Genomic DNA, 122,445 nt, shown 5'->3' on the forward strand with positions numbered 1-122,445 from the left:
GGTGTTCATGTTGTTCAAGAGAACAGACATTATCATTAGACAATTAAAAATGGTCTTGGGAGTTCAATTCAACTGAGCAACGAAGTACATAAATACATAGATCTGAGAAGCTCCAAATTATTCCCAGGCCAAATGCATTTGCCAAGTTGCTTTCTAAGCCTGGGCAGCCTACAATTCCCAGAATTCCCAGGCAGCATGGCTATTGTTGGAAATACTAAGAGATGAAGATTACATGCCAGTATCCAGAATGGAAATTGACACCTCCCAGTTCTCAAAGTCACATTACTGTATGCAAAAGCACATGTAGGCTGCCAGCAACAACTATCTTCTAAAAGTGTCATCCCCAAACTTGGGGCGCTCCAGAAACATTTGAGACTGTGCCTGCACTTCATATGTACCATGACAACTGGAAATTGTAACAACTGAAGTCCATCACAACTGCAGGTCATTATTGGGAAAAGCTCTTCTACAAGGAAGTTACCGGTAGATATTTTCTCTATCAAGACAGAAACTCTATTAAGTTTCTCAAACAGAAACTGAGACAGAAGAAGATTAAACCTGATCACGGAAGTAACATTACTGTTTGAGATAGTCCTTTACAAGTTTATTTACTAGTCGGTCCCCCTGAGCTGAGTGGAGATTTCTTTTGGATGGATAAGAAGTGCAGTTGGAAAGTGTGTTCAGGAATTATTCACAAGTACCTTTCTAGTAGCATTTGATCTTGTGGAAGCTTGTTGCCACATTTAGAATTTTGAAGATATGTCATCGGTCTATTTACAAAATGACTTTTTGTATGATGGTTGCTCACAAAATTGTTACCTCAACTTATGTTTTGGCTGGCACTCAACATTTGTATTGTTTAAGAGTGCTACTGTGGTGGTGCCCACTTAAACTCCAGAGGCATCCTTGGCAATAGAGATGATCTACTACCTTACTATATCATTCAGGGGGACCTGAAGTCACATCAGTACTAGCTCCATTTTCTGTTAAATGTTTTCCTAGCACTTTTTTTCTCCCAAGACAACAGAACAAGCAATATGTACAATTAGATACATTTAGGATTTGCAATGATGTCAAACTTTTCCAAATCCTATTGATCCAGAACCCAATTCAGAGTCCTCAATGGTTCTCATGTTCCTTCTTGCATATGCTGAAGGAGAAATAGCTCCCAATGTTCCCCTCTGCACATGGATTAGAGAACAAACGAAAGTATATGGTACCCATCAAGAGAATAAAAGAATTGAAATGGAAATGAGCTGGTCACATAGCAAGAAGGCAGTGGACCAAGGCAGTCATAGAATGGATCCCACTTGATTAAAAAGTGCCCATGAAAGAGACCTAAAACAAGATGGATCGATGACATCAGCAAGTGTTGCAGGCCCAACTGGCGAAAGAAAGTTCAGGACCGTATTGGCTGGAAACATGTGAAAGAGGACTTCATCCTGCAGTGAATAGACAATGGCTAAAATGATGATGTTGATGATAATGATTTCCCACTCTGCTCCAGAACTATATCAAAACTCCCAATACTAAGCCAGAGGTGAGAAATCATAATCAACAAGGCAGGATATTGGATTCTTTCTCCACCTGCTAGCTCTTCTGAAGGAACTAGGTCCAGGGTAAATGATGCATTTGCTTAAATAGAGAAGCCTGGATTGAATAGATGAAAAAGAAGTTCCTCCACATATTAATTTGGAAATCTTAAACCAGTATAAGTCTAAGATAATGGTCAATTTGAAAAGTTTCAGGGGTGTGTGTGTGACTTGGGATCCTCTGACATCAGCACATACTTGTTTGAAAGGCTAGCCTCTCATAGTGCTTATGCTTAAACTTCATGCTAAGGCACAAAGCAATATAATTTGTTTTCTTTTGGATCCATGTGCTATGTGAATCCAAATGCAGCTTATACAATAAGCAAATATTGAAATAGCAAAACATGTGAACAGTCCAAATTGACTCCTCACTATTTCAGAATAAGCTGTTTTCCTTAAAAAAAAATTGGAGGGAAGGGTAAGAGATCTGGTTGATGTGATTATTTGGAAATATTTTCCCCAATTTCTCCTGTCTTTCTTCACATAGCATGCTTCTTTTTCAGGCATCCCTGGTCTGCAACCTCAGAACCTCTCTTGGCAGGAGTCGTACAGCTAGACAAGCTCTCTGACTTAACTTTGGAGCTCTGGCGTAACTCTGTCCAAATGCACGCAGACTACAAATTCCACAAGTGAATCATGAGCTGAGCTTTCAGAAAGAATTTAAGATAGGGATTTTCTAGAAGGCAACTGCTCCAACAGCACATCTGCTTCCCAAGGGACCAGCAGTAGCACAATATACAGGAATAAATGTGGAACTCCAGGTCTCAAACAGAGCAAATGCATTCTCAGTGCTAACCTGTATGGATATATGCGTTTCTGAAGAGCCACCAGTATGGCTTGAAAGACTCAAAGACCAAGGAGCTCTCACGAGTCTATCCTCCTGACTTTAGCACAGCTCCCTGATCAGTTCAGAAGTTGAGTATCTGAAAATAGCTCTTCAGACTTAGGGGTATCCAATGTCATTGTGTCTGCATTTTACACACCATCAACTGTTCATGAAGCACTAAACCACTGGCTTCTGAATCCCACTCAACACTATTCTAATTTTATGGCCATTAATTTTATTTGAAATTGAAATCATTTTCAAGCACATAATTTAATGGTAAGAAAACTTATTTGCACAGTGTCTTTATCCATTAACATATCAGTTAACATAGAAAAAAACAATTACATGCTACCTTTAAACATATGACAAACTACCTATTTTTTGCAAAAATTACACATATATTGCATTCTATCTTTTTTTTTTCATGTAATAAGAACTTGATATTCTGTAGTGGGGGTCTATATACCATGCTAAATTATGGTTTACTTTAACAATTGCTTATTAAATAAACTACAGTGGCTGAATTCATTCATTAGACTTAACAAATAATTCCAACAGAAGAGTGTATATGTAGCTCAGAGTTGAACTGTGGTGCTCTCTGAACTTGGTTGTTTGCTTACAGACATTGCATTAAACAAGGAACAAACTCCACGCTCAGTAACACTGATGGTGTTATCTAGTCGGGTAATGAAACATCTGCAAGCACACAGTCAAGCTCAAAGAAGCACTAAGGACTCCACAAAAACAAATGAACTTTATGGCTCAGCTCCCTGGTGATCCCAGCCTATTTCTATCAGCAAACACAATTTTTTTCTCTGTAGCTGAATTCAACACGCAGCCATAAAGCAGATCCAAATCATTGTCAAATACAATAATAAATATGTTTGCTGGATGCTACAATTTTCGGTTAACATTTTCCTACCCAGGGAATGTGCTATTTCATTATTTCTTGACCCCTATCTAGGGCATGCAATATTTCATTATTTCAATATTTCCTGATCCAAAACATAAAGTTCTTCACACATGCCTCACCATGTTTTTTAGTCATATGCCAAACAGTAACAATTTGTACATGTGAATAAGAAAGAATGCATAATGGGAATGGTATTCAGTGGAGTTCCACAGTGCTCTATCCTGGGCTGTTTATAGTTTTATTAGTGACCTGAATGAAAAAGTTGAGGAGACAGTTGTTAAATATGCAGATGACACCAAATTATGAGCAGCAGCTAGAGAAACAGAAGACTCTAAAAGGCCAAAATGAACAGATGAAATCTTGCAGGTAAAATATATATTTTAAAAGTGAAAGGCACAAGCTTAGGATATGAAAACAGTAATATGTGTAAGAAGGATCTTAGTGTTTTAGTAAATCACAAGTTAAACAGGAGCCAGCCATGTAATGCAGCTGCCAAAAACGCAAATACTATATTGTGATGTATTAACAGGAACACATTCATTTTCATTCGTAAGAAAGCACCGTCCCACCCTACTCTGCGTTGGTCAGGTCCCACTTTGAATAGTGGGTCCAGTTCTTGGCCCCACATTGAGAAACAAGCACGAGTTCAAAAAAGGGTCACCAAGATGGTGATGTGGTTGGAAACCAAGACCTATGAAGAAACATTAAGAAATCAGATATTTCTGAAACAGAATATGGGGTTGGGGGGGGACAGACGCTACCAATCAGCAGACAACTAAGTGGTTGTCACAGAGAAGAAAGGAAGCACCGTTGTTCTCTTTTGCTCTAGTCTAGAGGGCAGGATGGGAACCAGTGGGCTGAAATTACAGGTTAGGAATCTCCTGATAGTAAGAGCTGTCTACCACTGGAGATATTCAGACCGAAGTTGGAGAGCTATCTGTCTGAAATGCATTGGTGATTGATCCTCTTGCACCAAGTAAGAGTTTAGAAGTATCTGCAATTGTAGTTGTACCTGCAACTATTTAATTAATGTTATGGTACAACTCTAGCAAAACAAAAAATTATATAATACCAGATAACTAAACAAGCCTACTTTTTTTTATCATCCCTCATTGATTTGATGAGCTGGCTTGACAAATTATTTCAAGTGAGAAGAGAATTTCAGATATTTTCTTGGGCTGTGGTGGTCTTACATTGAACAGTTACAAAGCGGCTAAATTGTGCATGAATATCTTTCTTTATGCAGTCATGGGGGTGGGGGATACCGCCTGACTTCCCATATTTTCATTATATCCCAAGAGAGGACATCATGAGGAAGATCCTTGGAGGGGGAGCATTGTTGATAGCAGTGTTTGGCCACTGCGAAGGACTGACCATTCAGCCTTGAAAAATCATTAGAATTTATCTTTTTTCCAGGGAAATCCAATTTTTTTTTTCCCAGGGAAATCATCCACCCAATCTCTTCTTACATATTTGGTGGAGAAATATGAAAGATCAATCACACCCAGCATTACTGTGTTATTTCCCACAATCATTAGAGCAACATTTTTTTTTTAACTGAGTCGCCTGATACAGCAGTGTGGGTGTCTGCGGGCGTAGAGAGCTTATATGAACCAAATTTTATCACCGCCAACCAATCGTGCAAAAACCTATCTCACCAAAAGGCATCTGATGCGAGCCTAAATGTCTTATTAACAATAAAATATGCTCTGCGCTGTCCCTCGGATGGCTTCCGATCTGTGAGTGAACGAAACGGAGCCCGAGACACCAGCTCTTCCAAGCCCTTACAGGATGCGCTTTGGGGAGATCATCACTTCTCTAGATTCCACCATCCGATGTACACACGCACGTAAAGCAATGATCTCCATAGGCACGCACCCAAAACAACCCTGTACCCGCCTTCCTCATACTCTGGGCACGCCTCGCGCTCTTCTTTGTGTACCGCCACTGATTTACTGTCGGAGGATAATTTACCATGCCGCTCCGCTTCCCTCCCTTTCCTCTCCTTTAAAGCCCCAGCACCACATCCCCTTTAAAACCCGGCTGGCTTGTCCTCTGTTAGAGCTCGCTCGCTCGCTCACTCGCGCGCGCGCGCTCTCTCTCTCTCCCTCCTTATGTCTAATTCGTCTCGCGCTGCCGCTGCCTTTGCCGCCGTTGTTATTCGCGTCTCCTCGGAGCCCGCGTGAGCTCTACAAGGGGCGAGCGCGAGGCTGTTCTCTCTGCCTCCGGCGCTGCCGTCGCCGCCAGGGAGCCGTTGCCATGGCGGGGGGGCTGGCTCGCGCTGCTCTCCGCGCCCTCCCCCCGCCCGTTGGGCTGGCGCTGCTGGCGCTGGTGCTCGGGGGCCAACGGGGGGCCCAAGGTGAGTGTCGGTGAGGTGGGAAAGGAGCCTGAAGCCAACATGGCGGCCAGTGCTTCGGCGCCGGGCTGGGCGTGGGAGGGTGGGGGAGCCCCCAGCCCCGAGCGGGAACCTTGGGGGCACCTTCCTCCAGGTGTGTGGGGTGGTGGTCTGCGGGAGCGTAAAGGTGCCGCCGCCATGGCTTCCTGGGCCTGTGGGCGGGTGAGAGGAGTCGACCGAGAGTCGGAGGGAATGAGGAAGTCGTCTCCCTTTTTCTTTCCCTCCGTCGGTATTCTACCCCCTTCCTGAAGCCTTTCCCCACAGGGTCGGTTGGGGTTGGGGGGGGTGTCCCATGCAGAGGTGCTCAGGACTGAGGTGCAGGGCCCTCGCGGGCTTGAGGTAGCGAGGTGCATGTAGGGAATAGGGAAGGTATGGCGGATAAAATGATGGAGGTGTGGGGGAGGAGAGGCTGGAGTTAAGGAGTATTCTGGTAAATGCGAGTGGCATAGAAAAATCTTGATTTGGCAAGACAACCATCAGAATGTGTGTGTGTGTGTGTGTGTGTGTGTGTGTGTTTGGCTTTTGTTTTATTTTGAAGCTGAAAGAGCGGTTTGCTTTGATCCTTTCGTAGTCTTCAGTTCTGTATCTGGGATGCTTTTGATGGGGTTGATGGAGGTCACATGGCCACGAAGCCAATGAGTCTCATTGTTTTCATGAACTGTTGCAGATCACATTTTGTAATTAGTTTTTTAAAAAACACCCAGAAACGGGTACCGTAGCGTTGAATTAATATCTATATGAAACTCAGTAAACAGAAACATGGTACTAGAAAGATGTATTAGATTTGAATTCTAAACCTTTTAAATCGGCTATAAGCCTGAGTTCACCCAAAAGCCTGTTAAGCCTAATGACTGAAGATTCTTCTTTGCTGTCTCAAAAGAAAATATCCTCAAATAAGCAAAATTTAATTTTGTGTTTGCAGACTTCTTTGCTAATATTTGTTTATATATGATATATTGTTTATAATATAAAATATATTTCAAAAGAAAAATGTAGGATATTGCCTTAGAGGACATACTATATATTAATAAAGCTTTTGATGAGATATCTATCGATACTTCCATTAGACAGCTGGAAAGCAAAATTAAGAAAAGTGAATGGCTAGAATTCTATTATAAAACGGCAGTCCTGTTTCTGATACGTTAAAAACCTGTGATGAATTTAGTCTGAGTGAGTTTTGCCATATGGTAACCTGCCTGACTGAATGCTTCAATATGTTCAAATTACTTGGTCAATTTGTAATGAGTTAGTCTATATTAGCCTTCAGTTCTTCTTTCTCCCTGATAGCATGGATGACCAAAATTATGATGAGTGCACATATAGTCATTTAAAGTAATTGTGTACAGTTAATCTGAATGGAAGATTATCTGAAATCTACCTAATATATGCTGCAATGTATTTTATTTTGGGGAAAGAGTGTATGAATCAAAGCATTTAACCAGTTTTCCAGTAACAAAAGTAAACATGATTTATATGTGGAGTATAGAAAATGAATGGGGAGAAAATACACTCTCATGGACATGCTGGAATTATCAAGGAAACTGAGGATGGAAGTTTCAGTCCAGGCAAAAAAAGACATGCTACCTCACACTGTGCAAAATGAGGAGCAGCAATTTGGATATGTTAATTCAAGGGGGGGGGGAGGTAAATAATTTTTGTTAGTCAGTGCGACTAACAGAAGATTTAAAACTGATGCCGCCTTTACAGTGTACTGAGAATATATAGGAATATTGCATTTATGCTTTATATGGGCATCTGACTGGGTGTTGTAGAAGTACACTTTTAAACCGAACCACTTTTGCATGCTTATGCTTAGGACTGGGGAAGGTCTGTTCCCCTACCAAACAGTGCATCTTCACAGCATTATTTTCACTTGGTCATTTACCCCATACCAAGGTGTGCACACACAAAAAAAGAAGCCCAGTTCAAAACGAAGTAACAAGAAGCAAAGAAAAACAGGTAAAATCAGTCACATGATTTTCACTTAGTGATTGCTTCATGAGGACTACCTCTTACAAAAAGAATAATGCCATTTTAAAAAATAAATAAATTTATATTATCTAAAATTGTTTAAAGACAATAAAATGTCAGTCTTGAATATGTTGGTTCTACCAAATTCAGTAACTGGGTTCATACATCATCCTAAAACATAGTTTAACATTTATTTTTTTCCATAGGTCACTGTTGACACATAGTACAAAGTCAAAATCAGACTTCTAATGTTATTTTTTAAATTGAAATCTGCTTTTCTTACAAATATGTCAAAATAACCAGCAGTTTTAAAAAAAATCAATAAAATCAGCAAGAGGGTCAGCCACAAATAGATTAGCTATATAACAGATACAAATTCAGTTAGTATTAGAATGTTTAGGATTTCATCCTGAAATGCTTTTTTAATATGGTAGCAGTTCTTGTGAGCTTGGTAAACAAATTAGCATTATGCTATCTTGTCTCTTAAAGATGAATTGCTAGCAATTTTTTTTTTGAAAAAAGCTAAAAGTTATAAGAATATATGATATAATAAATTCAGACTACAAGATATTCATAATAAGATTTTGGGGGTAGTGACAGTAGTCGTAACTATCTAACATGGAAGGTAAAGATTTTTTATTTTTTACTTTATAGTATTTAATTCCTTCAGTAGCTGCCTGCAAGAATGGCAGAGATAGTTAATGTTCTCTTTCTAAGGAGAACTAGAGCTAAGATACTCAATTGTTATAGATAGGATATCAAATAATTTTTAATTTTTAACTTTAATTACAGATAGGTGAATGAAAGTGAATTTTAGAAAATTATTGGTGCATTTATAGTTAAATAGCTGTCTATGAAAATCCTCATGCAGATGAAGAAGCTTTTGTCTTTGATATTTTAGACTCCTCTGAAAAGCTTATATTGATTTCCTTGTAATTTATGCTTGTTCAGAAAAATAAACAGGAATGGGGAAATTGACTTGATTATTCTTTGATGGCTTTGTTTTGGTAGATGATTACTATTTCCAGGAAATGCTGCTGCTTATTTTTATAATGTTTCTTGATAAAGTGTGCATGTGTTTCTGTAATGACCATGCAGGAGTGTAAACTATGCAAACAGAGTTTGATGTATTTATCAGTGAATGAGATCAAGGAAGGAACTAATTCTGCCAGTTACAGGTGATCAGGTATCAGTAAGTGAAAGTTATTTACAGGACATACAGCAAACAGCAAGAACTATGAAAGCTTATTCTTTCACTTGTCTGTTTACAGGCAGAATGTGCTTTTTGTTCCTTGCAGAGAAGGGCAGTTTTTAAACTTGTTCTGGTTGCCCTGGATATGTAAGGTTTTTTAAAAGTGTAAATTTAAATAATTTCAATGTACAAAATATAGTTCAGGTTGATGTTTCCTCAGTTTGATTTCACATGATGTTTCCTCATCATATGATTGAGGAAGCTATGATGAAAAATTACTCATTTCTTAAAGAAAAAAATAAAACTTAGTATATTGTAATCTTAGTAATTCTTAGAACATGGATGTATATAGCTCAGATTGGTTTTGAATACAACATAATTTATGCTTTATACCTTTCCAAGAAAGGTACCATTTAAATGGAGGCTAAGTGCACTGTCCCAAAAAGCATTGATACTTTAAAAACAACAATAATTCAGCTTGACAGGTAAAATTCTATTTCCCTGTTTCTGGCAACTGGGCAGTCTGTACACTATTGTGAATAAAGGCTTTGGTGGGAAACTGCTTTTGCAAGTGATCTCAGTTAAAACATCTTACAATATTCAGGGAGTGACAGTACAGAATTTGATTACCTTCTGCATAAATCAAGTGGGTTTATTATCAGCGTTGATTTTGAGTTCTTGCATGTCAAGAGGGCAGATAATAAAGGGGTACCTTCTATGAGACCAGCTAAAAGAAGCCTATTGAAAGGCAATGAAAACTGAGGTGACAGTCCTATAGTGATTCTGCTGGGATTAAGACGCAATAATATTAGACTCAAGAACAGCAATACCTGTTATTAAGCTTGGAATACTTGGTAAAATTTATTTTAAAGAAAATAATTTAATCATCCAAAAGATTACATACGTAATTGTGAATCAGACCATCCACAGATAAGACAATCCTCAGAATTTCAACTGAAATACCATGAAATATGTTTCATTCACATATAAACTGATCTTTGAATTTTTAACCACAATGACAGGCAGGAAACGTCAAACTATTACATTATCATTTACAAAATTGCATTTTTAGGCTGCGATGGGCTTTAAAAATCTGAACTATGGTCCGCAGATAAGACACCCTCATAATTTGGTTCACATTTTGGAATCTAATATTCTTGCTTATCCACAAATGTGTTAAGTGTAAGCAAAAAATTATTGGGGTTTTACTGTAGACAGAATATGTATAGAAAAGGAAGTAATGTTTTAACATTGTTCTGTGTTGTATTTTCTTCTGACTGATTTTGTGTGTGTGTGTATGCAGGAATCCTGTTTCTACTGATTTTAGATTCCAATAGATGCTTTTCAGTTTAAAAAATAAGATGAAGAATGCTGTGTGAAACTTTGCAGATTATAAAGCTACATTAATCTGTTTGTACATTGGCTTTAAGTTTAAAAGGGGGAAATCTAAAAGTTATTTTAAGATAAGGGATTAATGTAATTCACACTATTAGCTCTGAAAGCTAACAGGTGCATATAACTCTACAATTCAGAAGTATTCAGAACATTCAGAATCCAGATTGAAAGGATATGCTTTTGCTTTTCATGTCCCACTCTTCACAGTTCTGTCTTTATAGATATTGGGTACTGCTAAGTTAATTTCATCCTTCATATTTATAAGCTTTAATCACAGAATGTTTTAAGTCTCTAATATAAATGCTGAGTGGGCTGCATTTAACTTGACTTCCTCTCATGAGCTTTTATTGGAGATTTGCTGCCAGATGCAGTTAATAGCTTAGAATGTTGCTTAAATATTAACAGGCAAATATTTAAAGAACAGCTAAAATACAAAAGTAATATTCCAGTAGACAAATTATGTAGACTTAAAATGAAGATGCCTGGAGTTATTCAAATGAATAGATATGTTGTAGCAAGCTGTGGTTCACTTGTTTCACATAGTTACACAAGTCTAATTAGGAGGGGATGTGATTAGGAAGGGATGTGAGGGTGGAGGTCTGTGAAGAGGAGCTGAAAAGATGGATGTACCTGCTCTTAAATGAAACCTATTTCTGTTTATTTGAGCCTGCAGGAGTCATTTTAAAGACCCCTAAAGATGCAATCTTATATCAAGTAATTGTGGGTAAGCCCTTTTAAACACACTGGTACTTTATTCTCAGATGTATTTGCCTTTATCTAGAATTAGAAAGCAGAAGATGTGTACTCTGGTTGACACCAACTTGTAGTATTTATTTAAATTTGTTCTAGTTCCCAGTCATAGTAACATTACTAAATCTTGGACGTGGAAGAATATGAAGGTTTTTAAGGTCCTCTTGCCATCTGAAGCTTAATACTTGGCAACCAGAAAAAGAATGCATTCTGTCACAACTAAATTCCACTCCTGAAAAAGGCTTATTAGGCAGCAGAGTGGATAAAAATCAATGATTTTTTTAAAAAAATAAAAAAAATCAGATTTTTTTTTATTTAAATCGGATTTTTTTATTTTTATTTTTATCAAATTTATTTTAATAAAAAACTTTTGGGGTAAAAATCTATCGTAAGATAGTTTTCTATTTAAGATACATAAATAATTTAGTTTATTCAGCATGAAATGGAGCTTAGTTATGTAGCATGAGGCTGTATATTCTGCAACACTGGGACTATCGGTGAGTCAACAGTGGGTCAAAGGAGTAGCAGAGATGACAGTTGCTCTTTAAAAATTATGATTTAAATCGAGTTGATTTAAATCAAGCCTTTTTACTAGTGATTTAAATCATGATTTAAATTGTGATTTAAATCAACTCGATTTAAATCAAATCCACTGTTAGGCAGCAATATGTTTGGCATTGTGAAGGATATTTTATCCAGGTATTCCACAGTGCCTTGTAGTTGATTTTAGTCATGTGATGATTTAATTTTAAACTATTGATTTCTTTTGAGTACTTTTGCTGAATATTTTTTTACTGAAGTTTACCGTATTTAAAATAACATATGGTATTTTAAAATTAATGCAACTCAGACACTTTTTTTTACTGGACAGATGGTTTTAAATGTATCAACAAAAGGCACTTGTTTTGTTTATTAAAAAAAATAAAGAGAAAAAGGTGAGAATGGCCTTTATTTCCCCACCCAAATTTGTGTCATAACAAGTTGGTGTTCTGTCTGTGATTAAAGTACAGTGTAAGTTCATTTCAGCAAAAATGCATACCTTGTAGATCTCTTGTACAAGAACAAAGCTTTCATTCTGAGGCTCTGAAGCTTAATGTTAAGCTTGTTTAAACAGCTTCTTCAGGGGTTGGGTCTGACTTGCAGCAGAATGTCAGACATAAGCATGCCAAACAGATATAAATACAATTCACAACAAGCTTGTCTTGCACCTTTTTTCCAGTGCATCTTATCAGAGGTGTAGATAAAGATCTTAATCAGTGAGCTCTCCTTATGGTATCCAATGAGAAAATTTCTTTTATTTAATTATATTAGATTATATACTGAGGATCTCTACCTCCACCCTCTATTTAACTGCTAGAAAAAAGTATTTTTTGAATTTTGCATTTATGTAGGGTTTTTTTTTAATGTTGGACTTGCTCAGACAAACTCAGCTACAGTCTGAATCATTTTGTTAAAAAATATATATACTTGCCTCATACATGGCTGTTGATTTATGAACGTTCTCCAAGCTGAAATAATTGGGAGTTTGATTTTAATGATGCAAAAAGATTCATTCTCAGTTACTACGTAGAACTTGAAATGCCAGAATTGTCCCAATGCTTTTTTAACTGGTATTTGCTGGTCATCACTTCTTCCCTGGAAGGGTTGAAACTGATTTAGCTGATTGTTTCTTGTACTGCCAGTATAAGATGTTGTAGACAAAGGAAGAAATCTCATTACATTGCCAGTTTGGGATATTTATTATTTAGCATTTCTTAAATTCCTAAGGTTGTTGTACAGAAATTAAAAGATAAGATGGTATCTGTCCACAGCTTCAGATTCTAATAGACATAGAGCAGAAGGAAGGAGATGATTTTTTTTTTTGGAGCAACCACTTCTTCACGGATCATTCTTCCTGGGTGACAGATGGTGCTTTTATTATCCTTACCAGTGCTTCTTACCAGCGGAGAAGTCCAATTCATGCACTTATCTTCTGTGGAGGCTTAACATTTTGCTTTCTGTTAAAAATCCAGATACATTATGGTAGACAAATATACTTCAAAAATAGTTTTGGAATACACAGCAAACTTTCCATTCTATGGTTCATTCTATGCATGTTAATTATTGGATTTCCAGAAACCACATTTTTTTGTGTGTGTCTTGGGCTTTCTATTGTTTCACATTAGTCTACCTTATTTCTTGATTTATTTTCAAATGTGAATATTTTTTCACACATTCACATTTTATATATAATTTAAAAAAAAAATTTAGGAAATTTTTTTTTTAAAAAAAATTGATTTATATGCCACCCTTCTCCGGAGACTCAGGGCGGTTTACAATGCGTTAAGCAATAGCCTTCATACTTTTGTATATTTATACAAAGTCAGCTTATTGCCCCCACAAATGGTCCTCATTTCACCTACCTTAGAAAGGATGGAAGGCTGAGTCAACCTTGAGCCTGGTGAGATTCGAACTTACAGTAATTGCAGACTGCTGGTGTTAATCACAATGCTTCTAGTCTGCTCAGCCACCAGGCCCTTAAAAATTCTTAATCTCTTTTCTAAAATATTTCTAAAATTTGTTAAGCCGACCAAGCAGTATTGAAGCTGATAATTTTTTTGTAATGAAATTTGCAGAATTATCCATAATCTACTAAAAGATACTTTCAAGTCTAATTTGATTCTTAATGATTGAGTCCATGCAGTTCTTGGAAGTGTTTTGTAAGTGATTTGTCATTATTTTATTCCAGTCAATATGTTTTTCAAATTACCAAACAACTTTACAAGACGTCTGATCCAAGTATAGCCAGCATTGTTTGACTTCTGAGATTTACTATGGTTAATTAGATTGTGTCATTTGCCAATAGCAAAATATGGCTGGAGAGTCAATTTGGAATATTGGTTAAGGCATCAGTCTAGAAACCAGGAGACCATAAGTTAGGCACAAATCCAACTGGGTGACCTTGGCCAGTCACTTTGTCTCAGCCCATGAAGGACGCAGTGGCAAATCACTTCCGAAAAAACTTGGCAAGAAACTGCAGGGACTGTCCAGGCAGTTTCCAAGAATTGGACACAATTAAATACCATTTTATTATAAAAATGGTTCAGTTGGGAAGATATAAGATAAAGAATTCTATGTTTTTGAACTAGAGAGATCACATAGCCCATCCATACAAAAATGAACTGTGAACTATGATCTGAGTTAATAACGTAGAGAGCACCATTTTCATTGTGTTGACCTAGTAAAATACAATGAATTCAAAATGCTAGGGAAAGAAAATCTTTATAGCTGTGCTTTGGATTCTTGAATTAGCCTTCTGTATATTTAACATATGTCTCACACCTTAAAAATTGTTCTGGTGCAAAGCGATGTGAGTTTAAAGTTGTTGCATCTCACCTTTACAATGCAAGTTACTTCTAAACCTTCTTGCAATACTGTATTGCTGTTCATTTATTTTACCAAATACTGTATGCCACAATAATCAGGGATTCTTAGCAGCTCACAAATACAATTCCTAAAATACAAGATAATAATAAAAGGAATACAACATAACTAATAAAAGCTCACTTAAATCCAAACAACAAAGCAATCAGTTCCAATATATCATCCTTTATGTACCAAAGATGCAACAAAACCTCTGTCTTAACTGCTTCCCCAAAGATAAAAATAGAGGAGATTAGACTAAATTTGAGGGGCTATGTGTTCCATAAGGCTTGTTTCTGAACCTACTGTAATTCTCCACCTTCATATGAGGGGGGAATCCTCAACAAATCAAACAGGATTATGTGTGTTGCAAAAGGAAGGACAGACTGGAAGCCAAATAGAGCATATAAGTCATGTGATAGCTGATGCTTATCATCTGCTGCCTACTGTATAGGTATCACCCAGATTAAATCATCTGCTAATATATTTTGAGGATAAGCAGCCTGTTTATGTTTCTGAAATTCAGTTTGAACTTCTTTTATCCCATCCAGTCCCTCACTCCTCCAAATGCCAAGTTGGAACCTCCACTACATCTCTTTGGAGATATTTAACAGGATATCATCAGCATATTGATGATGCTTTACTCCAAATTAATAAGATGATAACTCCCAACACTTTCTTACAGATGTCTAATAGGATAAGAAGAAGGACCAAGCTTTGAGATCCTCCACACACATGAATGGCCAGTAACTTAACTTCTCATTCCATCTCATCCCCACCTCCATTACTTACAACAACCTCCTGCTTAGGAAAGAACAAAACCATAATACAGTGCCTCTAACATCCAATCCTCAGTAGATTGGAATAAGCAATCCAGAATAGCATGATCAGTGGTATATAAATGCCACAGAAAGCCTGGTAGGATCAAAGGCTCACATTTGCTCTGGTCAGATTCTACTCCGGATCCTCACAAGAGTGGCCCATACAGTTTCCCTCCCTTGCCTAGATCTGCAACCAGACAGGAAGGTATCTAAATAATCTACTTCATTCGGGATCCTCTAAATCTGACACTCTATCATCATCTTCACAACATTCCCCCCAAAAGAATTGATTGGGACCAAGCAGAAGTAGTTCAATGCAGCTGAACCATCAGAATCGTACCATTGGAAGGCAGCTGGCATTGATATGTAGATAGTTGTCAATTTACTACTAGTTAGAACTGGCAACTTGGTTGTTGAGTAAAGCAGTCATTCAATGACATGTCTACATGATGGTCTCACACAATAACCACAACCCTGGCTCTCCTGGTTGCAGTCATTAAGTGGATGGAGGAAAAGAGCTGACTGCCAAACAAGGGCAGACAGTCCCCCTCTGTGTATGGAAGAGAATTTCAGCAGGGGCAGAGGGGAGAGGTAGTCCTGTGCTGGGCTGGAGAAAGGAGGCTCAGATTTTTGTGATCTTTGCAAGGATTGTAGAGATTTGAGCTTTAACTCCAGCCTAGCACAGGAGTTATTCTTCCCTCCCTGTGCATAAATAAGAGAACACTTGTGGGGTGCAGGAGCAAAAGTTGGGTTTTTGGGATCCCCGCTTTGTTTTCTCCAGCTCAGCATAGAAGTTCCTCTCTTCTACACGCACAAGGGAATTCCTGCACTGGGCTGGAGAAATAAAGCTTAGATCTTCGTGTTCCACTTAAACTTATTTTAAGATTAATTTCTTAGTTAATATAGAGTCAGCATAATGTTATGGCCAAATGAGAGGAAAACTGCTCAAAAACATACTCCTTATCTTAACAAAAATTTGGGGGAAATGCCTACTGTGTTTTATCCAGTTTCTTTGTATTTTCGATAAGCTTTTGACAGACTTATTGTCAGAAATACATTAGCTTAATAACCCATTACACCCCAAACCTTAAATGGACTATCTGATTCTTTTTCACAAAAAAATAACATTTCTCCTTTATTGTGGTTGGAATGCATACCATCTCTCTATCTTGGAACACTAAATTCTATTTATTCAGTTCCTTTTTTCCCCAGTCCCCAAATAGAAAAGATATCTGCCTATAGCAGACAGCAAGGATGATGTATTAACCTATGTTTATTTTTTGTAAGCTATTTCTTATAGGAAACCATGTTTAACTTTTTTCTTTAGTTTGTAGATTGTCTTACATAGACAAAAATCCACATTTAATGAATGATATATTTGCTATCTGATAATGCAGTCACTTTCCTGCAGCATATTAAAGCTATATGAGGCAGAAACAAAGTTGGAGGTGTAAAGATGAGATTATTCTAATAATAATCACAGTAGCCAATAATTACTTGTGTTGATGGCTAATTTTGTGCAAAGATCCCATGATTTATCAAGGGTCTATGGTACTACACTAAAGCTTTTGCTATAGTGGTAATATTGAGAACTACATTTCTTGGTACCACTGCTTCTTGTAGTATCTAGAATATTTCCTTTCAATTGTTTTTCCAAAAAACACTTAACTTGGCAAATATGTTTATTGCTTCAAATCATGTGATGACTCTCTTTTATTATTGTTTTGATGTTATAAGAATGTGTCTGTTTCAGTATATATAAAGGCAAATTGTAGAAGGCACACCAGTGTTCATAAAGAAGCAATGAACTAGTACTTCATAGCTGCAGATGTTCACAGGGTGTGTTTACAATTCATGAAAGTATATAGAAGACCATAATAAACTCTATTGAGGTTGAGTTGTGAAGAGATATGATGTAATCCTGTGATGTTCTTGATTTATAGCACTTTATTGTTGGAATGGGAAACCATTTTTTTCCTTTGTTTAGATAAATCTAACTTTTTGCATTAAGCTGTCCAACAGGTATGTACATGCTCTTTATTCCTTCTGGGAAACAGAATCTGCTGACTATTGTAGAAAGTATGTTATGTTTCTTAGGTTCACACACCTTTTTCCTCGACATTACTAAATTTATCTTCACTGCTTAGATTTAGCTTGACTGTTTTTTCCGTATACCTTGACAGAGAAATGTTTTTTGTTTAAAAGGTGAAATTCAATAGCTGCTTTGTGTTTGATTAAAAAACAGAATGTAGTTGTTTTCCAGTGACATAGCAAGTGGATATTGACTTGTAGAAAGCAAGTGACATTTCACAACATTTGAACTGAAATTATGTGCAGTGTTGGCAAATATTTGTTCCCAAGCCTGATTTTTCTGGCATTCAATCATTGGCAGAGGGGGAATTAATTATTGCTGTGCATATTAATCTTTTCTGCAAAAATTTTCTTCTCCTGCCATTAAGTAGTGTTATACCAGTCAGATTCATTTTCTATTTTGGAGGAAAGCTGGAAGTTATCACAATATCTAGGAGCAATATCGTTTAGGTGGGAGAACTGAATATAGAAAGACCAAGCAATTCTTACAATTCTCCTGTAAAATTCCTCCTCTTCTCCATAACTTATTAGCAATTCTTCCTCCCTCACACATAGGTTTATATTATGAGGGAGAGATAATGGTACCAATTTTTCCAATATAGTTCTCCCTTTATATGAGATTTTGTAAAAGAGGATTAGCATAGTTTAAGTTATAATTGCTGGTGTTTTGCTTGTAAGCTAGCACTCAACTTACAACTACAATTGAGCCCAACATTTTGTTGCTAAATGAAACACTTAAGTGAATTTTGTCTCATTTTACGATCTTTCTTGCCACAGTTGTTAAGTGAATCTGTGCAATTGTTAAGTTTAGTATCATGTTTATTAAGTGAATGTGGCTTCCCCATTGACTTTGCTTGTCAAAAGGTCACAAAAGGGGATCACATGACCCTGAGATACTGCAGCCTTCATAAATATGCATGTTGCCAAACATCTGAATTTTGATCATGTGACCATGGAGATGCTGCAACGGTTGTAAGTGTGAAAAATGGTCATAAGTCACTTTTTACAGTGCTGCTGTAACTTTGAATGGTCACTAAATGAACTGTTGTAAGTTGAGGACTACCTGTAGCATTTTTCTTTGTTTTTTTTTGTGTCCTCCAGTCATTGTTGCCTCCTGGACAAATATCTGCAGTTTTCTTGGCAAGGTTTTTCTGGAAATGGTTTGCCGTTGCCTGTTTCCCAGGACTAAGAGAAAATCACTGACCCAAGATTATCCAGCTTCATGACTAAGGCAGGACTAGAGCTCATGGTCTCCTGGTTTCTAGCTTGGTACCTTGACCACTATCCCAAACTGGCTCTCTGTAATAGCTGTTATGACTTACTAATTTATTTTATTTATTTATTATTTATTAATTTTATTTCTATACTGCCCTTCTCCCGAAGGACTCAGGGCGGTGTACAGCCTGATTAAAAGCACAAAGACAGACAAAATTTAAAATTATTAAAATTATTAAATGATAGGCTCAATTTAAAACCCCCAATTTAAAACCCCATTTTTAAAAACCCAATTAAAATCTTTACCTTGATAGCCCAACCTGGCAGAACAACAAGGTTTTGAGGGCACAGCGAAATACACGGAGATCAGAGATTTTACGAATTTCTGGGGGCAGCTCATTCCAAAGGGCAGGGGCTCCCACAGAGAAGGCCCTCCCCCTGGGTGTCGCCAGCTGACATAATTTGGCCGATGGCACCCTGAGGAGACCCTCTCTGTGGGAGCAGACTGGCCGGTGGGAGGCTACTGGTGGCAGCAGACGGTCTCGAAGGTATCCAGGTCCAATGTCATGGAGCGCTTTAAAGGTGGTAACCAACACCTTGAATCGCACCTGGAAGAACACTGGGAGCCAGTGTAGCTCGCGCAGGAGGGGTGTCACGTGGGCACAACGAGTTGCGCCCATAACCACTCGCGCGGCCGCATTCTGGACCAGTTGGAGCCTCCGGGTGCTTTTCAAGGGGAGCCCCATGTAGAGAGCATTGCAGTAGTCCAGTCAGGAGGTGACAAGGGCGTGAGTGACTGTGTGCAAGGCATCGCAATCCAGAAAGGGCTGCAACTGGCGGATCAGGCGAACCTGATAAAAAGCCCCCCTGGCCACGGCCGTCATGTGTTCTTCTAAAGACAGCCGTGCATCCAGGAAGACACCCAGATTGCAAGCCCTCTCTGTGGGGGGTAAAGACTCACCCCCAATAGTCAGCGATGGCACCAGCTGACTATATCGCGACGCCGGGAACCACAGCCACTCAGTCTTGGAGGGGTTGAGTCTGAGCCTATTTCTCCCCATCCAGACCCGCACGGCCTCCAGGCAGTGGGACATCACATCAAGGGCATCGTTGGGGTGGTCTGGGGTGGAGATGTACAGCTGAGTATCATCAGCGTACAGATGGACTCTCACCACAAAACCACAGATGATCTCACCCAGCGGCTTCACATAAATGTTGAACAGAAGGGGTGAGAGGACCGACCCCTGCGGCACTCCCCATGCAAGAAGCCTCGAAGTCAACCTCTGCCCCCCTGTCAACACGAACTGCGAGCAGTCGGAGAGGAAGGAGGAGAACCACCGCAAAACGGTGCCCCCTATTCTTAACCCCCTCAACCGCTGCAGCATGATACCATGGTCGATGGTATCAAAAGCCGCTGAGAGATCTAACAGGACCAGGGCAGAGGAGTAACCCCTGTCCCAAGCCCTCCAGAGATCACCCACCAACGCGACCAATATAGTGCTGTACCCCTGCCTGAAGTCCAACTGGTATGGGTCCAGATAGATAGCTTCATCCAGATGCCCGGGCAGTTGTCGTGCCACCACAGTCTCAACAACCTTCACCACAAATTGAAGGTTGGAGACCAATTAGCCGTAGTTGGCTAATTCAGCCGGGTCCAGGGAAGGCTTCTTGAGGAGGGGCCTCACTACCGCCTCTTTCAAGGCAGCGGGAAAGGCACCCTCACTCAGAGAAGCACTTATAATCCCCTGGAGCCAGCCTCGTGTAACCTCCCGGGAGGCCAGAACCAACCAGGAGGGACACGGGTCCAATAAACAAGTGGCGGCACTAATCCTACCCAGAACCCTGTCCACATCCTCGGGAGCTACAGGATCAAACTCCTCCCAGATAGTGTTCTCAAGACCTACCCTCGTCTCCTCCCCCAGACTCACCCAGTCGGAGTCCAAGCCTTCCCAAATCCGAGCGACTTTATCATGCAGGAATTGCACAAAATCCTCAGCTCGACCCTGCAAGGGATCTTCCCGCACTCCCCCCCCCAAAGAAGGGAATGGGTCACCCTAAACCGAGCGGCTGGGCGGTTCTCTGCAGATGCGATAAGAGCGGAAAAATAGTTAGATTTTGCCGCTTTTATCGCCACTAGGTAGGTCTTGATATAAGACCTCACCAGTGTCCGGTCAGAATCGGATTGACTAGTCCTCCAAATGCTCTCTAGGCGTCTTTTCCGACGCTTCATCTCTCTCAGCTCCTCGGAGAACCAAGGAGCCAATTGAGGTCGGCATCGGGTCAGAGGCCGCAAAGGCACGATACGGTCCAAAGCCCCGGCGGCCACACTCTCCCAGGTGGCCACCAGGTCTTCAGTCGAGTCGTGTGCCAGGGTCTCAGGAAATGGCCCAAGCTCCGTCAGGAACCTTTCAGGATCCATCAGGCGCCTGGGACGGAACCATTTAATTGGCTCCGTCACCCTGCGGCGGGGGGAAGCGGCAGGAAAGTCCAAGTGAAGAAGAGAATGATCTGTCCATGACAAGAGTTTAATGTCTAAATCCCCTCTACCAAGATCATTCAACCACTGACCAGAGACGAAAATCAAGTCTGCATTACTAATGTATGCAGAAGTTAAATTGAAGTACAGATATAAATAATAAAAATGTCCTTGAATCAAGATTGACTCCTAATCCTTCCATAGATATGTTCATGTAATTTTCTAAGTAACAGTCTGGAAATTGTTTGTCAATGCCATCTGCTGAATTTTTCTAAAGACTTTCCATTTTAGCTTACAACCTTGATACTTTCTGATAGTTTCCTATCCAAGTATTTAATAAAGACTGACCTTACTTAGCTACCAAACCCAGAAAAAGTTAGCTAACTGCTACCATTTGCTCAGACACATAAATAATAATATCCATACATAAATGTATTGAGTTATATTTACGTGCATATTTATCAAGAAAACAGTAATCCTTCTAAACATAATGGGGTTTACAAATAACTTTTATAGATTGTATTTTAATATTTGAAGATTTTTTCATACTGTTCAGATATTGCATTCACTTCGCTAAACCACATGCTATAGGATAAATTTTGTTTTCTCTTTACTACATCATTTTCATAACATGTTTTTATCTAACCACCATTTGCTGTGGCATTGAATCAAATTATGATTGCTGTTAACCTCAAACTGTGGATTAAAGTGGTTTTGTGGTCTACAATTTGAAATTGTTACTAAGCGTAATTTGGTCAGTTAAGATATAAGTATAGTTGGAAGAAACTAAAATACAGGAGAATACTGGTGTTTGAGAAGAGAGAGGAAAGTGAGAATTTTTAAGTATTTTAGTAAACCATTCAGATTTGGCCTTAACCAAATAAATCTTTAGCCATGTTCTGTAAAATAAGCTAACATCAATATCAGTACATTCATAGAAATGCCTTGCCATTGCCTTCTTCCAGGATTTTTTTTTTTTTAACTTTTCAGGATCACCTGCAGGACAAAGATTTCCTGGTGATCTTTCATCCAAGTACCAAATAGACCTGACTCTGTTTACCTTTCTAAGTGAAACCTTTGTAATATAAGTAAAATCACATGAAAAATAGTATAAGTTACAGATAGTTATGACAAAGCTAGAGGCAAAATTGGCTGGAATTTGCACTATTTCAGAATTGGATAGCTCTTTGTTTCTTTCTGCCACTTCACAAAACAAGCTTGAATCTACAGCATTTTTCTTTGTTCTTTGGCCCCAGTAAAATAGAGAGGGAAGAAAAGACCACTGTGTTTGTTTATTTTGTTTAAATATTTCATGTACTTGCAAATTAATTATTAAAATATATTAATTTGTCTGCATATAGCCTTCATCATTTTTAAAAGAAGGAAACTTATTTTTGTTCTAGAGAATTGATGGTTGCCTTGGATAACTTTGCTGAATCTTTCATTTCAAATATTCAGTTGTAATCCTGATTGGTCATTGATATTCACGCCAATGTTTGAACCTTCTCTTTTCAAGTGGAAGTTCAGTGGAAGTTATTTTGCATGTTTGTTACAGTAGATTTTCATTATTCCTATTAAAATTCAGCTCACTTGCCACAAACAGAACTGCATCTATAGACTTGATGCTTTCAATCTTTAAAAAGTCAGATGGAGCAGAAACAGTGCTAAAATAAATGTATTACTGGCCTTTGTCCAACATAGGATTTTTAATAGTGTTGGTCCTTCATTGCAATAGATGGAATATCTTTGAGTTATTCAAAAATATTTTGTTTTATAGCTCAAGTGTAAAGAAATTAAGTACCTACTTCTAATATCAGATTTCCTTCAAAACTGAATTGACAGAATAACCTTGAAATACGAATCTGCATTCTGTAGAAAGCAGCTGTGCATAAGAGAAATGGGCTTGTCTTATTCCATGGGGACATTTAAACATCAGAACTATAGCAAATAGACATTAATTATTTTGTTCTATAGGCTTCCCACAGAGAGAAAGCCTGTGGAATAAAACATTGTTCATATAATATTGACCTAATTTTGTTCAAAATATTTTGCAAATGTCATTTGTATTACTTTAAACTGATAATGGCTCAATTAAAACTTGAAATAATATATAGTTTCATTTCAAAGGTAATATAATTCCAATTAATCCTTCTCATAAGTAGTTTGTCACACAGAATTATTTTTCTCCTTAATTCAGCTTTATTGTGTTTGTGCTCTGACTGCAATCAAGCCAATGCCACATGCGAAACAGATGGTGCCTGTATGGTCTCAATAACAAATGTGAATGGAATGAAGCATCACACCCGGACATGTATTCCTGAAGTAAAGTTGATTCCTGCTGGAAAACCATTTTTCTGCCTTAGTTCAGAAGCTGTACGCAACACACATTGTTGCTACTTTGACTACTGTAACAAAATTGATCTTATGGTACCCAGTGGTAAGTACAATAGATTAAATATGAGAATGTTCTGTGAGTCTTTGTAGGCAATTAAAGCAAGCCTGATTATTTTTATGCTGTAGTGATATCAGCCTCAATGTATCCTGGTAGTTATTTAGTTATTATTTATCTATTTATTCAATTTAAATAACTTCCCATCTCAAATTCATGACTCTGGACAACTAACAGTATTAAAAGAATGCAAATTTAATTAAGAAGACAAAATAAAAATAGAAGCCATTGTAAAAACAAGCCATCAATCACAAGTCAACATAATTTCTGACCCCTAGATTTAGTGATAAAACTAAGTCTTCAAGGGTTTACAAAACAGCTGATAGGGTCCAGAGCCATTTTAATCTCTATAGGAACTATATTCCAACAATAGGTCAATGAAAAAGAAAAAGCTCCCTTCCTGGATACTCCCAAATGGCATTCATTATTTTATATAATTATTTAAAATTTCTACACTACTCATCTCACCCAAGTGACTTGGGTGGTTTACAGCATCTTAGATAAAAAGCATAGTAAAGCAGCTGATTTTTTTTAAGTATCAACAACAAAAACTAATTTAATTTTTTTTTCCCCATAAGAGTTTGTGTGCAATTTTCAGAAAAATGTTTTATTTTAATCCTTGAATTCTCTGGTAATATCTAACTGGCCTGAGATATTAGAACTGGATTTATGCCAATGAAGATTGAATTTTAAAAGCTGGAATTGTATTTAATGTTTAAGAGATTATTTGGAAAAGTATATTACTGCATCTGTTTATGGTATCATTTTGTACCAAAACTAATAAAAATTGGTGAAAGTAGAGCCATATGAAATAATTAGTTGAACTTCTAATTAAATGTCACTTTCCATCATATTATAAAATCACAGGCAGGTTTTTAAAAGCCCTATTCATTAGCTAGGTTGCAATATTAAATTCTATGGCAATGCTATCAGTCTCTCTTTATGTGTAAAAAGTAAGAAATATTGTTGGGGAAGGGTTTGACTCCCCCTTCTGGCAGTACATTTCATTACAGCATGCTTATTTTTAACTAGAGGTTAGACTGCATGAATGATTTCAGAAAAATAATCTGCTTTTAAAATATATGGAAATCTTTAACAAAAATTACTAATATACTATATGCTGAATAAAATATTTCACAAGCTTATTCCTTAATCAGTTAGGTAAGATGAAATGGAAAATTGAAAGCAATGCTTAATACTATTTAAATAATCTTTGGAAGTATAGTGGAATCTTTTGTCTTCTGTATTGAACACTCAAGCTGATCTAAGCTTAATTCTGTTTCCATAAACAATATTATCAAAAAGTTTCCACTGACAAATATTTTCCTACTAGAGGTACTCAATCTTGTTTTTATTATATGTGGGTATATCTTCATATATATTAAATAAAAGCAGTAAGAAGAATTAGTTTCAGTGATGAAATAATAGTGTTAACTTTCAACAGGAATATAGGACCATGAAAGAAGATAGGTCTATTTTCTTATTTTGAGACAATGTTCTGTTTATTGGCAATATGGGGAAATGATAGGGAGAAACTTTTAAATTACTAAAAACATTATTTCACCTTATTTGGTCTTTGCTGTTTGCAGTTACTTGTTTATATGTAATGCTAAACAGAAATTTCATGTTTTGAACATGAATCCTGATTTCCTGTTTTTGGTGCAAGAGCAATGGGGGAATAACAGAAATATCTACTTCTACTTTTTTATTATTTTGGTGTAATGACAAGCTTCCATTTTTAATCAGTAAAAATAAATGTTTCTTATTTCATTTTAGCTGAAGTACATGCATCCCTGAGATTCCAAGTCAGTGTCAATTCCTTTAAGTGTTTACCCTTAGTTTTCAGATATATGCCTTCAAATCTATTAAATGTAGACCTATTGATTTTTTTTTTAATCCTTAGATATTTACTGGGTTTGAATTTGAAGCTTTTCTTTCTTGTCTTCCCTCTCCAGGACATTGGAAGGATAATGAAACTTCTTCAATCTGGGGACCTGTGGAACTGGTGGCTGTCATTGCAGGACCTGTCTTTCTTGTGTTCATCATTATGATTATACTAGTTTTTGTCTTCCATCATCATTCACGTGGATACCACAATCGTCAGCGATTGGACATGGAGGATCCATCTTGTGAGATGTGTCTATCCAAGGACAAGACTCTGCAAGATCTAGTCTATGATTTGTCTACTTCTGGCTCTGGCTCAGGTATAATGTGTCTTTAATATAAAGATATTTAGCTTTATTTTATTATAAACTTCAATATAAATATATAAATAATCTGTACTGTTAACCTAAAAATACCCATGCCTCCTAGAGTTTTTTGCACAACTTCTACCTAAATGGCTATCCAATGTTTTATTTGTACTGGAGTGTTTGCCACAAACTGTAGCTGCAAGGTATTAAAAACTAAAATTACACTTCAGAATAAATTAATTCATTTGTCCCCAAAGCATGCAGTTCATGCTTCCTTTAAATAAGCCATACAGAGCTACAGGTAACTGTATTTGGAATTAAAGAGATATAGTGTTCTATTAGTACTGAGTCTACTGAAGTTAGTGATAAGAATGCTAACAAACAAGATGAAATATTAGTAATTAATAACTTATTCTTTTACAAAACTATTAAGTTTCAATAAATGAGAAAATACAAAAGAACAAAACATTAAGAAAGAAAATGGGAGAGTCAAGAAAAACCAAGAATACAGGAGGAAAAATATAAAAAAACACGGAAGAGAATAGCTTCTGGCTTTCTTTGATATAGCTATAAATATAAAGTATGGTAACCTTTTACTCTAAATTTCACCATAATACACTTGTACTTCCATAATTATAAACAGTTATAATCATCAGATCCCAAAATAAAAAATTTATTCCTTTCCATTTCAAGTAAAAAATCCTAAAGTGGTTTCCAAAGAGAAACAAAGCTAGATAAACTCTTTGATCAAGGCATTCAATTTTGCCATTTCCTTTGATTCCATTAATTTCACTCTCTATTCTTCCATTGTAAGAATTTGTAAACCCTTCCACCTCTGCAAGCAACAGTTTTGCTATTATCTTATATAAAAACAAAGTTCTATTTTCTTTCAGTTTGTCCATCAAACCTAAAAGGAAAATGTCTTATTTCAATTGTATATTTATTTTAAAAATCATCTGAATTTAAGTACATAATCTGATCCCAGTTTTTCTTAGCTTTCTTATAAGTCTATCAAAAATGATAAAAAGTACCTTCACTCTGATTGCATTTCCAACATAAATTTATATATCTTTGACAATTTATCCAGGATTAAATACCAATGATACATTATCTTCTAGAAATTCTCTTTCAAATTATACTTTAATGTAATTTCTTTCCATGCATATATTTATTACCAGTATGTTTTATCAATGAGAATAAAATACAAAACAGAAAAAAACAAATATCCAACAGTAACAAGAACTTGTGTACAAAAAAAGAAAAAAGACCCAAACATCCAACATTAAACATAAAAAAAAAAAATCCTGGATTTTATTTTTCTTTTCAGCATCCAATCAATGTAATTTCAAACTTTGACTTCACCTATTTCCCTCACTGATCAAGCATTATATTGTATCAAAATTGTTTTGTCCATGTAATCATATAATCTTTAATCTAGTCAACTTCCATATAAACTTTTATTAAGTTTATACATCTTAGCAACAGCACGTTCATCATTAATCTAGTTCAAAGTCAGGTTTCTCATTTGCAAAATCATACTTTTTATCCAATTTAAACTTTTTTATCACTGAGCATAAGCACTGACAGGTATGAACTTCCTTTATCAATTCTTCTCTTGAATTTAATTTAGATAAATCAACTAGTTTCATGTAACTATCATTTCTGTTTTGAAAAAGGCTTCTTGAGGGACAACAATAGAGGAATTTTAGGGGAGTCATTCTTGGGTTATATCTATTTCAAACCCTCAATTTGGCATGCCGGATAAGTGATTAGGGGAGGGGTGCAGTGACGAAGCAGTTAAGACACTGGGCTTGTCAACCAGAAAGCTGACAATTTGAGACCTAAGTACACATGATGGAATTATTCACCCCAGCTCCTGCCCACCTTGCCGTTCGAAAGTATATAGACATGTAGTTAAAAGGTACCAATTTGGTGGGAAAGTAACGGTGTTCTGTGCATCTCTGCGTATAGTCATGGCAACCACATGACCACAGAAGCGTCTTCGGATAATGCTGGCTCTTAGGCTGTGAATTGGAGATGAATACTGCTACCTAGAATCAGTCACGACTGGCAGAGAAAATCTTTTATCATTTTAATAAATATTAATATCAGTATTGTCTGAAACAAAAATATCCTGAGTACAAATTCATCTCCAATACAGGAATTATACCCAACAAGAATAGCTGTATTTGTCCCACCTCAATAAATCTTTTTTAATGTCATTCCACACTCTCCCATAGTTATTCTGAAACAGTATGCAATTCATATTAGTCAATGTAATCCCCAAATATTTAACATTCATCTTAATTTTAAAACCAGTGTTTTTCTCTTGATCTTGTACACTCATTTTTTTAATCAACATCTTTTTTTTTAATTTACTACTGCCTTTCTTATACTTTTATCAGGGTTTTCGGGAATAGCTCTAAGTCTTAAAAATCTTTCTCTCTGTGTTTCAATAACATAATATTATCTAGTCTTTTATCCAGCTAAGCATCTCTAGGCCCCATTCTATTTTCCAGAAAGTCCATTTTGTCATTCACTTGTTTAACTTCACCAGTAATTTTATTCAACTTATTGTCCAGTTGTTTTTCCAGCATCTCAAATGTAGTTCCTATAGATTGTGTCACTTTTATTGTAAATTCTTCAAACATAGTCCTAAAGAATTCCAACTCACAGGTCCAAATGCTGTGATTTTTTTGAGCTAGTCAATAATAAACTGATTACTTAAGAGCCATGGTGGTGCAGGTTAGAATGCAGTATTGCAGGCTAATTCTGTTCAGTTCTCACAGGCTCAAGATTGACTCAGCCTTCCATCCTTCTGAGGTGGGTAAAATGAGGACCCAGATTGTTGGGAGCAACATGCTGACTCTGTAAGCCACTTAGAGAGGGCTGTAAAGCACTATGAAGTGGAATATCTTAGTGTTAGTGGTACTTACAAGTTGATCTGTGCACTCTAGTCAATAGCACCATCTAAAAATAAATATAAAGGGAAAGGTATCAGAAAACTTCTTAGATTGCTTATAAATCCATTTCAATTAGCACAGGATTAAATAGAAAAACGAAGTGTTCTCATGAAAGCCCACCACAAATTGTCCAAGTTCCAATTCCACAGGCATAGATTCAAAACAGTAAGTTTTAATCAATTTTAAAATTCCCCATGTTTCTTTAAGAGAAAAGCAACCAGTAGTACTAATGTTCAGAGACCAATATCCGGGTCCAGTTTTTAAATTACATTCAAAGAAAAACTGAGACGCTTCAAAACAAAATATTTCACAATTAGTTGATGAATTGAGTAAAGAGGTAGGGCTTACATCAAGTTTGAAGGTGTGGCATACCTGGAAAAAAAAACAGACACTAAAACTGACATACACACCCATTCATTTCTAAAATATCTTATAATCTATTTTTTAATCTAAGAGAGGTCCCAAAGGTGCTTTTTCAAGAGGCAACTGGATTTTCTTGCTTTTCTTTGAAGATGGTTCACTTCTCATCCAAGAAGCATCTTCAGCTCTGACTGGATGGTAAGGAATGGAAGGATTTATACTCCTTGTAGGTCATTTGCATCCTTTTAGAGAGTTGTTGAGGCCACTTGGAGGTTTATCTGTGTCTTCAGGGTCACCTGAGTAGTGCGAATGTTCCCATTTTTGGGGGGGGGGGGGGAAGAATGTCACATTGATATCTAGTATAATTATATCAGATGTGTGTGTACTTGAAGGATAATAAAATCAAGGTGAACTTACTGTTCTTGTCATTATCTTCTGCTTTGTCTCTGTTTTCATCCTTCATTCTCTGCTTTCAGGCTTACCACTGTTTGTCCAGCGTACTGTGGCTCGAACAATTGTCCTCCAGGAAATCATTGGCAAAGGTCGCTTTGGGGAAGTGTGGCGTGGACGATGGCGTGGTGGTGATGTAGCTGTGAAAATTTTCTCATCACGGGAAGAGCGATCATGGTTTAGAGAAGCTGAAATCTATCAAACAGTCATGTTGCGCCATGAGAACATTCTGGGATTTATTGCTGCAGACAACAAAGGTATTTTTTGCTTTGATAAAATAAACAAACAAATACTTCAATTGCCTTTGAAGCCTAATATTAATGTATGATAGGTTCATACTTAAATCTAATTTTCCTTTTTTAATGTGTGATTTAGCATGTACTACAAAAGAGGTCACCTTGAAATTAAGACTTATCTCTTAGCATGATCTGTGAATATGCTTTGAGGTTTGTGGCTTCTTGGCTTATTCCAAGTTTTCCTCACCCATACTTAACAATCTGTAGAATATGGCAAAACAGTTTTAAAGCTAAAAAAGGCAGAAAATGCTATTATTACCTTTGCTTGTTCATATGCTTGATTCTGAACTGTTTACAGCAGTGTTTAAAACCACAACTAAATGTGATTTTGAATTCAGTTATTGTGTATTAATGATATAGCAATAGCTATTATATGCTGCTTTGAATTAAACCCAATTAATAGGCTGCATGATTATTTAGCAATAGTGATAAAGTTTGTATATCTGTTGGCTGTATTGATACAATATCATAAAATATTATAGATGCTAGAAATCTAGAAATAGTAACAGTTTTGGCAGGTAATTTTGGGGGAGAGGAGCTTGGATAGAAATAAAAATTTACATTTACTTAAGAAGTGGGGATGTAAACATTGAAGAAAAAAGGAACAATGTCAGTTTTAAGAGCAAGAGGGAATACATATTGACAACAGGAAGAGGTGGCTGAGGGAACATGAAACACTGGAGAATTGTCAAAAATCAAAGGTGGTAATGAATTGGAAGTTCTAATGTTAAAGTTTACATACAGGAGAACAGCCAGGACAATTTTTTGTTATTACAATAGACTGAGATGATGTATAATTAAAAAGTTATCTCTTGTGGATTTCATAAACAGTAGGGATTACTTTATTACCCTAACCTAAAATATTCAAGAATGTTAGCCCTTAGGTATTTAAATAAATTGAATTCCAAACATAGATTTGAGCTACACATCTATCATGGAGGAGGAAAGAAATCAACTTTGGACCTATATCCCTCTTAAATAGAGGCTCAGTCAGAAGTGTGTAAGAATTTGGAATGATGAATTGTTAATCTCCCAGTCTACTCTTACCATCACAGAGACATCTTTATCCAGGAAAAATACAACTGCTATAATGGCTTAGACTGCAGAAAACCGGCACTTTGTTTCACTTCCTACTTTTCACATAAACTGCATGAACAGTTTTTAGCTTCTAGTAAGCAACTATTATAAGAAAAAGAAACTGGTAATTCAAGGTATGATTGACAATATTATATTCTTCCTTGAGATGGCAACCAGTTCTTGAAGTTTAATTGATTACTTTCATAAAAGTACTTTTTTATCAGATCTACATTTGAAATTGTGAATATTCTTGAATGTGAGACATTCTAACAAAATATGTTTGATGATAGTTTGGTGCTAGATTAGCTCTTAAGATTCGCTTCCTTTACTCTGTTCATTGCATTTCCATACCTGGAAACATATCCAGTCAAAAAACAGAAAACAAAATTGAGAAACTGATCTGATCTTGGGCAGTTCATGCAAATGTGTTAAGTTTATCTGGAAACACCTCTGAATATCTGCTTGGCTATCAGTTATTTACAATGTTCACCGTGTGATGAATTCAAGACTGAACAATATTAAAATAACTTGGCAATCTAATTACATTCAAGTGTATGCTGTGAGGCACAGTTAACATCTATAAAAGTATCCAGAAAAGCACATTATTCTGAAGCTCTTCAAGCTTCAATAATCTAATGCTGTATGAAATGACAACATTCCTGCACATTAGTTTTTAACTGCCTTCTAATGGAGCAAAGACTGACAAACCCAAGAATCAGCTTTTCTATTTCCATCCCCTAAGCATTATTATTCTCTGCTTTTACAATAAAACAAGCTATCTTTTCTGCCTTTTATAGGCACAAAAACAGTCCGCAATCACTATTCTGTGAAGAGAAGTATATAGGCCTGGATTAGTTAGCTGCATTGTACAGTGACAAACTTGAACATAAAAACTGGGTACAGACCGACTTCCGGCTGACTTCGCGTCGGTATCAGATATGAGGAGCAGGTCTCTGTGCTCCCACGCCGACTTCTTGTTGGAGGCTCCAAAAGGAGCTAAAGCTACCCTGTAGGGGTGGTGAAGAAAAGAGGGGCGCCCTGTAGTTCGGGGAGAGTAGCAACTCTCCTTCTGGACTCTGGGCTTCTTCCCTGTCCCTCGATGAAGAGGCAGCCATCATGGCTGCCACGAAGCTGGGATAGCCAAGGCAACAAAGAAATGTGCAGGAGCGATGCAGATTAACAGTGATTGGAGCTGGGGAAGAAGATTCCTTTTTATTTAGACCCTAACCTTAAAAAAAAAAAAAAGAGGAAAATCCAGGAAAAGACTCTTAGAACTATTTTTTAAAGCAGCAAACTGCCATAGAGAGAAAAATCCTAGACCCGAAAGAAAGGAACTAAGAGGAGAAAAGCGAAAAACCTTTTAAAACATAGAAAATCTGGATTTTTAAATTAGGTAGGTGTTGTTTTGGAAAGTCATAACAACTCTGGACTATCTACTTGAATAATGGATTTTGTTCCCAAAAAATGAACTAAATTTGGATTAATTATATCTATAAGACTTGAAACAATGCTGAAACTTAAGCTGAGGGCGCCATCTACTGGTGAATGGAATATACCAGACCCCTACAAGTTTAAAAAAAAACTTTTTGATGAGAGAAATAACATCAATCTGGAGGATTGTGGTGACACCTACTGTTTTATAACTAGTTACTTTATGATTACTGGAGATCCTATTAAGAGAATAAGGAAGACTTTTAAGTAAAGCAAAGTGATTTTTGACTTGTGGAAGCTTCCTGGACTACTTAAATGGAATTGATTAACAATAGTCCTTGATGTAAAGGACTATGATTACTGAACTTTCTGAGGAGTAACATTGGACTGGAATATATTGCTTTTGGATTTGAGTAAGAGTGGGACTTATTAAATTAAGAGAAGATGCTTCATCAGGGGAAAGGAGTGAGATTTCAAGAGAAATGGAGTGGATGTTTCAAAGCATTAGGAGTACTATGGAAAAGAATCATAGAGAGATAAAGTACCTAATGCAAGGCATACATGGGAAAATAGAAAATATACTACAACTGATGATGAACGAAGAGCAAAGAGTCCAGGAAAGAGAGGAGATAGCAGAAAGAATGGAAGAAAAGACAGAACGGACAAATCAGAAACAAAACCAAAAGATGGGAAGGAGAAGATGATAAAGTTAATAATGACTATTGAAATAAACTAAGGGGAAAGCACTTTAAGAGATTTAAAAATGGAATCAGATAACTGGGAAGATACTTTTGAAAGGGAGATAGGGGCGTGGGTGGATATTCTGGAGCCCTGGCAGTTAAGGAGATGGGAGAAATATTCAGTCTGAATGGTGAAGATACAGATGTTGATAGAGATAAAGACCCAAGACAGGAATATGGGAGGCAAGCCAAAAAACGAATAAGAATTGAAGTATTAAAATGGGCAAGAGACAATGGATAGAAATTATTATAGATTATTTTCTTCTTTTTTTCTAATATAATGATGGCCTGATTATAAATTTATAGAGGAAGAAATAAGAATACACACCTTTGTATATTAGAATTAGTAATAGTGACGTGATTTAGGGGGAATATTAGCAGATATAATTTTTCCCCTTCCTTTTTATATAATAGAAGTAACAATTTGATGGGAAAGACTAGAGGGTGAAAGATGGTATTACTATGTATGTTTATAACACTATTGGCATTAAAATGGAATATTGTAATATTGAATAATTACCTTAAAAAAACCATGTATATAAATTCTAGGATTATATAAGTTTGATTAATACAACAGTTATTATGATTATCATTATTGATGTTTGTATCAAAATGAATTATACCCAGGGGCCACACTGTTCATGTATTGATATTGATGTATATTTAAAAATAAAAATTTATTTTTAAAAAAACTGGTACAGACCATCTGAGATATTTTTTATAATGTTTATTAAAATTACATAAATATACACAAAATAAATACAAACTAAGGAAAAGGGGTAAAGTGTAAAGAAAAGGGAAAAATATAAAAAGATATTCCCTTCATTAAAACAAGTGCAATTTCAATAACTTATCACCTTTTCTGTACTACAACAAAAATTATTCCCATATCTCATTGCTTATCTATAAACAAAATTTAAAGCCTTTTCATTTAGTCCTAATCAGCAAAATCCATTGTTATGAGAAAATAACAATGTATATATTTTAACATTAATCAAATAAACCAGTTTCATATTTCTTTCCTTTTAACACAATTCTTTATCACTTTTTCTGAAAATATAACAAAAAATAGGTTGTTCCCATAATTTTATCTCTTATCTATAAATACATATTTAAAAATCAATTTGTCATTGAGTCCCGTTCAAGGAAAATCCATTAAGAGCTAAGTCAACTTTATATTCCTTCCCTTTTTTAAAAAATAAATCCAATCTCTATCATAATATTTTGATTATTGTGAGGATTAAACTGGAAAAGGAATAGTACAAACTTGCGTTAGTATAAATCCCACAATAAATAGCTACACAGATACAGTTAAAATATAACATATTTCTGAACTATGCTAAATAGCAGCAAGCAGTAATGAATCTGCTGTTGTTCAATGACATCTTTAAAAAAGACCATTGTTATTTTCTTGTTTCAGTATATTTTCCTTTTTTTTGTATTGCCAACAGATAATGGCACTTGGACACAATTATGGTTGGTCTCTGATTACCATGAGCATGGCTCTCTGTTTGATTACCTCAACCGATATACTGTTACTATTGAAGGGATGATTAAATTGGCTCTGTCTGCTGCCAGTGGTTTGGCACATCTGCACATGGAAATTGTGGGGACTCAAGGTAAGGGGTACTAATGTATATTTGATAATGAACAGCTGGAAATTAGAAAGACAAACTTCTGTTATTATTCATAGACAGGAGTTGAAAAAGAGAATAAATTCTTTTGATATAAAAGAATTTAGCAACAATGTCAGCAACAATGATAATTTATTAAACTTGTGTTCTGCCCAACTCTCAATGACTCTGGATGATTCAATTTTTTTAAAAATGGCAATAAAATCAATAAAAAGTGCCAAGCAAAACAGACTAGAACATGAGTGTCAAACTTGAGGTGTCAAGTTGTGACATTTTTTCCCTTTCATGGAGCTGGGGTGGGCGTGGCCTGCACATGGGCCCCCAGTTTGACACCCCTGGACTAGGAGGAATGAAGGAAGGGATCTCATTCTCACTTGTTAAAAGCCTGGGTGAAGAGCCAGGTCTTCATGGCTCCTCAAAACAACAGCAGAATGGAGGCCAGCTGCCTCTCAGGGAAAAAGCATTCCAAAGAGTAGAGTTTGCTACAAAGAAGATACACTTCCAGGGTCCCAATTGGTCATATTGTTTAATGAAAGGAACCTGCATTATGCCAACCTTGCTGGATTGAATTAGCCTATAGGTTAATATTGAGAAGATTTAGAAATTTGATATTGTTTATTTAAGAGGAAGAGATGTATAGAATATATGGGCTAGAGATTCTGTTTAATGAACTGATGTTAAGCATAGTTTCTCTTATTCAAAGTAATGAGGAATTGTACTTTAAGATAATCAAGATTGATGTGCTAAGGAAGGATATAAATGAGAATAGATAATTCTTGTTCTTCATCCTACATTTTAAATGGGGATTTAACAAGATAGAAATAGTATATATGAACTGTACTATATTGTCTTAATCTAGGAGGAGTTGGCAGTAGAAGACCCATTCAACTTACATTGTTGAAGTCGGACAAAATATCTTGCTTTCTTTCCCTTCAGGATAAATGACAATTTCTAGATCTCGGATGAACATTATCATGACTTAGCCAAGGTTTTTACATGGGACTCTTTTTTTGTTTTTTCTTGATCGAAGTGTATAAACAGAACTCATTCTCTCATCCTTTGTTAGGAAAACCTGGGATTGCACATCGTGACTTGAAATCCAAAAATATATTAGTGAAGAAGAATGGAACTTGTGCCATTGCAGACCTTGGTCTAGCTGTCCGCCATGATTCTGTTACTGATACAATTGATATTGCCCCTAATCAGAGAGTTGGAACAAAACGGTGAGTAATTATACCTGAGCTGACAGGGGTGGGTATATAAAGATACAGCTGGTAATTTTGAATGCTTCCTTTCTCTGTAGCCTGTTGGTTGCTTCATTTTTAGAATTGTATTTTCTTAGCCATTAGCTGTTAACTCTAATTAGTTTTTTCCACGTGCATCATTAGAATTGGGTATTTGTGAATCAATTAGAGCGTTAAATTACTTCTGAAATTTAAAGAGTTTCCCAATAAGATACTTTACAGCATAAAATATTCTTTAACAAAATCATGTGCATTAGAAACGTAATTAACATTTCTATAAACCTGAGCAGTTCATTAAATGGTGAATTGTAGAAGGAGAATAATAATCTTTAATGATAGCTGAACACATATTAATTAGGAAACTGTCTTTTATCTATATGAACTATATACTTAAAATTTGCATTGTGTTTTAATATGTTCTTCTTTCAAATCAGACAAATCACTTGACAAACGAGGAAGTTTTGTAGAATGATTGCTTATGTTTCTATTCCTGCTTCACCTTTCCTGCCAAGAAAACCTTTACAGTGCTGCTATCTAGCAAGACAAAATTATCATTCTTTTTAGCTTGATTTTGTTGGTAAACATTTTAAAAATCTGTTAACAGAAAGTCAAATAATATAAAACATTCTAAAATATTATAGGCTTTCCTCAAAGTTGTTGAATGAATTTTTGTTCTTATTCGTAATAGTAGACAATAGATGCATCATTTTCTGTATAAGTGGCATATGTGTCTCAAATAGTTGCCATTAAACTGATTGTTCTTTTGCTACAGTTACATGGCCCCTGAGGTTCTTGATGAAACAATAAACATGAAGCATTTTGATTCATTTAAGTGTGCAGATATCTATGCCCTTGGCCTGGTTTACTGGGAAATTGCGCGCAGGTGCAACTCAGGAGGTAATAGATCTTTCTCTCTCCCTCCCTCCCTCCCTCCCTCCCTCCCTCCCTCCCTCTCTGTCTCCCCCTCCCTCCCATAAAAGTTAAAGAGTTTTCTATTGGCTTCAGATTTTCCAATTCAATACATTTTAATGCAAAGCAAATAAAGTTGCTGACTCAAAATCTGACTTTCTGTCCACTCATTTAGCATTGTAGTAGGACTTTTCTTTAATATGTTCAAATGATAGTCATTGGTTCAGACCACAAAGCTACAGTTCAGGATTAACATTAATTGGTATTTTTTTGTTCTCTTTGGTATATTAATTAACAGAGGTGGTATGTCATAAAGTATTAAAAAAAACATTCCTCCTTAATCTGAATGACTGCAGAATGTATTCCAAAGTAATTTAATTTTTTTTACTATATTTTTATTAACCAGTTATGAGGATTATAATTCATTTTTGTCATCAATTGAAAAACAATATTGTTTATTAAATGGAAATAAGCAGGAAGCAGAAAATAGATCATAGTTACAGTCTACGCTTATTAAAAGTATTATTTAAATTTACATAAATGGAAAAGAGGAAGGACAAAAGATAAGTAAGAAACATAAATTTTCCAGACTCAAAATTTTCCAGACTTCTGGAAAGTCTGCTAAAAGTGCATTGTATCTGCATATTACTGTTTCAACATCTCAATAAAACTACATATGGCAAAGTTTTTAAATGTCTATGCATGTATTGGTCAGATCTCATTAAAATAAGTTAAATTTAAATTTATAACATGAAATAGTATAATTGAAATGCTTACACAGACTGTAGATACTTAAATGAATATGCTAATTGGAATTATACTCATTTGTATAAGAAAAATTCACATTTAATGCTATATAGCAAAAAAAGAACACATTCAAAGTTAAATTAGACAAAAAGAAGATCCATGACAAAGAAGACAAGCCTTATACAGTTTAAAAAATGAATCGGATGTAATGAAGAAAGATTTTGCAGTCAGACAGCTTCTAAATCAAATAAATTGAACTGAACTATGCAACAAAAGACAACTTAAATATAATGAATCAAAAAGTACTCTTTTCCATGGTTGAGTTTTTAAATTGCCACACTTTAAAATAAGATAAAATAATTATTCTGCCACAGACTAATAACACAACTCTTTAATCTCAGGGATAGAACTAATAACTTTGATTAAAAAGAAAGGATAAAAATATAATTGAAATATTAAAACGGTAACTCAGATAACTGTTATTAGTACTCTGTAAAAAAGTATTGAAATCAGAATTTTGGAATAACAAAGGAAGTAGTTGTAGGAATAATCTTGCTAGAGCAAGTTCCTGTTTTTAAAAACTGTCTTTTTATATTATACAAATTAGGTATTTTTAAAAAACATCCGTAGATAAGAAATAGTAAATTTAAGAGCATTTTAAAAAATCTTGTTTGTTTACTTTTATGCCATTCCAATCACCAAAGTAATTCTAAGTGGTGTATATAATAAAATAGGCAATTAATCTCTCATTGAAGATTTTTGTGCAAGATACAACTGTGTAGTAGTTGTTAAGTATTTGTCTTCTTTATTCAGGAAAATCACTGGTTCCCAAATACGGAAGGTGAAATGAACATAAACATGTTTTGAATTTGTGTTTAAAAGGAGGGAAAGATTTTGGTCATTGTTATCATGATATGTAATATTGGAAAATTGTTTGGAAAAAGTGGTGAAATAGTTTGGAAAGAGCTGTGATAAAATCTAAAATGATCTTAATAATTTCATTGCAAGAAATCTAAGAAAAATAGTTTCATATGGATTGGATAGTATATTCTGTATATTGGGCAAGCCCTTAACTACCAAAACTGAAAGATTAATGTATTACTTCTAGGTTTAACTTGGCCATTATTTATAATCTCCTTAGGAGAAAAAATATTTGTAATGCACTGTTAGAGTTAAGAATACAATAGTGGATAATAATTTTCTTGTTTTTTCTAGGATCATCAAGAGTATTTTTCATGTAATATTTGCTGAATATATATAACTCCTTTTTTCTTATTTTCTATATTGTTTTCTATTTTGGTAATAAAAATATTAAAGAAGCAGGCTACAGACTTTTCCTGCGCACATATTGTTGTTATATAATTATCATTTATTATTATTGAAAACCAATTTGCACACAATATCAGATATCAGCTTCACTGCTAAATTCCATGTATGATACTTCCTGCTCCTTTTGCAGGCTGTTCATCCTATATCATTAATACTATTATGCCTATGTAAAAGATACTTTCATAAGAAATAATAGCTTGTTTCTCTTTTTTCCTTTTAGGTATTCATGAAGAATATCAGCTCCCATACTATGACCTTGTGCCCTCTGACCCGTCCATTGAAGAAATGCGAAAAGTGGTATGTGAACAGAAACTACGACCGAACATTCCCAACTGGTGGCAGAGTTATGAGGTACAGTTGATCTTGAAAACTAAAAAGCATGCCGTAAAGCATAATTCTTAATATAGTATTTGTCATATTAGCTAGACGGGCAAGGAAAGCTTCAGCAAACTGTTGGCATGAAATCTTGGTAGCAATTGGATAAAGAACCCCAGTTATCAATTTTATTCTGGCTTATTGAATAAGGTCTGTGAAATCTATAGGTTAATACACACATACAAAAAAGAATTTTCTACGAAATATATTAGAATTCTGGCTTTGATTGTAATTCTAGGCAGTCAGTTAAAAATGGACTAGGTCAGTGATGGCTAACCTTTTGCGTCACCGCGTGCCAGCCTGCATGCCGGAAATGGCACGCAAAACCATCCCACCTGGACCATGTGGCCCCGCTGGCCTTGGCGTGCGCAGGAGTGCCGATACCTGGAAAAGCAGCAGTCCATCGCGCATGCACAAGCCAGCTCCTGAATGTCCAGTTTCTGGCATGGACATGCGCCAGACGAACAGCTGGCCATCGCGCTTGTGCGCGATGTGAACCCGGACGTTCAGGTGCCGGCTTGCGCATGCATGACGGAACACCGCTCTTCCGGGTTTTGCCGCATGATGGTGCGTGTGTGTGCACAGGAATGCGGAAGAGGAGTCAGTGAGGCCTCACATTCCTCACGGGATGATCCTGGGTGCCACTTCTGGCACGCGTTCCATAGGTTTACCAACACGGGACTAGGTTATACATTGCACTAAGCTAAGATTTGCATAATTGTGGCACTTTGAATAACACACATTAGATTCACACATCACACATTTCAAGCCAAACCAAGCAGGACCACATTATAGCCAGACATAGTATTTAAACACAACCATTTTTTCAAATTTTCTTTACTTGTTTGAAGAAAGATAAAAATGAATAGTTTATATGCAAAAGACAAAATTCAAGTGGAGATTTCAGCTTCAAAGTATTAAAAAGTTGGATTGGCTCTGCCTTGGTTTTCATATAATACAAAGCAAAAAAACCTCCAAATTATAGCATAGTAATTATCTAGTATGGAATATTTAACAAACCATAGTTTTTAAAAATAACTTGAGTTCTGTGGAAATGCAGTTAGTAGCAAAGAATTGTCTTTTTCATGATTGTGAAAGACAAATCTTTGCTTCTTTTAGGAGGCAATTGGCAAAAACTGAATTTTATTTTGACTAGATTTTTTTAAAAAATCCTAAAAGAAAATATGATGCCACTGCAGTTTTAAATGCATACTAATAAAAAAATAATAAGCACAAAGCAGCATCATAAGCATAAAAGCAGCCTACTCTTCATGGATTTAAAAAAAATGGATTCGATCTGTTGAAAAGAGATTTCTCCTGATGCCATTCTCCCCATGTTCCCAGGCTTTGCGAATTATGGGAAAAATGATGCGAGAGTGCTGGTATGCCAATGGAGCAGCACGGCTAACAGCTTTACGCATCAAGAAAACTCTTTCTCAACTCAGTATCCAGGAAGATGTGAAAATTTAGACTGCAAGCACCATCTTGAAGAAAGTGCACAAAAAGCTGCCATGCGAGAATTGATGTGGTGAAGAAGGCCTACCTCGTCTTTGTATTCAGCCTGCTGCTATCAACTGAACAGCTTGGCCTGCAGGTGGCCAGGTGAGGAGGATCGACATTAGAGACTTCACTCATTTCCTCATTCAAGAGTGAAATGCATCTTTTTTGAATTTCCTCTCGAGAGCGTTCTGAGGGGCTTGTATAGGAGAATGTCAGTCACAATATAACCTTGTTTCTCTTATGGAAATCCCTGTAAATTTGAGTTATGTGCTGATTAGGGAAAGCCTTATGGCTTGGGAGAAGATGATACTTTCTTGTGGATTAAAAAGTGTGGCAAGGGGAAGGTTTTGAGGACTGACATGTACACACAGGCACCTTGTGTGCACTTTGTCTGGCCAGATAGTGGCCCTTTTCTAGCTCAGTAGATCCTAAGCCAGAACTACAGCGTGTGCATGTGCAAAGGTGTGCATCCCTTTGCCCTGTAGGTGTGTATTGTGTCTGCTTGTGCTCCTGTGCATGTTGAAAGTGTAGAGTGTCCTTTTGTGAAGTGCAGGTGCTAATTCCCTATTTCTCACTAGCTGATAATGAGCTGTCTTCTCACTAGAAAGGAGTAGGGTTCTGCCCTGGTAAATAGTAGACTTTTGGGGGGCACCGTACAAATGGTTCCACTGCCATTCTACCCCTCTCTTTTTTTAAAGCAGGGAAAATACTTTGATTGTGCGTGTTTGTTTTTTAGTTTAAAATTCTCCCATAATGGGTAGCAATGATTACCTAGCAAGCAGAAAGAATTGTGGAAGAATTGGGTATCTGCTGAAATTGGTGCTTTCCTAGTTAAAGAAAGACAAACAAAATTGACCATATAGGATCATTGCCCTTCCATTTCTCAAGGTGCCTTTGGCAGAACAACTCTGGTGTTTTACATTTCTCTGCCGAATGAAATGGCTATGGAGAAATATGCACTCAGAGACTTCCTGGCAACATTTGTCCTTTCAAGGAACAATGACTGCAAAATAAAGCTGATGTGTGTGTGTGCGCGTGTGTGTGTATGTGTGTGTGTACGTACGTTTATGTGTATATAGATAGATAAATATAATATGATCTCCCTTATTCTGGAAGCTACTTTGTGTCACTTGGGCGTGGGGTGGGGTGGGGTAGGGAAGGATTGGGAATGGATTAATTGCATGCATTTTGTTTGAATTAAATGATCAGGGCATAGTAGAACTGATTAGGCTGTCATATCTTTTTGTGCGGGGGGGGGGGGACAGCCTGAGATTGTATTGTGATGCAAATAATGCATTAGAAACTCCATTATGTGTAGGTTGGGTGTTTGAGAGAAACTCCTGAAGCCATAACTTTTAACTGGAGTGGTTTGATTAATTTTTTTAATTCTTATTTTAATGGAGGGGCTGGATTTTAACTTTTTTTACTATTGTTTATAAAATAGATAATTACCTCTCATTTGTTTATAAAGAAATCACTGCAAAAAAAGAAAAAAACTGAGAAATGCACACAGCTCAATTTTACACTGGAACTGTTTCTATATAAACCATGAGCCCTTGACTACTAAGAGGAGGAGTTATCCCTTCTTGGACAGGGGATTTTATAAGAATATAAAGCATTCTGTATTTGTTGTTTGTCAGAATAGGCATATGTTCGTCTTTCCTTTTCTCTCCCTTAACCTTTATTGTATCTTTGATTGTATTATATACATTGCAGAGTTGCATTGTGTATTGGAGTCAATTTGACATGTTCATTTAGGTCTGTAACAAGTTGTAGCTTCCTTTAATGCTGTGTTTTGAAAATCTCAGGCGCTTTTGTTTGTAGGCATTTGTGGGATTTGTGCTTCTGATTGTAAAACTTGCCTTTTTCTATTATTTTGGTCTGATCATTTCTGAGCCAGAGACCACCACAAATCTCTAGCAAAGGGACACCATTTACTAAAATCTTCCTTGCATTTCTGATCTAAAGTAAAAGGCACCTTGAAATTTATGTTAATCATATATTTTCATAAATAAGAAATGGCATCTATGATTGCTGGAGTTGGAATTGAGAACAATGTATGACGAAGATTTACACTTGGAGCTCAGGTAATGGAAATGTTCATGTGTATAATTTACTGTCAAATCCACCTCCAATTAAAAAGAGCCATTTGATTTTCATAGATAAGTTGAAGATTTTAAGTGATAGACATGAAATTAACTTCAGGCTAAAAAGTGTGTACTTCCCTTAAACAATTTTGTTTCAAAGTATTCCTTAGCGATAAATAATTTTGCCAAAATGTGTGTACTATTTGTATTGCATACTTCTTGATATTTTACTCCTAGATCTACGGCTTAGAGGCAGATAAACCTGTTTTGTGTATTCAATTTAAATTGGAGTAGAATTCCCCCAATTATGCCTTATGGTAATTTGCTACAAATATTACATCAGTAGCTTCCTTCTCAGAATAAAGCAGTTCTAATTCTTCATGAAAGGCTATTTATTTAATAGAGCTTGTAATCTGCTCAAATCCCATAAGAAACTGGATTGTACAACATCAAAACAAAAAATCCCAACCTATAACAATAGTCAAATTCAAATACTTATCAATAACAAAAAAATAACTAGAGAGAGCAGAAATAAAAAGATAAGACAGTCATCCAAGATCAAAAGTGCACTGAAATAAAATAGCTTTAATCTGTTTACATTAGGTGGGGACTGCATGTACTTTTGCGGGGAGAATATTCCCCGAGTTGGAGGATATTGTAAACTTCACAAAGGGAGTCAATTTTCACAGATCCTTTCTTGATGACTAAACCAGTGAACACTGTTATAATATTGCCTGTATGTGTTCCACCATGTGCCATTTAGGGCTCTGTTGGCTAATGGCCAGCACTTTGAATTGGCCCAGAAGTTTACCACCTACCTATGCAGGATCTTAACATAGGTGTAATTCTGGCTAGATGGGGCTGTCTTGCCAATAATCTTACTGCCACATTTTGTATCAGGTACAGCTTCCAGATTGTCTTCAAAGGCAGCTCATTGTAATACACATTGCAGTAGTCAAGTAGTAGTCAAAGTCTGAGTTATTGAAGACAAGGCATCCTGTTCTATATAGGATTGTAAATAGTTCAAAGCCACCCGACCACAGTTTCCACCAGTTATTTAGGTAGGAATTGTGAATCCATGCAGATCCCAAATTGACAACCACATCCTTCAGGGGGAGATAATGCAGTCCAGAGTGGTCTACTGACCATTATCAACCCTGCCTTGCAGAATTTGATGTTAGCTTGCTCCATCCAAACCTCATCGATGCTGGTTCAAAATGTCCGTAGGATTGTGAAGTATAATTGAGCATTGTTTTAGAGTTCATCTGTGGACACAGAGGTGGTTCTGCAGTCCCAGTCTGGAAATACAGAGTCTAGCACATAATGGGAGCAATGGAAGTCCATTGTTGTAGTAAGTGTGGGTGTTATTCTCTGCTGCTGCCCAGGGTTTTTTTTTTTTTCAGTTTTTGATGGCGCCTTATTTTTAAAGCTGGTGAAGACTTCATAGCACAGGACTTGCCAGCATGTTCTGTCATTAATTGTGGCTTCTAGTTCCCATGGTTGGGTGCCACAGTGGCATAGGGTTTCATTCACATGTAGAGCTTGCATGGTCAACCTTGAAGTCTCTTCTCAAGCTCTAGTAGAGCAGCTGGCAAGGCATACAGCAGTCATCCATGCTGAGGACATATCCCACCCATCTCCAACCTCTCATAATTAGGGACTCAGTGCTGGTGGACTCCGCATAATCCAGGACCTCCACATTGGAGACTGTGTTGCCAATGAATGCCAAGGGTTGATTGGAGAGTGAACATGTGAAATTTCTCCAGTTTGATGTATCTTCGATGCAGAGTCCAGGACTCACATTTATATAAGAGGGACAGGCTAACCACAGCTCTCTAGACTTTTTGCTTCATGGAGATATGGATGCTGTATTGATTGAGCACTTTAGTACACAGCTGTCCCAGTGCTTGACTATCCATGCTGATCCTGGAGTCGATTTCTTTCTCCAAAAAAACCATCACTTAAGATGACGCTTCCAAAGTATTTGAAGCTATTTATCAGCTTAGCTTGAGCCAGTAAATTGCCTGTTCCACCAGTTTCATATAGATTTTAAACAACATGGAGCCCTGAGGGATCCCACACTAAAACTTCATGGATTTAAGTGCATCTCCCACAAGTCATTGACTGACTACACTCTCAGGTAGGAGCAGAGCTACTGTAAAATGGTGCCTCAAACTCCCTGTAAGAAGGACACCATGGTAGTCTTGATGGCATTTGTACACTGCTTAGTTCTGATAAAACCAAGGGGGGCATTGTCCCCTCACCCCATCTGCATCTAAAGGAAGTTTATCAGGAAAGCCAGTGCCATTTTTGTCGCATAACCAGGTCTGGATCCTGACTGAACAAGGTCCAGATAATCTGCTTCCTCTAGGATCTTCTCTAGCTAATTATCTACTATTTTGCAACACCTGTTCCTAAGAAGGGTAGACTACACATAGGGCAAACTTTTATCAAGCACAGCTGAACCCAGGTTTTTCTTTTTCAGTTACTCCCCTCAAAGCAGGCAGCATCAGCTTCTCTCTCAAAGAATCATAAATAATCTCCCAGATCCGGCTGATCACACCCTAGCCAGCCAGCCAAAGGAATACAACATAATGGTAGGTGATCAGACTACAGAGGATTCTGTCTGCTTCCTTGGATTCCACCAGCTCAAAATAATCCAGATCATATCTGGTGGCATCCCAGGCCCCACAATAGGCTCTTCCTTCCTGGCATCCAATCCAGAGAGGACAAGAACCATTTTATTCATAAAGAAGCCCTCAAATTAATCCAGCAAAACTGGACTCTTGAGATTTATTTATTTATTTATTTTGCATTATCATGACAAAGTAAAAATTACCAAAGAATTGCTTTTCCTAAATAGAAAACAGGAACATTTGCCTGATTTCAGACTGTAGGCATATTCAAAAAAGGGCCCTCAAATTGCACCATTTTAATAAAGCAGAGTTGGGTGGTGTTTTAAGACATTTCTTTGATGTGTCTATATCAATCCAGTGACGTGATAGTTAGCTACTGCAGTTGGCATCTTTGACTAAGAGGAGCAAATATTCTCTTTAATGTGATAACAATAGCATTAATGTTTCTAACCATTCCTTCATAGTTACTTAAAAGTAAAACTAGTAGGAGATTCCATTGCAAATTAAACCAGTAACTGTCATGGTACTTTGAGGTTTTTTTCATGAAATTTAATCCAGTGGCCAAATAACCCAGCTATGGGGTTACAAATAGCAGGATAGAATCCCCATGTTAAATTCCATTTGGGGAACATCAGCCAACTTTATCAAAACAAACACTAAAGAGTCTTGATATGAAATTTCCCAAGAGAAAATTGCATTTGCAATGCCCTTAATCTTTTCCAAAATTTATATGGTATGACTTACAGTTGGGGGTCACACCGGCTTCAGAATAGATCATTCTTGGTACTATTGTTTCTTCTGTCTTTCTTGTCCCAAAAAATTATTCCTTCTTGACCTTTATATTTGTTTCAGGTTTTATATGTTTTACTAGAGAAAGACTGTAAAATAGCCACTTAGACACTTTATCTCCTCAGTATGCAAATGTAAATAGATGTAATATAGGAAAGAAATCTTTTGTTTTAATATAAGAATGAGGCTGTCAAATTTTTGGTTGTACATTATTAAAAGTTTGTTTTTATTCACATAAACTCTTACGACTTTCTATGTTTCAGTTCTGACTTATCTATACTGTACTTTACACGCTTGAATTTTAATATTGGCTAAGAGAATGGAAAGAAAAATACATAAAGATAACTCAAAGATATAACTGAGCTACATGAAGCTATGTTTCTAATAATTGTATAAAAGATTACTATAGGAAAAAATTACATTGTCAATACTATTTGGAACTGTGCTATGAGAATAAAGCAAATGTTAGGGCTTGAATTGGATCAGTTTCAGAATACAGGTAATCCTCATTTTATGACCACAATTGGGGCAAAAATTTCCCTTGCTAAGCAAAGCAAATGAATCCGGCCAGATTCTACGACTTTTTTGCCACGATTGTTAAACAGATCACTGCAATTGTTGAGTGAATCGTGATCATTAAACGAATTGGCTTCCACTATTGACCTTGCTTGTTGGAAGCTGGCTGGGAAGGTTGCAAATGGCGATCACATGACTGTGGGATGTTGGAATTGTCATAAGTACATGCCGGTTGCCAAGCACCCAAATTTTAATTATGTGACTATTGGGATGTTGTGATGGTTGTAAGTATGAGGACTGGTTGTAAGTCACTTTTTTCACTTTCACAACTGTCACTGTCAAGTTAGAAAAATTGATTCTAACTTCGAACCATCACTAAGTGAATAGTTGCAAGTTCAGGGCTACCTGAATACTTTAATGGAGTTCTTGCGCTTCAGGATTATTCATATGTGAAAGAACTTCTAGGGAAGTTCTGACGTTGCCCAAAGAACCAGAAATGTGAAAGAGTGAAAAGTTCAAGGTACCTGGCCTTCTTCTTGTTTTTGTTTTGGTAACAAGTGTCATTCATCTTAGGAGAATTTACTTACATGTAAAGCATGGGTAGAATTTCAGTGTTAATGAAGTTCTGCTTAATGGATTATCTCACAAATTTGGGATTTTATTTTCTGAGTTATGCTTTAATCTTGCCCTAAAAAAACATGTTCCCAGGACATGACGGTTGTGCCCTGTACAGCTGTGGGATTGGCCAACTACTAGTGCCCTCTGCTTTCCCCCTGGAGTGCCAGAAGGATGCTGAACAATCGTCATGGGTTAATCTACTGTACATTATTTTTCAAAACATTCTTTTGAGAATTTTTGATTTACTCTTTATCCATTTAAGAGATTAAAAAATGGAGAAAGATGGTTAGATATTGATCTACATATTTTGAATCTATGTCAGGTCCAACAATCTGGAAAAGAATTCCCAGTAAAAACATCCTAGAATGTACTTAAAACAGCTCATAAAGGGAATAATAGCCTTAGAATGAGAAAATTATCACATCTGAATCAACAACCAAGCAAAGACAAGCAAACACTATATAGCAGGACTGAACAGTTTTATATTCTCAAAAATATTTTGCACTCATCTGGAAGAGGATGATAGGAGTAGCATACAAAAAAACTCATGACTGAAATGGACCTTTATTTTTTGCCAGTGTTGTAACACTGTCACCTTAAAAAGGGGTGCAACAATTACACGTAGGTTAGGGAATATTTGTGAATTGATTTTTATTGTTGCTTGTACTCTTCCTCTGATATGTTTTGATCAACTCCTCTGTAATAAATCCTTCAACTTTTAAATGGTATAAATGTGGGATTGGATCAATTTGTCAGCTTCAAGGTTAATTCCATGTAATTACACTTTGACCCAGGCAGACTAGTAAGGGATAGGGGAAACTAAAGCTTACTCTAGGGCAGTGTTTCTGAACCATGGCAACTGGAAGATGTAGCTGTAGCTGAGGAATTCTGAGACTTAGAAGTCTTCACATCTTCCAGCTACCATGGTTGAGAAACACTGCTGTAGGGAGATAGGCATATTGGGCATCTAATTCTGTACCATATGAATGAGGAGCTTTGTGCCTTCTTACTCTGTTCAGAGATGTATGGAAAAAAATGGAATAATCAAGTCTGCTACAGTCCCTAGCATACATCACAAGCTTTCTCTATAAACAAGTGTACACTTTCACTACTGGTGCCTTCAGATGCAAACAAAGAATTGCTAATAACAAGATATTGAAATATGGAATTTACCCCCTTTTGGTAGCTTTTTTTTCCTCCCAGCAACAACAAGAAGAAGAAAGCACAGAATAATACTGGGAACTGCATGATAACACCCTCATCAGAAGCCATACAACATGTAGAGAGCAGCAATTATAGTTGCATATTTGGTTGATATTTTAACAAATAGATTGAAGTGTGACCAGTTGATCACAATTTTTGTAGAACCTCCAGTACGACAAGTATGCTTCTGAGTTGATGGATGTGTTAACATATAGCTCTTGAGGCTAGGATAAATTAGGAGTAAATCAGAGTTGATCTGGCAGATAAGCATATAAATGTGTTTTCCAATTTTTGGCTTGTTTTCCTCAATTATCTGTTGATGCCAGAAACAAAAGTTGTAGCTCTGGACTCAAAACAGGATTATGATAAGTCAGTTGTTCTAACCATGACCTTGTTCTAATTTCCAGATACGACTTGCTGCAAAAACAATTCATGGTTTATTTCTTAAGCTGGTTTCAGACATCGTACTAAACCAAAAATAAACCATGTTATTTCTTAAAGTTATGTATGAATTAATCTGCTATAGGTGTTAAATAACAACGGACTATAAAATGTTACAATATAGATCACATGGAAATTAGTCTCATGATTTTCATGTGATCTATATTGTAACCCTTTATAACCCTCTGAATATGATTTGGACATAGAACATGTAAAATATGGAATAAGGTAAAGTTGCAGGATTAGGCAAATAGTCTCAGAGAAATTATAGGATTTAAAATTCAAGTAAATTTAAATTACTTTGAGAATGAAGACATTTCTGAACATAAATGTTTTAAAGCTACTGTATATATATTCTGAATGGATTTCAATCCCTAAACTATAAAAATTAATGTTATCTGGGTTTCCGAAATGAATTCTGAAGAACTATTTTATTATGGCTGTGCACAATTCTGATGAAGATGTTTATAAGACATCACTCTGCCCTTTTATTTCTCTTCCCTATATAATATTTGTAAAACAATCAACAGTAGTAGACAGAAGTGGAACATAAGGTGAAAAGGTTCCATAGACTTTCTTACCCATCAAATCCCCATTTTTACTTCATTTTAGTTTCATTACAGAAACATTCTGGCACAGTATCAGAAGCCAAATGGAGAACTAAATATTTCTAAAGACTTTCTGCAAATGGATTTTGAGTTTGCCAGTCACCCGCATACCCTCAACTTCCCAGCAGCAGCCATCTACCTGTCTGCCAGCCTACTTGTGAGCCACCTGGGTCTTGCTGGCTTCCCTGTTGACTTTGTTTATTGGAAACTGGCAGGAAGTTACAAGATGGGCCTCACTTAATGATCTTCAGTCCTCATTTCAGACCAACAACTAAGAGCGCCAGAATTACTGTTGCTAAGTAATGCAGTAATGTGATATCCTAAGGTGCATCGCTAAACAATGGAAATTCTTCTTCCAATTTCCATTGTTAAGCAAGGGCTACTGGTAGATGCATAACCGACAAACAATATGGTTTTTCTTTTTCAGATAATTTCTTTGAGAATGGATGCTTTCCCATTGTACTGATCAGTTCCTCCAGCTATTGTAAATCTTGGCACAGATAATGATTTGGATTCCTTGTACTCAATCTATGTACAGTATTTGAATTATTGAAGTGAGAACTGTTATTCAAAAAGCTTTTGGATTAAATTAATTACTTTTAAGTCCATCTTGGGCTCACCAAAAAGGTTTTCTAGCCATCAAGCTTTTGCATCGTATTAACACACATGACCTTGCACTAGGAATCTATTGCCTCACTTCTGCGTAAGAGGACAAGCAAGGAGATCCCTCTGACTATTTTTGAAAGGACAGATGTTCCAAACAACAACCCAAAATGAGAAATCCATGTATTGCGCACGTCAGTCCTAAGAGGAGTTCCAAAATACAAAATATTAGTCTCTCGAGTGATCTTTCCACAGCTGTTACACTCTTGGGTTTGTCTTACTTCTCATTTGGTTGCTGTTGACTTCTTCATTCCTTTCTGAAAATTAAGATCAGCTGTGGAGACCTAGCCCAGAACTTGTTCCATCTAAATAATTGCTGGCCATGCCTCATAATACAACAAAGCTCAGCTATCCACATTGTAATAATAGGCTAGGAAAAAATAAACTCCTGCTTATAATTTTATCCTTTCTGCTGTGCGTATGTAATAATATGATACTTTGTTTTTTGTTTTTTATCATTTTTTTGTTTGTAAATTGTATGGAAAGCAAACCAGTTTTTCCTTTTATATTAATACAATGATTTTTTTTTTCTTTCTAATATTTTCCCACAAATGCAGGATGTCATAAACCAAAATTCAGATTTAGATTCTAACTCTAATTCTGACAATGTTCTAACTCTGTGTATTGTTAGCCTCAGGAATCTTCAAACCATTATTCATCTGAGGAGGCTGATCAATCAGGCATCTCCTGGTCAGCTAGAGCAGTGGTCCCCAACCCCCGGTCCGCGGACCGGTGCCAGGCCGTGGAGTACCTGGCACCGGGCCGCACAGCGGCCGGGGGACATGAACACTGCAGCGCAAAGGCTCCTGGGCCGTGCGCAAAAGCTCCTGGGCCGTGTGCAAAGGCTCCAGGGAAGAGAGCCCCGCGCAGGTACGCATGTGTGGCCCAAAGCCCCCACCCCTGCGCGCGCTCAGCGGGCCACGGTAAAATTATCAAAGGCTGATTGGTCCGCGGCGATAAAAAGGTTGGGGACCACTGAGCTAGAGCAGTCAAATATCGAGACCTCAAACCTCAGGTCTCAATGCATTCAATGGCAAGCACAGCAGCTCCATTCACTGAGTTTTCTCGCTAGACAAAGGGCGAATTCTCAAAAATTGTAGAATAATAATTTTAACGAAGGCAAATCTATATGTCCCAGGCTAAAGAGAAATTCCCTGAAGATGGGCTCCATCATGAGTCCGAAAGCTCGGAAGACAAAACCTCTGGTCCCGGTGTATTGACCTTGACTGGATCCTACAATAATTTTCATTATTAAAATTAAATGTGCAGGTTTCATTGAATTAAAAAAAAATAAAACTATATTGTCAAGCTCTTTATTCATTAGCATCAAGATAAGTTACCAATTTTAAAAAGGACACTGACCTCATCTTCCCTATTGCAATACTGAGAGAAGATTGCACATGCTTTAAGGCAAGGGTGTCGTCATGGCTTCATCAGGTGACATATTGCAACTTTTTTCCCCTTCGCTAAACCGGCTGTAGGCGTGGCCAGTGTGTGACACATCCGGCCCGCATGCCGCATGTTTGACAGCCCTGCTTTAAGGCATTTGTCCGTGTTTTAATGTTTGGAACGAGTGATTGAATCAGCAGGAACCAATCAGAAGAAGAGGAGTCAGAAATCCCAAGGAGTCAGCAATGGATCAGCCTCTTGGGGGTAGATCTAACCAGAATTCCAGCACTATCAGCCTCAGAGCCAACAAGGAAGTCTTGGGTATGGAAAAGAAATCATGGGAAAGAAAGTTGTTTCTGCTGCTTTAGATTTATTAAGGCTGGATCGCACCTGTAACTTCTCGGAGCAAGCTGTAGTAACTTGATGAACTTAAGATACTTTGAAACAAACTGTCATAAGTAAAAACAGCTCCAAAGTGATTCAGTTTTAGGGGAGGGGGAGCTGGTTTGTGTCAATCCTGCCTGTTTCAGCCCTGTAGGCATCAATTTTTTATTTTAATACTGAACTTCTCAATCATTTCTATCTCACTCATCGTTTAAATGCTTTGTTTCACACACTGGTATGATATCTTGTAGCATAAAGCAATCAGAACGACAACAATGGAACACTTGAAAGATGTGTAAACTCACCAGTGGAAATCCAAAAACATTATTCAGCATAGGCACATTTGCCATTTCATCATTTCCAACTTCTTTGTGAGATTACAGATTGATAGATTAGAGAGAGGGGGGGAGAGGGAGAAAGATAGACAGTCACACACACACACACACACACACACACACACACACAGAGAGAGAGAGAGAGAGAGAGAGATCTAGGATGGAGGAGAGCAAGAAACCAACACCCTGCATTTCATTTTCTTTATCATACACTTCCCAATCACAGTAAGATTTTCAATATTCTAGCCTTCCATTGCCGGGGAATGATAGGAACTGCAGTCCGTGGGGACACTAGGCTGAGAAAGACTGATCTGATCCCTTAATGCTATATGGTCAGTCTAAATGCTTATACAGGTAGTCCTCAAGTTATGACCATAATTGGGCACAGAATCTTGATCATTTAGTGAAACAGTTGTTCAGCAAGACACCCATGTGACTGCTCAACAATTTCAGTCTCAGCTGTCCCAGCTGTGGCTATTAAGCAACCAGTAAAAAACCTACCTGTCTGCCAAAGGAGAGCAAGCAATTCCATTCTATCCACGGAATTGGGCTATAGAGAAACGAAGTTTGGACCCCAAAGATTTCTGCAGCCTGAGAAAGGATTCCCTAAGCACAGGGTGGGGGGGATTCTTCAGCAGCTTGCAACTTTTTCTGCTGGTTTCCCCATTGACTTTCTGGGGAAGCCAGCAGAGAAAATTGCAAATGATGATCACATGGCACTTTCCAACCAGTTGTTAAGTATGCACAGGTTCCCAAGCTTCCAGATCACAAGCACATCACTGCAGAGGTGGAGGGAACAGCATGATGTTTTAGAATGGCCAGAAGTGCTTTACTTTCTGAAACTTCATATTTTTGAACAGTCATTAAATAGCCAGTTGTAAATCGGGTACAATGTAATTGTAATAATCGAATTTTAACCCTAGCGCTATCTATACATAAAGGACTGAAAAAGCAACCTTTTAAATTCTGAGAGATGCTGCAATCTTTTAGTTCAAACAGCACCTTTTCTTTAGTTTTTCCTTGGATTGAAAGGTTGTGATGCTCCTTAAGACTCCTTTGCATGTTACACAATTCAGCCACGTTTGCAAACAACTACACAGACATGCAAGTAAGGTTGCAACAATCAGAACACTTGCAAGAATCTGTGCAATGGCTCATCTTTTGCACTTATCCTTTCTTCACTCCCCCACTGTGAGATTTAAGAAAGTGAGATCCATGATGTCCCCCCAGATGTCATCTAATTATCCATCTCTAAAAACCAAGGTGGAATAGCACATTTATTTTCGAGGATTGCAGCCTGAGGGATGAAGTAAAGGTTTCTGTGCAACTCCCCTAATCGGAGAATCTGGGAAATCGTCCACAGATCAGGCTTTCTCAACCTTGGCTACTTTTAAGACATGTGGACTTCAACTCCCAAAGTTGAGAAACCCTGAGCTAGACGACTCCAGATTGGGAAATGCTGGCGCGCATAACGTACTATCTCTTCTGGTGAGAACGACAGAACAGCTCAATATAAAATGGATAGTTGTAGAACTAACAATGAGCTGAGATAATATTTCTAACCATGTGCTACTTGTAAACGAATGAGGCAGGGGTGAAATCCAGCAGATTCTAACAGGTTCTGGGGAACTGGTAGTGGAAATTTTTAGTAGTTTGGAGAAGCGGAAAATACCACTTCTGGCTGGCCCCAGAGTGGGGTGGGAATGGAGATTTTGCAATATCCTTCCCCTGCCACGCCCACCAAGCCACGCCCACAGAACCAGTAGGGGAAAATTTTAGATTTCACCCCTGGGATGAGGTATATAAAATGAATAACTCTATAAGAGTGCATGCTTCTCTTAACAGTCTTTTCTAGCAATTAAGGTTTCCTCTGAAATTTATCCATACCGACGCTAGAAGGAGCTCCATTACCACACATCCTTCCCACGTTTTTCGCGCAGACTATGAAAAATGAATGTTTATTTATTTGTGGCTTTACAGTCTTGGGCCACATTCTGAAAGCATCCCGTCTGTGGACAAAACCAGAAGACACTAACTAGGAAGAAGTTTCTTTGCTTCATTTCAAGAACATCGCTTGTTCCGTCGCGCACATCAGAAGCGAAGCACATGGTGCGCGCCGGCGTCCCCCAATCTGGACTTACCTAGATAAGGATTTCTCAACTTTGGGAATAGAAATCCACGTGTCTTGAAAGTAGCCAAGGCTGAGAAAAGCCTGATCTGTGGACGATTTCCCAGATTCTCTGATTAGGGGAGTTGCATTCCGGTACAATTGAGGGGCGCCCGGTTGGGGAAGCAAATGTAAGGTAGGTGCTAAAGGAAAAGACTGTCTTGTGCAAGGAATCTCTTTTGTTTCGGATACGAATCGCCCCTTGTCTTCCCACACACGTCACGGTGCGGGAGCCGTGAGAAAACACAACTCTTTTGAGAGAGTTTCGGATTTGCGCTTAAAAGCTTAAGCGGTTTTCACACAAAGATCGCTTTTTTTTTTTTTTAATTTAGGACACCGGACAACAAAATCCGGTTTCTCAGCCTCGGGCTCACCGCAGCGGAAGCTCCGCTACCTGGGCCATTAAAAATAGCAACTTTGTTTCACAGTGCGGCCGACCGCAGACGGCTGAAACGACGGGGCCTCCGGGGGAACCGCTTCGCTTGTCCTCAAAGGTTCCAAATTCTCCGCAACCCGCCCGCTTCGTCTCTAGATAAGGACACTGAGGACTAGCGGCTTGGAAAATGGAATTGTGAGAACTCTCTTAACTTCACACGCCGCCCCTTCTTGGAGTTTCCTTCTTCCCGAGGGGAAAGAATAGACCGAGTGGAAGGGGGGAAAGCGGGCCGGCTCGCCCAAGCGAGAGAAAATAGCCCCGATGTCTCATATACCTGGATTGGGAAGCGTCCAGGCGTCAAGAGCTGGAAGCAGCGCTTCGAATTCAGAAAGGTGAGTTTTCTCGGCGGTGGGCATGGAGCTGCGAGCCGAGGGGCGTGGCCTCCCGAAGACGGGGCGTGGCCTCGGCGGCGCTGTCTTTGCAAACGGAGGCTTGACTCGCCGAGAGAAGGCGGAGGGGCGTGGTTTCCCCATCGAATCCCGGAGCCCAGACAGCATCGTGTGGCGCGGCCGCCCGTCTGTCTTCCTTTCCGCCGCTCTCCAACCATGACCCTGCGAAGACTTCGGCGCCTCCGGCCCGGACAACCGGCGCAAGAAACGGCGGCCAGCGTGGCCGGCCCGGAACCTCCCGGGAGCCGAGCGTCGGAGCTGGAAAAAGCGCTGGCGGCCTCGGGGGGCACCTTGCCCCGAGCCAGGAGGGTAAGTGGAAGAAGGGACGCCGCCCTGCCGGAGGGGGGTGGGGGGGACGCGGCGGCAAGAACCGAGCATTGCACACGCGCGATCCTCCTAACCCGGCGCCGGCCCTCCTCGGCCACTCTCGCCCCCCCCCATACACACACACACACACACACACACCTTCCAGTCCTGGGTGTGTCTCATTGCGGACCCGATTAACGCCCCTATCTGCCATTGCCTTTCCTGCCCCTCTTCGCCCCAAGGACTGGGAACTAGGGAGGAGAGACATCCCCCCCCCCATGGCCTTTCGCTGCCCCGTCCTGCGAGGAAGGGCTGCCTTTTCCCCAGGCTTCTCGCCCCCCCCCCCCGTTCATTCTCCGCGAAGGCATCGCCTCTCCCCCACCACCCCACCCGTTCCCCTCCGGGACCTGCCTGGGGTTAACGCGGTGCGAAGCCGTCCTCCTTCCATCACCTGCGGGAGTCCCAAAGATGCTTCCCCCCCCACCCATCCCAAGAGGCAACTGGACTTTTCTGGTTTTCCTTTGAAGACGTTCAGCGTCTTCAAAGAAAAACCAGAAAAGTCCAGTTACCTCTTGATTGGGGGGGGGGGAAGGAAGCACCTTTGGGACAACCGTGACCTGGATGATTGAGAATCTCCATAGGTAAATCACCTGCGGTGCTTGTCGATGCGGGAGGCGCGCTTCTCGGTGCCTTGAAGGTCCGCGTGGGAGAAATGAGGAGGAAGATTCACACACGCTTTGTGGTCCATTTGCAAGACTGATCTTAGCCTTCCGCTGCCATCCCGACTCATCCTATCCTACCTTTCCTGACCAAACTCTCGGGTGGGGATGGTGGAAAGTTTCCCACGGAGGCACCAGAAATTCCTTGGAGCGCAGAGATCTCCAACCTTGGCAACTTTAAAGCTTGTGGACTTCAACTCCCAGAATTGGCTGGTTGGGGAATTCTGGGAAGTCTTAAAGTTTCCAAGGTCGGTGACCTCTGTTGTAGTGGATCTGTTAATCCTGGGATTGACCAACTGCCCTGGATTTGCTTGAAGACACTAGTGGACAAGTCTCCTGGGTGGGCTAGCGCCTGTTCTTGATTGTTACCATTTAGTATCTGGATGCAATTTAAACTTGTAATTGACTGATGGTTTCCAGTCAATGAAAGTAATACTGTTAATAAAAATTAATGGGTGGCAAACGATTTTGGGAACTTGAATCTACCAAGGGAGGGGGAGGAGGGGCTCCAGTGAGATACTTTTTTGGGAAACTGCTCTTTGGTCCAGCTAGTTACATTTTGCAGCTGATTTTCTAGATGGAAAAGCATCACATATATGAGCTCGCTGAACTTGCTCTTTACATCGCAAAAATGTGTGGCTTATGTCTCACAAAGCACGTTCAATGAGAAAATTTACCTGACTGCATATCCTACTGGACTTGGTTTGAATAAATTTGAATGAATATCCATTATGCTTTTTTTTTTTTTTAGATACAAATGTAAAACATGACTGTCTACATTCAAAGAGGTTGTGATGTTCAGATGTTTCATTGTTTGCATGGGTTTCTTGCTCTCTGGAGGGAATTGTTAGGAAGGCAATATGGTGAAGAAGAAAAATGTCCATCTGTTCATCATCTCAAATTCTGTGGTTACTGTTCCCCTCCTAGTTACAGAATCAATTTTAATTTTTTTCCCCATTGAACCCTGATTAATTCGGTACAAAGCAAAAAGTCTAGGAATTCAAGAATTCTCAGTGCAGGGACTGAACTGAGCTCCCAAACCTTCCACCCCAAAAATTGATTCCTGATAACTCCTGACTTCATTCCTTTTCAGTCTCATTTATTGAGGGAAAGAAGTACTGTAGTTCACTTTGCTTCACTGGAGCCAGTACAGATCAGCCAGCGAGCTATTAACTAATGCAGACTAATCTTTATCTATTGCTAGGTTAGGTTATAGCTGAATTCTTTGGAAACTTCTAAGTGTGTAGGAAATTTTTTTTAAAAAACTCTTTAAAATCATCCCCTTCTCCAAATCTTCCTAGTGCTCTCTTGGTGAGTTAGGCTGTATGTAGCTTCCATAATTCACAGCTAGCAAGGTGGAAATGTAAGTGCCGGGATGCAGTGCTTCTGGGAAATTGAAATGGAAAGAAATACGGTGCTGTTTTCTTCTGTAGGGGTTTATGAAACAAGTTCTATATCTAAATTTGTTTCTGAGATGTTAGGTTGGCAATTCTAACCATGTTTTGAGGGGAAGGGTGTTGGAATATTTCTGGACTCAGTATTAAGTGACTATGGTTTATGTCCTTAGTGCTCATTTTAACAAATCTGTATGTATATCTGTATGTTACTGCTGCCGGGACTGCTGCCTCCAGTTCATCATTTTATGACTGTGGTGATTGTGGTTTAAATGGGGAATTAATTTGTGTGCTTTTCTCTCTCTTTTTGTGAAAGAGGGGATAATGGCACAACAGCCCTTCTTTGTCTCAACAAAGGGCAAGATCAAAAAGCTTACAGGAAGCTACTCAGAAAAACCAAGGACTTTTGCTAGGCCTATTCAAAATGAATCAAAACCTAACAGGGATATAGATGCCATTTGTATATCATGACAGTATTCTAAAAACATATGGAAACCTTTTTCGGCACTCACAGATGCTTTCATTGTTTGAGCAAAAATCGCACTGCCCCACCCCCACCCCCTATCTATCCTATCTAAAGCAAAGTTAAATGCAATACAGGTAGTCCTCGATTTACAACACTTCATTTAGTGACTGTCCAAAGTTACAACAGCGCTAAAAAAGTGACTTATATGAGTCATGACCGTTTTTCAATTACGACCTTTGAAGCATCCCCATAGTCACGTGATCAAAATTCAGATGCTTGGCAACTGGTTCATATTTATGACCATTGCAGTGTCCCAGGATCATGTGATCCCCTTTTGTGACCTTCTGACAAGCAAAGTCAATGGGGAAGCCAGAGTCACTTAACAACTGGGTTACTAACCTATCAACTGCAGTGATTCACTTAACAACTGTGGCAAGAAAAGTCGCAAAATGGGGCAAAACTCACTTAACAAATGTCTCACTTAGCAACAGAAATTTTGGGCTCAATTGTGGTCGTAAGTTGAGGACTACCTGTAAGTTGGGGGGGGGCACTTTAAAAAAAAAGATTATATTTTTCATTTAAGAACTTCAAATTGCATTCCAGAAACCAGCTTTGGAGTATCAACCTCTGAGCTGCATTTGAAACAACTATTAGAAGGAAGCAGGGACTCATTTCCTGTACGGCCCTTCGTGTCCCATAATAGCGTCCTGTGGTTATGGCTGCTTGCTACTGTGTGCAGATTTAAAAGAAACTCGGTCTGCTGAGACCCGGTGCCACTGGTTTCCCCCTGACAGACAGTCCGCTCAGCGGGTTCTAGACTTTATTAATCACCCTCCGAATGGAAAGAGAGAGGCGGCAGACTGCCACACATGCGTGACATCTGCGCTAAAACACCTTGACGACCGTGACATCACTCTTGTCCCGAACAGAAGTGACGTAACTGAGAAGAAACAATTACGGGAAAGAGGGAGGAGGCATGGACTGTATGAGCCCACATGGAATGGCTTATAGCCTAATTGTCAGTATTTTGTTTCCCCCCTCCCCTCCTCTCAACCTCCCTGCTGGTTTGAGGTTAGCAGCAATATTTTGATTTCTGTTTCCTGTGCTCATTGCCAAGCATGGGAGTTCCCAAACAAGAAAAACTTACAGTAATCACATTGCTTTCGGGGATGGCTTTTACCTCCAGCTATATTATATTCTAGCCGTGGTGGCACAGTGGTTAGAATGCAGTATTGCAGGCTAATTCTGCCCACTGTCAGGAGTTCGATCCTGATGGGGCTCAAGGTTGACTCAGCCTTCCATCCTTCCAAGGTCAGTAAAATGAGGAGCCAGATTGCTGGGGGCAATAGGCTGACTCTGCAAAATGCTTAGACAGGGCTGTAAAGCACTGTGAAGCCGTATATAAGTCTAAGCGCTATTTCTATTGCTATTTTTGAAATCCTTGGCTTCCACTGACAATCCTGGTTTGTATCTGGTACTCATTCTGCAACATCCAGATATATAGCAATAGCCCTTAGATTTATATACCGCTTCACAGTGCTTTTACATCCCTCTCTAAGCGGTTTACAGAGTCAGCCTATTACCCCCAACAATCTGGGTCCTCATTTTACCCACCTCAGAAGGATGGAAGGCTGAGTCAACCTTGAGCCGATGAGATTCGATCTGCTGAACTGCAGCTAGCAGTCAGCTGAAGTAGCCTGCAGTACTGCACTCTAACCACTGCGCCACCTCAGCTCTTCCATCCTTCCGATATATCTCTTTGTCAGACAGACCTCGGATGGCTGAGCCACACTTCTGTCAGATTAATGGCATGGCTGCTCTTTCTCCACAAACTTTTAAAAGGAATAAAAATTGTCTATCCTTACAAGGACCAGATAGCTGCTCCTGCTCAGTGGTCAGGATTACTTCTGCAGAGATTCTACTTCTTGCTATCCCATCCTCCTCCTCCAAATTGTTGAGCACAAAGTAGTGAACTATCTGGTGTCAGTTAACTTCGTGACTGAGTTGACAGTCTTCCTGTTCCTACTCCCAACACTCTAACCTCCGTAGCGTGTTGTCTCTCAAGGCCAGCCTCATGAAATATTCTTACATCAAGAAGCAAGTGGATCTTTGAGAATGGTATGATACACTCTATTGCCATAGAATTTTTTCCCTATTAAGGCAATGCCTCCCTGATCTCCACTGCAGAAATCCAGATAGGTACAAGATGGCGGCAAACAACCCCAATAATCCCAGTTTGTGGTCCAGATTTTGCAGATCAGAGAGGCTTCCCTAGGGAAAAAAAAAAAAAACCAAGACAAGACCAAGGATTCTTATGCTCCAAATAATTACATAGCTGTATTTTATATTATTTTCATGCATCCTTCCTGAGGTGCCAGACTCAATTAAGCGCACTGGTGATCAGGAGGTCTAGTAGCACTTTCCCGACTGACACATTTCATTGAAAAGTTTAAGCTTTTTGAGCCGAGCTTGCTTCATCAGATATATGAAGTGCTATGCTGATGTAGGATTTTAGCCACTCCTTGCATTTGATGAAGCAAGCTGCAGTTTACAAAAGCTTATGACTTTTAATAAAAATTATTACAGTAGTTGGGAAGGATCTGCCAACTCCTGATTTTTATTTTTATTTTTGCCACCATAGACTCAGCTCTCTCCTCTTCAATTGGTGACCTAACGTATCTCAGTTGCTTGAGCCATTCCTGACTAATTTTTCAGGCTTCTGGAGGTCAATAGGTTGCGTGGTGAATTATTTCAGTACAGGTAATCCTCAACTTACAACAGGTCATTTAGTGACTGTTCAAGTTACAACGGCACCGAAAAAAGTGACTTATGACCAGAGGTGGGTTTCAGCAGGTTCTGACCAGTTCTGGAGAACCGGTAGCGGAAATTTTGAGTAGTTTAGAGAACCGGTAAATACCATCTCTGATTGGCCCCACCCCCATCTATTCTCGGCCTCATGAGTCCCAGCTGATCAGGAGGAAATGGGGATTTTGCAGTAACTTTTCCCTGGGAGTGGGGAGGGAATGGAGATTTTACAGTATCCTTCCCCTGCCACGCCCACTAAGCCATGCCACAGCCACCAAGCCACACCCACAGAACCGGTAGTAAATATTTTTGAAACCCACCACTGCTTATGACTGATTTTCACACTCATGACCATTGCAGCCCCTCCATGGTCACATGATTAAAATCCGGACACTTGGCAACTGGGTTATATTTATGTCTGTTGTAGTATCTCAGGGTCATGTGATCCACTTTTCCAATCTTCTGACAAGCAAAATCAATGGGGAGGCCAGATTCACATATCTAACTTAACAGCTGGGGTGATTCACTTAACTACTCCGGCAAGAAAGGTCCTCAGATGAGGCAAAGTCCACTTAACAAATGTGTCACTTAGCAATGTAAATTTTGGGCTCAATTGCGGTCGTAAGTCGAGGACTACCTCCTGTAGTGTGGTTTTGGGTGAAATTCTTACAGGTGGATGAAATGAAGAGCCAAAACACATCGGTATGCAAAGCCTTAAAACGTTAACTGTCTATTTTGCATTAGCCCTTTTCAGAAGCCACTCTGAAAAGGTTGAGAAAGGTTGATCTTATTCTCTTCAATGACATCTTTCTGCAGACCATGAAGACTGGGGAAAAAATATAAAGAAGGGACAGCCCCCTGCCCACCACTGCTGTACAGGCTTTTTCAACATAAGCCACTATAAAGACTCCAGCCAACTGTTTTCCATAGAATTAAAAAAAAAAAAATCCCCTCATGAATGCTGAAAGTTTGTTTTTATCCTGTAATTGGTGGCAGGAACAACCACAGGCCATTTCCTGGGTGGGTTATCTGGTGGGTTGTATGAGTTTCTTTTTCTCATCATTCCAGAACTCCTGTTTGTTTGCCCATGATAGGGCCTGGAGGAAAAGGTGCAGTTGTTTGTGTAACTTTGAGCCTAGGTCCCTCTTTCCTAGGAAACTCAGTGGTTTATGCTTAGAGGAGGGTTCATTTCCCAATGCTTGGTTTTGCCTTCAAATGCCATGGGGTTTTCAGAAGGCAACCTTTGTGCCTACTTAGCTCCCCAAGTAATTTCGGCCTGATTTGGTGTCTGAGAACTTCTTTTTAATATTTTTATTAGAATTTTACAGTACAATAAAAGTATAAATTGAAAAAACGGGACGAGGGGGGGAGAGAAAACAAATTTGGATTTTTGTCTAGGAACTTCTGAAGCGGAGTATTTATTGCAAAAGGGTAAATGTGGAACATAACGTGTCACTTTAAGAAGGACAACTCAGATATTAAATAGTAGGATAGGGAGATAGGTGCTAAACCAGTATGTTTCAACTTTTAAGATCTGTGGACTTCTACCCCCAAGATTTCCCAGCCAGCCGTGTTCCTCATGCTGCCAAGTTTGAGAAACTCTGTGCTAAACGATTGATTGATTTAAACAGATGAGTAGTGAGCAGATAATAACTGGGTGCCTTTAACCCTTGTCAAAAAGGAAAATTGGGTTTGGAAGAGTTGTCTGCTTTCACAGTTTGTATATTGCACATGCTTGGCGTGTGTGTGTATGTGCATCTGGGCTGGAGATCCCTTTTTTAATTAGAATTTTTCAGTGCAGTAAAATATACAAAACAAACAAGAACAAAGATAGAAAATAAGAAACAGAGATGCAGTGGCTCCTTCTGCCCTTTCTTCTAACAGTAATTATCATTGTAAACTTTTTTTTCTGCATTTTATATAAATCATTTATAATCCCCAAATCATCAGTTCCGTCTTCCATCCAAAGATCATTTACGATTTCCAGTCTTTTTTGTAATCTCTGATAAACTAGTTACTTTCGTCATTTCTGCAATTTCAACGAATCTTCCAATGTAGGCATTTCATTGCTTTTCCAACATACAATAATTCCACATACAATAATTTTGCTGCACTTACCGTATACAATATTAATCCCATATTTCTTTTCTAATTTCTGTGCTGGAGACAAAGTTAGAAGCAATTTGAAGTATGGAGAATTGAATGCAAGCCTAGCTCCACCCTGAGACTAATTGTGTGCACATGGAGTGTAAAGAAATCCTCCAACACCTTATATTGGGTGTATTTACTGTCCTTTAGCGCCAAGATCCTTTCTGGTAATATTACACTGTACATTTCTGATGGCTGCAAACATGTAGCCTGGTCAATTGCATAGTGCTGGGTAATTTTACCCAAATGGGCTCTCTCTTTTTTTTTTTTTTTATCCTGCCCATCTTATTGACCTGCCTTGTTTATCCCACTAGATGACAAATTCTTCATTTGTTTCTTCAAATATAGTAAATTGACCTCATGGAGGAAGTTAAAGCTTGATTTAATACAGATGGGCCGCTAGAGTATTTATAGAGCTGTCCTGGCCTTTCAAAGGAGCAAAGTATTTGCCTGGGATGAACCCCATGAGGAAATGTCATAGAACAAGTAGAACTTCTTGGGGCTCCATTTCAGGCACCTTGATGTGAGAAAGAAGCTAACTGGGTTAAGTCAGATTAGTGCTTGAGAGGGGAGACCACTAGGAAATACCAGGGCTTTAGGTAAAACTGGAAAATAAAGAAAGTTGTCCAAAACAAAGCAATGTTAAATCAGTTCCATATATTTGCCAAAGGAACAACAGGAAACCCACATTCAAACTCGGCTCAAAGTACGCTTTACAAACTTACAACTATAATTGAGCCCAAAATCTCTGTTGCTAAGTGAGACAGTTGTTAAGTGAGTTTCCTCCCATTTTATGACCTTTCTTGCCACAGTTGTTAAGCGAATCACTGCAGTTGTAAAGTTAGTAATGCAGTTGTTAAGTGAGTCTGGCTTCCCCATTCACTTTGCTTGTCAGAAGGTTGCAAAAGAGGGCTGCACTACAACCGTTATAAATATGAACAGTTGACAACAGTTCTAATTTTGATCACGTGACCATGGGGATGCTGCAACAGTCATAACAGTGATGGTATTCAGCCGGTTCCATCCGGTTCGGGCAAACCAGTAGCAGCGGCTGTGTGAGGCTCAGCCCACCAGGGCGGATTTGATTTAAATCGAGTTGATTTAAATCACAATTTAAATCATGATTTAAATCACTAGTAAAAAGGCTTGATTTAAATCAACTCGATTTAAATCATAATTCTTAAAGAGCAACTGTCATCTCTGCTACTCCTTTGACCCACTGTTGACTCACCGATAGTCCCAGTGTTGCAGAATATACAGCCTCATGCTACATAACTAAGCTCCATTTCATGCTGAATAAACTAAATTATTTATGTATCTTAAATAGAAAACTATCATACGATAGATTTTTACCCCAAAAGTTTTTTATTAAAATAAATTTGATAAAAATCAAAAAAATCCGATTTTTTTGATTTTTTTAAAAAAAATCATTGATTTTTATCCACCCTGCAGCCCACCCACCCGGATGTAATCACGTCCCATTTATCTATGTTTTTGACGCTCTGCGCATGCACAGAAGGCCCTGCCCATGCATGGAAGTGGCATGTACGAGCAAAGCGAGCATGTGTGTGCACTCACATTTGCGAACCGGTAGCGGTAGTCATAAGTCATAAGTCACTTTTTTTCAATGTCATCGTAACTTTGAACAATCACTAAACCTATGGTGGTAAATCAAGGATTACTTATACTTTTTTCCAGATGGTGAATGCCTTTGGCCAACCATTCTGGCTTGCTTCATTTGCCAAGGTCTTGGATGGACTTTGGTCTATGACCTCGGAGGCCTATAAAAACTGCAGCCCTGGAGAAGCTGCCCCCACCCGGGACAGGAAACAGCCACTTTCTCAGCCCGCAGATGAAAAGCCTTGTTTGTTTATGGAACCATCAGCCGTTTGTCCAATTTGGGGAGGGGGAGAGATGATAGCGCAAGAGACTCATTTCACTTTCAAAACTGAAGCATGCAACGATTTGCATGGATTCTGAGCCCCCCCCCCCCCCCCCCCGTGGTTCTGCATCTTGGAATTTCTCGGGTTGGCAAGGCGGGGGGGAGGTGGAACTAAAGGACACTCTAGGGTCTTGTGTTTGTCTCTTTTCCTAACGGCCTTCCCCACCCCACCACCGCCCCCCACCCCTTGCAATCCTGGCTGCCTGGCACAGAGTCTTCAGCCCAAAAGGGCGTTTAGCATTTCTCCCTGTTCCTGCCGCCCCCGCCTGATATTGGAAGCACATGTTTTTCTCCGTGTCTGGGTTTCATTACTGATGGAGACAGGCTTCTTTGCAGGTCTGAGGCTGCGCCCTTGCATCTTGGGCCCAGGGAGCAACGCAAGAGGACGAAAGGGGATGAATAATCAGAGAAATGGACTAGTTCTGAAACACAAGCATCCGCTCGCTCTCCTCTGCTGGTTGCCATTTGGAAAAGCTTCTATCGCTGCTGCTTTTGGCAAGACCCTCTTTCTTTAGCTCCAGAGGTTCTTCCCTCCGGTGGCTTGCAATGCAAAACGCCTCATTCCCCCAGCAGGGTCAGTGGGCTCTCATACTCTCTGCAAACAGCAACCCGCTTGGCTCTTCGGTTCCTCCTACACGTGGCAGCAACACACGCAGGCACACACGCAGACAGGCACGCAGCACACCCCCCACCGAAACCCAGCTGGCAGCTTCAAGGCTCTGAGGTTGAGCCTGTGAACTCAGCATTTGGTTTCCTTGGCTGGATGCAGTGGTTCAAAGCCAAAAGGGAGGAGGGAGGATTGGAGAATTGGAACATTCTCCCTATTGTACTTTGGGTCAGCTTGGAGCTGAGCTGGGGGTGGGCGGAAAGAAGTTTTGAATGCTTGTGTTCTTGGGACAATTGGGTATTTTTCCTTTCCTGCCTTAACAACGTGCATCTTTAAAAGATGCCAGCAACGTCTTAGACCAATGATGGCAAACCTTTGGGGCTTGGCATGTCAAACCTTTGGAAAATGGCTAACTTGACTCTGCTGGTGGGTCATCCTCCCCCCATCTTGAACAAAAGATAAATAATTATCTATCTCCCCCTCACACTCACACACACACACACACACCTGCCAATCTAGGCCATCCTGAATAGTAGTACTCGGTGACAGTGCTGAGGCTTGGCCTGAAGTGTAGACCCAGACTTTGACTTCACCCCTAGTGCTACTGCTGCCTCCGCCATACCCCAAGGTGTGATTGTCCTGCAATCTAGCTCTCCCAGGATCTGCCATGCCCTACTTGTTGAGATCTAAGCTTCTTGAGTCATTAAAACACACAAGTAGTCCCAAAAACCTCTTTTATTGCAACAGCTGTGAATTACGTTCATTCACAGCTGAGTCCCAATTAGTTGCAAAAAGTCCTTCGGGAGAAGTCCTTCGGGATAATCACCAACCTTTATCTCCATTGACATGCTGCCAAAGACCTACTTGGCAAAGCCACATGGAGTTCAGAATCAAACAGAGATGCCGACTGGGAACAGAATTAACATTGCTTTCCAACAAAGGACCCACGTGCCTTTGCTCCTCTTTTAAGCCTTATGGGAGGGACCAATCATCTCCAGGCCTTACACCCAAGTTGTCCCTTTTGTTTTAACTGTTCTTGCCTTCTGGCAGCTCTGCACATGCACGCACTAAGAACAGGCTCCTCTTGTTCCTCTGCCTCTCTGATGTCCGACTCTGGAGGTTCCAGAGTCCGCGCATAACTCCCAGATGGCCCTGGCCCAATCTCTGCCTCCGACGCAGAGCCCTCATCCAAGCCTTCCCCAGACTCCAGGATTAGCCCATGTTCCTCCCCAGCCTCTTCACTGTCTGACTCCGCTGCCAGCTCCACAGGCTGCCGGCGGACCACAACACTGTTTACCATCAGGCAGTGTTCTCTTTCCGTTGACAGGCCCCTGCGGCCTACCCGAGCTTGCTCCAGATCACATGAAGCCTTTGTTCTTGAATCAGCTTCACAGAATGCTTTTTCCATGGCCTCTTCAGCCTCCCAAAACTGTGCAAAAGCACGCCCTATTCTCACGCGACTTCCGGAGGTCTGGATGGAGGCTGTGCAAGAACACACACCATTCTCACCCAGCCTCTGAAAACTGCGCAAAAACTATTTCACAAATAGTTGGGTGTGTTTGTGAATGCCACTGTGTCACTGGATGGTGTGATACCTTTGACATGTGCCGTAGGTTCGCCATCATTGTGTTAGACCCACATCCTTGGCCCACCAAGACTGGCAAATGATAATCTCTACTGAACTACAAGTGAGCATTATGACTGTAAGCTGCTCAGAGTCACTCAATAGTGCAATAGTGCAGCATATAAATATGATCAATCAATCAATCAATCCAACTGCACTGGGATTGAGGAAAAGATTCAGAAGTCATCACCAGGTGGGCTACTCCTATATCCTTCCAGACATGAAATCAACAGGGGTATGTGTCTCTTAAATCGATATTACTCTTACTTCTTGGCAAAAGAGAACTTGACCAGGAAGGATTCGGAACTGTAGGGAAGGTTGTATGCTCAGCTTGTAGTCAATGAACATCAAAAACTCAAATGCACTATGTTTCTATCAGTTATAATATGATACAATATAAGATTCTCTCTGGAGTCAAGCTCAGCTCCTGATAACTATCCATGTCTATTTTCTTGGCAACAACATGGAAGTGCTTTTCCACAACCACTTTGGGTGGCTTTTTGATTGATCACTCTAATCCAGTGCTGGTATTTCCTGGTGGTCTCCCTTTCAAGCATTAACTAAGAGGTCTGCCCCTGGTTTCATTTTCAAGATCAGTCCAGGTTGATCAGGTGCTGCCACCTGCTGTTTGGTGATGCTTTGATGCTTACTAAACATGGTTTACTGTAAGTGTTGGAAAATGCATGAGGATATTTTGGAGCATATCATGGGAAATTGTGTTCTTTCTCATTTGCAAGGAATCCAAATCCTTTATGCCTCTCTACTTTGCACTCTTTGGTAACTTTCAAGTTGAAATTTTCGTTGTAAACAATAGAAGAGGGTGTTCTAGTATTAAATCAGAATCAGAATAGAGCTGGAAGGGACCTTGGAGGCCTTCTAGTCCAGCCCTCTGCTCAAGCAAGAGATCCTATACCAGGAGTGTGAAACTTGTGGCGTGCGGGCCAGATGCGTCATGCGCTGGAAGGGGGGGAGTTGCAGTATGTCACGTGACGACAACATAACGCCGTGAGTTTGACACCCCTGTCCTATACCATTTCAGACAACTGACTATCCAGTCTCTTCTTAAAAACCTCCAGTGATGAAGCACCCATAATGTCTGAAGGCAAGCTGTTCCACTAGTTAATTGTCCTCACTGTTAGGAAGTTTCTCCGCAATTCCAGGTTGCTTCTCTCCTTGATTAGTTTCCATCCGTTGATTCTTGTCCTGCTCTCTGGTGCTTTGGAAAATAAATTGACCCAGGGGTGAAATGCTCCCGGTTCAGACCGGATTGCTCGATCTGGTAGCGATGGAGGCGGGTGGTTCGGAGAACCGGTAGCAAAAATCCCTGCCCCCTCCCCATGCCCAGCTGAGCCACATGATCATCAGAGGCTTTTTTAAAAAAATTTAAAAGCATTTTTTCTACAACCTCTTCGCCAAAGAGGTTGTAGAAAAAATGGTTTTAAAAGTTTTTTTAAAAAATGGCCATGCCCACATTACCCCCACCACCACCAAGCCACGCCCACAGAACCGGTAGTAACAAATTTTAGATTTCACCACTGAATTGACCCCCCCCCCCGCCTCTCAAATACTGGAATACTGCTACCATGACCCCCCTAGTTGTCCTTTTCTCTAGACTAGCCAAACCCAAATCCTGCAACCCTTGTCATATGTACAGAGGCATGTTATATGTAGACTACAAGCTTAATGCCGAAAACATTCCTCCTGATAGCTAATCTGAATATTTGGGAGAGGTTCTTAATGGACACAATAGCTCTGATTATTCAAGCATTTGACAAATGCAGAATGAATGCATGGAAGGAGGAATGTGTTCGTCTCCTACCAGTAGGAAACCAATGACTGTATCACTTTGTTACAGGGGTGGGTTCCACTTACCTTCGCTACCGGTTTGCAACGGGAACAGGCCCGCTTCTGCGCATACACAGAAGCTTCATCATATGCGCAGATCGTCCATGATGACACCCGGGCGGGTGGGCGGAGCCTCCCACCACCGTTACTACTGGTTCGCAAGAACCGGAGCTAACCGGTAGGAGCCCACCACTGCTTTGATGGTCTTTTCACAATATTATTTTTTGTATCATTGTTATTTTGATATCGTCTTTGTTCCTGAGATCAGTATAGCCCTGTCTTTGCTCTTTCTCAGCTCCAAAGCAGGATATCTGGATAAGGCTTAGGACTCAGGTTCAGCTTTCAGTACCTGCTGTTTTTATTATGTAGAATTTGAATTTTGACTAGCTTGCTACAGCCTCCAGGGTTCCATCCAGACTTCTCCGGAAGAAAGAGGCAGGGTTGATGAAGACATTTCCCATGTGCCTTGGGAATCAACTGCCATTACAGTAGGATTCAAATCTATTTACTCCATTCTCAGCAGGCCACCCAAATATCCCACTTCACTGCTGGGAGTTTGTTGAGGTCACTGAAATGCCATTGTCCAGCTTGACAAGTAGGGCCATTTCATTCCAACATGGCGCTGGAAACCCTTGTCTCTACCCTTGCTTCTGCCACTCTCTTCCCCCCACGCTCGTCTAAAAAGTCATTGCAATCTTGAACCTGAGTTTTTGAAAATGCTTGCAAATGGTTGCAGCCATGCATATAAAAAGAGACTTGGTGCCTGCAGGTTAAAACAGAGGTCATTCTAGGCTGGGGGAAGAGGGTGGAGTGCTTGCTTGTCAGAGGCGGGCAGGATGAAGTCTTACATGAACAGCTGTTTATTTTCAAGCATAATTCCAATTGCATGTGTAGCTGCCTAATAGAAAACTGATGCTTCGTTTCTTGGCTGCGCCTTGCAGGAGACGTTGAGTTCAGCCATAAACCAAAGACATGCACGTTTGCACACTTGTACAACTCGGAAAGTTTAATGAAAGCCAGAGCATTATCAATTGCCATGTTGTTTGCCATTATGCCAAGATGGCTGAAATTCTTCAGGGGATGCGAGACGGCATGAATGTGGGGCACCACCCACCTCCAAGGGTGGTTGAATCCATTTATATTAATAATTTTTTCCTAACTGGTCCTCCAAATTTCAGTTCCCATCATGTACTGTGTGGAAGCATCAACAATGAAAGTGTTTGTTCAGAATGGGCCTGGCAATTAATTTTATTTTGAAATTAGGGCTTCGGAATAAAATGGGCTTTCTCTTCCAAAGGTTTTTCTTTTTTCCGTGGCACCAAGCCATGTAGCTTTGAAAGCCTACAGTGTTCAGATGTGGCTTTCTGAATGCTTTTCATCAACCCCGGTGGTGGGTGTAGGACCCTCTTAGTTGGCATTTGTGGTTTTGGGTTGGGGAAACTTAACCAAGCTTGAGATGCAATTCCAAGAAATCTTCAGGCTTATGTGAAAATTGGATATAAAGCACCAGGATGCCCCTAGGAGATTCAGCACCCTAGATCATGGTGTGCCATTTGTTTTTATCAATTTTTTTAGTCAGATGATGCAAATCACGGCTGGCTTCCTTGGCAGGTTTTTTTTTTTTTTTTTTTTGCTTCAAGCAATGAAACAGAAACCTCATTCTGAATGTCCATGAATGAGGACCTAATGTGCTTTCAACCTAGAGGAGTTCCCATTCATGCATTGTGCAAGTGGCTTCGTAAAAGTGAATAGCTGGTTGACGGGTAGCAATCCAAATTGGGCTGATAGTGGCATAAGAGGACAGACATCCCCTGGAGCAAAGGAACTGTTGTTTCTAACATCATCCAGAGATGCAGGAAGCATAATCCAGATCAGGATTATAGGGGAGGGAGGGTACAGGATGAAGAACAGGGAATGCCTCCTCAGTTTGCCTCCAGCAGGCTCCCCATCCGAATTCCCCTCCCTTGTGTGTTGTTAACCAAGTGCCTGAATGGCCTCTTGTCTAGCAACTAGATTCCCAAAACAACCTCTGCTTTGGAGTTAGCTGGCTAAGGCAGAGACCTTGTTTCATTTCGGCAACCTGTTTACATTGCCAGGTTGGCAGTGACAGGCATCCAGAGCAAGCTGACAAAGCTGAGCTTTTAGCATCGTTGAAAGCACGTAATGAAAATGACCCAAGTAATTCTTACAACAGCTTGGTAAACAAGGTAGGCAAAGGTTCTCTCAGATCTTGATGCCGCTGTAAGGACTGAAAGAAGAGTCGTTAGGTGGCAGGAAAATGTGCTTTGTATGCAGCCTGACTCTGGGGTTGTTCTGTGGCTCCGTTGTGCCAGTCCTTGGCTCAGTGCCACCAGCACTATGTCGGAGTGATGTTTGAGGCCAGCATCCTGCCATACTCTTGACTAATTATCTTTTTTGCACCTCTTCCTCAGGGCTCTGCATTCAAGTGGCACTCTCTGAGCCAGTCGCCTGAGCAGCACAGGTAGGTGCTAAGTTGTTCCTTTCTTCTGGGAGAGTTTCAGTGGTGAATTTTGTCCTGCTCTGCTGAAGACAGACTTGCTTTCCCCTATGTCTGCCTACAGAGAAAGCCTTGTCTTCGGTGTAGTCTAACCAAAAGCTGTCTGTTTCTTGCTTGTGCTCGCTTTGGACACTGTGCACAGCCGCCTCCAAGCAGTTCTTGTCTTCCCCTGTGGCTGGGAATGAGTGAGATGGTCCTATAGTGGCCGGGGGGTGGGGATTTAACAGAAATTATGCACATGGAGGTAATTTACAAGCACCATCAAGGTATTTTGCCTTCTGGAATAGAGTCTTTAGGCCAGGGGGTAAAACTCGCGGCCTGCGGGCCAGATGCGTCACACGCTGGCCACGTCCACCCCTGTTTTAGTAAAGGGAGGAAAAGTTGCCATACGTCACATGACAACAACATGTCGTCACGAGTTTGACACCCGTGCTCTGGCTGTGTTAACTCCAGTCCTGCATCTCCTGCTGGGGACAGAATTTCACCAGCTAAAGCTTCAGAACGATGGTTAACCTCCCATGGAATAGGCAAGGGGATTCACTCTTCAGTTTGTCTCTTTAATAGGTAAACTTTTCAATTGGTGGTGATTGTAATTACTCCTTTATCTCTCTGGTGCAACTTTCTTCAGCCTGGTGTCCAACAGAAATGGGATGCACAATACAGTGCTCTGATTCAAAAGCCAAAAAGCATATACCTTTCTGCAATTCCACAAACCAAAATCCTCTTTGTGGGATCACATGGTAATAGGAGTATATAGGTTGGAAGACCAATTCCCATGGTTACCTCTATGTTGAGCAGGGCTTATGGGAATTGTTGTCTTAGCATATCTGATGGGCATCAGATTGCCATCCCTAATAGGAGTTGATCATACCTTCATGTGATCCGATACAAGATGGCTGGGATGTGGCATAGTTGAGTGTTTATTTATTTATTTTATTTTTTATTTTATAATTGGATTTATATACCGCCCTACTCCCGAAGGACTCAGAGTGGTGAACAGCCAAAAGATAAAATACACATAATACAAACTTTAAAAACAATATAAAAACACATTAAAAATTTGGCCCAAACAAATTAAAACACTCCTATTATTTTAAAACAAATTTAAAATTAACAGTTAAAAGGGGGTTAGGCCAGGCCAGCCTGTTGAAATAAGAAGGTCTTGAGGGCACGGCGGAAAGTGCGCAAATCCGGGATCCTCCGTATCTCCGGGGGGAGCTCGTTCCAAATGGCAGGTGCCCCCACAGAGAAAGCTCTCCCCCTGGGGGCCGCCAGTCGACACTGTTTGACCGACGGCACCCTATTGTGTTGCCTCACAATAAGAGGGTTTAGACAAAATATCCATCAATTATATTTGATACCGAATCACCTTCAAGCTTTAGGAATGTGCCCTTAAAGCTGCATTGGTGAAAGTTGCAAGAGCACATTGCCACTTCAGCTTTTTAGGAAGAAGCTTTGTTGTGCAGAAAAAAAGACAGAGAGTCATGAAATTGTGCATTGGAGAAAGGACCTCTGTTTTTGCCTCAGTTACCAAACCCATGGTTACAGTTCTCCAAATGATTTGAGGTGAAATTCTCCTGAAGCTTTCTTAGAGAACAGGAAAGTTGGGTTTTAACGGGGGCACATGAAAGTTATAAAGAAATACCTTTCTATAGGTTTGTGGTTTCATTGCTAAATGGGGACAAAAAGAATTTCCAGTTTTGAAACATGGTAATTAAATATAGGATGACTGAATCCCATTATGTTAATATGAGCCATGATGGCGCAGTGGTTAGAATGCAGTACTGAAGGCTACTTCTGCTGACTGCCGTCTGCCAGCAGTTCAGCAGTTCGAGTCTCACCAGGCTCAAGGTTGACTCGGCCTTCCATCCTTCTGAGGTGGGTAAAATGAGGACCCAGATTGTTGGGGGCAATATGCTGACTCTGTAAACTGCTTAGAGAGGACTGCAGAGCACTGTGGAGCAGTATATATATATATTGCTATTGCTATTTTACTACATCCCCATCTCATGTTTTTGCCAATGTAGCATCCTCCAGGTTCTTCTAACCGACTACCTTGGCAGCATGCTGGGTGATAGGATTTGTGGCCAGTACATCTTTAAGTGTGCAATGCTGAAGGAATAATGACCCTCCCCCTTGTTAAAGCTACTGTTGTATGTGAAAGAACAAGGAGAACAAAAGCCAAGAGTAATCCAGGCTATTAGGAAATGCTTCTCTATAAGAGCTTCTCCTAAAATATGTTTCTGAATTATCCTGGGGACATTTCTTAAATTCCAATTGACAACTTGTAGAAATTAAATAAACTTTTGGGAGTCACTTATAAAAACACTTCAACCGTACTTCTTTTCCAGAAATAATAAGCAGAACAAAGGCACACGGGGTGGATCAAGTATGGGTGTGTACATGCACACCTATACATTATTTGTGGCCAGATGTTCTACTGTTTTATGAAGAGGTGCCATTTTTTCATGAAATGAAAGGAGGAATCTTTGACTCCTCCTTGCAGTTTCCAAGTTTTCATTAAATAGGCAAGAAGAAATTTTGTCCAGTTACTATCGTTATAATACTAGCTAGATTCATATCATAAAATGGACAATGTTCATGGAATGATCAGTTCCATCTAAAAGGACAGAACATATACTCAACTTGCAACATCTGGTGGTAATATATGGACTTTGATAAAAAAAAAAGGAACATTTATAATCTGGATTTATTTAGATAGGAAGGCAATGCAAATATTTCTCATGAGAATTTTCAGAATATTTGTAAAGGTTGGTTCATTTTAGTATTGACGTTACTAAAAAAAAATTCCAGGAGAATTTGACTGGGATTTTAAAATGTATGTTTGATTGTGAAAGATTGCGACTCTGCTGTCAGAGGAGTAGCCATCTATGTAATTTACCCTAAAAGATGATTCCAGTAGGTTAGATTGTCTGCCATTCTTCGGTATTTATCTTATGTATCTCCTTTTTGCAGTCAATGAGTCTGCAAGAAGGAGATACATATATAAAAGCATACTCTGGAATGATGTAGTGGTTGTTTGCTACTGAATCTATGTTTGCTTCAGCAACCTCATCCCTGATTACATTTGTGTTTGCTTTGGCTATGGTTTTGCATTTGGACCTCCTTTTGTTATTTTGTTAGCTCTGGTCTGGATTCATAAAGACTGGATGATACACAAAAGGCTGCTCCCTTCCTGTTTGTTTCATTGGCTTAAAGTGGTGGTGGAAGGAGCCGTAAGGGAAAGAGGGACTGTGAGCTGCAGAGATGATTCTTGGGCAGGGTAAATGTTTGATCCAGCTGCCTAGCTAAGAGGCAGAATGCTGCTTTTCACTTCCCTTTGAACACACATGAGACAGAAGTTGCTGAACTATGACTAAGGGAAGTTCCTGTAACTTAAATCATATTGTTGGGCAGTGTTTCAACTGTGGGAAGATGGAGGAATCAGAAAGTGAAGAGAGATCCTTACGCAACTTTGTGAATGTGGCTTGAATCTGCCTCATGCAAGGTCCTGAGGAATTTCAGCTGAATTTCTTTCCTCTCGCATTGTTTCAGGAAGGTGATCACACTGGAGAAAGAAGAGAGTCAGACGTATGGTTTTGAGATTCAGGTAAATGTTGGGAGAAAGCCTTCCTAAGCTTACCTCACAAACTGCTAAGCGGAAGTTTTGCGGGCTGCACTCAGCAGGAATTGAGGATAGGGTTTTATATCACATGCCTCAGGCTATTTGTAAATGTGAAAATAAGTTGAAATACAAATTTCAGACATTAGAAAAGTTGAAAATTGAGGACTTGGATTTTCAAAGCATTGAATATCAAATCTGAGGAAAATATGACAACATCTTGAATCTGGCCTGTCTCACTTTTCGGCTGAGTTTGATCTTCGACATTTCAGAGAATGAGAAATGATCCAAATGAGGTAGAATTCATTTCATCTCACAGCTTGCTATGGCTGTCTAGCTCTTCATGCTGCTTTACCTCATTCATTATAGATTATAGCATCAACCCCTAATCCACCCTTCTCATGCCATAATAAATAATAATTCTTTTTTCCATCCGGGCAATTTTCAGACCTATGGGCTACACCATCAGGACACAAAACGTGTGGAGATGTTCACTTTTGTTTGCCGGGTTCACGAAAACAGCCCAGCCCAAGCAGCAGGCCTTAAACCTGGTAAGAAACTTCATTTACTGCTTTGTACTGCTTCACTGGAGCTCAACAGCTGACTGGTAAAATCAGCAGGTATGATTCAGATTTCAGACCTTCCTGGTCTTTAGTGGCCAGTGAGGTTTTTCACTCTGTCTTCTTGAACTGTGAATGTCAGTGCACACTTGTGTAGTTCTTCTGTTTTATTGTTGTTACCCAAGTGTACTCTCAGGTTCAGCTTATGGTCACTCACTCACACACTCACAGCCCTGGAAAATTGCCACACTCAATCCCAAATGAACCGAACACTGCGGCACAAACGGTTCTTTAAAATACACAGAGACAGAGTGAATTTAAAATAACAGCAAACTTTTACTGATATATTTTTGCTCTTACACACACACACACACACACACACACACACACATACACACACATCCACATTTACCCAGCATCCAGACACTAGCCAGGCACTAGCCAGAGGGACAGAAGCTGCCAAGTCTGGGATCCAAAAACAACTCAAAGGCTGGGCTGGTTTCAGGACCTCTTTTTATCCCCTAGAGTTGGTGGGAAGAGGCTTCCCATGCAGGCCCAACTCCTTTGTGGGTGAGACTTGAGGAGGGGCTTGCCATGTGTTCAAGGCCCTACTTTTGTCCTTTTGTTCCCTTAAAGACTTGGTTCCTTTTTCTGAGGGAACTTTTCCTGGCTTTGGTCCACGCTGCTTACATGCCTTCACCACTTTTAAGAATGGTGGCTTTAGCCTAGTCTCACATTGTCTCCACGCTTCCTCCCAACCTTTTTTACAACTGTAGGGAAGGCTGAGTAGGCCTCTTGCTGTGGAAAGGCATTGGAGGACTCCATGACATCACTGACTACTCTTGTCACTTCACAGAACAGAGCCTGGAAGGCCACAATCTGAAATCCACAATGTCATTTACTGCTGGACACCCTCCAACTCAGTCTGCTAGTTTTACCAAGCCTTGGGGTGTGAGCTTCTGTGTGAGGCTCCAAGGAGAGGTGCTGAGATCCCAAGGTGAAGGCTAGAAATTGGGAAGCGTACAGATAGAACCCGCTTAATGACGGCCCTATTTAGCAGTTGTTCAAAGTGACAAAGGTGCTGAAAGAGTAGCTTTACAACCAGTCTTCACAGTTACGACCATTGCAGCGTCCCCACAGTCACATGATCGATATTCAAGCTCTTTGCAACCAAAAAGCATATATGACAGATGCAGCATCTCATCATTTGAGATCCTAACTCACAGTCACGTGATGTTTCCCTCATCTCTCGTTATTTAGAATCAAAGGAGAGACCACAGTTGATGGGGTCACATGGAATCCTTGCAGATTTCATAGTTCTTGCAGGACTATCCTGTCCAGATTTGACTCCAGATCACCAACATGGGGAGTGACAATTGCCTTCCAGTTTCCCCAAGGAAAATAAAAGGAAAAAAATTGGTACTAGACCAGTTTTATATGTCTAAAACAGGAGGGGGGGTGACCACGGACAAGAAACCCTCTCCAGGAAAAGCCAGACAGACAACAGCAGGAAAACCTGATTCTTTTTCCTAACATCATCAGTTTGTCCAGCTGGGATTTCCAGATTTAAAATATATTAGTTCACAAGGTATTCCTGCTCACTGGAATGTTAGGCATTTTTCTGAACAATCAAAACACTCTATGTTTTCCTTTTAAAATGGGCAGTGGGCCCATTGTCTCCTGGCCAACAGGACTCGTTGAAGAAATATTGTACTGTACAATAGCCAAAGAGCAGGGTCTTTCTGAGACACGCCAGGAATGCAGGCTCCCTCTCCTTTTTGCCTGTGTTGCATTGGCTCCTTGTAAGAAGGCCTCAACCAGCTCTGGCTTCACATCACAGGTAACCATGAAGAAGGCTGGGGTACAGTTTGCATGACGGTGCCGCCTTCTTCTCTCCTCCCAGCTGCTCTGCTCTGCTCTGGAGAACCAAGCATTGTTATCTTCATTTAAAGCATCTGTTTTTTTCAAACTTGTGCCCTTTAAGATGTGTGGCTTTCGACTCCTAGAATTCTTCAGCCAGTTGAAATCCACACATTTTAAAGTGGACAAGGTTGAAAAACGCTGCTTTTAAAGAATCAGATTGACAGCAGGCTCAAACAGAGGTGAGGGAGGCATCCAGATGTTTGGTTGTGCAGTGTGGTACCCTCCTTTCTTCCCATTAAAGTCTGCTTTTCCTTCTTTTGCCACAGAGGGTGTTTTTTTTTTTTTAAAGTACACCTCTCCAAGCCTGGATCATCTGTTCCAATGGCAGAAAATTTCCTGGCTACCAGTTTCTTTTTTTCTCTTATGTAAGCAACCCCAGTCTTCAAAATCATAAGTTGCTGTGGCTCATCATACATGAGGCGTTGTGGCACAGTGGTTAGAGTGCAGTACTGCAGGGTACTTCTGCTGACTGCCGGCTGCCTGCAATTTGGCAGTTCAAATCTCACCAGGCTCAAGGTTGACTCAGCCTTCCATCCTTCCGAAGTGGGTAAAATGAGGAGCCATTTTGCTGGGGGCAATATGCTGACCCTGTAAACCGCTTAGAGAGGACTGTAAAGCACTGTAAAGTTGTATATAAGTCTAAGTACTATTGCTAGTGCTATAAGTTGTGCTTAAAAGTTGCAGAACAATCTCAGACAAAATTTTAAACAATACTCTGTTAACATTTTCTACATAGTAATAGATTACTATCGTCTGAATCGGGTGGTGTTGGTGTTTCTGAATGGGAATATTGCATTGGGAGGTTTACAATGCTTCTATTTCTCCCTAATACTACATGTATATATGTACAGACATTCTTTAAGATTATGTGCATACACACATACGTATACAGTATATAAGCGCTTGTGTACATACATAAATGCAAACACTTGGATTCCCCGTGTTTCTGTTCTTTTCCCCCAACCCCAATGTTGTTTTTTCTTTTAGTTTTTGTCATTTTGTTTAATAAAACAGAGAAGAAGAAATATAAAAAGTCATGAGTATTTCTTGACTAAGTATTTCCCCACACTTCTCCAATGGTCCTGGCCCTGTCTGAACTCTTGACACATAATTAGAGTGCTCAAAATAAAACCAAATTGAAGTGCAATGATGCTGTTTTGCATAATTTAGACAGCATCCAAAACAAAATAGTCATTGCCGTGTTTGTCTATGGAGTAAAAAAAAAAAAAATCCAAACCCATATTTGTGCAATAATTTTATGAAGACCAAATTAATGCAATACAAATGTGTGCAAACTTTTTTGTTCATTTCTTTAAGCAAAATGTTGCAAAAGGGGAAGAATTACTTCACCTCTTTTAGCCGTGAAGTGGAGAGATCACAGTCAACTCTGATATGGCCATTGTGGATTAAAAGTCTTCTTTGAATTAGAAGATGTGGGGATCATCAGTCCCCCGCCTCAAAAAAAAGTTGGGGGGAGGCTCCATCCATCCCTATCTCCACCACCATCCTTCCCAGCCTGAGAGACCAAAATAAAGAATGTTTCTGCAGACTTGTAGAAGTGATATCTTAAGTTCAGGCTTTAAGGGTGCAGGCCCAGTACAGATCCTTTGTTCTCCTTGACTCATTATTGTTGCCTCTCTGCTTTGTAGGAGACACAATCACAGGGGTGAATGGGCTTAACGTAGAAGGCATCCGGCACCGTGAGATTGTGGAGATCATCAAAGCATCTGGAAACGTGCTCAGGTAAAAACCAGATTGATGTTTTTAGCCAGAATTAGCCGCCTCCCCCCCCCCCCGCCCTTTTCCATGTGCCACTGCTGTGGTTTCCAAGCCATGGAGGCACCATTCATCCCACTTTGTCCCCTGTGCAGGTTAGATACCTTGTATGGTGCATCAATCCGGAGAGCTGAATTGGAGGCTCGCTTGCAGTATCTCAAGGTGAGTGGCATTCAAGCAGGAACGTGCGATGAAATGTTTACAAGTTTGGCTCGGGTTGCTGCCAAGAAGAGGCAACCGTTTTGAATTAGGGCCTGTACATGGACATGAAATGATATCCCAAAACTCAACCTGGGTAACTGCCTTGCAAATATTTATATAGACAGAATTGCAGGGTTTTTTTTGGCTTTGATCAGGATGCTCCATACTCCTAAAAACCACAGAAAGCTGTCCTATGCCAAGTAAAATTGCTAGTCCATCTGGCTCAGTATTCACTGTAAAAAAAACCCAGCAGTTTTCACTGCATAGGAATCACTAGGGGGAAAGAAGCAAAGTTAAAATTTCTTCCCCTATTTCTCCCGCCCCCCATCCCTTGCTCCCACTCACAAATGTGTCCCATCCCATTTGCCTTCTGCTTCACCCACTGAGCACCCGTATTTTGGGGTTCTGTGCAAATCTCCAGCCAAAGAAGTTCTCCTCTGTATAACAACGCCTTGGAATGGAGAAAATCAGGGAAAAATACAACCTCTAGGGCAGTGCTTTGCAAGAAGAAAAAAGAATAGTTGTGAAGACTAAGCTAACATTCATTTTACACTAATCAATAACTTTTCCACTTTCCATCAAATGTTTTTTGGCACTATTCACTTTGTTCTATCACAGTAAATGTCATTCCCACTGTTGGTTTTGATGTACCAGTTTTTCCCAGCAGGAAATTCTTGATCTAGTCTAGTTCTTTACATGCAATATATTCTAACAGCAACAAGAAGGGCTGATGATAGCCATGCCACCTAGAGAATGCAGGATATGTTTCAGGGTTGAAATTTTGGGCTACTTTCGCCTTTATGTTCTGCTTTTGTTTAGGTGATCTATTTAAGAAAAATAATGTATGAAGCCCCTTAAGAGGTCTAATTTTACTTACCATTCCAAGCCCCGCAAATGCAATTTTTTTTAAAAAAAAAAATAAAACTCTATATTTATGAGGTGAGGGATCCTTTAAAAATAGTCTTATTCCCCATGATTAGGGTGTAATTTAAGGTGATTCTGGACATGGCAAAAGGAATATCTACACTGATATAAAATAATACAGTTGGCTTAACTAAATTGAGTAAATTTTTTTCATTGCCTGATTTTTGGATTTTGTTTGTTCTTTATAAATATTATAAAAGAGACAGTGTGATGTAGTAGTTAAAGCATCAGGCTAGAAACCAGCAGACTGTGAGTTCTGTAGTCTTAGGCACGAAGCCAGTTGGGTGACCTTCAGCCAGTCCCTTCCTCTCATCCCTAGGAATGTTAATTCAAAGGCATCTGTCTATTCATGTATGTATGTATGTATGTATGTATGTATCTATCTATCTATCTGTCTGTCTGTCTGTCTGTCTGTCTATCTATCTTCTATCTATCATCTATCTATCTATCTATCTATCTATCTATCTATCTATCTATCTATCTATATCTACCTACCTACCTATCTCTCTCTCTCTTCTATCTATCTATCTATCTATCTATCTACCTACCTATCTATCTGTCTATATCAGTGATGGCTAACCTTTTCCGGACCAAAGCACCCGAACCCCCAAAATGCAATGTGTGCAGCCCCCACGCATGCACCCCACCCACCCACGCATGCACACATGGCCCCCTGCATGCACCCCGAGCATGCACACATGCCCCCTGCACATGCCTTTCCCCCTTGCGCATGTGCGCACACCCCTCATGTGCCCCACCCCCATGCATGTGCCCCGCGTGCATGTGCCCCGTGCATGTGCCCCGCGTGCATGAGCATGCGTGGCAGAGTCTCGAAGACCAGCTGGCTGGCAGTAGGCACACACACATGCACAGAGGAGCTGAACTGGGGCGACGGCTCGCATGCCATCAGAGAGGGCGCTGTGTGCCACCTCTGGCACGTGTGCCATAGGTTCGCCATCATGGATCTATATCATCTATCAATCTATCTATCTATTGGTATCTATCTACTGGTATCTATCTATCTATCATCTATCTCTATCTAATGTTGAAGGCTTGAATAAGTTTTTTTAAAGAAAGAAATTTAAATTAATATCAACACAGTGCAGCTTTGATTCCTGAGCTACTCTCTTATTTCTTCCATTGTTCAGAAAGATGCTCTTCATCATCTCCTACCTCATGTTTTTCTTATTAGATATTTCATATACTAAACCGGGAAGTGCTACCTGCAGAGCTTGCTGATGAATGGAGCCACAGCCTTGTTTATTTACCGTCTGAGAATCTATAGCTCTGAGATTTTTTTTATGTGTTTAACAGGAAGCCTCCTATCTTTGAGAAGTAGGTGGGCCATTAGTGTCATTTCAAAGCCAGCAGGTAGTTGGACAATAGGTTGCAACTCTTCTCCGGCTTTTGTTCAGTCTTTTTGCAGCCCATAAATTTCCACCCCTTGCCTATTGAATTCCTTGAACCCACAAACCCAAGAAGGAGAAACTATCTGCTTTACCCACAGAGCAAATAAAAAAGGAAGGATGAGATTTAAGGAGGATGGCTCACCAGCAATCAAGCACCACTTGAAGGAGATTTTAATTAGATATACAGACTTGACTGATCCTTCTTGTTGTTTGTAATATCTGTTTCTTTCCATTGCAGCAAACGCTCTATGAAAAATGGGGAGAGTATCGGTCATTGATGGTCCAGGAGCAGCGCTTGGTCCATGGTGAGTGTCAGAAGAGTGTCAGCATTTTTTGTGATTGTCTTCTAGGTCACGGAGGCGGAACCAAATCTGGCTGAAGGGGCTGGCAACAGAAAGACATATTCACAGACCACTCTTGGCTGTGTTGGTGTAACCCACTAGGCGAGTGTTTCTGGGAATTGAAGTCCATAATGTCTTATAGTTGTTGAGGTTGAGAAACACCGCACTCAGCCAAACCAAGATTACAAAGTGTTGATCCAAGCGCGGATCAGTTCTTCTCTTTGGGAGAACAAGCAGGTTCTTGCATTCACTTCAGTAATTGTTTGCTCTCTTCTGGTAGGTATTGTGGTTAAAGACCCCAGCATCTATGATACGTTGGAGTCTGTGCGCTCCTGCCTGTATGGCTCTACACCCTACGGGATGCTGTTGAGAGGAGCTGGGAGTACATACAGCAGCGTGGGCTGTGTCAGCACTGCCACAGATGAGACCGAGGAATCTCTTTACCAGACTTGCTTTTTTGACTCTGCCGACTCCCTGGACATTGTCCCCGCAGCAGCCCAGTCTTCACGCCCCAAGACAACATTAACCCGCAGCATCAGCGTCAAATGTACAACTACCACCACCACCACCAATGGGGATGCCTGTTTCTGGGACAAATCCAGAGAACCAAAGAACTCTGTGGTCACGTCAAGGCCCCCCAAAAGCAAACAGGGAAGCTTCCGCAAGAGATTCCTCAAGTTTATTCCTGGGTTGAACCGTTCTTTGGAGGAAGAGGAGAGCCAGTTGTAAAAGGACACTCTTGTTGAGAAAAGCAAAGCACAGTTCAGCTGTGAGGCCAGCTGAGGCCTCTGCTTGCTGTGGTCTCTTATTTATTTATTTATTTGATTAACAGAGGACTGGGCTTCCGAACGCCAACAGACCAGCTCTATGGAAATGCAGGTTGCAATCCGCCTTGGATTTTTGGAAGAATAATTCATCAGCCTGGGTGGGAGTGGGATAACAGTGGGTCTTCAAAGTCCTAGGAAGAAACGGGTGGTGGGGAGAAAGAAAAAGATCTCAAAAGAAAAAATGTAGCACATTGTAAGGCCAAAGAAGTACAAGTGATTTTGCATACTTCATTCATATGAGGGTGGCTTTGGTTTGGGATGTTTTTCAGGAATTGGCATAAAGCAGTCTCTTCAAGTTATCGGGTGGTTCTTCCTCGTTGTGGGCCATAGGGTGACTTTTAGAAATGGATGGGAAACAGGACATTATTATTGGTTTAACTAGCAGGGATAGTTTTTTTTTAAAAAAAAAAACTGGAATGTTTGGTTTGGGTTTGTACATTGGGTGACTTTTGTTAGGACTTAATGACGGGGACCATTAGAAGAACCAGCATGTTAATTTAGCCTAGAGCATGAAGTAGCATTTGAGGTTAAGTCAGATAGATTGAGAAAGCTCAGATCCGAGGCAAAAAGTAGAAAGCGAGAGCTACCGACACACTCCAGATGCATTGGGACTTCAAGTCCCAGAATTCCTGTTTAGCCTTGAATTTGGCCACGTTGGCTGGAAATTTACATTACATTTAGAAGGTTCGGTTATAGGATAGAGTGAGCTGCATAGGTGGCCACGAAGTAGCAAGAACTCCCAAGATATTTCTGCATTTTGTATTTTTAAGCGTTGAAAGGCAAGACTGCCAGGAGTTTTATGCATATCAAGTTCAATCTTTCCTCTACACTTGGGGCAAGGTCAATTCTAAGCTATGCTGAGAAGAAGGAACACTTAATCCACTTTGTGAATCCATGTCTTGCAGTCAGACTACATGTCTATAGCAGCAGATACTTTCCCTCCCACTGGGAAGGCCGATGAATCGATTGAGCTGAAAATGTTTGGGGAACTCCCTTCCAACCCCCTCTCCCCCCACACACACACAGTTTGTACAAATGTGGTTTCTGAGCTGCTCTATATTCTATATCTGTTCTGAGGAGCCACATCCTGTCTGTCTCATTACCTCCAGAGGCTGCAGCAATTCCCCACAACTTCCCTCTAGTCTTTAAAAAAGTCCAGATGTTATTACACATTTTTTTCTCTCCTTATTCTAGAGCAACTTTGAAAGGAAAAGTTATAAGAAAAGACTTGTTGGCGTTACATTTTTCTCTTTCAGTGTACCTAATTCTACTTGAAAGGCCAATAGGAAGAACAAATTGAATTTATTCTAGTTTTACTGACTTTTCTCCAATTCTGTAAAAGATTGGCTCTGTCAGGAGTCCCCGCTTTGCTCCTGCTGAATTATACAGCAATTCTCAGGACCGCTGTTAGGGAGAGAAACAGTGGAAGTCAAATTAGAGCCAAACCTTAAAGATCTGGATCTGGATTCTGCAGGGTAGCTAGATGTTATGAAGGTCGGGTCCTACACAGAATGAAATTTGTGGCTACCCTGCCCAAATCCCAGCACAGCATCTTTCTCAGGATTGCTCACTACTATAGAAGGAGAAAGGGAGAGGGGGACATGGACAAACATAGACCTAAAGAGTGTTGTTATGTTGGCTGGAAAAATGGGAATTGTAATCCAGCGTATCTGGATGGTGCCAGGTTGAGGAAGACTGGGCGAACCTTAGATAAAACAAAAAGAGGTGTTTGTCTAAAACCTTAGAGAAAAGGTGATTTGTGAGCTTCCATATGCCACTGCACTACAACTCCCAGCCCCCTTTATTATCCGCTATGCCAGCAAAGGCTCTTGGGAATTGTAGTTTAGTGACGTTCGGTGAGCCATATTCCTGGCCTAAGTGAAGTCCCTCAGAACAGAACTGTGCCTCTAAAAACAGCTTCGAGTCTGACTGTTCCAACCTCTCACCAGCAAATGCCTTGTGTGAGGGAAACCAAAGGGCAGCTTTCTGGTTTTTTGTTTTTAACTTTATCTCAGGAAGTAGCTGCAGGAAGAGGGGAGGAGGGGTGACACAGCACAGACGGGAAAAGAGTGGCCCTTGTGCACCCTGACAGATATTTCTCAAAAGAGATGTTAAGTGGGGGGGAAGCAACAAACAAACAAAGCAAGGCCAGCAATTTAGGGAGGCACCATGTGCCAATAACTGTATGCATAAAAAACTGATTTAGAGTTGGATTTTTGTACAGACATGTGCAGCAATGTTTCCACTGTAAACTTTTGGATAAAACTTGTGAGATGTTTTGCATTCAGACAGTCTTGCTCTCATTTTCTGTTGGTCTTACAAGCAGCAATGAAGGCCTTGGAGCTCTTCAACCATCTGCTGCTGGACTTTCTCAAGAAGGTGACCTCTTGACTTGAAAGCTCTTCAAGCTACTGAGAAGACTTGGGCCATCAAAATGCAAGGTGTTAATGCTGCCCGGTCCAGGCCAAAGCCAATTGTCTTATTGGGTGGAAGAACAGTATTTAGAGCAGAGGTGGGGAACGATGGCCCCTTTATGACTTGTGGACAAACCATGCTGGCTCAGGAATTCAGGGAATTGAAGTCCTTCTTTTTCTTGGGCCATATCCATCATCAGACATTGGCGAGCACGTCTTATTTTTATCAACAGCACGAAAAAGTGTTGCTGAGTTTTGACCAAACCAGTCCCTTAGATTTTGAAGCCATGATGTTCTTCTGCCTGGACCTTTTTTGCCTCCAATCTTTCCCTGGAGAATTAAGTGAAGTATGCCATATTTTTCTGGATGTCGCGTCACATATCCAGAAATATTCTAACTTTCCCTTTTTTATGGTTTTGATGATTTCCCTTGACTTTCCCAGGTGGCTTATCACCTCCTCATTTCTGTTGAAGTCCACAAGTCATAAAAGGGCCATCGTTCCCCACCCCTGATTTAGAGGATAGGAGCTTCTCTGGATGTTCTGCTGCCAAAGTTTTGAGGTTATTCAGCTGTTGCTGAGCCCCAAGTGATGCAATGGTTCTTTAGCATTCCTTCATGCTGCTGAGTCCACACATTTGCTTCCCCGCAGTCTCTGGCTTCTTTTGCAGCCAAACAGTTCCCAATTGGGTGGCTTGACTTCTGCCTGCAGAACCTATGATTTCAATCTAGATCCGAAGTGGAGTAGTTAAATTTAACTTTGGACAGAGCAGGGTTCATCTTGCCTCTGTGTTGACATGATTGTGGTATGGCCTTGCTCCTGTGATTGAAAACGTAGGTTTCCATCCAGGCTTGGACACGATGTATGGAAAATCCTGAATTTTGCTGAACTCAGGGTTTCTTGAAATGAAGTGTAGCACTGTCAGTAGCACTATTCACCTTCTAGCAGCCGGATGCCTGATAGAGATCATTCTTGACTGATTCCAGGAAGCTCATCGTGATAAAATCGAAGGAGGAAAGGGCACCCTCTAAATGGAAGAGAAGTACTTTATGTATTTGCAACCACTGGTTCCGCTATACATATCCATAAGCACTAGTTCCACTGCACTATATATTTACAAGAATTCTGTATTTGCAAACACGGCCTTTAATTCAGCAAATGCATCACACACAACTCTGTGTATGAGAAAGGAATGCATACAGAGATACACAAGCACACGTTCCCCAACAAGATACTGAGCAACTACCCAGTGTAACATGTAATACAGAAATCAGCTCTGCTGCAGTTTAATTCCCAGTATAAGAAGCCAAAATTACAGTTCTATTGACATGAAGCTGTTTTCAATCAATGATTTCTTAAATTATATTAAGATATGGTTTGTTCAACCATGGTTTATTGAAGAAATTACAGTTGTTCTCACACTGTGCTGTTATGCCAAAGTCAAAGAATTCTGACCATATGAGAGGCATTCCAAGAGCTTGATATAAATCAATACAGATAGTCTTCAACTTATGACCACAATTTGGATAAGAACTTCCCTTGCTAAGCAAGGCGGTTGTTAAGTGAGTTGTGCCCAATTTTACAACCTTTTTGGCCACAATTGTTAAATGAGTCTGGCTTCCCCCATTGACTTTGCTTGTTGGAAACCAGCTGGGAAGGTCACAAATGGAGATCACATGACCTGAGGAGCCTTGAGTGGTCCAACGCATGATATTTGCAAAGCACCAGAATGTTGATCGCATGACCCCAGGGATGATGTGATGGTTGTAGGTGTGAGAACCAGTTGTAAGTTATTCTTTTTTCAGTGCCATTGCAATTTCAAATGGTTGTTACATGAATGGTTGCAAGTTGAGGATCACTTACAAAACTGAAAAGAATTCTTAGTCACAACTCTGTGCTGCTGATTTTGCCTTTTCCAATCCGTCCTAGTGAGCACTTAGAGCAGGGGTGTCAAACTGGATTCCTTCGAGGGCTGGATCAGCATTGTAGTTCTTCTCCACAGGCCGGCCAAGGGGGCAGGGGGAGACAGGACGGATGCCTCCTGCAGCACTTTGCTAGCCAAAATGGGGCACGGGGGCATGTGTGGTCCCCTGTGCCCCGTTTTGGCCAGCAGGGTGCTGGAGAAGGCTGTCCAGGCCAAAAACTGAGTACAGAGGGGGCATGTCCCCCCCCCCCATTTTGGCTGCCAAAGGCACTGCTGGCTGGTCCTTTGCTATTTCCAGGCCGGATCTGCCTTGGGTTTAACACTCCTGACTTTGAAGGAGATTCGACCACTTGCATTCTTGCAAAACCTCCCAGATTAATGTGGCCTGTTGGGATTCTTTTCTCCAATTAGCAATAGCAATGAGACTTATATACTGCTTCACAATGCTTTACAGCTCTCTCTAAGCGGTTTACAGAGTCAGCATATTGCCCCCAACAATCTGGGTCCTCCTTTGACTGACCTCAAAAGGATGGAAGTCCTGAGTCAACCTTGAGCTCCATCAGGATGGAACTCCTGGCAGTCGGCAGAATTAGTCTGCAATACTGCATTTTTTAACCACTGCGCCACCACGGCTCTTTTTAAAGGTAAATTAAAACTTTACCTTGGGGAACTGCGCAGCAGTGGTGGTGGTGGTGATAGCTCCTTACAAAGTGGGCAGCTGGAACTCTTTGAAGGAGAAATTCTAGCATAGGTCTGTTCTCTAGAAAGACCATCTTCCCATTATAGTAGTTTTGTTGGTTTGTTGTTACCCCCAAAACCACCTGTTTTTCCATATTTTTTTTAGTTACCGTGTTCCCTGAAAATAAGCCCTTCCCTGAAAATATTTAAACACATACGCAGCCAGTCCCCACCATTTCCTTTGGTGAGGGTTAGGGAGACAGAGCTGGAAATCAGGTAAGACAGCAAAAGGAGCCCCGTCTTGCTCCACGCTCCCCAAAATAATAATTTCAGGGTTCAAAAAAATATAAGACAGGGTCTTATTTTCGGGAAAACATGGTACCTTCAGAAACCAGGCATGCTCACACTCTTCTACTAAGTTCACCAAGATTCTTGTCCTTTGTTTTCAGCCAAGGACACCTAATAAGCAGCAAACTAATTGGCTGTTTGGCAGACCAGGGGTTGAGGAGGCTTATGTGGTATCCTAGTGCTAATTAACTTAAAGGACCCCCCCACCCCCACCCCATCTGTTACCTGCCAAGTGGAGACCAACTGTTTTGCTTGTTCAGAGAAATACATGCTTAGCTGAGTGTTTCAGAACTCTTGGCAAAGCCTTTTCCACTAATCTCAGTCAGTACATCTGGGAATAAGCCAGGTTGACAAATTCACTCCCTTTCCAATTCCATCTTCCACCATAGCCCTAGGAAGATAGCCCGTTTTTCCTCAGGTCTTTGTGGCTCTGCACTTAACGACTGCCTGAAGACCAGATATCAGCAAGTAGAGCTTTCAAGATTTTGACTAGTGTTGTCCTAGCTAAGCTGCGTGATGGAGGGGGCGGACACGGGGGAAAGGGGAAACATCATGGCAGGTTCCACACGTCATGCTGTATTGGAAGGCAGTTTGTTTTTCTTCTGAGAGGGAACCCAAATCCTCATCAGACTCTAGCTCTAAGATAAAGTTGCAGAAAACCTGCTTTTATTAAGAGAGATCTGTAACAGGAGAGCTGAATTGTTTTGAGGAAATATCCAGCAAGCTCTCTGGTGGTGCCTCTTTTCCTGAGAGCAAATGGCTGCAACAGCTCCCCCTTGCAGAGCTGAGGATGAACGCTGCCATTGTACTGTCATTAATAAAGCGCCTTCTCTTTAAAATACCTTTGGTGCAGGGGTGAAATCCAGCAGGTTCTGACAGGTTCTGGAGAACCGGTAGCAGAAATTTTGAGCAGTTCGGAGAACCAGCAAATACCACCTCTGGCTGGTCCCAGAGTGGGGTGGGAATGGGGATTTTGCAGTATCCTTCCCCTGGAATGGGGTGGGAATGGAAATTTTGCAATATCCTTCCCCTGCCATGCCCACCAAGCCACACCATGCCCACCAAGCCACGCCCACAGAACCCGTAGTAAAAAAAAATTGGATTTCACCACTACTTTGGCGCCATTTTGGGAAATTTAAAAGGTAGCTTCAGAGATCATGGACTGAAATGGCAGGCATAACAGCATGGGGGTGATGCAGAAAAACTGGATCAAGCCTCCCCGTGTTGAAGTCAGGAGTGTTTGAGCTCCAATTTGCAAAATCCAATACCTGAACTGAAGCTTGATTCCTACAGGGAGATGATTCAGTACTTCAGGCCAAGAATGGACGACTGTGCAGCCCAAGTCTGCTGGGAACTGTAGTTCCCTGTCTGAAGGCTGCTGATACCCCATTGCTGGCTGCTGGCCGAATACGAATGCAAACAGCCTCCTCTGAGCAGAAACAATTATATCTGGGCTTGAGAGTATAAACCAACCCATCAAGGTTGGCCAGACCAAACTGCTGTTTTCTCTCTTCAAAAGTTTGAAACCTTTGCTCCTTTATTGGAGAATATCCGCCCCTGCGCTTAGGGCAAACACAATGCGTGCACCTGACACAAGTGATGTCACTGAGATTTTATTTATTGCTTGCCGCCCATCTCACCAAAAGGTTCTTCCATTGGGAACTTCTTTCAATACTGGCAGAAGGGGCATGCTGCACAGCCTGGAACCAAGGAATTTTGACTGGTGGCAGGGTCCAGGAGAAGAACCTTTTCTGCCATGGCCTCTGCCTGCCCTTTGGGACATTGTGCCCCCAGAGGTAAGATCTATCCCCATCCTCTTGTCCTTCCTGAAGGGCCTCAAAACCTGCCTCTGCCATGCTAGCTGTAGATGTCACTAAGATTCTTCACCCGCTGTGTCTTTGCCCAAATAGATCCAAACTGGAAAGATAGATTAATATCTCTTTATGCATAAAAAGTGGTGGGTTTGAAACATTTTTACTACTGGTTCTGTGGGTGTGGCTTGGCGGGCATGTCAGGGGAAGGATACTGTAAAATCTCCATTCCCTCCCCAGGGGAAGGTTACGGCAAAATCCCCATTTCCTCCCGATCAGCTGGGACTCGGGAGGCAGAGAATAGATGGGGGTGGGGCCAGTCATAGGTGGTATTTACCGGTTCTCCAGAACTGGTCAGAACCTGCTGAAACCCACCTCTGGTTCAAACATATTGGGTTTGGATTGTGTTCTTTCATTGGTTAGCATCATTTGACTCATCTGTGACCTAATAAGCACACTCAGTAGCTTGATATGTACTATGTAACATTTCATAGCATCCCATAATATTCTTCGCGTGATCTTGTTAATGCCCATTCGCATATTCAGGGGGTGAGTTTTGCACATTATAATTAGTTTTGGAGTTACTAAAGTTCAACTTTTTGTACAGACCTTGCCTTCAGCTGGTTTGGGCTGGTCCTTATCAGAATTTCACATTCTTGCTTGTTACATCAAAGAACTGGAAATATTAATCAAAGGCACTCTTAATTACTGAAAACATTGCTCAAAGGGGCCCCCCTCTACTGCTTCCATCAGCAGGTTGGCTTGGAGCCCTGCTGGGGGCGTTTTGCATTGTAGGTGGCTGGTAGAGCAAGAGAGAAGATCCCACCTCTTGTACCACTTATGTATTAGCTTTCTAGTTTTAGCAACAAAAGTGGCTGAAGAAAATAGTGCCTTTAGGGAATCTGCAGGTGATGACCTAGGTAAGACAAGGCTATTAGGAGGTGGGCATTGGTGGTTCCTACGCAATCATGAGCAGGAGATGAAGTAAGGGAGAAGGTTAAGTCTATAAATAGCACAAAGGAACCACTTGTACTAAGCAGGTGTTGCTGATATCAAAACAGTCACCTGGCTCCACTGCCATAGTATTCAGACACCTGGCAGTTCTATTACAATACTGTAGTGTTATTTTACAAGTGCTACCAAATCTGTGCTACAAAGCTCCAGATCCTGGTTCATCCAGATTTCCATAGGCTAGGAGCCCGACAAAAAACCACCATGAACGCTCAAGAAAAATGAGCTACTTTTATTAAAAGATTCTTGGCAGTAAATTATTTTCCATCATTATACCAATAAAAGTTTCAGGTTTTAAGATGGAGCCCTCCATAAGGGGGTGAGGGAGGAGGTGGAATAATCCTTTTTATATGCTGGCAAATTAGCTGTTTCTTGATATGTTCTATGAAAATTTTTCTCTGAAAAATCCACCTAGTTTTTCAAATTAAACTTTTCATTCCATAGAAAACATTTTTAGTAACATATATTAATCTAAATGTTCTTGAAGTGCAGTATAGTATGCATTATGATTATAGTTCCAGTGCACCATATTCTTAAAACTAGCATAATATACAGTAGTTTGTTTTATTTAAATTCTTGATATGATACACATTAATGTCAAATGTGTCAAATTTTATTTGATGGATTTAAAAAAAAAAACACCTGAATTAAGGCTATTTTATAGCTTCCTCTACCATTTTGTTTCCTGGCTCATTACTTTCCAATCTGCCTCGGTGGAAAAACTGCCCCCTTTTTACTTTGAACAGGGGTCAGCAACATTAAAATGTGTGGATTTCAAGTCCCAGAATCCGGAAATTGAATTCTACGCATCTTCAGGTTGTCAAGATTGATAAACACTGCTCTACTGTACACAGTTACTATTGTTAGTGACAACCTGAGAGAAATTCTAAAGAGTTTTATAATATCATCCAATGTTGCTGTGGCGATATTAAGCCTGCCTACATTAATAATATGCTCTCATACTGCAAAAAGAAAGAAAAAAGGTAGAGCTATGGGTAATAGTTTTCCAACTGTACTTCAATTCTAATCAAAATTCCCTCATAAAATTGTTAGGCCCAGGAGGGAACCTACTGTGCCATTGGGATCCATTTGTCTTTCTGGGCTAATAGCAGCTTGTCGCTCCTTGTGTAACCACAACCACAGAGTTGGAAACTTCTCCATTCTATTCTGCAATTCTTTGTATTTGCTTCCTGGTCCTACCCTAAAAAGTTACTCTGAGAAACTCAAATGCATTTTTATGTAATGACACTTCAGCAACTTCTCAGAGTAAAGGAATGGAAAAATCGTAGCTCCCCATTAGTTGCTGAATTTCAGATCCCATCATCCAGAGCTGTTAGTAGTGCTGCCTGGGGCTGGAAGCATGGAGAAAATTAGAGGTTCTTAATGCCTGACATAAAGATATTACTGCTTTTTTTTTTTTTTTTTTTGGTTACTCAAAGCAACACTTTATCTAACAGCTTGTTCTGTGGTTTAATATTCAGGATATTACCACAGAATTCAGGATATTACAAATTGACATTTAAATTCTATATTAGTGATGAAATATCTTATTTGATTTATTATTATAGTTCCCCCTACCTTTATAAATTCCTTCTGTTTGAAATTAAAGATCCTTCAAACTATTCTTACCAAATTTACAAAAATTCTCAGCCAAGAATGTATTTCACATACAAAAATACAGTGAATTCATGTTATATACTAAATTCTCTCAAATGTTTGTCATCTTGGCCTTAAGAAGCCACATTGCAGACTGTATGAGGAGTCCTGCAGAGAAATTGAGAAATATATACATCTATTTAAAAATAAAACTATTCCAAATACTGAGATGAGACTGAGTTTCAACTGGTGATACATTAGAGAAAAAAATATAGTGGGGTTATTATACTGATATTAACATTTGCCACACAGCTTCCACCTCAGTGGCTACTACTAGTATCTTCTATAATCCATCCTTGTACACCCATGTTGAATGATCACATCTGCTTTAAGAAGAAAATGGTGACCTTTTATCAGACGTGCATTCCAGCTTACTAAGAGGAAAGGAATCATGGGCTAAAACCCTTAGGCTGCTGTACACTGCTATATGAAAGTTGGTATCTTTCCAAATTTTGCTTCCCCAGGACATGACATCATGTGTGTTCAATTTTTGCTTCTCTTTTCTGGTTTTGCAGGGAGAGCTATACAGAACTGCTGATGGAATTTAATGAAACATCTTGACCTTTTCACATAGGAAACAGAAAAGCATCGTGTTCTTAGAAAAGGTCTTGTTCCACATGGAAAACAAAATGGACATCTTGTTCTTAGACTTCCTTTTAACTGCTCAGTTTTTCTCTGTATCATATCAAATAGATGCACAAGAGTATTTGTCCTCAATACTGAGAGGAAAGCGTACCTAACGGGTTGTCTATGGAGATTCTTAGTCATCCAAGTCCTGGTTGTCCCAAAAGTGCTTCCCCCACCCCCCAAAAAAGGCACCAGGACTTCCTTTGTTTTTCCTTGAAGATGTTTCGCTTCTCATCCAAAAAGCTTCTTCAGTTCATTCTTTAGTCCATTCTGAAGATGTTTCTTGGATAAGAAGTTAAACATCTTTAAAGAAAAACAAAGAAAGTCCAGTTGCCTTTTGGAGGGGAAAAAAAGCACCTTTGGGTACCTATGAGATGCCTTTCAGTTTTAGAAAATTCTCAGAGTTGGGCCACGAGAGATTATCTTGCCTTTTTATTTAAAAGGATTTGCTTAAATTTGACATTGTGCCATTTTTCCTTTTCTGTCTCTAGTTTGTCCCTACTACCAATTTCCAGTGGTGGGATTCAAGTAATTTAACAACCAGTTCTCTGCCCTAATGATTTCTTCCAACAACCAGTTTGCCAAACTGCTCAGAAAGTTAACAACCGGTTCTCCCGAAGTGGTGCAAACTGGCTGAATCCCACCACTGCCAATTTCTCATACATCCTAAAATGTCTACTAGCTGATTTGACCTTTTCAAACTTACAGCAAAGTAACTAAGTATATTTCAATATACTAGTTATCTCTCAATTATTTACTTATCGCCCATTGTGATGAGATATATTTGAAAAATGTAAATGGGACATCTTGCCTGAATGCGGACTTTAAATTAGAATGTAATTAATGCTTATTATTTTAGACATAAGCTTCTACCGTTGACTTGGCACAGAAAAAAGGAACAGACGGGAGGAATTAATTTAATTGACTTGCTCCTTATTTTTCTCAACCTGTTGACCTCTAAGTGTATCACATTACAATTCCCATTATCCCCAGACACCAGATGAAAGACTGCCCCATGCACGAGAGCTAGATACTAACATTGAAATACATTGAATTAGGTATCTGAACAAATGTATTCTAATTTAGTTTATTTGTCATAGATCAAGCATAATGATAAGCCAAAGCCTCTATCTTTAGGCTCATTGGAAGCTTCGTTGCCAAGTCTGAGTGGCCCACAATGACTCATATGAATGCGATATACTGTAGTTAGAAAGGTGTGTGCTTTTGGAGTTATTTATACAAACAGGCATAATTCCATATGTAGAAAGCACAGCCCTGACAAAAGAAAAGATAAAAATATATTTGTGTGCAATGTGGACATTCAATTTTCCTCTTGTCAGTCCTTTAACTACTGTTAACTAAATATAGTACTGTATCTTGAGTATCCCTCTAATTAGCAAACATCTCTCTAATGTTAAAAGTTTGCTAAAGTTTGCAGCTTTTTTTCTCAGAGATTGGCAATCTCTTAATGGCCAACTTTTTTTTCTTTCAGGGAAGGTGGTTCTGCCCTGTGAGTAGGACAAGTTTGCTTGTTAGATTTTTATCTGTTTTTATTAGGTTATAAATAGGGGTGGGTTGCTGGGGGTTCACAGGGGTTCGGGAGAACCTCTAGGTAAGATTCTGTGCAGTTCAGAGAACCCCCAAATCCTATTCCTGGCTGGCCCTGCCCACCCCACCCCTCCCAGGAGTCCCCACGTGGCCCATTTTGGATGCAGGTAAGTGCAGGGCACGCCCAGAGGCTTGGGGAGGGCAAAAAATGAGCGTACCGAAGTTCAGGAAGGCCAGAAACAGGCCTCCAGAGGGCCTCTGGAGTCTGGGGAGGCCGTTTTTGCCCTCCTGGAGGCTCAAGGAAAGCCTCTGGAGCCCGAGGAGGGCAAAAACGCCCCCCCTCCCCACCGTGGTTCAGGAGGCTGACTAGGCCACGCCCACCATGGCCACAGTCACCCAGCAATCTGGCAGAAAACCCCTTGCTAAAATTTTTGAAACCCACCCCTGGTTATAAATAACTCAGTGTAGTGAACATGCATAATTTAATTATAATTTAACAAAGTTGGAAAGGACCTTGGAGATCTTCTAGTCCAACCCCCTGCTTAGGCAGGAAACCCTACACCACTTTAGACAAAAGATAATATTCCTTCCTCCTTCTCCTATTTTCCCCACAACAATAATCCTGTGAGGTGGGTTGGTCTGAGAGTGAGTGACTGGCCCAAAGTCACCCAGCTGGCTTGGGCGTGTGTCTTTACTATTTATAATTTTACCTATATTAAGCCCACAGTTTATTTTAAGCCATCCGTTTCAAAATAGCAGGAAACTATAATTTGGGGGTGCAGTAAGAGCAAACTCTGGGGGCTATCAAGTGGTTGAGGGGTTGTGGTTCCACCCCTCACGCACACACGTATCTGGTGGTATTACTTTGGCCCACAAAATGGCAATGGCAGAGTCATGTGTGAGAAAATGGACTTGAGTGTTTAAGGCCAGATTTTGATGGATGTTCTCTGCTAAGGTCTGAGTGCAATAAGACTTCTCAAAAGAAGAAATGCAGGGGTCAGATGACATGAGACATGCAACGTGTATGGATGCAGGAGGAAGTGTTAACCAAAGCAGGAACTGCAATGACGCCAGGGGCAGCTTAGCATGCGGGTGGGTAGGTGGGGCCCCATCCTTAATCAGCTAAAGAGCAATGGAAAAATAGCTTACCCAAGTTCAAAAGTACAAGTATAACTGCACGTGACACAAAGCGATTCCTTGACCGAGATAATGGGGGTGTAAAGAGAGGAGAGGATGTTAAAGAGAAGTACTACTTCCCAATAACCTAGTCACATATTCTGCTAAACAACAGATTGTGAAACAAGTTGCAATAGCCTTGTTCACATATAAGACTATTGATTCTGGGTATATATTGCAGCAGGAAGCAGAACTGGCCACTCTTGAGTGATCTCAGAAAAACAAAACAGGATCAGAAATTATTAGAAATTGGTTGGGAGACTACCAGGAGATCCCAAGGCTGTAGGCTAGACTAGGAAGTTGAAAAAAAAAGTCTCTGAATGAGCAAAAGATGATCCATAGTTTGGCTAAAGAATGGATATACTTCGTCATTAGGAACCAAGCTTGGCTTTGGGGAGAATTACAGCCCACAATGGCTGAATTTGCATTCAGGTGATCTTTATTTAACACTCATCCAGCAACTGTTCAAACTTATGATGGTGTTGAACAAGTGGTACTTACAACTGGTCTTTGCATTTACATCCCTATTGTCACATGACCATGATCTGGGCATTTGACACCCGGCTTGGAATTGTGACATTGCATCATTCCATGGTCATGTGATCAGCATTTGTTATCCTTTTTGTTGGCTTCATAGCAGCCAAGTCAACCAGGAAGATGTCAGGAGGTTGCAAATGGCAACCACATGACATGCTGTACTCACTTAACAAACTGTGGTGATTCACTTAAAGACAGCAACTGGAAATGCTAGTATTTCCATCATCAAACAGCATGGTCATGAAACATCACATTTATGATCTTCCAGGTATCAGCTTTAGTTGAGTGTGCATATGGGTAAGTAATGTAATGCCAAAGAGGACACCTTCCATAGGCAACCGTTGTTGGCTGTAAAACAAGTTGAGACCAGAAATTATGATCCTAATTCCTTTCATTAATTGAGACAATCTCTAGTATACTAAGCTAAAGCCAAACAAAGTGCATTACCCATCTTTCCCTGCAAATAAGACCCGGTCTTATATGTTTTTGGGCTCCAAAATAAGCATTAGGGCTTATTTTTGGGGAAACACAATATCAGGGTGATCAGAACTACTGGACACCCCGTGCCTCTGCCTTCCATCCCGTGCCTCTGCCTCCATCTGCTGCCGGTGCCACCGCACAAAGACAAGCCTCCCATGGCCGGCCGGCCACTACCAACCCACCAATTCTTGGCTTTCCCATGGCCCACGTGGCACGTCTGGATCATGTGCCTCCCCTTCCACCTCTGTCTCTGCCTGCTGCTTTGATAGATAATCAACTCACCTGCGCTGCACAGGCTGTGGCTGCTGCCGGACACCGTTGGCCCCCATGCCCTCACTGCCTCCGGTGCTGGCCAAGCCCCCCCAGTTGATGATGACATTAAGTAGGGCTTATTTTTTGGATAGGAGCATACTAAAAATCAGGCAAAGACTTATTTTCTGATTAAGTCTTATTTTCAGGGAAACACGGTATATATATTTTTGCAATTGAGATATAATGGCCAATTGTATTCGAGCACAACAATGCCATCTTTCTCAACCTGGATGTTTTCTGCTATGGAAAGTGTCCATCCTGAATTCTGGGAGTTTATTTATTTAGAAAATATGGCTGGCCATCTTAAATACATAATTCTGGACAGCAAACAATACATACAAAGCCAATTACACAAATCCCATAATCAATTATAATCTAATGCAAAAGAAAAAAGAAAAGTGAGGCACTATATAGCAATGCTAGAAAACAAACACATATCATTTGGGTTCCCCTAATATCCCAGCCCTTATATATGAGAAAAAGCCAGTCTTAGCAACCTTCTGGAAGGCCAGAAGAGTGGAGCTTTCCAGATCTCAATGGTGAGCCTGTCCCATAGGCAAGAGTCTGCAACATTAGTGACTCTTCCTTAGTCCCACATGATGGCTCTGTTTAATAGAGGCGACCTGGAGTACATCCACTTTGTTGGCTCTGGTGGAAAGGGCTGAAATCCTTGGAGATAGATGGAGCCCCAAGTAATCTGGCCCTGTAATATGCAGGGCTTTAAGGGTGATGACCAGCACCTGAAATTGCACCCAGATGTTTTCACCATTATTCTTGATTATTCATATAATAACAGCGGCTAGAGTTGTATTTGCACAGAATTGGAAAGTTGAAGAGATTCCTATAGATGCAAATGTGACTAAGAAAATATTGGAATGTGCAGAAATGAATAGATTAACATTAGGAATTAAAGGGAAGGAAGAATCTGATTATTATAATATAGGGGATTTATTTTATCAATGGCTAGAGAAGAAATATGAAAGTAATGTATAATCAAGCCAAATCAGTTAAAGAGAAATGTTATGATAATAGAATGTTAAGTATTAAACATTAATATCAAAATAAGAGTAGGTATAAAAAAATGAATATGGTGGTAAGCTTTAACTGTTATGACACAAAAAATATGTACCCAGACGACACACTGTTTAATGAATGATGGAATGTTTTGTATTAAAAGAAAACAAAATGGTCGTTGCTTACCTGAACGACCCTTTTATACTCGACGTTCAGACACTCCTCATTCTGGGTTATGATCACTCCTATTTGCACAGCTGAGTGTCAATCAAATCCCTCTGGAGCTGCATCCTCCTCACTTCCTGCTTCCTCCTCAGACTTTTCACGAAGACAACTTGGCTCAATAGCAGCAGGATCGACCATTAGAAACTCCATCAGGTAGACACACAGGAAGCAGACAGCTACAGAGGGAGAAAAAGCAGACCTCCACCAAAGCCAGGCACGGCCAAGAAAGGGAGGGACGGAGTGTCTGAACGTCGAGTATAAAAGGGTCGTTCAGGTAAGCAACGACCATTTTCCTACTCGCCGTTCAGACACTCCTCATTCTGGGATATACCCAAGTTAGAAAGGAAGGGAGGGAATTAAGCCGTAGACTGGCCTTGTGGAGAGATTACAGCCTGTAATACCCTTCTGCCAAAGGCAGCATCTGCAGAAGCAAACTTATCCAGCCTATAGTGACTTACAAAGGATGAAAGGGAAGACCATGTGGCCGCCCGGCAAATATCATCTACCGAAGCCTGGGTAGCCCAAGCCGCAGAGGTTGCGGCGCTACGGGTAGAATGGGGCAATATACCACCCGGGACAGGGGCCTCTCTTAAGTCATATGCCTTAGAAATACAGGCTTTGAGCCACCTTCCTACTGTAGTTGAAGAAACCTTCTGACCCAGGGAAGAGGGAAGGAAGGACACCAACAGAGCCTCAGTCTTTCGAAAAGGGGCAGTCCTTTTAAGATATCTTCTCAATGCCCGTCTCACATCTAGAGTATGCCACCGCTTCTCAGCAGGATGACGCGGGTTCGGGCAAAAGTTAGGCAAAACGAGTTCTTGGGCTCGATGAAAACGAGTATTCACTTTAGGAACAAAAGCCGGGTCGAGGCGTAGAACAACCCGGTCAGGATAGAAGATGCAGAGATCACTTCTCATGGACAAGGCAGCAATTTCGGATACTCTGCGCGCCGAAGTTATTGCTAACAAAAAGGCCATCTTCAAAGACAAGTGGCGTAGACTGGACGAAGCGATGGGTTCGAACGGTGGACCCGTCAAGGCCTGCAACACCAAGGTAAGGTCCCAAGTGGGGTAGCGATGAATCGGCGGAGGCCGCAAATTTGAGACCCCTTGGAGGAAAGAACGGATCCTGGGGTCCTGAGACAAAGGAACACGAGATTCTCCTGACAGGACAGTGGCTAGAGCCGCCACCTGTCGGCGTAGAGTCGCGGGGGCCAAGCCCTTGGAGAAACCCGCATGCAGAAAACACAGAATGTCCGGAACAGAAGCAGTTGTGGGGTCTACGTGATGATCTCCGCACCATCTCGTGAAGGCAGTCCATGAGGCATTATAAATACGAATTGTTGAAGGCCTTCGAGCTGCCTGAATAATGGAGATAACATCGGCAGACAAATTGTCCTTAATGAGCTTTATGCGCTCAAATGCCACACGGCTAATCGAAGCCATTCTGGTTCCGGATGACGGATGGCTCCTTGAGTTAGTACTATCTTGTCGGGTGGAATCCTCCACGGTGGTTCGACTGATAAGTTCTTGAGATCGGCGAACCACTCTCGACGGGGCCAATACGGTGCAACTAGTAGAAGGTTCGCCCGTTCGTGAATGACCTTCCGCACTACCTTTGGGATGACAGGAAGGGGAGGGAAGGCATAAAGAAGGCCCCTGGGCCACTGACTCCGAAGAGCATCCAGCCCCTCCGCTGCTGGACATGGATAGCGGGAAAAGAATCTCGGCAATTGGGTGTTCTTTGCCGTCGCAAACAGGTCCACTAGGGGAAGGCCGAACCTCCTGGACAGGTCCTGGAACAAGCCGGGGTCCAGCCTCCACTCGGCATGATCTATTTGGTCTCTGCTGAGCCAATCTGCTTCTCGATTGAGAGTCCCCGAGATGTGTTCGGCTTTTATCGACGAGAGGTGGAGCTCTGCCCATGACAGAAGACGCTCCGTCTCCTGCATCAGTGCCCAGGAGCGGGTCCCCCCTTGTTTGTTGATATGGGCCTTGGTGGCCACATTGTCCGTTAGAATCAGAAGGTCCTGGCGATATACAAGGCGTTTGAAGTGTATCAGGGCGAGACGGACCGCTCTGAGCTCTAGCCAATTTATATTGTGCAGTTTTTCCGCCGATGACCAGGCACCTTGGGCTAGCTGACGGTCGAGGTGAGCCCCCCAGCCTCGCAGACTTGCGTCCGTGGTCAACACCATCCGAGCTGGTTCGAGAAAGGGAGAACCCTTGTTGAGGGCTGGAGATAGCCACCACCTCAGGGAAAGGCGAACTGGAGCTGGAACCTTTACCTTGAGAAGAGACTCCGCTCGACCTTGTCTCTGGTAAGGGAGTAGGAACCATTGGAGGCGACGAAGATGGAAACGTGCCCACGGAACAATGTCTAAGCAAGATATCAACTTCCCCAGAAGCTGGGAGAGAGACAGCAAGGTCACAGTCCGGTGTAGTAAGACTTGAGATGTCAGTTCCCGAATGCTGGCCTGTCTGTCGGGAGATAGGGAGACCACACACAGCGTCGAATCTATTGTTGCTCCGAGATGTAGGATACTCGATGTGGGAACAAGATGGCTTTTGGCAAGGTTCAAAGTGAACCCGTGGTTTTGAAGGGACTGAAGTACTAGCTCCCGGTCCTGGGTCGCCTGTTCGGGAGAAGACGACAGGATCAAAATGTCGTCGAGGTAGCACGCCAGACGAACAGGAATCTTTCTGAGCGACGCCGCTACTGCCGCTAGCAACTTTGTAAACGTCCTCGGAGCGGACGAAAGGCCAAAGGGCATCGCCCGATATTGAAAATGGTGGTCTCCAAACGCAAACCGGAGGAACTTCCTGTGCGACTGATGAATAGGGACGTGCAGGTACGCTTCCTTTAGATCTACAGATTGCATCAGATCTCCCGGACGAATGCAACCCAGCAGAGACTTGAGAGAATGCATCTTGAACCGACGGTACAAGATGTGTTGATTGAGACGTCGAAGGTTCAAAATGCCTCTCCAGTCGCCCGAGGATTTCGGCACCAGGAATAGTGTTGAATAAAAGCCGGTTTTGAGTTGATGCAATGGAACCTGTTCTAAGGCCTGGATTTGCAACAAATGTTGGATTTCGAGCAACAGAAGAGACCGCTTCTCCGGCTGAAGTGGCCAAGGGCATTGAAGGTAAAAGTCCTGTGGCATGGTGGTGAATTCCAAACGTAACCCTTCGGTGACAGTTTGGACAATCCAGGCATCCGAGGTGGTAGACGGCCACAGGTGAGAGAATGCCTGGAGCCTGCCCCCGATTGGGACCAGAGGCGGTGAGTCACTTACCGCGCCTGGCAAAACGGCCCGCTGACTGTCTGAAAGGTCGCCTGAAGTTGGATTGTCGGCGACCGCGGTCACGAAAGGGCGCCCTGTCCGAAGTTGGTTGGTACTGAGACTGCGAAGATCTGTAGTAAGAGGCGCCCCCGGCGCCCTGCTCCTGTCGAAAGGGCTGTCGATTATAAGGTACATAGCGCCTGTCCTGACGTCGGAAGGACGTGGGTAACACCTTCTTCTTATCCCTATTCTCGACCAGCACAGAGTCCAGGGATGAGCCAAATAAGGCAGGGCCTTTGTACGGGGCAGCAGTCAAGCGCCACTTGGACTTGGCGTCAGCTCTCCAGTTACGGAGCCACAAGAGACGTCTTGAAGATACAGTCGAAGCTAAGGCCCTGGAAGCAAACTTAGCTGCGTCTAAGGACGCGTCAGCCGAATATTCAGCAGCTGCGACCAGTTTGGCCAGGTCCTGCTGTAGTCGTGCGTCCTCGGGGGGAAGCCTGTCCTTCAATTGACGCAACCACACCAGCGATGCCCGATTAAAGAATGATGAGGAGGTTGCAGCACGAATGGCCCAAGCCGCCGCTTGGTGTGTTTTGCGAAACCCCATTTCGGCTCGTTTGTCCTCAAACTTGAGACCATCCCCGGCCTCACCTACCAGGATGGAAGACGATGTAAGACTCGCCACCGGATCATCAATCAAAGGTAACTGCAGGAGGGCATCCAGCGCAGGGGCCGAGGCATAGAGCTTTCGATCAAATGAATTCGGACCCGACAACGAGGCGGGGCGGTCCCAAGGCTTTTGAACAACCTGGCAGAAAAGATCCGGACAGGGAACAAAGTCCTCATCAGGTTGAGGTAGATTGAACAGGTTACTGTTGGGACCAGATGGATTAGAAGAAGAGGAGCCCTGAAGAGGTGTGGAATCCATATTAGTGGCAGCTTTCGCCTTGCGTAGGAGAGAGCGAAACAATGAAGGCTTAAATAGACCTGGAAATGCCGGCTTGTCCTGAATCTCTTCTTCATCCTCCGACATCTCAAAATCTTCCAGGAAATCGTCCTCCCGGGCTGATTCAGGCACAAGGCTACAGTCAACAGATCTCTGCTGATGTTGTGCACCAGGGGGATGCATGGAAAAGGCCGAAGTGGTAGGGCACGTAGGAGCAGGGAAGGCACCAGAGGCTTGTTGCAACCCCATTTGATACATATGGGACATGGCCTGAGTAAAAAAGGACTGAAAATCCACAGGCTGAGGAACCCCTGGGCCCGCTTCAGGGCGGAGGCCTGCTGCAGTGGGTGTAAAAGTAGCTTCAGGGCCTGGCCTAGAAGCTTGAGAAAAATGGCTTGCAAAACTAGAGGAGCGGGACCTAACACTGGCCCTTGACTGATTAGTCGCAGACATTGGAGCCCCCTGAGAGGTAGATGGGCCATCCTCCCTCAGACCACTGACCAACAATTCTACATTATGAGAGGCCGAGGGCTCACAGGTCACCTCATGGCTCAAGCCTTCAGGAATTGGTCCTTGACCAGGGTCCTGGGCCCGTTGCCTAGCCTTAGCAAACTGCTTTTCTAGTGCTTTATGCCTCCTTTGGGCATCTTTATCTGCTGTGGCAGATTTGGAGGACTTTGTCTGCTTGGAAGCCTTAGATTTCTTCCCCCTGAGCTGCCTAGGGGAAGGTACTGGGGAGGGAGAGAGACTCCTGTCCATATCAGAGGAAAGGGCACCTTCCTCCCTATCATCCATGATTAATCTCCCCAATGAATTATAAATTAATGAATGAATTAATTGTAAATAGAACTTATCAATTCTATATATATGATTGAATATTAGCAATATAATTGTAATATATATATCTATATGCTCTGTTATTATTATATTATTATTATTATTATTATTATTTTTTTTTTTTTTATATATATTTTAATTGTAATAAATGCAATAAATATGTACAAACACAACCAGTTTATCAATATAACAAGGCAACAGCCCCCTTTTTTTTTTTTTTTTTTTTTTTTTTTTTTTTTAAATAAAAATGTAAATTAATTTAAGCAAAGTGTACTTCCCTGAACTTTCAGGCACCCCTCTGCAGGCCGTTGTTAATTGCAGGTACGATCAGGACAGCGTCCCCACCTGCCAGCAAGCTAGCGACCCTGGAAACCAAAGCCCAGGTCGCTATGGCCCCGGAGATCCAAAAACGGAGCCGATGATCAGGGCTCAAAATGGCGGCCCGCGAGGGGAATTTCCAGAAGTCCTAAGCCAGGCGAAACACAGCGCCTGCGGCCGGACTGAAGCTGCAGCAAAAAAGCAGTCACAATATTCAAAGGCAGCTGATGAGTATGCCAGCCGGCAGGGACTCAAGCCGCTCGATCCAATGGCCACTAAGGCAAACCGGAGCCTCGCAAAGTGACTGGCAGCAAAATGGCGGCAATGGCTGCAAACGGCGGGAAAAACGTTAGAAATAAAGCGCCAGCCAAGCCAAGCCGCAAGCGGCGGCCGGAGCCCCGAACCGCCGCTACGCGCTTCAACCTTCTCCAAACGAAGGCAAAAGAAGCGCAGCACCTTTAAACAATAAATAACTAATATTTAGCCAATTCAGAAGGAAATAACTAAATAAAGAACGAAATGCAATCAAGAGAACAGACACTCGATGCTATTGCAATGGCTGAGTGAAAAAGTCTGAGGAGGAAGCAGGAAGTGAGGAGGATGCAGCTCCAGAGGGATTTGATTGACACTCAGCTGTGCAAATAGGAGTGATCATAACCCAGAATGAGGAGTGTCTGAACGGCGAGTAGGAAAAAACTATTTTTAAAAAAGTGTTCTCCATTGACTTTGCTTGTAGGAAGCCAGAAAAGAAGGCCAGAAATGATGATCACGTGATCATGGGATAATACTCCAATATCATAACTGCATGGCAGGAACCAGATCAGAGTGCCTGGATTGGGAGGGGTTTACTGTGCAAGATGCAATATAAATCCAGCGGTTGACCAATTTCTGTGCCTTTCTTACTATCTGTTTCCTCACTCGGTCCCAACCCAGAAAGAAGATTACAGGAGAACTTCAGATCCTGTTATAACAGTGAGGAGGACCCCTTTGAAGCCAACAATTCACCTCTGAAGTTTTGAGGAAATTTGTTTAAGCTGAATATTTTTCCTTCCTTTGTACGGATGGCATTTCCAGCCTTTGCTTCCAAGTGATAATTCCATTGGCACTATGAGGTTTTCTCCGTGTTTCCAAACTGTAGCTACCATCAGTCCTAGATAGCGCAGCCAACAGGGAGGCACATTCTGAACTGAAATTCAGCACAATCTGGCAAGCAGTAAATTTCCCACCCTACCTGTTTTCCAAAGAGATAGCCATATTAAGAGGCATGAAAAACTAACAAGACATTCATTATAACGGGATCAGCTTTCATGGATTGTAGCTGATTCACAAGACCCATCTGAGTAAGGGGCTGGGGTTGCAACTATATAAAATATCAGGGCTCAGGGATGTGTATTATTGACTTGCTTTATGGCCAACAATGTTTTCTGACTTAACTCTGGGAGACAGCCTCTTTAACATTGCTCAGATAACCTACCCATACAAACACTCAGCTAAGGTTGATACCTAGAAGATCATTTCCACACATTATCTCCAGTGGTGCGTTTCAAAATCTTTTACTACTGGTTCTGTGGGCATGGCTTTGTGGGCGTCGCATGGCTTTGTGGGCGTGGCTTGGGCGTGACAGGGAAAGGATACTGTAAAATCTCCATTCCCTCCCACTCCAGGGGAAGGTTACTGCAAAATCCCCATTTCCTCCCAATCATCTGGGACTTGGGAGGCAGAGAATAGATGGGGGCAGGGCCAGTCAGAACTTTTACTACTGGTTCTCTGAACTACTCAAAATTTCCGCTACCGGTTCTCCAGAACTGGTCAGAAACTGCTGAAACCCACCTCTGATTATCTCCTCTTGTTTTAATTCTGTGAAATTAAAAGGATAGTTAAATTTTAATTTACAATAATTAGACAACCGATTAAGCAGTAGATAACAGAAAGAAGATATGGAAACATGTAACTGTGGGCATCGAGTGGCTGTCTAGGAAGTCTAATCAACTTTCACCATCTATACTGCTGAGAAAAATCTTGAGATAGAGATCAAAGGTATCAAAAATAGCACACCAAAACCAAGAGTGCTTCACTCTCAAGAAAAGACTGGTACAGATAACAAATAGAGCTTTGTAATTTTAATAAACAAATGCCATTTTGCTCTCCGAATTCAGGCAGACCTAATCCTATCCCTAGGTGTATTTGCCCCCCCCAATGGGATTTTCCAATGTATTTTATCAGGAAAATCCAGGAGAGTGCACCTAGGGTTAGGGTTAGGTCTCCAGGAATTCATAGAGCAAAATGGACATCGCCAATGGATTTGGAGTGTTTGATTATGCTTAGGAGGGTGCTGATTTTTCGAGTCAGCCTTATCCACGGTTCCTAGTAAAATACATGAGAAAATCCCCTTGGGGGGAAAATACACATAGAGTTAGTGTTAGCGTTAGTTTTCAGTGAATTCAGAGGGCAAAATAGATATCGTCAAAGGATTCAGAGCACTTGATTATGCTTAGGAGGGTGCTGACATTTCGAGCCTGCCTTATCTACATTTCCTGGTAAAATACATGGGGAAATCCACTTGGGGGTAAAATAAATGTAGTGTTAGGGTTAGGTCTCCATGAATTTATTGAGCAAAATGGACATTGCCAACAAATTTGGAGGGCTTGATTATTTATTTATTTATTTATTTTTGAATTTGTATGCCGCCCTTCTCCCTAAGGACTCAGGGCAGTGTACAGCCAAGTAAAAACATAGACTACAAATATTAAAATACCATTAAAAGATATATATAAATTTGGCCCCATAATTAAAAACAGAACAAACCAATTAAAACATTTAAAAAGTGTTAGGCCAGCCCGGCTTGCTGGAAAAAGAAAGAAAGGTCTTGGATTCTCCTTATCTCTGGGGGCAGCTGATTCCAGAGGGTAGGTGTCCCCACATTATGCTTAGGAGGGCGTCGATTTTTTGATTCAGCCTTATCTACTGTTCCTGGAAAGATACATGGGAAAATCCTTTTGGTGGGCAAATACACGTAGGGTTAGGGTTAGGTCTCCATGAATTCGGAGAGCAAAATGGCCATCGCCAACAGGTTCAGAGTATTTCATTATGCTTAGGAGGGTGCTGACGTTTTGAGCATTCCTTATCTATATTTCCTAGTAAAATATATGGGAAAATCCCATTGGAGGGCAAATACACAATTTTGCTCTCCAAATTCATGGACCATACCCTAGGTGTATTTTCTCCCCAAGGGGATTTTCCAATGTATTTTACCAGGAAAAGTAGATAAGTCTGACTGGAAAAGTCGGCACCCTCCTAAGCATAATCAAGCATTCCAAATCCTTTGCCAATGTCCATTTTGCTCTCCGAATTCATGGAGACCTAACACTAACCCTAGATCTATTAGCCCCCAAATGGGATTTTTCCCATGTATTTTTACCATCAAAAAGCAGGAAAGTCCATCTAGGGTTACAATTAAGACTCCATGAATTCCGAGAGAAAAAATGGAGATCGTCAATGTATTTGGAGTACTTCATTATGCTTCGGAGGGCACCAAATTTTCGAGACAGCCTTACCTACATATCGTGGTAAAATACATGGGAAAATCCCATTGGGGGCAAATACTGTTGTGACCTAGGCTTCCTGAGTCCTTAAAACACACGAGTAGTCCCAAAAACCTCTTTTATTGCAACAGCTGTGAATTACGTTCATTCACAGCTGAGTCCCAATTAGTTGCAAAAAGTCCTTCAGGAGAAGTCCTTCAGAATAATCACCAACCTTTATGTCCATTGACACTCTGGCAAAGACCTACTTGGCAAAGCCACACGGATTTCAGAATCAAACAGGGATGCCAACTGGGAACAGAATTAATAAGGTTGCTTTCCTGCAAAGGGCCCACGTGCCTTTGCTCCTCTTTTAAGCCTTATGGGAGGGGCCAATCATCTCCAGGCCTTATTCCCAAGTTGTCCCTTTTGTTTTAACTGTTCGTGCCTTCTGGCAGCTCTACACATGCGTGCACTAGGAACAGGCTCCTCCTGTTCCTCTGCCTCTCTGCTATCTGGCTCTGGAGGCTCCGGAGTCCGCGCATCATTCCGAGATGGCCCGGGCCCCATCTCTGCCTCCGATGCTGAGCCCTCGTCCGGGCCTTTCCCAGACTCCAGGACTAGCCCATGTTCCTCCCCAGCCTCCTCACTGTCCGACCCCACTGCCAGCTCCGCAGGCTGCTGGCGGACCACAACAAATACATCTAGGATTAGGGTTTGGTCTCCATGAATTCGGAGAGCAAAATGGACATCACCATAGAATTCTGAGCACTTGTTTCTACTTAAGACTTTTCAAGCATGGCTTAGCTATATTTCATCGTAAAGTACATGGGAAAATCTCTTTTGGGCGGGCAAGTCCATCTAGGCTTAGGGTTAGGTCTCCATGAATTTGGAGCGTAAAATGGATATCGCCAACAGATTCTGAGCTCTTGATTATGCTTTGGAGGGTGCCGACTTTTTGAGCATGGCTCATGTATGTTTCCTGGTAAAATATATGGGAATATACTCTTTTGTGGGGGGGTGGGGGGCAAATAAACCTAGGGTTAGGGTTAGGTCTCCATGGATTTGAACCACAAAATGGATATCATCAACAGATTTGGAGTGCTTGATTATGCTTAGGAGGGAGCCAAATTTTCGAGACGGCCTTATCTATGTTTCCTGGTAAAATTCCACTGGGGGACAAAAAGACCTTGATTCATAGTTAGGTCTCCATGAATTCAGAGAGCAAAACGGACACCAGTAACAGATTCAGAGCACTTGATTATACTTAGGAGGGTGCCGCTTTTAGAGCCAGGCTTATCTGCGTTTCATGGGGAAAGACATGGGAAAATCCCCTTGGGGGACAAGATAGCAATCACCATTTTTCTGTCCGAATTCATGGAGACCTGACAATAACCCTAGCTGGATTTTCCCTCCAAAGGGATTTTCCCAGGTATTTTCCTAAGAAAAGTAGATAAGCCAGGCTCTAAAAGTCAACGCCTGCCTAAGCATAATCAAGTGCACCGATGTTCTGACCCAGCTCCCCAAACACAACAAACCCTCTGTACTTGAAGTAATGATTCCTTTACTAGGGGCGCCAGCAGCCCCAGCAAAAAGTTTCTCTTTCACCTCAGGCTAACAAGTCTGTCCAGCAGGGAGATGAAGAGTTGTCTGCCTCATCTATTCATCTCTGCCCTCTGCCTTTTATCCCCAGAGCTAGGGTGGGGCTTCGCTAACAGCGTGGGTCTTCCTTCCCAAGGATCGACCCACGGATTTCCACTGCTCTCCTCTCCTCTGCCTTCTGTGCATCCGTGCGTCAGGCACTGGACCCAGCTATTCCTCCTCTTCCTCATCAGCCACCTCCAGACCTGGAGACTATTGACTCTCCATCTGAGGGCTGATGGACAATCCAGGCTCTGCCTCTGTCTCTCTCTCTGCCAGCTCCATTCCCTTTTCCCCCTTGGAGCTCCCAGGTTGCCTTGATGCTGACCCTGACTCCCACAGCTCCTCCTCCTCTGATTCAGCTGCTGGAGGGGCCAGCGGCCGACAGGCACAACAACTGAATCCGCTGGCGATGTCCATTTTGCTTTCCAAATTCATGGAGACCTAACCCTAACCCTAGGTGGATTTGCCCCCAAAGGGGATTTTCTGATGTATTTTACCAGGAAACGTAGATAAGCCAGGCTCTAAAAGTCAGTGCCCTCCTAAGCATAATCAAGTGCACCGAATCTGTTGGCAATGTCCATTTTGCTTTCCGAATTCATGGAGACCTAACCCTAAGTGTATTTACTGCCCAATGGGATTTTGCCATGTATTTTATCAGGAAACGTAGATAACTCTGACTCGAAAGTCGGCACCCTCCTAAGCATAATCAAGCTCTCCAAATCCATCGGTGATGTCCATTTTGCTCTCCAAATTCATGGAGACCTAATCCTAGATGGATTTGCCTCTCAAGGGGATTTTCTCTTTTTGAGCCAGCCTTATCTATGTTTCCTGGTAAAATACATAGGAAAATCCCCTTGATGGACAAATCCATCTTGGATTAGGGTTAGGTCTCCATGAAGAGTTGGGAGCTTCAATAACATGCTTAGTTTTCTCTCTTTGCCTCCTACTTGTAGCCTACAAAGCTCTGGACAATTCAAAAACTCAGTCATTATACTTTAGTAGGTTCTTATAGTCAGTGGGGAAATCATAGCCTTTCAGATGTTTAATTGGTGAATCTAAGGTTCTGGGAGCTCATGACACATTGAACATAAACTGATCCCATGAGCTGGTTTTGTATAACATGCTATGATCCAGTGTGGTGGCTGATTTTGGTTCAGAGTATTTAAGAGTAGTGCGAAAACTGGTTTATAGAAGGGAATTAACCTGGCCCAGGGCATATCAGCTATAAGTGGTCACTCCAGGGGTGAAATCCAGCAGGTTCTGACAGGTTCTGGAGAACTGGGAGCGGAAATTTTGAGTAGTTCAGAGAACCAGTAGCAGAAATTTTGAGTAATTCAGAGAACCAGCAAATATCACCTCTGGCTGGCCCCAGAGTGGGGTGGGAATGGAGATTTTGTAATATCCTTCCCCCAGGAATGGGGAGGGAATGGGGATTTTGCAGTATCCTTCCCCTGGAGTGGGGTGGAGATGGAGATTTTGCAGTATACTTCCCCTGCCACACCACGCCCACCAAGCCACACCCAGAGAACCGGTAGTAAAAAAAATTGGATTTCACCACTGGGTCACTCCCACCATTTTGACTTCTTCCCAAGAATCTTCTGTTCCTTACTGGGAAGATCATACATATAATATGCTAACCCCAAACGCAATGTGCTTCATTTGGGCTCAGGTATTGCATGAATGCAGTCGCTGGAGTTTGCAGCTTTGCGTGATAGGTGAATTTAGTAATCACAGTGCACTGTGGGATATGAACTTCACTGCAAGAGAGGTCTTCTGTATTAGCTCTCAAACTGGCAAGGAGCTCCGAATGGCAGAATTATAGAAAAGAATCCCAGCAGGGCTGACACCAGAGAAAATATTGACTAGCACTTCTGCTCGTACCACAACCCCCTTCCTTGGCTATCCCGAATGCTTCTCCCAGCACCTTTGATTGACAGGGCTTTTGTTTGCCTTTGTTTGTATCTGTGCGTCCAGATGGTACTTGCAGAAATCCATGTGCTGCTGCTGCTGCTTTTTTTCCCACCTGGCATTCACACAGCTGGCTAGAGCAAAACCAACAACTGCATTCCGGGAGCTTGAGTTTTTGCTGACACTGAGAAAGCAATCCGGAGATGTAAACCCATTGTGACAGGCCAGAAGGCTCAGGGGTCTGAGACCCTTTCGCTTGATTTGCAATGGCGTGCCAGGCATGGAAGCCACTGGAGAGAATAGCCAAGAGTGTTCTGTGTCCTGCAGCCTGTAGTGGGGGGCGAGGAGAGGGGGCACCTAGCAATGCAACAAAGGATGGTGATAGGGCTCTATCAGAAAAAGAGTTGCAGAGGCACAGCCTTCTGGGTCTCCAAATCAGAGGTCAAAGCATTGAGATGGAGCCACGGATGGAGCGTGGAAGCTCTAATCCTTTCTTTTGATGTCGTCGGGGAGGCTTTACGTTAACCAAGCACAACACGCAGGAATGCAGCATGTAAGCTTCACTGGATATATAAACACACCCGTGGGAAAAAAAGCTTCACCTGTTGAATTGTACCAGCCCTGCAGGTGTTAAGGATAAACAATTCCAGTGGGAGCAGATCTGGTGATTTGACATGGAAACTCTTTACCTGTGTTATCTATGCTTAATGCCTTCTCTTTAAGCAATTCAAATGGCATCTTCCATTAGCCAGGACCTACTCCCCACCCTCACCCCCCAAAAAAAACCTCCTGAATTCTTCTCTTGCTGAACTATGTGGAGCTTTGAATTCAAAAGCTAAAAAGTACTTTGGAACAGAGGGAGTCCTCAACTTACAACCATTCATTTACCAACTAAAATGACAACGGCCCTGAAAAAAGTGACTTGCTGCAACCAGTCCTTGCACTTACAATCATCATAGCCGCCTTATAGTCATATGATCAGAATCCAGGTGCTTGGCAACCGGCATGTTGTTTTATGATGGTTGAAGCATCTCGGGGGTCAGGTGATTGCCATCTGCAACATTCCCAGGTGGCTCCCAACAAGCAAAATCAATGGGGAAGCTGGGTTCACTTAGCAGCTGCTCACAGTTGCTTAACAACTGTGGCAGAAAGGTTGTAAAATCAGGTGTATAACTCATTTAACAACTGCTTTGCTTTGCAACAGAAATTCTGGTCCTAATCATGATTGTAAGTTGAGGACTACCTGTATTCACATGGCTCCAGTCAACAGCTGCCTTTTTCCTTTGAGATAGAATTGTAGAGCCAGAAGTGTGGAGTTGGTACCTTGAAGATCATCTAGTCAGGACTTGTTCTGGGGGAAGTGAGTGTCCTGTCCTCTCTTAGGTCATCCTACTCCATAGCCTCACAGTTTCTCATAGCTCCTTCCATGTCTCCCAGGAAAGAAATGGGGAAGGAAGTCTTCAGTAATTTTTTTTTCAGGAAGTTCCAGGTTGGAGACTAAAACATGTGAAGAACGGTGCAGGATTTGGGTTTGGCTAGTCTAGAGAAAAGAAGGATTAGGGGTGACATGATAGCAGTGTTCCAGTATTTGAGGGGCTGCCACTAAGAGGGGGATTCTCCAAAGCGCCAGAAGGCAGGACAAGAAACAATGGATGGAAACTACTCAAGGAGATAAGCAGCCTGAAATTAAGGAGAAACTTCCTAACACTGAGGACCATTAACCCATGGAATAAGCTTGCCTTCAGAAGTTGTAGGCGCTTCATCACTGGAGGTCTTTAAGAAGAGACTGGATCAGGGGTGGGGTCTACTTATCTTTACCACCGGTTCGCAATGGGATCGCATGCGCAGATCACTGATGACGACATCCGGGGCGGTAGGTGGCGGCCTCCCGCCGGTTTTACTACTGGTTCTTGCAAACTGGTCCGAACTGAGGGCAACCCACCACTGGACTGGATAACCACTTGTCTGAAATAGTATAGGGCACAGGTGTCAAACTCAATCACATAAAGTGACCTATTGTGACTTTTTTGCCTTTGCGGAGTCAGAGTGGGCATGGCCTGCTCATCCGGCCCGTGGGCCTCCAGTTTGACAGGCCTGGATAGGGTCCACTGCTTGAGCAGAGGGTTGGACTAGAAGACTTCCAAGGTCCCTTCCAGCTCTATTCCATTCAGGGTTGCCCTCCAGAGCTGCAGCACAATCCCTGCTAAAGAGAAGTCGGACTTGGTTTCAGGAGTTGCTGCCAAGTGTTGCAGGCAGCTCTCCACGTGGGGGAAAGGCAAAGAGTAAGGTCTGATGGGTCTGATGACCTAATCCTGCAAATGCTGCCACTCACGTGCTTGCCTCAGTCTGTCATGGTGGCATTTGCATGATTCCATCATCAGGTGCCTATTATTCTGGCAGCATTAGGTCACACACCTGTTCCCAGGTGCTGCAAAGCCCCTTTGTGCTTCTGATTCAAAGCTCTGTCCAGTCCTCTTCCCAGGTGCGTATAACAGCAAAGCTGTCTTCCCAAAATCAGCAGGCAATGCATCTTTGGACACCAAGATAAACACCATTGTCTGTTCCTATCTGCCTCTATGGGTTTGTGTGTCTGCACTTACGTAAAAGATTAATAGCAGGAAGTTGGATGGCATTTTAACTTTCCATGATGTCACAGCCTCCCAGCCAATAGCAGAGAAAAAGTTTATAAATAGCCCAGCTGGATGGTAACACCTGGATGATCTCAGCTAGAGTTTCAAAGCTAAGCAGAGCTGGACTTTGGGAGAAGCTCAGGTCTGTGAGCTAGACTGAAAAACAGGGTTGTGGGGAGTGGGATCCCATTCTGGAAGAAGGCAAAGACAATCCATGTTGCATTTTGCTAAGAAAACGATGTTGGTGTGTTCATATAGTCGCCATCCATGAAGATTTTGCTTTACCTTATAACTGCCTATCAGCTTGGATGATATCACCTGGCCCAACGCCTAAGTTCTCCCTCCTCATAGATCTTGACTTTGTGTCGGAATGGTCAAAAAATTGGCAACTCTAAATCTCAACCAATAAATGCTCTGTCTTACACATTGGCAAAAGGAATCAGAACACAAAATACAAGCTAAGTGGACATGACCTTTTAGATGACCCTCACTCTGTCAAGGACCTTGGAGTACTCATATCAAATGATCTAAGTGCCAAAGCCCACTGTAACAACATCGCCAAAAAGGCATTAAGAATTGTAAAACTAATCTTGTGTAGCTTCTTCTCCAGGAATATCACACTACTAACCAGAGCATACAAAACATTTGCTAGACCAATTCTCGAATACAGCTCATCTGTCTGGAACCCGCACTGCATATCGGACATTAATACAATTGAGTGCGTCCAGAAATATTTCACAAGAAGAGTCCTCCATGCCTCTGCTCGTAACAAAATACCCTATGCCACCAGACTTGAAATTCTTGGTTTAGAAAATTTAGAACTACGCCGCCTTCGGTATGACCTAAGCATAGCTCATAAAATCATCTGCTACAATGTCCTACCTGTCAATGACTACTTCAGCTTCAACCACAACAATACACGAACACACAATAGATAGAAACTTTAAGTGAACTGCTCCAAACTCGATTGCAGAAAATATGACTTCAGCAACAGGGTTGTTAATGCCTGGAATGCACTACCTGACTCTGTGGTCTCATCCCAAAACCCCCAAAACTTTAATCTAAAACTGTCTACTGTTGACCTCACCCCATTCCTAAGAGGTCTGTAAGGGGCGTGCATAAGAGCACCAGCGTGCCTACTGTCCCTGTCCTAACGTTCCCTTTAATTATATTCATTTTATGTATTCAATTCATGCTTATACTTATATATATATATTATCTAATATGTACTCAACAAAATAAATAAATAAAATAAATAAATCTTATCCTGCAGTAAGCCACCTCATGCTTTTGTCCTGGAATTCACCACAGGGAGTTTGCAATTGGCCAACTTGCACTTGGAAAAGAGGAGAGGCCTCTTCGAATGCCTCTGATCCTGAAGGATGTAAAAAATCATGTGTCTGAGACTCACTTGGTGCAATCTAGGCTCCTCCAAGCTTCTTTTCCTGCCTGGTTTCCTGTGGGATCCGGTGGAATTTCTACTTGGAAACTCCCACCTCAGCTTTTCCTGTGGCAGCCAGGGTCACCCTTGGGTCTGATTAAAGCTGAATGGATTCCTATTTATTCGTTCTTCCATCATCTCCCACTTCCTACTAGACCAGTGTCTCTCAGCTTCAGCAAGTTCAAGATTTGTGGACTTTAAACCTCAGAATTCCTCAGCCAAAATTTAAGTCCTGATATCTTACATTTGCTGTGGTTAAGAAACACAGACCAAGAATATCACCACCTCTAGGGTTAGAGAAGATGGGGCTCTTTTCTGCTTTTTATTTGCAAGATGAGGCAGCTCAGTTGCCTCATTTTAAAGATCTCTTGGTCATGATTGCTTTGATGGGAAAAAGTATTAAAGCAATTTCATAAATTAAATGGCATCAAACAATTGTTTTGTTTGTGGTCACTAAAGTAAGTAAGCCTCGCACCTCCTCTTTCACCATTCCTGAGTTCTAACCCCGCTCTTTCCCATCTTTGCAGTGGTGTGTGTGTGTGTTTCTATGTGATGTTCTTTTTTTGCATCTGAGAAGTGATTTGTGTGACAATGTACAGTACTTAGTACTCACCATTAATTGGTTCCAAGAGGCACAATGAGTACCAAAAATAATGAGTATTGTAACTTAGTCACAAGGCAGCCAACACTGACAAGTTCTAGTTTGTGCATTGAGTACCAAAGAAACAACCAGTACCCTGGCAATATTTTCACGTCAAAATGTGTTGAGTACCAAATTCGATGAGTTTCAAAGCAGTTGAGTACCATGGTACCACTGTATTAACACGGGGGTGTTTATCCCGTTGCAAACTATGGTACAAACAGACCCTGGCAAATCTTTTTTTTTCCTGCCAGGACAGGAGAAGGAAGGAAGGAAGGAAGGAAGGAAGGAAGGAAGGAAGGAAGGAAGGAAGGAAGGGAGGGAGGGAGGGAGGGAGGGAGGGAGGGAGGGAGGGAGGGAGGGCTAAGGCAGGTTTACAGTAAATCTGAGGACATGTGGGAGAAAAATGGAATGCTTTTATTAATTCAGATGAAAAGAATAGATGTAAGAATAAGATTTTCATTTTATTTTTTCAAAACCCATTCATAACTGAAATGTTTCCTGGGTTTACAAACATGGGATATTCCTCATTTGCTGAGCATATCTGGCAAAAGAAGAATGAGCCATTGCTCATTCTGTGCCCCAGAAGTATTCAGCCAGCTCACAAGTGTGGCCAGGAGAGCAATGGACTCCTTCCACACTTATTCCTGAGCAGCTGGTACATGAATTTCATCGTTTTTAATGAGGAGCCAGTGAAGCAGCTACTGATAGCCCAGTCCTCCATGGACAGGAGGAGAAAGGAACACACTCCATCTATTTTTCCATCTTCACCGATGATGCAACAGATCGATCCCCCTCTTATGCCTGAAAGCTGTATTTCTTTCAACTTTTCCCCTAACTCTTTTCAAACTAACAATTCCTAATTGCTGTAACTTTTCAACGCTACAGAGAAGCTTCTCCAACATCTCATCATGTGAGTTGGCCTGCTGGGCTTCTTTTCCATCTCGACAAAAGCCCTTCCCTGATGGGGTGCCCGTGAGCAGAGCTTCCAAAGAGACTCACCAGAAATTGCCCTAAAGCCTTTCTGCATTCACTTGTTTATTGTTAGTCCCCTTCCTAATGATACCAAGCATGAAACCTACCTCTTTCCCCCCCCCTTTTCTTATAAACAGCTGTGTATTTGAGTGACCTATAAATCATGGATCAAGCAGTGTTGTTGATTGTGCTTTTTTTGATGATCTCTGGCGGGCACGAGATGTGGGGGGTTACGGGTCAGTTCTCGCTCTACGTGACCTCTCAAAGGCTTTCGATACTATCTGGTATCGACCATCCTATTCTTCTGGAACAGCTCCGAGGGTGGGGTGTGTGGGGGCACTGTGCTGTCCTGTTCACATCCTTCCCCTGAGGCTCCTTTCAGTTGATGTTGATGGGGGTTGAGAGGTCCAGCCCCCAGACTCTGCTTTGCGGGGGTCCCTCAAGGATTAATGTTTTCCAATTAACATCTACATTAAACTAGTTCATTTCATTTTGAAACGTTGCAGTACAATAAATATATAGAAAGTAGAATTGGATCACCTGGATCATGCATGATTAGCAATTTAAAATTTCTGACATTGAAATATTTAATAATATTAGCCACAAAGGCTTTTTCCCCCATCGTACCCCATATATTGCTGCCTGAAATGACAGGATATTGATTATTGATTATGTGCTATCAAGACACTGTTGACATTTAGCGACCATGTAAGTAGTTTTTCTCCAGGACAATCTATCCTAACTTGGTCCTTCGGGTTTTCCAACAGCGCACCTATCACGACTGTAACTGAGTCCATTCACCTTGTTGCTGGTTGGTCTCTTCCACTCCTTCCTTTCCTTTCCCAGCATTACAGTCTTCTCCAAAGACATATTTGCACAAGATGTCTAAGGTAGGATAATTTGAGCCTGGTTATTTGTGTCTGAATGAGAACTCCCTGTTGATTTTATCAATAATCTGTTGGTTTGTTTTCGGAGCTTTCCGTGGTATTCTCAGGAGTCTTGTCTAACACAAAAGTTCAAAAGTGCCTTCCTAACCTGCTTCTTCAAAGTCCTGCTTTCATTCCCATAGGGTCACAGGGAATATCATGGATTGCATCTAGGTCAGGGTGTCAAACTCAAGGCCCGGGGGCTGGATCCAGCCTGCGGGGTGCTTAGATCTGGCCTGTGGGACCACCCTAGAAACAGCGAAGGACCAGCCCACAGTGCCTCTGCCAGTGAAAATGGAGCTCAGGAGAGCCTCCGGAGCTCCATTTTCGCTGGCAGAGGGTTGCAGGAGGCCATCGCAGCCTAAAACGGAGCTCAGGAGCCCATTGATATGAGTGACATCAGGCTGGCCACTCCCACCCTGACCACGCTCCCCTCCCCAAGGTCAAACACAATCCTGATGCGGCCCTCAATGAAATTGAGTTTGACACCCCTGTTGTAGGTAGACACATCATGGCATCTGAATTTCTTTTCCAAGGTCTTCATGGCTGGTCCACTAAGAGCTAGAGGATACTAGGAGTATATTTTTGCACAAACGTTCTGTGAACTGCTTGAGTTCGGGGACTCAGAACAAATTCCTGAGTTCAAGAATTCTTTCCTTTTAAATGCTTGTCTTTTGCTCCTGTCTCCCTTTTCCACAAATTTAATGCAATGAAAACCTCAGGAGTTTGCCCTAGCACTACAGTACCAGAAGGGAAGAAGACACGCGCCATCTACTGTCCACAATGTTAAACACACCCATGTTTTTTGGAAGAGTATTAACTTTTTTGGGATATTGAAAAATGTGGAGTAATATCACCAATTTTTTCACTCAAAAAAAGAACCCCCGCATTGACTGCAATATGATATATTCTGACTATATGCTGATAACTCCCTAAAATATATCCATACCTACACATTGCAATAAAGTGCATTATAACCATGTTTTGGTAATAAAACCAGATCTGTCCATGTGCACCCATTATGTTAAGCCATAAATAGTAGTCAGAACATTTGGGTTAAGATATATAGTTAATTGGTTTCTATTAATATGTTGAATTGTATTATTGGAAATAGTTGATAAAAGAATTAGAAGAGGTGATTAGAAGAGGAGAATTTAAGGAAATAATTGGGGATTGTACTATGTTATGTGAATCTAAATTTAGGGGTTCAAATTTTAAGGAGGGAAAAGAAAAATTGAGCTATAATAGGATGAGAAGTCAGGATGAAGGGTAATACTGGTTTCTTAAAATCAAAGAGAATAAATGCTATGAGAAAAATTGAACATATAAAATTGTGTTAAAGATGAACAAAAATCTGTACAAATTTAAGACCGGGCCAATATTCTGTTCAGAAAAGATGTTTTGTATGTTTGTTTGTATGTTTAAAAAAAAACTTTACAAAAAAAAACATAAATAGTGGTTTTACATACCATCAACATTCTGACAAAATAATATCAGCCCAAGATGTGAATCCCGCTTTGTATAAAGTATCCCATCATATCACTGTCAAATAATTTACTAAGACTGTATTACTATTATTCCTCTCTTCCTTCCTAGTATCTATCTCTTCCCACTTATGACTATAACCGTGTTGCTTGTATCTTTCAATTTATATTGTTTTATTTGTTTACTAGTACGATTTGATAGCTTATTAGTAACCTTGACTATCTTTTTGTTCTTGATGAATGTATTTTATTCTCCTTAAGTACACTGAGAGCATTAACACCTAAGACAAATTCCTTGTGTATCCACTTGGCCAATAAAGAATTCTATTCTATTCTATTCTATTCTATTCTATTCTATTCTATTCTATTCTATTCTATTCTATTCTATTCTATTCTATTCTATTCTATTCTATTCAAATAGTATACAGAAAAAAGAAGTTCTTCAAAGGTCCTTCTCATCCCAAGGAAACCAAAAAATTATCTCTTTTAAGGGTACTCAGTACTTTAGTACAGATCATCAGACCTTTAATGTAGGCATAATAGATTGATGGCAATTCAGGTATCATGTCCCATATTACAATCTTTTGATTAGAATATACTACTGGGTGACATGACCATGTATCTCTAAGCTGCCTTGACTTTATAAAAAAAAAAATAGGATATATAATTGGCTAAAGATGGTTTCTTTAATGGTTAGTTCTGATCATCATATACACAAGGTTTTTCACTGAGGGGAGCAGCTTCTCTCAAATTAAATGATTGGCTGATTAAATCATGCAAACTACCTTTCAAAAAAAAAAAAAAAACTAGTGCCCAACAAGAATGTCAATACATTAAAAGGCAAATGAATCTGATAGAATGTTAGTAACTCAAGGTTAAACTGTGGGTTCCTTGATGCTCTTTGAGCTTGGTGGCTTTCTTACAGACATTTCATTACCAAACTAATACTGATGTCATTACCTAGTTTGGTCATGAAATGTCTGCAAGAAGACTACCAAGCTCAGAGAATGCTATGGACCCTGCAAACAAATCTGTCAATAACAAGTAATAACAGATCTGAAAAATGTCCAAGCAAGTAAAATGTATCGAGTTAATGTTTTGTATTCCAAGAGAAATAAAACCTTGGTCACATCCCATTGTCAAGATTCAAGGAAGCCCTCTGGGGAAAAAAGCCTTAATATATCACCCGCAATGAATGACAGGGAATCCCATTCCAAGTGATTCTATAACTGGAAGTTAAAACGAAACTCACTCAGTCCAAATAAATGAATAGAGATATAGAGAGTCCATGAAAATCTGTTTCTGAGAGGGCAATCAGGAGCTGGAAGGTTGCCCTCTCATGTGGGCAGCTCCATTTTGTTCACATTAGAGCTCCTCTGACTGAAAACTAAGTCAGAAAAGAAGCTCCCAACCCCATTGATATCTGGCTTGGAGAGCACACAATTATACAGAAAGACGTTGAGCCCCCTGGATCATTGTTTCAGACAAATTTGCTTACCAGGTTCTCCAGTGCCTTCAATGAGAACTTTTACTGCCTTCACTGGAAAAGTTGAGATACATTCAGAGATGCATCTTACTTGAAAATAGCCCACACTGAACAGTATAGCAGAGTCAAACATCAGCACAGGAAACATTTTATGATATTTTGCTTTATGTCATAGACTGTTTTGCAATAACATTTATATCATAAAATGTTTGTAAAATTGCCAAATGCAAGTCCACGAGAGTCATGGCTCTCAGAGTTGGGCTGCGTTCCTTGGTTCAAAAATTGTTGTCCTGTGATGCACCATTTTGCCCACTTAGATGATAGATGATAGATAGATAGATAGATAGATAGATAGATAGATAGATAGATATAGATAGATAGATAGATAGATAGATAGATAGATAGATAGATAGATAGATGGATGATGGATAGAGATAGAGTGATAGATGATAGAGAGATGATAGAGAGATAGATGATAGAGAGATGATAGAGATAGATAGATGATAGATGGATAGACAGACACACAGACAGATATAGATGACAGAGATATAGATGACAGATGGATGACAGATAGATAGATAGATAGATAGATAGATAGATAGATAGATAGACAGATAGACAGATAGACAGATAGACAGATAGACAGATAGACGGATGGATGGATGGACAGATGGATGGATGATGGATAGATAGATGATAGAGAGAGATAGAGATGATAGAGAGATGATAGAGAGAGAGAGAGAGACAAACAGATATAGATGACAGATAGATATAGATGATAGATAGATAGATAGATAGATAGATAGATAGATAGATAGACAGACAGACAGACAGACAGACAGACATAGATGGACGGACAGACGGACAGACAGACAGACAGATGGATGGATGATGGATGATAGATAGATAGATGATAGAGAGATAGAGAGATGATAGAGATGATAGAGAGATGATACATAGATAGATAGATAGATAGATAGATAGATAGATAGATAGATGATAGGTGGATAGACAGACACACAGACAGATATAGATGACAGATGGATGATAGATAGATAGATAGATAGATAGATAGATAGATAGATAGATAGATAGATAATAGATTATAGGTAGGTAGGTAGATAGCTAGGTAGAGAGGTAGAGAGGTAGATAGGTAGATGATAAGTGATAGGTGGATAGAGACACAGACAGATATAGATGACAGATGGATGATAGATAGATAGATAGATAGATAGATAGATAGATAGATAGAGAGATAGATAGATGATAGATTATAGGTAGGTAGGTA

The 122,445-nt window shown here is 40.9% G+C and overlaps 2 protein-coding genes across 4 annotated transcripts; both read left to right on the plus strand.

Annotated features, from left to right (window-relative positions):
- Window positions 1–5,644: 5,644 nt before the first annotated feature.
- On the plus strand, window positions 5,645–40,828 carry ACVR1B (activin A receptor type 1B). Of its 3 annotated transcripts, XM_070934859.1 has the most exons (9): window positions 5,645–5,690; window positions 23,237–23,476; window positions 25,444–25,692; window positions 29,480–29,710; window positions 34,449–34,616; window positions 35,698–35,854; window positions 36,648–36,772; window positions 39,081–39,211; window positions 40,580–40,828. In XM_070934859.1, the coding sequence occupies exons 2-9, from the start codon at window positions 23,302–23,304 to the stop codon at window positions 40,703–40,705; spliced, it is 1,362 nt and encodes a 453-aa protein (XP_070790960.1). In that variant the 5' UTR covers window positions 5,645–5,690; window positions 23,237–23,301; the 3' UTR covers window positions 40,706–40,828. The 3 variants fall into 3 exon arrangements, with proteins under 3 accessions (XP_070790960.1, XP_070790959.1, XP_070790961.1); XM_070934858.1 differs by lacking the exons at window positions 5,645–5,690; window positions 25,444–25,692 and having other exon boundaries at window positions 23,312–23,476; XM_070934860.1 differs by lacking the exons at window positions 5,645–5,690; window positions 25,444–25,692; window positions 29,480–29,710 and having other exon boundaries at window positions 23,312–23,476.
- A 14,440-nt stretch (window positions 40,829–55,268) lies between these two features.
- Window positions 55,269–85,573, plus strand: TAMALIN (trafficking regulator and scaffold protein tamalin). The gene is given in 9 exon segments (XM_070934861.1): window positions 55,269–55,380; window positions 55,383–55,705; window positions 71,685–71,734; window positions 75,326–75,380; window positions 75,841–75,943; window positions 79,525–79,618; window positions 79,747–79,813; window positions 82,424–82,490; window positions 82,807–85,573. Coding segments are annotated over 9 exon segments (1,320 nt in total). The 3' UTR covers window positions 83,256–85,573.
- The last annotated feature ends 36,872 nt before the right edge of the window (window positions 85,574–122,445 follow it).

Source organism: Pituophis catenifer, unplaced genomic scaffold (assembly GCF_029215685.1).
Source record: "Pituophis catenifer annectens isolate HBS135680 unplaced genomic scaffold, rPitCat1.0.hap2 SCAF_2, whole genome shotgun sequence".
NCBI lineage: Eukaryota > Metazoa > Chordata > Lepidosauria > Squamata > Colubridae > Pituophis > Pituophis catenifer.

Coding starts and splice junctions, on each gene's coding strand:
- ACVR1B (XM_070934859.1), top strand. CDS start 23,302: ATGGTCTCAATAACAAATGTGAATGGAATGAAGCATCACACCCGGACA. Junction 35,855..36,647: donor CAGAGAGTTGGAACAAAACG/GTGAGTAATTAT, acceptor CTTTTGCTACAG/TTACATGGCCCCTGAGGTTC. Junction 39,212..40,579: donor ACTGGTGGCAGAGTTATGAG/GTACAGTTGATC, acceptor CCATGTTCCCAG/GCTTTGCGAATTATGGGAAA.